The following is a 123,473-nucleotide window of genomic DNA, read 5'->3' as shown; positions in this document are numbered from 1 at the left end:
GCCCTCTGCTTTTCTGAGGTCTGGCCCTGCAGACAGGCTCGCAGCCACCACTCCATGCCTTTTATTCCCTTCATGAGAGTCATGAAGCTGTTTTTCAGCCAGCCACTAGCATGGATGTGGTCCCACGAGGAACTTGCATTTGAGTAGCCCAAATGCAAAACCCAGGCCACATACATCCAGGAGAACATTTATGTGCTCCTAATCAACAGAGCAGGCTCCCTCAAAGTATGATACGTGGATGCCGTTTGGGACCATCTAATTGAAGATTTCTGAGCCGGAAGTTATCTAGAACCTCCTTAGAAATCTCCACTGACTCCTCATTGTCCTCAGGATAAATAAAATCATTTTTGTTTTTTCCCCTTTTCTCCCTCTAGATGGACTTTTTTTTTTTTTTTTAACTTTAAGTTCCAGGATACATGTGCAGAACGTGCAGGTTTGTTACATAGGTATACATGTGCCGTGGTGGTTTGCTGTACCTATCAACCCATCATCTAGATTTTAATCCCCACATGCATTAGGTATTTGTCCTAATGCTCTCCCTCTCCTTGACCCCCAACCCCCGACCAGCTCTGGTGTGTGATGTTCCCCTCTCTGTATCCATGTATTCTAATCATTCTACTACAAAGACACATCCACACGTATGTTTATTGCAGCACTATTTACAATAAAATTCTTTATCATGGCACCCAAGGCCTTTCCGTGGGACCCCAAGTCTTTCTTCTTGTCACTCTGCTTTCCACATCCTCATTTCACTGAACTCAGCAAGCTCCCTATCGCCTCTGGGCTTTACTCAAGCTATGCCCTCTGCCTGGGTAACTCTCTGCACCGCTTCATCTGGGTAACTTCTAGGGATTCTAAGGTCATGCTAAGATATCAATCCTCTAGAAAACTGCATGGGCAAGGTGAGCTGTCCCTTCTCTGTGCCTCCAAATCACCTGTCCTCTGCCCTAGCAGAATCTGGCAGGGAGTGGGTGTTACCTAAATACTTGTTGAACTGGGGCTGAAACGCTGCACGTTGTGGCCACATTTATGGGCAACAGGATGACGCCTCTGTAAATGCTGCTGCGGTGAAAAAAAAACTCTTCATCTTTGAGGCTCCTGTGTTCCAATCCCCCAGTCTGCATGCGACTGACAAATCATAGGCTGTAGGCTCTCAGGCTCCCCAGGAGTCATTTCCGCAAGACCAGTCAATATCCTCTGCAAGCCACTGTCCAAATTATCCAAGATTTGAATTAAATTCAACTAAGTCCGTGCTGAATCCTTGGTAGGCTAAATATTGCTAATATCTTTTGAGCTCTTTCTAGGGTCCCAGGTCTGTGTTAAGCACTCTTTAAGTATCACCACAATCTTCCCAGCATGACTCTGTGGTAAATAACTTCTTATTTTCCCCAATTTTACTGGCAGGAAACTGAGACAAAAAGAGGTTAAACTTGCCCGAGATCATACAGCTAGTAATTAGCAGAGCCAGGTTTCAGATCCAAACAGCCTGGCTCCAACCCTCCCCCTCCCTCCCTCCGTCTTTCTCCCCACACACATTTTACTGAGACATATTTTGCATTTCAAATAATTCACCCATTTCAAGTGGACAATTCGGATTCTTATAAATTTACCAAGTTGTATAACCATCACCAGAAAGCAGATTTAGAATATTTCCACCCCAACTAGAGCCTTCATTTTCACTGTTAATCCTCATCTCCTATCCCATATCCTGCAACCACTAATCTACTTTCTATCTCTGTAGATTTGCCTTTTCTGGACATTTCATGTAAATAGAATCATACAATCTATGGTTGCTTGTATCTGGCTTCTTTCATTCACTATAATGATTCTGAGGTCTGTCCGTGTCATAGCATGTATCAGTAATTTGTTCCTTTTCTCTTTTTTGTTGAGTAATCCTTCGTTGTAAGGATATAACACATTTTTGTATCTCTATTGACCTGTTGATGGACATTTAGGATAGTTTCTAAAAGGACATTTGTTTCTAAAAGGACAATTTCTGGTCACCAACCTTCCCATCATAACCCCTCAAGACTGAGAACACAAGTCCCCAGGAATCCACAGTTTAATCATTCCACTAAGTATTTACCTGTTTTAAATATTGGATATTCATAATATCCAATTTCTGGATATGATAAGACTTATGAATATTTGCATATAAGTCTGTATGAACATATGTTTTCATTTATCTTGGATAAATAACTAGGAGTAGAATTGCTGGATCATAAAGTAAGTGTAGGTTTAGCTTTTTAGAAAATGACAAAATTATTTTCCAAAGTGGATAATTTACATTCCCCGGAGCGTGCAGGCGGGTTCTCATTTCTCCACATCCTTGCCATATTTGCTTTCTGTCTTTTTTGGTGTAACCATTCTAATAGGTGTAACATGGTATCTCACTGTGGTTTTAATTTGTGTTTCCATGGTGACTAGTGACCATCTTTCCATGTGCTTTGTAGTCATTCATATTCTTTTTGGTAAAATTTTTATTCATTTTTTTGCCTTTTTTTTTTTTTTTTTGAGACAGAGTTTCACTCTTTTCGCCCAGTCTGGAGTGCAATGGCGCCATCTCAGCTCACTGCAACCTCCGCCTCCCAGGTTCAAGTGATTCTCCTGCCTCAGCCTCCCAAGTAGCTGGGATTACAGGCGTGCACCACCACACCTGGCTAATTTTGTATTTCTAGTAGAGACAGGGTTTCACCATGTTGGCCAGGCTGGTCTCAAACTCCTGGCCTCAGGTGATCCACCATCTCAGCCTCCCAAAGTGCTGGGATTACAGGTGTGAGCCACCACTGCACCCAGCCTTTTGCCCATTTTTGTAAGTGGGTTTTTATCTGTTTATTACTGAGGTATATGAGTATATATTCTGGATACAAGTTCTTTATTAGATATATGTTTTAGAAATACTTTCTCCCAGTCTGCTGTCTTTTCATTTTATTTATTCTTCATTTTGGAGTGCAAAAATTTTGAATTTTGATTAGGTCCAATTTATTCAGTTTTTCTTTTATAGACTGTGCCTTTATTGTTGTTTCTAAGAAATATTTGCCTAACCTGAAGTCTCAAAGATGTTTTCCAATGTTTTCTTCTATAAGTTTTATTGTTTTAGCTCTTACACTTAAGTCTATGATCTATTTTTTGTTTATTTTTAGGCTGGGCACAGTGGCTCACACCTGTAATCCCAGCACTTTGGGAGGCTCAGGTGGGAGGATCACTTGGGCCCAGGAGTTTGAGACCAGCCTGGGCAACATAGTGAGACCCTGTCTCTACAAAAAATTAGCCAGGTGTAGTGGCATGTGCCTGTAGTCCCAGTTTCTCAGGAGGCTGAGGCAGGAGGATCCCTTGAGCCCAGGAAGTCAAGGCTGTAGTGGACTGTGACTGTACCACTATACTCCAGCCTCGGCAACAGAACAAGACCTTGTCTCAAAAAAAAATAAACATAAAAAATAGTTTATTTTTATGTATAATGTGAAATAAACGTCTAACTTCATCATGTGGATATCCACTTGTCCCAGCGTTATTTGTTAAAAGTATTATCCTTTCTTTAATAAATTATCTTGGCAACTTTGTCAAAAATCTACTGAATATAAGGATTTATTTCCAGACTATCAGTTCTGTTCTATTGATCTATACATCTGTTCTTTTTTTTTTTTTGACAAGATCTGACTCTGTCTCCCAGGCTGGAACACAGTTGTGCGACCTCAATTCATTGCAACCTCTGCCTCCCAGGCTCAGACCATCTTCCCTCCTCAGCCTCCCAAGTAGCTGGGACTACAGGTATGCACCACCACACCTGGCCAATTTTTGTATTTTCTGTAGAGATGTTGCCAGGCTAGTCTTAAATGAACTCCTGGCCTCAAGCGATCCACCTGCCTTGGCCTCCCAAAGTGCTAGGATTACAAAAGTGAGCCACTGCACCCGGCCCAATGTGTCTATTTTTATGCCAATACCACATTGCCTTGACTGTAGCTTTATAGTAAGTTTTTAAATTGAAAAATGAAAGTTTTCCATTTTTGCTCTTTCTAAAAAATTGTTTTGGCTATTCTAAATCTTTTGAATTTCCTATAAATTTTAGGAACAGCTTGTTCCTACCTCAGGATTATGTTATTTCTTTTTAGCGATGGGATCTCACTCTGTTGCCCTGGCTGGAGGGCAGTGAGTGGCTCGATCACGGCTCACTGCAGCCTCAACCTCCCAGGCTCAAGTGATCCTCCCACCTCAGCCTCATAAGTAGCTAGGACTACAGGTATGCACCACCACGCCCAGCTAATAATTTTTCATCACTATGTTGCCAATGCTGGTCTTGAACTCCTGGGCCTAAGTGATCTTCCCCCCTTGTCCTCCCAAAGTTCTGGGATTACAGGTGTGAGCCACCGTGCCCGGCCCTCAGCTTGTTCCTAAGCACTTCAGTTTCAACAACAACAAAATTCTGTCTAGCCCTGGCTTCTAAAAACATAGTTTCTGGTCACCAACCTTCCCATCATAACCCCTCAAGACTGAGAACAGGAAGGCCCCAGGAATACGCATGTCTAATCATTCCACCAAGTATTTGCCTGTCCTCAAAAAGCTCACTTATTCATTAAAAGCAAATACAATCACAATAAACCATGACAGACATACTCTCTTACCGAAAGCATCCGCTGGTGGAGCTTCTAACCCATTCCTCCAGCCCAACACACCCTTATGTTCCTTATCTCTTAGAGCACGTAATGGAAGCAATACTAGGCAAAGACCACATCCATCTCTGCTGAGGGTCAATTACTTCTGAGAGCACTAACCATTCCTGCAGAATGTATTGCTCAGGAAGCATACCTAGATCTGCAGTTTCTTGTGGTGATTTAGATGTTTGATAATAATAATAACTAAGATTTATAGAGAATTTTCTAGATGCCAGACTTTAAGCACTTAACATGTACTAACTCATTTAATTCCCCACAATGACTCTGAGGTAGGAAGTGTCATTATAACAACACAGATGAGGAGACTGAGGCACAAAGAGGTGAAGTAAACTTGTTCAAGTTCACACATCTAGGAAACTGAGCAGAGACAGGATATGGACCCAGAAATTCTGACATCAGAGCTTGTGCTCTTACCTTCTACAGTAGAACTGTTGATAATAGGGACTAGAAAATATAAACCAAGACTATACAGAAGTGAGGCTCAGTTCACTCATTTATTCATTGCTTCTTTTTCTTGAGGACCTACCTGGTAGCAGGCCCTTCTTAGGCACTGGTGATAAAGGTTGAACTGTGATATTCCCCTTGAAGAAAGAAACCAACCAGAAAATGAATGAGTCCATTACAGTGCAGTGAGTCCCACAAGAGAGGGCTGGGGCAGCACAAACAAGGACACCTACCTGAGCCTGCAGATGGGAGTGGGAGAGGGCTTTCTAGATGAGGGGATTGTATAAACCTTCAGGGAGGAGAAAGACTGAGGCAAACAAAAGGAAAAAACGGGGGAACAAAGACATGCATGAGACAGCATGGCATTTGGGGAACCTTGCATAGTGTCAGAGAGTCAGGTAGGAATGCCCATGCGGTAGAAAACACGACTGGAATGATTGTCTTGAACACTACGCAATTTGGTTGTTGCAGAAGAGCACTGAAACATGTGCTTCCCTGGTCACAACAGCAAAGACATGGAATCAACCCACATGCCCATCAATGATAGACTGGATAAAGAAAATGTGGTACATACACACTACGGAATATTATGCAGCCATAAAAAGAGCCACATCATGTTCTTTGCAGGGACCGGATGGAGAAGGAGGCCATTATCTTTAGCAAACTAATACAGGAACAGAAAACCAAATACCGCATGCTCTCACTTACAAGTGGGAGCTAAACCATGAGAACACATAGACACAAAGAGAAGAACAACGCACACTGGGGCCTATCAGAGGCTGGAGGGTGAGAGGAGGGAGAGGATCAGGAAAAATAACTAATGGATACTAGGCTTAATACCTGGGTGATGAAATAATCTGTACAACCAACCCCCATGGCACAGTAACACACCTGCACGTGTACCCCGACGTTAAAAGTTAAAAAAATTAAAGGAAAAAAGCAATGACAATAATTCAACAAATAAGGGTCTCAATAAAGACAAAACTTTTAAAAAAGGAAAAAAAACCCCATGTGCTCCCCATCTCAAAATATCAAATATAGCAAAGATAGGAAATTATGTGCAGTGTGGAATTCTCTGTGGGGGTGTGAAACAAAAGCCTGGGTCTGTGCTGGGGATATATAGACTGTAGATACAATAGAAAAAAAAAACCAGCCATTGATATATATTTAATGACTTCCCATCGTTCTGTACTAAAAATGCCTCTTCCCTTAGGGAAAATAATAGTAACTAAGGCATCTTTAGGGGTGCTTTCCCAGATCATAGCAATTCTTCATTCTCAGGGAACGTCCAGGGTCCCCTGCCCCCTCCCTCTCATAGTGACAGGTCTCCAAAAGTCCTGTAGTTAACTATAATATTTCTCATCCCCCTGAGCACTGTTGAATGGACCGGGGTAGACACCTGCACCAAGCTGAACCAGTCAGATGTGAGATTCTCCTACTCATTTATTTATTTAATTTATTTATTTATTTGAGACAGAGTCTCACTCTGTCACCAAGGCTGGAGTACAGTGACACAATCTTGGCTCACTGCAACCTCTGCCTCCTGGGTTCAAGCAATTCTCCCACCTCAGCCTCCTAAGTAGCTGGGATTACAGGTGTGTGCCCTCACGCCCAGCTAATTTTTTTTTTTTTTTTTTTTTCCAGTAGAGACAGGATTTCGCCATGTTGGCCAGGCTGGTCTTGAGCTCCTGACCTCAAGTGATCTGCCTGGCTCAGCCTTCTGAAGTGTTGGGATTACAGGTGTGAGCCACCGCACCTGACCCTCCTAGTAATTTAAATTTGGAATTACAAGACTGTTAGTTAATCTTGCAGGACTCTGGAATTATAACTATAAGGTGGTTACATTAACTTTGTGGTGTAGAGATGCAGAGAACACTGGTCTTGGAAAAGAGTGAGAAATAAGACAATGAAACTACAACAGGGCAAGGGTATGGGGTGAGGATGTTTCTCATGGCCTTCCAGGCCTCATCTGCCTAGACTCAGTTGTCCTTTCACCCTTGGGTTTCACAAAATACTCACATCCTTATAACAAATTGCCCAAGATAGTTTCTGCTCCTTACAAATAAAGTCTTGACTATTGCGATGATTTAAAACCCAAACCCTGTAACGCCAAGCATTTCTCTAGCTAACACCAGATTGGTGAGCCTGACTGCCCAGTTCGGTGATGTGGAGGACTCCAGTCTGCAACAACAAAACAAGGAGAGCTCATAGGCTGGTCGTGAGCTGGGTTGTTCTAATCTGCCACCTAGACAAAAAAAAAAAAAAAAAAGAAAAAAAAAAAAAAAAAAAAAAGGAAACCAGCAAATCCCAAACAAGCAACTCAAATAGTTACTCGAGAAAATTATTTCATCAAATCCACCCAAAGTGTTAGATGGAGAATTTTAACCAGGATCAGAGGTAATGACCAAATGGTTCACCCTTTCGATAAGAGACTTCATAAGGAAAAGAAGGTAATGAAGAGAACTGGTCATCTTGGGGTTCTCCTAAATTCCTAAATTCTGTGGCAGCTTTTCCAGCCAACCCTATTCCTTATCCCAACTCCATACTCCTCCTTCTCACCCCCATAACATCCTGAGACAAACATAAAAATTTCTTTTATGCAGGACTTCTCTCAATCCTTTAAAATTTGTATATTGTTAACTACCATTAGTATTAACCTATATATATATATATATATATATATATATATATATATATAAAACTAAATTTCTTTCATTGAACTCCCATATTTGACATTAATTCTTCTATTGATTGTCAAGCTTATATACAAAGCATTTTCAAATGTCATTTGATTCTCGCTATAATCTTATGAAACAAATAAGCAGATAAAGAAATAAAGATGCAAATTTTGCCCAAGGTAACCTGGCCAGCAGAATTCAGAGAGCTGGGACTAGGTCCTAAAGATCATTTCCTGAACTTGTACCACCATGGTACATGGTACACTGTGATCACATAATCTTACTCTGAGTAGTAAAGAGTGTCTTTAGTGTAACTCAGAATCCTTGAGCTTTTAGAAACATTACTGAGCACCTAACTATAGGTACGCTTATCCTAGCTTCCATGGAAATTTTTAGAATGAAGTATGAGTGGGACACAGTGGTGTGTACCTGTAGTCCCAGCTACTACTCAGGAGGCTGAGAGCGGAAGATCTCTTGAGCCCAGGAGTTCAACCACAGCCTAGGCAACATAGCAAGACCTCATCTCTAAAATAATAAAATAGGGTTCTGGTTTCTAGGGTTACATATTATCTATCTTTCATTAAAACGTTCCACTGGAAATTAGGGCAAATTGACAGCAGAGTGAAGAGAAATTAATATCAAACACTGATATACTGGCCTCTGGATTAAGATTGCCACAACCCACCCCAATCTGGGTAAGACTCCCCTTCTAAGGGAAGGCTAGTGGGAACCTTTATCCCATTCTATTGTAATTGCTTCTGTATCGTCTTTCTGACTTGAGTTTCATGATCACATTTTATTCTCACAGAGTAGAACAAAAAAGTGTATATGACAAAGTAGAATGGCCAGATTGATATTATCCCCATTTTACATGTGAGAAAACTGAGGCTCACTCAATAACTTGTCCAAAATTACATAGTTATTGGAGGAGCTGAGATTTAAACCCACCTGATTACAAATGTCACTTTATTCTTACACGCTGCTTCCAGTCCATAATAAAACACTGTTGGTCCCGTTAATTTCAGCTCACTGTAAGTCAGCTTCTCAGTTAATTTGGAGTTCAATTAATTTGACTCTAGTTTCCTAAATCACAGGATTTTTACACTACATATAAAAAACATCTCTATAATACTTTGCAAATATAAAGATGCATACATGGAGACCCTGGAAACATATCAATTTCCATTTTCAGTCTGTCACTGTAACTGCCTAAATATTAGGTGTCATTCATTTTCTTCCCAAATATATTAAATGAAATTTGAAAAGAAATGGTCAGATAACCAAAATACAGAACTTTAGGGTGTTTTTACACAGCATGGAATCATTCATTAAGTATTTCACACATGACAAACGTCAAGAATTGTTTTGGACATGAATTCCTTATATTTATGAAGAACTTTTAACTTCATTTTCACTGCTCCTTTGAGCCTTATAACTACATGTAGAAAGAACTATGGTGAGCCAACTACTCCACTTTATTGTTGAAGCCCAGGGCATGGAGAAGGCCAGCAATACTTTGAGGTATCAGGCAGAGATGCGACAAGGAGTCACATTCGTGTGCTCATTTGCTTGCTGCCGTTGCTGACCTATAACAAATTATTTCTCATTTCATCTTGGAGGGTATCTCTCCCCAAGGTAAGGTATCTCATGTTGGGGTATCCCAACATAAGACACTCAATTAACAATTTTTTAGTCTGTTTTCTGGCTGTAAAGACAATAAAATTATTATTATTATTTAAAACAGAGTCTTGCTCTGTCACCCAGGCTGGAGTGAGTGTGATCTCAACTCACTGCAACCTCCACCACCTGGGTTCAAGCAATTCTCCTGCCCCCAGTTTCCCAGGTAGCTGGGATTACAGGTGTCTTCCACCAGGCCCAGCTAATTTTTGTATTTTTAGTGGAGATGAGGTTTCACCATGTTGGCCACGCTGGTCTCAAACTCCTAACCTTAAGTGATCTGCCTGCCTCGGCCTCCCAAAGTGCTGGAATTACAGGCTTATTTTTTTAACGTGTTATACTACCCGTATGCTCCAAAATCTCCACTTGTGAGGAAATGAGGAAAGATGGATTTCTTTCATTTGGTATTACTGCAGTGTGGAAACACTAGATTTGCTTTATGCACTATGCATGGTGACTTTAAAAAAATACTCAGGGATATCCTAGAAAATCTGATAATCTGTTAAATACAGTTGTACTGTAACAATGCAAACTGAAATGTTGAAAGATCAAAACCAGAGATAACATTTTGAAGGATTTTTTTTACCACCTTCATTTTTCTTGAAGGTGCAGATAGAACCCTGCGTGTCCAGATAATTTTGACATATAGAGCAGTGAACAAGGATGATATTTGGGAGGTTAAGGGTCAAGGCAGAACAAATCCACACACTGTTCACAAGTATTTCTCATGATCCCATCCTTTTGTAGATGCTACACCAAAAGGCAGATATTCTTCCCAATATCTTCCCTAGCCTATTCATGTTAAAAAAAATCACCTGTAAAAGGGCTACTGTAATGGATGACTACTTGGGAGATAGTGACATCTTCTGGTAGTTTACAGACTAAATATATTTATAGCAGACATTTCCCCCGCAACCCCAAAATCCAGCCACGGTTTTAAAAGATTTATTCTATATACATTAAACTCTCAAGTGTGGATTCTTAAATGTATGAAATATTCAATAAAATATAAACCAGCTAAAAAATAACACTATAGCTCACTTATTCTGCTCTTTGCCTTGCTGTCATCTCTGGCTCTAATAGCAATGTTTTAATCAGCCAACATTTTTTCTTTTTGGTGTTTCTCCATATGTTCTAATTTAGGCAGCTAGCATTAATTCTGCTTTTCTTGGTCGTCAAAAATTGACCAGATTTCCTTTAATTTGAGAAGTTTTCATAAAATCTCAGAATTCAAAAGGACTTTGGGAGTTACCTGCTCTAATCTGTCTGCTCCCCAGTGGTTCAAACTTAATTTGGGAAAATGTGACCTAAGTAATCATTTGGTAGCATAAAAACAAACAAAACAACAACAACAAAAAAAACAGAAAAACAAAAAAAAACAGTAAAAAAAGAACATTACAAAATCTCTGTGCAGCTGAGCTCAGGCCCTGTCTCCTTTAAGCCTTCTCGACTATCTAGATTGCGTGTCCCTCCTACATGGATTTTGCTCACAGTGTGTATCACACTCTTCTGCACCTGTCTGCTTACTTGACTACCTTTATAATGACATTGCAAACCCCCTGAGGGCGAGGCCTATATCTCATTTCTATTTGTGTCCCAAGAATCTCACAGCGCCAAGCCTATAGTATTTTACGGCTTAGTTTTATTTATGTATTTATTGAAAAATAAGTGCATTCAAATGGTGCCAGATGGGTTTTTTTGTTTGTTTTGTGACAGTCTCATTCTGTTGCCCAGGCTGGAGGGAGTGCAGTGGTGCGATCTCAGCTCACTGCAACCTCCGCCTCTCAGGTTCAAGCGATTCTCATGCCTCAGCCTCCCAAATAGCTGGGGTTACAGACGTGCACCACCACGCCCGGCTAATGTTTGTATTTTTAGTAGAGATGGGGTTTCACCACGTTGGCCAGGCTGGTATCAATCTCCTGACTTTTAGTGATCCGTCCACCTCAGCCTCCCAAAGTGCTGGGTTTACAGGGCATAAGCCACAGTGCCCAGCTAGGTGAAGTATTTGTTTTTCATTAAAGCAGAGTTTATTTTAGAGATCTGTATCCATCACAAAGTGAGTGGAAAAATCTATTGAGCACCTATTATGTGCCAGGAGCTCTGCTAGGTGCTTTGCACACTTTTACCTCATCTAATCCTAATAAGCCTGTAAGGTGTGATCTTATTTCATAGCTGAAAAAACTTATTCTGGTCAGTTAAGTGAAAGAGACAAGATTTACACTCATTCAGCCCGTGTAACTGTTTATACTCTACCTGATTCCAAAAGAAAATTTCTATGAACATAGATAAAAAACTTTTTTTTAAAAGGAAATCAGAGCAAAGGAGAAATAAGGATTTTTTAAAAATCAGATAAAGCCAGAAGGTACGCATTGAATATTGCATACTATTATTGTCCTATACATTTGCTACAGGTAAATGGCACATTTGGCTGAATCTCTTAGCTGTATTACCTAATCTGTTACTTTATTCAGACTTTAAAAGGTAGGAGCAGGACAGGCACGGTGGCTCATGCCACCCGGCACTTTGGGAGGCTGAGGTGGGTGGATCACCTGAGGTCAGGAATTCGAGGCCAGCCTGGCCAACATGGTGAAACTCTGTCTCTACTAAAAATACAAAAAAAAAAAAAAAAATCAGCCAGACGTGGTGGCTGGTGCCTGTAAACCCAGTTACTTGGGAGGCTGAGGTACAAGAATCGCTTGATCTCAGGAGGTGGTGGTTGCAATGAGCCGAGATCGTGCCTCTGCACTCCAGCCTGGACAACAGAGTGAGATTCAGTCTCAAAAAAAAAGAAAAGAAAGGGCAAACCACTTGCTTAGAAGCACATTTACTCCTGAACTGAAACCTGAAATCTCTCCAGTGGGTCCTCAAAGAAGCTATTTATGTGGGAGTGAACCAATGTCATACCTGGCATAAATACGGTTCACAGCATAGTCAAAAGCTACCAGTGATAAAAGAAACCTCATGCATGGCCAAAACAAGGCAACCCAGGCACAAAGGTCTCAAGAGTGGGCTTAATTCAGAATTTCTAGAGAAATGAATGGATTACTCAATTTTTGGCCTCCTCAATAAACATCTCTCAAAAACGAGATTTTGCCCATTGGGCAATAGAGAGTTAAATGTTGTTCTCTGACAAGTGGCTGGAGTACAGGTACCATTGCTGATTGAGGGCAGATTCGCATAACCACTGTAGCTGGAGATAGACGTGACAACCTCTTATAAAATGTGAGCAGTCTAATGAGGACACCCACCTCAGTGAAAAGCCTTTTCATCTCTTTACAGATATGATCTTAAGAGTGCTCATTGTTAGAGACAAGATTTTCTTAAAAACAATTTTGGGGCCGGGCACCGCGGCTCACTCCTGTAATCCCAGCACTTTGGGAGGTCAAAGTGGGTGGATCGTTTGAGCTTAGGAGCTCGAGACCAGCCTGGGCAACATGGTGAAACCTTGTCTTTACCAAAAAAATAAAACAAAAATAAATTAAAAAATACAGAAATTAGCCGGGTGTGGTGGTGCATGCCTGTAGCCCCAGCTACTCAGGAGGCTTGGGGTGGGAAGATTGCTTGAGTCTGGAAGGTGGAGGTTGCAGTGAGCCAAGATCACGCCACTGCACTCCAGGCTGGGTGACAGAGCCAGACACTGTCTTAGACAAAAAAAAAAAAAAAAAAAAAATTGGATCTGTTACAACACACAAACAAATGTGTAAAGTACCCTGCCCCATGCCTATTAAGTGTGAATACTACAATTTTAGCCTGAAATTTTTTTTAAAAAAGCACCTGTTTCTGGCTCCAAACTTCATACACCATATGCTTCTAGTGTGACCATGGATATGCCTCACATTTGAGTTTTGTCTGATCATTATGTTCAAAAAGACTGGTAGGCTGAGGGACATAGACTTGGGGCAAATCTGTTTATTCCTACACTCAAACTATAGACATTAAAGTCTCTATCTCATTTACCTTTAGATAAAAGACAAACACTGCCTTTACTAGCAACCAAGGTCACCACAGAAAGGAACATATCCAAAACATAGGAGGAAAAAAGACAAAAATTGGAACTGCATCCAGTAGGTGTAAAGTAGCCAAACTGTATTTCTACTGTGGGAACTTTCAAAAGAACTTCCAGAAAGTTTTAATATAGGATAGGTATACACAATTCCATGTGGCTTTTGATAGCAGTATATATATATATGGCCCCATTTTAAAATGACTTATTACTGGATTCAGGCTCTACCAGTGAGGGTAAGGAGACAGAAACCCCACACCAGATACTTGAACAGGGAAGTTTTAATATAGTATTTGCTAACTAGTAGAAGCTGGTAAATTATTTGTAGGGGCAAAAGAGGACTCTAAGGGGCACAGAAGTAGCAGGTAAAAGGCAAATACTGCCTCTAGGCTGAAGAAAAGTGAAAGAAATGAACTAAAGATCAGGAGAGGCTCTCTTCCCCTACCCCACTCCCAAGCTGAGATCAGACTTCTCTGGAGAGGGTGTGGTTTCTACAGGAACATTCAGCCTGCCATGGTGAAGAAACTAGTCCGAGGGAATGGGCCACAGAGTGGGAGACAGTTGCTTGATGGAGTGACAGAGCTGGCATGGAAGCAGCCCATGGGAGCTGCTCCACAGTGGCTCAGGGTTGGGAGAAGGTAACCTGAGGTGCAGCTGGAGCTCCTCTGTTTGGACTGCTGGGCTTCTATGGTGAATAATGGGAGACCCACAACCATCAGTAAGTATCTTCTTGCAGCTCTTGCTTTGCAGTGCCACTCTGGGGCCCTCATTTTCCCAGCTGGCAAAGGAAAAAAACAGTACAAGGCAAGGCAAAGGATGGGTTTGGAACTGAGACTGTAAGTTGACAATTGCCATCATTCACTCCTTTGGTCACCGAGCTTCCATATACATCCACATTGTCTTATTTATTTTTTAGATGGAGTCTCACTGTCACTCAGGCTGGAGTGCAGTGGCACAATTTCGGCTCACTGCAACCTCCACCTCCTGGGTTCAAACGATTCTCCTGCCTCAGCCTCCCAAGTAGCTGGGATTACAGGCGCCCCACGCCTGGCTAATTTTTGGTATTTTTAGTAGAGACAGAGTTTCACCATGTTGGCCAGGCTAGTCTCGAACTCCCGACCTCAGGTGATCCACCCGCCTCAGCCTCCCAAAGTGCTGGGATTACAGGCATGAGCCACTGAGCCCAGCCTATATTCACATCTAATACAGCAGCTACTAGCCACGTGGCTCCTAAGTACCCGAAATATGACTAGTCTGAAGTTAAATGTGCTAAGTGTAAAATACACACTGCATCTCAAAGACTAAGTACCAAAAAAGATGTAAAATGAGTTTTTAATATCAATTCCATGCAGAAATATTTTAATTTTTTTTTCTTATATAGGGTCTCACTCTGTCACCCAGGCTGGAATGCAGTGGTGCGTTATCGGCTCACTGCAACCTCTGGGCTCAAGTGATCTTCCCACCTCAACCTCTCAAGTAGCTGGAACTACAGGCATATGCCACCATACTCAGCTAATTTTGTGTATTTTTTGTAGACGGGGTTTCACCATGTTGCCCAGGCTGGTCTTGAACTCCTGGACTCAAGCTATCCACCCACCTTGGCCTCCCAAAGTGCTGGGATTACAGGCATGAGCCACCATACCTGGCAATATTAAAATAAAATCAATTTCAGGGCCGGGAGCAGTGGCTCATGCCTGTAATCTCAGCACTTTGGGAGACTGAGGTGGGCGGAGCATTTGAGGTCATGAGTTTGAGACCAGCCTGGCCAACATGGTGAAACTCTGTCTCCACTAAAAATACCAAAGTTAGCTGGGAGTGGTGGCGGGTGCCTATAGTCCCAGTTAGTTAGGAGGCTGAGGCAGGAGAATCTCTTGAACCTGGGAGGTAGAGGCTGCAGTGAACCAAGATCACAGCACTGAACTTCAGCCTGGGCGACAGAAGGAGACTTGTCTCAAAGGAAAAAAAAAATCAATTTCACCTATTTTTAATGGGATTACTAGAAAATTTTAAATTACATATGTGGTTTTTACCCCTGGTAGTTAAATCCTTTCTGAGTGGCTGGAGCAACTTTGCTTCTTTGGACAGAAAAAGTTTCTAACCTTCAACAAGTTCCATCTTGGTGAAATGGCTTTTTTTTTTTTTTAATTATACTTTAAGTTCTAGGGTACGTGTGCACAACGTGCAGGTTTGTTACATATGTATACATGTGCCATGTTGGCAGGCTGCACCCATTAACTAGTCATTTAGCATTAAGTATATCTCCTAATGCTTTTCCTCCCCCCTCTCCCCACCCCACAGCAGATCCCAGTGTGTGATATTCCCCTTCCTGTGTCCAAGTGTTCTCATTGTTCAATTCCTATGAGTGAGAACATGGGGTGTTTGGATTTTTGTTCTTGCGATAGTTTGCTGAGAATGATGGTTTCCAGCTTCATCCATGTCCCTACAAAGGACATGAACTCATCCTTTTTTATGGCTGCATAGTATTCCATGGTGTATATGTGCCACATTTTCTTAATCCAATCTATCATTGATGGACATTTGGGTTGGTTCCAAGTCTTTGCTATTGTGAATAGTGCCACAATAAACATATGTGTGCATGTATCTTTATAGCAGCATGATTTATAATCCTTTGGGTATATACCCAGTAATGGGATGAGTGGGTCAAATGGTATTTCTAGTTCTAGACCCTTGAGGAATTGCCATACTGTGTTCCACAATGGTTGAACTAGTTTACAGTCCCACCAACAGTGTGAAAGTGTTCCTATTTCTCCGTATCCTCTCCAGCATCTGTTGTTGCCTGACTTTTTAATGATCGCCGTTCTGACTACTGCACTCCCTTCTCCCCAAGTCTAAAAGCTTTAATTCCGCTATGTGTCTGGGTACTATAAACACTGCTAACCCAGATCCCCCAACTCTCCTCACTCATATTTCAAGCCAGCAGCCAGAGGCTGATTTTGACTATGTAAATTTCTGTCATCTCAACTCTCCCTTCTTCATAGCCATTTTTTCTCAATGCAAACATATTTATGATACCCAATAAGTACTGAACACCTACTTGCCACTTATGTCTCTTAACAAAAGCACTTCCAGAAGAATTCATACAATAACAGATGCAAGGTGGTAGAGAGCAGATTAGGAAAAAATCTAGCTTCTATTCCAGGCTCTGATTTTTTCCGGTTAAGCCATGCAAGCCTCCGGCCCTCTGTTTCTACCTCTGCCAGGAGAGATAGGGCTGAATTACTTTTTTTTTTTTTTTTTTGAGACAGAGTCTTGCTCTGTCGTCTAGGCTGTAGTGCAGTGGCGTCATCTTGACTTACTGCAACCTCTGCCTCCCGGATTCAAGCGATTCTCCTGCCTCAGCCTCCCGAGTAGCTGGGATTACAGGTGCGTATCACCATGCTCGGCTAATTTTTGTATTTTTAGTAGAGACGGAGTTTCACCATGTTGGCCAGGATGGTCTCGACCTCTTGACCTTGTGATCTGCCCGCCTTGGCCTCCCAAAGTGCTGGGATAACAGGCGTGAGCCACCGTGCCTGGCCTACTTAGTTTTATTCAAACTAAGTCATGAAATCCTTTAGCAATTGTAATCAAATTTTTTTTAAATTAATAGAATAAAAAGAGTACACTATACCTATTAAAGACATTTTCTGAAACTTTTGTTTCAGGTATATATTTTATATAGCAGTTGCAGGGTAAAATGTCTTTTCTTATTGAGTGCCACAGTTAGAGTTTGAAAGCCACTGATGTAGATAATCTCTTAAAATCTTACATAGTTTGAATTCTTACAGATTCATTTGTTCCAAAATTATTTTAAGACCAGTAATCACAAAGTATGAAATCACAACTTAATATGGAAAGTTTTATCAAAGCTAAAATTTATTTGGTGCATGCTCCTCTTGATATCAGGTATGTTCGCATATACCTTTTTCTTTCATGTGTAAAAACAACCATGTGAGGTATTTTACAGGTCAAAAAAAAAAACTACTTCCTTATTCAGTGTAAAGGAGGCTTATAAGCATTCCAAAATAAAAACAAACAAAAACCAGACAAGTACATAGTCTATTTCCATTTCCTTTTATACATCCTCTATATGTATCACACATTTTAGCAATAGGAGAATAGAGAACTAATTCAAATGCAAGGGAATCTTTTCTGTAGATTCTGTTGACAGATGCTCTTTAACCTAAACATTTTCTACTCTAAACATCAGGGACTTAACTGTTTTCAGTACGTGAAATAATTTTAAGGTGATCTAGTACTTTGAAAATTTCATTCACTTAAGAACACTTAAGCCTAAAAATAGCACTATTTTTCAGAGGCAATTTCTCAACAGAAAAAGGCAATGGTAACAGTTCAATTAATGGAAATGGTTGAAATAAAATACCTTTGAGAAGTAGAAAAAAAGGTGTAGGAACAATTTTGTAAAAACATAGCACCATTACCTCAACGAATGAGCAAATTTTACATACTGTAATTTTTTCAAATGACTTATTTTCATATTTAGTAGTTCAAGTTCTATAAGCTGTTATATTAAGCTTTCTTTCTGTTTAAGAGTTCAACACTAACATCATGTTATTTTACAAAATAAAAAACAATTTCTCAATAAACAGTGACTACTAAATTGTTACAAAGAAAAATTATTCAATATTTATTTTATTCCATATGTAAGCTTTTTCCCAAAAGATATATTAATATTGCATTACAAACAAGACAGCTAATCTGGTCAGTTGTGAATATATTTGACAAAAACATTTGATCTTCCTACTGTTTTTCATTTACTGGATACATTTCTTCAGCAATTCTATTAGTCCTTTTTCTAAAATCAAGTTAACCAAGTACAGCCCACACAGAAATCAGATGTGAAAGCTGACTTCTATTTTTTAAAGTACCCTCTTAACTGAATGCTGCCAGCAATAATGTAATCAAATTACATTTTGTAATCAAGTGCTGTGTATTACATATATATACAGTATGTGTATATATTTTCAATGAATATTCATATAAAATGAATAAACTTAGTACCAGCATACTAAACTTAATATGGTTTATTTTAAATGATTGCTAGTTCAAGATAATTAAAAACCATCAACTCTATGGCAGCAACTATAATACATATATAGTTGTTTGAAAGATGGTTTTAAAGTTTTATGAGTGGAATATTATTTTTTAAAATACAAATGACATTTATAGCATAAGGCTCTGTGGTTGAATAATCAGCAAATTAAAGAAAAATATCAGAGAAAGGTTTTGAAAAATAAAGCATGTTTCCTGTTAAGAGAATTGATTCTTTCCTTCCTAAAAATGGCTAATAGAAATTAAAATGTTGAAACAAAAGGTTCCTAAAATTCCTAGAAAAAAATTGAACTTCAGTAGCAGTAATTAATGAAGTCAGACTATCATGGCAAGCTGAAAATTAATCTGTTGGTGGTCAGAAGATACAACTGCTCAATTTTTAGAGAAGTAAAGTTTATTACATTTGAAACAATACAGCAGAAATCTCAAAAGTTTACTCATAAATATAGTTTAATTCTTACAAATCTTCTTTTGAAAATGCAATTCATATATGCTGCAACCTAAGAAGTTTGAATTTGAAATGAAATATGAAGGTAGTAGTCAGGGAAGTCACATCAGAGTGCTTTGTCAAATATCCAAACAAATCAGCACCTACCTCTTCCATGATACAGGAGGAAAAAAGTGATTCTAAATATATCCAAGTGAATGCAGAAAAATACATTACTATTTGAGGCAGACCATGCTAAAATATAATTTACAATGATTAGTTTGCACTTAAGATGGTTAATAACGCATTTAAACCAATGAAATGAAGGTTAAGTTGAATTTTGTAGTATTTGCTCAGTCTCTGTACTAAACATTAGTTCATCTGAAAAGTTTGGAAAAAGCAAATAAACTGATACTTCTCTTTATGCTTATCATTTTCTCACTGTCATCTTAAATGCAAACAAATCAATACAGCATCAAGATTTTTTACATATTAAAATGAAGACTAATGACTCGTAGACTGTGTACCATATAGTACTTAATAGATGAGCTTGCAATGACCATCAACTCAATTTTTTAAATAACATCAAGATCCACAAGCCAAAATGAACATTTGATTAAAAAGTTACGTTATTCAAGATAACTCAGTTGTCCTTTTTCTCTTTCAGATTGGGAAGGGCTGGGTCTTTAAAAATCTGAAGAGGAGTTGGTAAGAGGAAAAAAATCCTCAATGCTTTAAAAAAACTCAACTGGTTAGAAGTCCATACGACTACTATGCTGGCATGGACAGAGATGTTTCCTGTCACAGAACTGTTCACTTTCCCATAGAAGTACTTCCTCCAAGCCAACTATATAAAGATGTAAATCAGCTCACCCATGATTGGAACTGAAATAATCCTTCAAAACAGAAGTAAGACACCTCACCCAAAAAGATCTTTTAAATCATTGCTAGCTGAACTGCTATTGGTCATAGTAGTCGGTGGCTGTGCAAAGTTCTGTGGGTTAAAGAAAGGATTACCCTGCATACCAAAAGCAGATTGTCCTATCACGTTCATCTGTGTTCCCATTACTGAACTGCCCATAGCTGGAGAACCCTGTGGAGGTACAAACTGATTAAGCCACTGATTTGGTTTCTGTTGTGATAATTGGTTCATGCTAACTTTGGGTTTCTGAGGGCCAAAGAGATTATTAAGGGCAGACATATCTGTGGGTCTTTGTTGGGTCTGCTTCGCACCAGCAGGAGGAACACTCAAAGCATTGAAGTTTGGCAAAGTGGGAGGTGTTCCCAGAGTCATCTTGGTCACTCCAACTGTGCTTGGACTACTGTAGAAGTTCTGGTTTGTATTAATGGGCATGTTGAATCCTGAAGTCTGAAAGCCCATATTGGCATTTAGGCCATTTGTCACATTTCTCTTTGTATTATCAGTTGGTGTAGAAAACATCATGCCAATGCCCATGGAAGGAACAGAAGTGAAAGTACTTGAAGCAGAAGATTTAGGGGTACTAACAGAAAGGCTGGTCAAAGATGACATATTATCCATCAATGTGTCTGTCAAGTCCTTTGTCTGAAAAACATGAGAGAATTACTTTATCCCTAAGAAATATAAATTACTTTATAATTAGTAAACATTTGACAGATTAAATTATAAAGGACAAGTTAGAATTAAGCTCAATGGTCTACACCAAATTAGCAAACTATAGCCCGCAGGTCAAATACAGCCTGCCACCTATTTTTGTACAGTTTTTACAGATGAATATTTGCAATTGATTTGATGATAGGGAACACTAACTTTAAACTCCAATTAAGCAAAATATTATCTTGTCAAAAAAAGAATCACATTCCTCTTATTCTATATTACAAAAAATATAGTAATTTTTTACTATTATTTGTATAGTTTGAATTTCATCAAAACTTCACAGGAATCTGTTTATTCTTAAAAAAGTACCTACAAAATATTCCCAATTTTGCCTCTTGGCCCACAAAGATGTTTTTCTCAGAGAAAATGTTAGTGATTAAGAGGTAACAAAAAAATAATTTAAAGAAAGGTTTTAAGATAAAGCTATCTCTGAAACCAGTAACAGTGTAAACTCTCTACAAGCAGGGCCCTTATTCACTGCCATAGCACCAATACCTGGAACAGTGCCTGGAACACAGGAGAAAACAAATACTAGCCAGGTAATGTAGTTACATCTTAAATCAAATTACAAATCTAACTATAATTGAAAAGTCAAACACAGAAAATAAATTTAGCTCAAAAATATGTTAAGAGCATGAATATAATATTCTGATCATTTCAGAGTGAACAGAGTTGAATGAGTACTATGGGTCCTAATCTCTTTTAAGAACCCTTCCTATTCTTCTAGCTTCTTCTTTATTGGTAACAAGCATTGTCACAAAACATTATACATTAGGCAGGTTATAGCTGAGTTGGAAAATCGTTTATGCCCACACTTCTTAGAAGCCACATATTAAGGTATTATTTGAGATATATTTTTATACAAATACTAGCAGACTAAATTCTATACCACCTTACTCCTTAACAGTAGTATTCTTGAAATTACGCAAAGGAAATGAACTCTGACCTGTTTAACAGTAGCAACAGGTGTGTGCACTTGGGGTTTAAGAGGCTGCTGGCTTTTCAACTTCTGTGCCTGCTCTTGTTCTTTTGCTAATTTTTGTTTTTCTTCAAGTGTAAGTGATGCCTTAAAACAAAATAAAGCAAAAAATCAACTGGCAATTTCTTAAGTCCATTTGTAAAACAAAAGATAATCTCTTCGGGTAAAGGACATCTTACTACTTCACTGAAAAGCAAACTACTCTTGTCTTGGTGATTGTCACAGTAAGCTGTATTTCAAATTACTATATAATTTAACTTTAGATAAAAACTCACAGGATCTGTGCAAAAGTATTTCCAGTATGAAAATAATTATTATTTTTAAACCATTCATTAGAATCACTTTTTTCCAGACAATGACAATAAGATTTAGTGATTTCATTCTTGAAAATTGGGAAATCTTTTTAAACTCTCATCTATCTCACCCCAAGAATATTTTAGGAACTCACAGAAAGCGAAGAACGAATGAAACAACATTAGCAGTTCTTTCACTGCTGATGTCTACAACAAATTTGATGTCTTGTCTTTTATCAACTTAGCTAAACTAAAAGCTCACAATGTTCTCTTACAATTTTGTAAACTACTATGTCCAGTAGTCCCTTAGCTTTACACATACAGGTATTCACATTTATGAATGAATAGAAGAATGCCCTCAGCAGAAGTCACAAACTGACTTAAAGTTTTTTTTACTGGATGCTAACCAAGAGGAAAGTATCCTATTACAGTTTAATATTCAAAATCAGAGGGGGAGCAAAATTTTAGCAAGAAATAGAGAAGAAAAAAATGTGCTCAGATTTTTTATCTACTTATGAGATGGAATCAGATCTATTTTGAAAATCCTCTTTAAAATATTGTTGGTCTGCCATTAATAAGTCATGTATACATCATGTACCCCTGCTGAAATAAATCAAGAAGGGTATATCATCACTTCTGTAGTATGACTGCCAAAAATGTACAACTTTAATCCAATTATGAGAAAACATGAGACAAACTCAAATTGATGGCCATGCTACCAAATAACTGACCAGTACTCTGTGAAAGTGTCAAAGTGAAAATCTGATGGACCATAAAAGTTGACACCATGAAATGACAGGAGATGAGGTTGCTAGGCTCAAAAAGAATGGAAAGACTTTGGAACTCAAACTGTTGGGAATGTAGTAAGTGGGAGGGAAATTAAAATACTGAAGAGCAACAATCGGAGACAGCCTAAGATAGCCAGACAGCACAAATCTATAGTAGAATCCATCAACACAGGAGCAGAAGCAGAGAAGAGAGATAGTGGGATTCACCAAGGGGTGTGACTGGCAAAGTACAAGAGAAAGGACAAAGGAGTCAAGGAGTCTATAAATACTACCTTGTGGCAGGTCAAGTAGTAATGGAAGCTAAAAATCTTAAGTACGTTTATTCTCAAAACGGGTTAGGGTCATGTTTAACTGATAAAGGAATTTCAGAAAGATAATTACAAATGTTTCTTGTTAAGCTGCTGAACAGTATTTCCCAACAAAAATCTGTGGTTTACATAAGTCCTACAGCATAAATAAGACGGCTGAAAGAACAATAAGGAAACTCACTCTTTTATGTTTATTCTGTAACCCGTCCTCTTTATTTTCGGACTCACTGCCAGTCAGAAGGTCTGCTCCAATGTTGTTAAAAACCTTGTCAATTTGCTGAAATAGAAAAATGTCAATAATTTAACTAATTTCAATAAAAATGTGATTTTGCTGCTTAAAGATTAAAAGCCCTCCAAATGAAGCATATTTTCTGCAAAAATTAAGCTTCTTCTTACCTGATTCCCAATATTTGTAACTTTTATCTCCTCAGAAACATTCATTTGATTTCCTATATCCAAAGATCTGTAGGAGAGTTGAATTATGATAAAACAACAAAAAGAAATGCATATTTTTAAATACTCATGCCAAAAATTATTTATCCACATGGAATTTATTAGACCCCAATTAAACTCTTTAAAAAGAGTCATCTTTTCCATTATTTTCTACTGTTAATGTTTGCTTGCCCCAAAAATAACATTTGTATGTAAGTCCATTTCTTAAACTCAACATTTGGGATTTACTGGAGAATTTATTCAAGGTGTCATAAAACCAGTCAAGCATGGTTCTCTTATCAAAGAGCTTAACATTTCACTCAAAGACAAGATATAATATGGGGAATTCAATGTGATTAAGTTCTGAGTCTGTGATACTAACAATGAATGCTATAATCACTGTTATGTGAGCCAGATCTATGTCCTGAGAAATAGGTAAGATTTAGATACGAGGAAGAAAAAGGAAGGGTTCATTTCACAACTCAAATATAAATACTTGTTATTAAAAATTTATTTCTACCTATAATGCATTTTAAAAATTATTTCTCCAGATTTTTACGTTAACATAGTCAATCCATCAAACACCACATACATACACACTATAGAATACTTCAAGCATACAAAGGGCTATTTCACCTATTTCTATACCATGTGTATTTACTTTAAGTCTTCATCTTGTGGGCAGAAGCTAAAGAGTTTCTACTTGGGGACCCTGTTCATGATTTATATCAATTTTACTGATTTTTAGATGTTTTTTGGCTCAGGATCAAACTTTAATAGGTATCCTAAATTCATGTGTTTTACTATGGAGCAAAGAATATAGTGGGGCTTTGATTTTAATAAACTAGATTCAACAGTCAACGATTTCCATCTTTGCCTTCTTTGAATACTAGTTTTCTGCAAATAATTTAGAAAATCCCCCCTAAAAATAAAAAGAGGTGAATGTTGTGATGCTAAATGTGAAATGAACGCTCTATAAATGTTTCTGGGGCTAGAGAAGAGGGAATGAAAAAAAAACCAAAACACTAGAAGTTCATAAATTTAAAAAATTTTCATAAGTGGTGCTTTTAGTTTTCAGCAACCTGAGTTTACAATGCTAGTGGCTATTGCTGACAAGAAATTTTTCAGAAACAGAATTTTCTTTATGTAGATAAAATGCTAAAATTATATCATATTACACTTTTGTACTCAGAAGTGACATTAGATTTTTCAACCACATTCTATTTTAATTCAGTTCAACATTATTAACATGATGGTAAATTTTGAAATGTTTTACATATGGTCAAATTTAAACCCAGCAAGTTTTCTATTCCATATTCCAGAAAATCAATCATAAGACAACTATAATTTCACTCCTGGACCACATATAATTCATGTGTAACCTACTTACTTCTGCTGTTCTTGCATTATATGAAGTTGTTCCAGTTTAGTCTTATGTTCAGACTCCAATCTATTAAGCATTTCTTTTATGACGGAAATGAAAGAATTGAACTGGTATAATGAGAAATTGATATGGTTACAATGTTTCAAGTTAGCAGCAAATATAATCAATTAAGATAATTCAGTAAGTTAATCATAATATTCTCCATTTTTACCAGTAGAATAGGATCCAGTCATAGTGCCGATATTCAATAAGAATGACATATTTAAATTTGGCATATCATAGCAAGCTTTTATAATATCTTTGGTGATGATGATAGTTGATGAGGCTTTTAAGTTCCAGAAAACATGTCTCAATAATGAGTTTTATATCCAGAGTTGTTTAATAGCTATTATGCAGGGGCCTTGTATAAATTCACCCTTAGCAGTTATATATTGATCTTCTTGGGATAATTCAAAATTAACTGTCTGAATTTGTGCCTATCTAGAAATAATCCATTTAATATGCATAGAAAATTCCTGCTTATTCAGATCGCAATGACACATCTGGCTAAAATAAATCCTGTTTTCTGATAGTCGAAATATTAAATGTACATAATCCAACTTTCAAATAATTAGATTTCATAAAGCATACCTAGCACTATGTCTTAACATAGTTTAAGCTTTGGTTAACTTTGGTCAACTGCCGATCATTCATCCCTATGGTCCTTCAGGATCATCATAAACAACTTATTTGAATAACACCATATGTTACAGGAAGAATCTAGAAATGGCTCTCCTCCTTTCCCCAAATCTTATAACTACATCTTTGTGTTATGTGTTCATACATACACTATTAATCCTCACAACTCTTCAAAGTAGGTTCATTAATATTTCTAATCTACAAATGAGGAAACTCAGGCTCAACGAGAGGTAAAGCAACTCAGAGATGCTAGGGAGCTCATATGGCAGAGATGGAATTCATTCGAAGCCTGTCACCAAAATCTGCACCGTTTTCTACTACATTATACTGCTTTTCACCATGCTCTATCAGCAGCAGCTTCTTCATCTTATGAGAAAGTCAAAAGGCATGTTTCCAAAGCAGTTTACTATGACTGACTTTCCACTGATTAGGGTTCCTAAAACTTTTTATTGAAGTATAATATACTAACAGAAAAGCCTACATGTCAAAGTGCACAGACAAAAAAAATAAATAAATAAATCACAATTCACACAAATTGAACACACCCAATGTAACTAGTAGCCAGATAAAGAAACAATATCGGTCCAGGCATGTGGCTCACACCTGTAGTCCCAGCACTTTGGGAAGCCAAGGCAGGAAGATCGCTTGAGCCCAGGAGTTTGAGACCAGCCTGGGCAACATGGAGAGACCACATCTCTACAAAAAATACAAAAATTAGCCAGGAGTGGTGGTACATGCCTGTAGTCCTAGCTACTTGGGAGGCTGAGGTGGGAGGATCACTTGAGCCCAGGAGGTCAAGGCTGCAGTGAGCTGAGATTGTGCCACTGCACTCCAGCCTGGGAGACAGAGTGAGACCCTGTCTCAAAAAACAAAAACAAAAACAAAGCAAAATCGTTGTCAACATCCCAGAAGCTTCCTTATACCCCCTTCCAGTCATTTTCCACCCTCATACTCTTTGGGTAAACTTTATTCTGACTTCTAGCAGCATAGCTTAGACTGTTGTACTTTATATAAGTGGATCATTCAGCAGATCCTCTTCTATGCCTGGCTTCATTCACTCAACATGTTTGTGAGATTCATCCGTATTGTTAAATGTAGTTTGTGCAGAAAAGAGTTAACATTGTAGGCCTAAACTGTTATCCTCGAAAACTCCTGCTTGCAAAATTGGCCTTTAGCTGGTGTCTGGGAACTCAGTTTCAGAAAGGTTCCTATTATTAACTGGTAACAGTGGCTTACTTGCCTAAACTGTTTGTACAAAGAATATGTTCTATGCTGAACACCTGCTTTCCTTCTAGGAGTTTGGAATTTGAGTACATGCCAGGCAGAGGGTGTTACTTGATCAGCCCTCACTGAAAACTCTGGACACTGAGTCTCTAGTAAGTTTCCCTGGTTGGCAACATTTCACATGTATTACCACAATTCATTACAAGGGGAATCCTGTGTGATTTCACTGGGAAAAGACTCTAGAAGCTTGTGCCTGGTTTCCCTAGACTTTGTCCTATGAACCTCTTCCCTTTTCTGATTTTGCTTTATATCTTTTCACCACAATAGAGCACAGCCTGGGCATAACTATATGCTGAGTCCTGTGAGTCCTCCTACTGAATCATCCATTCTGGGGGTGGTCTTAGGAACCCCCCTCAAACACAATTTATTGATTATTCAGTGGACTGCTGCAGGGCATTTGCTGTTTTTTATTCAAATGCTGAAAATGTATTTTCCTAAGTTACTTATCTTTGTCACTTAATGTATAATATACTTAAATCATCTTAAATCAGAAAGGAACTAAGAAGGCAGTCTTAAATGAGAAACCCTGACCATGAAACAAATGGGAAGGCAGACCACATCCATGCTAAACTACTGTAAAATACAAGAAGATATGAATCAAAATATTTGTTGATGAAAACAGCCACCCCCCACCCCCCAAAAAAACCCACTAAGCTGAAGTAAATTGACACAACATTTCAAACGGAATTAGAGACAGGGTCTTGCTTTGTCATCCAGGCTGGAGTGCAGTGGTGCAATCTCAAATCACTGCAACCTTCACCTCCCAGGCTCAAGCAATCCTCCTACTTCAGCTCCCTCTGGTAGCTAGAACTACAGGTGCACACCACCACACCTGGCTAATTTTTGTATTTTTGTAGAGAAGGGGTTTCACCATGTTGCCCAGGCTGGTCTCAAACTCCTGAGCTCAAGTGATCCACCTACCCTTCCCTCCCAAAGTGCTGGGATGACAAGAGTGAGCCTATATATCCTAAAATAAGCATTTGGGAATATTTAAAAACACTAAATCAGAAACATGAGAACTAAGAACAGAAATGACAAAAAGCTGAAGGCTGTTTTAGGCATATTATCCTATTCCTCCCCAATATGCACTGTCTCCCTTCTTGCCCACCCTAACCTCAACTCTGCTATCCAAGATATGAAGAAATTACCAAACCAAAAATTAAAATCTAGGGAGCCAGGCATGGTTGCTCACGCCTGTAATCCCAGCACTTTGGGAGGCCGAGGCAGGCAGATCACTTGAGATCCGGAGTCTGAGACCAGCCTGGAACATGGTGAAACCCTGTCGCTGCTAAAACTACAAAAATTAGCCAGGCATGGTGCCTCACGCCTGTAATCCCAGGTATTCGGGAGGCTGAGGCATGAGAATTGCTTGAACCCAGAAAGCAGAGGTTACAGTGAGGTGAGATTGCACCACTGCACTCCAGCCTGAGTGACAGGGCGAGACTCCATCTCAAAAAAAGAAAAGAAAAAGAAAAAAATTAAAACCTAGGAACAAATTTTCAGAGGCTTACCCTGTTACTTCAAATGAAATGTTTGTTCTGATTAGTTTTATAAATTTCTCTACCTCCAAAACTCTGCTCATTCAGCACTCTCCCCAATGCCAAAAGCTCTCATCTTCCAGCTTTCTGCTTCCCTCATTGCTGTAATTCACTCTCAGTTCTAAATCCTCCCTGCCTATCCATCTCTGATGCTTTCAGTTACACAGTAACCCAACTCAGTCTTTTCCATTATATTTCATTAAATACTAGTTCTGTTGTGAACAAAAATGACTCGTCTCATCTCTATATCTCAATTTTCTCTCAATTCAATTAATATTTTTGCTTCTGTCATTGCACTAAGTGCTGGGGCTATAATGAAGAATAAGCTCTAATAACCAGTCTTTGAGGAGTTTCTAATCTTCAGGAAGAATCAGTCACATAAGAACACAGCTGTGACAAACAGCAATAGAGGTATGCAGAGAGACAATTCCATAATAATCTTTGGACACATTATTCCTTTACTCAAATATTTGCCACACCTTGAAAGTTCAAATACCTAAACCAGACAGGCATTTAAAGTCTACCTATTCTAGTCTCAATTTATCTTTCTCCCACTATTCTCCTACTGTATTATATATATCTCCCAATCAAATTGAATTATTCCTTCCCAGTGGTATATAGACTCTTAAAATGGTCCCCAATTATCCCCTCTTCCTGCCATTCATGCCCTTGTGGAATCCCCTATCTTTGAGTGTGGGCTGAACCTGTGACTTGCTTCTAAAGCAACAGACTATGGCACAGGTGATGGGATATCACTTCCTTGATTACAAGAGACTGTAATTTCAGTCTTGCTAGCAGACTCTCTTTTGCAGGCTTTGATGAAACAAGTTGCCATGTTGGAATGTCCCATGTGGCTAGGAAATGACAGTGGCATCCAGTTAATAGTTAAGAATGGAGGCCCTAAGTACAACAGCCCAAAAGGAACTGAATCTTGCCAACAACCATGTAAGTGCGCTTAGAAGTAGATCACTCCGTAGCTGGGCCTTGAACGAACCCCAAGTCCTTGACTACAGCACTGTGAGAAACCCTGAGCAGGGAATCCAACTAAGCCATGTTCTGGCCTGACCCACAGAAGCTGTGAGATAATAAATGTGTGTTGCTTTAAACCCCTAAGTTTGTGGTGATTTGTTCTGTAGCAATCAATAAATAATGAATATACTCCCCAAACACATTCTATAACTTTGTTCTTCATTCATGTCAATTTCCCAGCCCCAAATTTAAAGTAGTCCCAAATCCTATATATTTTTCAACATCCTGCTCATTTACTATTTACCAATGACGTCTCTAACAATCTATCCTTCCACCCACAAACTTTCTTCATTTAGTTCTGTGGCATATTCTCCCTCCACCCTTTTTTTTTTAACCAATCTTTGTAATATATTTATATATCTAATGCAAAGAAAAAAGTAAGCTGAATAAAATGAATAAAGCACAAAAATACTCCTACCTGATTAAGATTAAGATTGTTTTCAATACTCAGGGGAATAAGATGAGGCAACACTTTTCCGGCCAGCTGCTCTTTGGTGATTCCCAACTTCTTATGAGTAAAAGTACACTTGTAAATACCTGATAGAAAAGAATGTGACAAATTTTATAAGTTAACACCATAAATTCATAGAAATCGTGAAAATAATATATGTATATGAAATTCCTTGATAATCTGTGTAGTACAAATTTTTCCCAATCAATGCCTAGAATAATGATGTTCTTACATATGAATCAGAATGATTTCAGCCTTTATCATCAGGCCAGATTTAAACACCATGACATATTTATCCTGTGTTCTTTTGGTTTAGGAGTACATTTAATGATAGCATAACATTAGAAGCTTATCAGAACCAGGTTCCATTCTTACTGTGTGGCAGTAAGGTTACAGAATGGCCCTCTATTCTGAAACATCTAAATATATATTTCAGAAATCATACTCAAGGTATCTATTTCAAAGGATGTAGTATAGGTACAGTCAAAATATAAGTCCTACACCTTTATTCACTTCTTCAGCAAATCAAACTCAACATGTTTGAAATTTAATAACTGAATTCAACTCCACAAAATCCTTCCCTATTGTCTCACCTATTTACTCAATCTTCAAGATCCCACTTGTTACATCTATCCACAAAGCCTTCATTTGGTAAACTGAGTACATTTCCTCCTCATTCTCTGAATGCTTTTGAGTTCTAAGTGTTTTGTATATAATTCAAAGCTTTGTGAAATACCATCCCCCATTATTCTGGTAATGTGCACATGACTTATATACCCAAAGAGTAACTTTATTGGGCACCTACTAAATGCTTATTTGCTGAGCACTATGCTTGTTACTTTCCCTTTGTTTCAGTGAAGTCTCATAAGAATCCTAAAATGACGTTAGTTTCATCCTCATTGGATAAATAAACTTTTCAAAGTCACCTCAAGAACTGACAGAGCCAGGATTAGAGCCAGGGCTCGAATTTCTACTATGCCAAACTCCTGCTCAAAAATACTTTTTTTTTTTTTTTGAGACAGGGTCTTGCCCTGTTGCTCATGCTGGAATGCAGTGACACAATCATGGGTCCCTGTAGCCTCAACCTCCCTGGCTCATGTGATTCTCCCACCTCAGCCTCCCAAGTAGCTGGGACTACAGGCACATGCTACCACACCTGGCTAATTATTGTATTTCTATTAGAGATGGGGTTTTGCCATGTTGCTCAGGCTGGTCTTGAACTCCTGGGCTCAAGTGATCTGCCCACCTTGGCCTCCCAAATTGTTGGGAACACAGGTGTCAGCCACTGCATCCAGCCAAGAAGACAAACTTCTTTCTGCACAAAAGATTCATGCGATATCCCTAGAGTACCTTCCATGTCTACAGAGGTCCACAATAAATACTTGTTAACCATTCCCACAAATATTTACTGAGCAGTTTCTGCAGGCCAAGCACTACATTAGGTGTTAAGAATACATGGATGAATAATATAATTTTTCTTAAAAATCAACAAAGAGCCAGGCAGTAATCCCAGCACTTTGGGAGGCTGAGGCAGGTGGACACAAGGTCAGGAGTTCAAGACCAGCCTGGCCAAGATGATGAAACCCTGTCTCTACAAAAAATACAAAAAAATTAGCCAGGTGTGGTGGCAGGTGCCTGTAATCCCAGCTACTCAGGAGGCTGAGGCAGAGAATTGCTTGAACTTGGGAGGCGGAGGTTGCAGTGAGCCAAGATGGCACCGCTACACTCCAGCCTGGGCGACAGAGCGAGACTCCATCTCAAAAAAAAAAAAAAAAAAAAATTAACAAACAACCTTAAATTAAATAAAAAATGAACTTGTTAATGTTTTCATGACTCTATAGCTATGCCTATTTTATTAGTGCAGCAGACCCCTGGCATTTCCAGATTGGACTTCTATAACTTTAACCATATATAAATGATTTCAGAGTTTCTTAGTAATTTGTAATTATGCTGAGAGAACAGAATGTCTTATAAGGTTAACATGCTTCATCAGCATATCACTTAGCCACAAAATATACTAATTAAGACTTAAACATATTAGAAAACCAGCTCCTACCAATTATCACTTGTATGATGTTGAATCACTTATTTTACCTCTCTGAGCCTCAGTTTCCTTGTAAAATAGAAACATTAGTACCTATTTAATTGAATTTGGGGAAGAATAAAATAAGGTAATGCAGAGAAAATACTTTGCCTCTTACAAATTGAGTATCAAATAAACCTCAGATATTACTACTAAGACCAGTATCAGCATTTCCAGTAGCTCTGTTTGCCTCTCTCACTTTGTGCCATTTTATGGGGAAAACTACATGCTATCATGATATTTGTAAAGCTAGAATTCTTAAATATCTTATTCCTTTATAAATGTCAAGATTCTACTGCTTTTGCTAAACTTAAAGAGAAAAGTTATATTATGGTATTTATCACATCATTCTTCAATTATGAAATGCTATATACATGAAAGGAGAGTATAATGGTTTTATAGACTGGAAAATTTATTTGCATGATAAAATAGCATCAAATGACATTAAATTTTCAGCTACCTAAAATTCCCATGAGGACCGCAGGTTCCTTGGATGGAATTTGTTGTAAGAAGGGTAGGATATCATCAAGTACAAACCACTTATCCAAGTATTCCAAAATCTTTCCTAAGCACACTAATGAATTTACACGAACCTATTAAAAGAGGTAAACTGCATTAGTCATTTAAAGTTTTCAAAATCTAGAACAAAATATTTAAGTGTAAACTTAATCTTCATATAAATATGTTAAAGTCTCAAGAATAAATGTAGATTTAGAAGCTCTCATCCTTTATCAACATAGGAAATTCACTTATTTACTAATTTTCCTGGCTTATTTCACAAAGAATTTATGATTGCTTCACCAGGTCACTAGTGAGCTAAAGACAAGGAATGACTACAATTTTGTAACATTTTAAAGTGATTAGGATTTGAGAAACTTTTACTACATATGTGTTACTATCATAAGAACACTCCTTTGGGGACATTTGAATAATAAAAAGGACTACATTCTTTGCACCAAGTGATCATTTTCACCCAAATTCCAGTATTTTTTTTTTTTTTTTTTTGAGACGGAGTCTCGCTCTGTCACCCAGGCTGGAGTGCAGTGGCGCGATCTCGGCTCACTGCAAGCTCCGCCTCCCGGGTTCACGCCATTCTCCTGCCTCAGCCTCTCAGAGTAGCTGGGACTACAGGCGCCCGTCACCACGCCCGGCTAATTTTTTTGTATTTTTAGTAGAGACGGGGTTTCACCGTGGTCTCGATCTCCTGACCTCGTGATCCGCCCGCCTCGGCCTCCCAAAGTGCTGGGATTACAAGCGTGAGCCACCGCGCCCGGCCCACATTCCAGTATTTTACTCTAACTTGGGTTCAATTCATTCTTAAACTAAATATTTTAACATGTGAAGGTGTCCATATATTTGTTTTCTATTTCTAAATAGGCAGTTATTAAGATCTCTTATTTAGAAGCTTTTATCAAAATTCCATATGCACTTGACTATTTGATAAATACATCATACCCTACTTCTATTTGGAATTTCTTAAGATAGAATATCTTTAAGTCAGGACCATAGTATTAACAAAACTCCAGTTTTCAAAAAAAAGTAAACCAAGAAAGGCAGAAAATAATTTTGTTGGCTAATAAAGCACCATAGTTCTACAGGAAAAATGGGGAAAAATTTCCATTTCTAAAAAACAATGTACAATTGTTTTCTGAAATTAAAACACAAGAGATATTATAAATTCAAAAAGGTATCTGAACGCTTAACTTGTACTCATAATTCGTTTTATAAAAGGAACAGCTGCATTCTACTGAGATATATATATATTTAAAGCAAAACTGAAAATACTAATTTTATTTACTTTTAGGATATATAAAGTATTAGTCATGTAAGTAATGAATAAATATAGCTCTTGGAGGATTTTACCTAACTCTGTGTAGAATTTTTAAAAATTTTGTTTTCAGCGAAGAGTATTAAGATACAATTCTAACTCACGATTCAGGAATTTCCTAGGCAGAATTTTAAACTTTTAGAGATACAGGACTATGAATACAATTTGGGAATTCCTATTTGCCACTCTGAAGGTAGGCAGAAGCACTGAAAATACTATCCAAAATCCACTTAAAAGGTGACATATAAAATGTAAATCCGTTCCTAGTTACTGTTCTAAATATAAGTACATTCATTATAACTTCTTGTAAACAACATGCCTTAACAGCCAGTTGGCATCTTAAAAAGAAACATATATATAACTGGGCAGCAATTCACATCATTTAAGTATCCATGTTTCCCATTTCTACATACCCCTGCATATACTCAGAACTGAACTAGAACAGGGACTCTTGTTTTGCTTTGGTTTTGGATTTTTTTGGGGGGGTCAGGGAGCGGCGGGGGCTTGCTCTGTCACCTAGACTGGAAGGCAGCAGCACAATCACAACTCACTGCAGCCTCGACCTCTTGGTCTCAAGTGATGCTCCTGCCATGCCACCAAACCCAGCTAAATTTTTTTATTTTTAGTAGAGACGAGGTCTCGCTGTGTTGCTCATGCTCGTCTTGAACTCAGTGCTCGAGATCTACTCACCTCAGCCTCCCAAAGTGTTGGGATTAAAGGCGTGAGCCACCATGCCCAGCCTACAACATGTACTTTGAGAAAATGTATGTTAAAATAAATTTATGCTGCCATAAAATAAGGTATATAGTATGATTATAAGATCTTTAAAAGGGCATTTTGAAAACCAAATTTTAAGCTGTATATTACTACCACCTATTTTGAAAATTCAATCGTAAAATTGAGAATTTCAGAGAAAACAGCTACTTTTAATGATGGTGAAGACTCAGAGAGGCACAGTGACTTTTCAAGGTCACAGGGGTTGTTAGTAACAAAGTGAGAATAACTATAAACAAGTTATCTACAGCCAAGATGAAATACATCAACAATCTATAAAAGGGTTATTAAGCAATAAGAAAATGATTTAAAGCACTGACAAGTGAAAGAAAAACAAAATTAATATGCAATTACTTACAGCAAGGGAAGACGTTTGTAGACAAGCATTTTTAATTCTTGGTATCAAAGCATTTTTCATGGATGGGTAGTCTATAAGATTTGCAAAGGTTGGAATGATGTTTAGACAGAGCTCCTATCAAGAAAATAAACTGAATCAATATTAGGGAAAGACTCATCTTTTCTCTCCGATATTATAAAGTTTTGCATTTGCATGGCTAAACTGTCATATAGTTTGAAATAAATTTTCATATATATTATTTGGTCCTTTCAACAACTCTTTGAATAATGAATGGTTATAATCACTTTTCAGTTTTACAGATGAGAAAAAAAGCTCAGAAGACATTACTCAAAGTCATACTAGGTCATAATAACTAGTGTATGACATCCAAACTCCCTGATCTCATTCCTAATCTCTTTCTTTGATAACACAAGTCCTCGTTTATCTTTAAATAACAAGCGCATATAAGTTTTGCTATCTCTCACAAGAAGAGAAAATCAAGTATGAAATCATGTAAAAACACTCCTCTCAAGTAATTCTCTTAGCTGTTACATATATCCATATGATAAAATACAAACACTTTTTTAAAAAAACATATTGAAAAGAGTGTTTAATTTTTTTTTTTTTCTTGAGACAGGACCTTGCTCTGTCACCCAGGCTGGAGTGCAGTGACGCAATCATAGCTCACTGCAGCATCAACCTCCCAGTCTTGTGTGATCCTCTGGCCTCAGCCTCCTGAGTAGCTGGGACTACAGGTACACGCCATCACACCCAGCTAATTTTTTTTTTTTTTTTTTTTTTGAGAAGGAGTTTTGCTCTTGTTGTGCAGGCTGGAGTGTAGTGACATGACCTTGGCTCACAGAATCCTCCGCCTCCCAGGTTCAAGGAATTCTCCTGCCTCAGCCTATTGAGTAGCTGGGATTACAAGGGATTACAGGCACGTGCCAACACACCCAGCTAATATTTCGTATTTTTAGTGGAGATGGGGTTTCACCATATTGGCCAGGCTGGTCTCCAACTCCTGACCTCAAGTGATCCACCTACCTTGGCCCACGCCCAGCTAATTTTTCAATTTTTTTGTAAAAACAAGGTCTCACTATGTTTCCCAGGCTGGTCTTGAATTCCTGAGCTCAAGCAATCCTCTCACCTCGGCCTCCCAAAGTGCTAAGATTACAGGCATGAACCACTGAGTCTGGCCTTAAAAGAGTGTTTAATAATTTTTAGAAGAAAACTGAGGACAGAGTATTACATAATCCCAATTCTTTTTTTTTTTTTAGTTTTCTTGTTTTTTTTTCTTTTTTGGAGAGTCTTGCTCTGTCACCCAGGGTGGAGTGCAGTGGCAAATTCATAGCTCACTGCAGCCTCCTGGGCTCAAGTGATCCTCCTCCCCAACTCAGCCTCCCAAGTAGCCGGCACTACAGGCATGCACTGCCATGCCTGGTTAATTTTATCATCTTTTATTTTTGGTACAGACAGGGTCTTACTGTGTTGCCCAGGCAGGTCTCAAACTCCTGGCTTCAAGGGATCCTCCCACCTCAGTCTTCCAAAGTGCTGAAATTACAGGTGTGAGCTACCACACCTAATCCCAAGTTCTAAAATGTGTAGGTACCTGTGTCTATCTGTAGGCTTAGGAAAAAAGACTAGATGGATATATCTGAAAATGTTAACCATAGTCATCTGTGAGAGAAAATTTTAATTTCTTTTTTTTGTATTTGTAAGTACTTCCAAATTCTGAAACTTAAAGCAAGCATAACTCAGAAATGGGGGAAAAAGAAGATTTAAAACATTCTTGTTAACTAATGTGGTGCCATAGTAGAAATAACTGGTAATTCTGGGAATAACAGGAAAACGGAGGGATGATTGGGGGCTAGGGAACTAAATGAGAAAATGAAAAGAAGAAATGGCTTGAGAACTAACTGGCTAAAGTACACACATCTCAGGCAGTTTATGAGAGATGATCCTTGTAGCAAAGCATAAGAGAAGGGACCACTGAGGAAAATGGAAGCACAAATGTGAATTAGGAAGGATACTACTGAAAGTACTGGCAAACTTTAAGACATCCATTTATAGTTAGAAGACAGAAATAAATTAACTACTAAGAATCTGTTATCAGAACACTGGATATATTTTATTTGCTTTAACTTATTCTTAGGCTTCCAAAAGGCAAATGTAAGAGAGTTGTTTGTATCCACTCAGAACTATTAATAACTAAGTGATTGATAAAATTTAAAAATGAGCCAGGCATGGTGGTGTATGTTCCTGTGGTCCCTGCTACTAGGGAGGCTGAGGGAGGATCACGTGAGCCTGAGAGAGCATGGGAGGTCAAGGCCACAGTGAGCTAAGATTGTGCCACTGCACTCAAGCCTGGGCAACAGAGTAACAGCCTGTCTCAAAAATAAATAAATTAATTAATTAATTAAGGACCACAGATGGGAGAAGAGAATGGCCAAGTGTAAGCAGTCAGTGGGACACTACGTTCCTATGTTCTCGTAAGGAGCTTCCTTACAGAAGATCAGCCTTTAAGACAGAGAGACAGAGACAGGCAGACTTATAGGAAAGGACCCCCTAACACCTGTATTATTAAAAAGCGACTGGAAAGTGCCATGCTATCCAATCAAACTCAGAGCAGGAGGTTACAAAGAGGCAAATCTTAAATTCTGTCTAAATCACTTAGCTAACATAGGGGAGAGCTCGCTCCCGAAGAGGAGACAGGATGAGGAACTTTATTTATTTATTTATTTATTTATTTTTGAGAGGGAGTCTCACTCTGTCACCCAGGCTGGAGTGCAGTGGCACGATCTCAGCTCACTGCAACCTCCACCTCCCGGGTTCAAGCAATTTTCCCTGCCTCAGCCTCCTGAGTAGCTGGGATTACAGGTACCCGCCACCACACCCAGCTAATTTTTGTATTTTTTTAGTAGAGACGGGGTTTTGCCATGTTGGCCACGCTGGTCTTAAACTCCTGACCTCAGGTGGCCTCCTAAAGCACTGGGATTACAGGCATGAGCCACCGCACCCAGCCCAGGATGAGGAACTTAATAACAGCCGGGATGAGGAACTTAATAACAGGAGATTGAAAAACACAAAATCAAACCTCAAAGGAGTCTAATTAGCAAATTCTCAGAAACTTCTGTTTATTTTACACTTTATAATGGGTGGTGGGTGGCGGCAATGAAGATAACTTCGATATCCATTTAAAAGGTAAAAGGTAAATTTCAAAAATTTGTCTGATATACATGTTTATAATGCCTCTTTTTAAGAACTCTACCTTTTGCAAACCATCTTCTACCTGTCCAAATGTTTTCAGAACCATCTCTAGCCTCTTAAATATTTCTAATCAAACTTAACTTTAAAAATTTCAATTTAAAAATGAATTTCAGATGTTACTTTCTAGCCTATTTGCAAGAACCTTGAGGAAAAGATTTCTTACTTCTTGCTTTCTCTAGGATTCTCCTAATTGTTTAGATATGCTTTATCAACTAAACAGTGCTAATTTCGTGACTAAAGACTTACACTGAATGATACGAGAAATACTGGTTTCCCCAACCTGGCCAACATGGTGAAACCCCATCTCTACTAAAAATACAAAAAAAATTAGCCAGGCATGGTCGCCCATGCATGCAATCCCAGGTACCTGGGAGGCTGAGACATGAGAATGGCTTGAACCCAGGAGGCGGAGGTTGCAGTGAGCCAAGATTGCGCCACTGCACTCCAGCCTGGAAAAAAAAAAGGAAGAAATGCTGGTTTCCAAATCCTAGCAAAGTTACAAAGTCAATCTGAATTATATACTACTTCAATAAAATACTTGCTGACACTTATTGGCCAAACTAACTATAAAGAAAAATGGATTTCATGTCACTTAATCTTCCCCTCCCTCTTCTTTAATATCACTAAATAAAACAAGTTTGGCTGCACAGAGCCTGTGGGAATGTTTTGTGAGGCTATAATTCACAATTTCTTTAGAAAGAACTAAGAAATAGAGGTAGACACACCTTCCCCACTCATCCATGTCATTTGGACAAAGGCAGCATACCCTCACCTTTATGAAGGCAAATCTAATTATAAGAAAAAAATGTTAACATCAACCTCACAGCCTTGAACAAACGAAATAACTTAGCAGACAAAGACTGAATTAAGTCCAAAAAGTGACCTTAAATATGTAGTATTAGGTTCATATTAACTTTGGAGTAAAGAACTTTAAAAAAATCCTATTTTATTAAAATGTCTATACTAGCAGAGACTATAAGCTTTTACTACAAAACCATCCTGCAGAGAGATGTTCTTAACATAAGTATGTATTTTCGAAGTGAAAAAACTAAATTACACTTTTAATAGTGATCCGGAATTTCCTTCAGACAAAGAACTCATAGCACCAAAATTTTAATTGCAAAGACTATAAAACTAACAGTTTGACAAAGTATATGGTGTTCTAAGATTGCCTTTGTGGAACAAAAGTTATGACTATACATGCATTAACAATGATCACACTAAATTACTGTCTGCTTTTCCATCTACCTGCTGTACAAATTAACTTCATTGCAGAAGAAACAGCATCTCTACATAGAAAACTGAGTTACCAAGCATGAAGGAAAATTATGAGTATGGGAAAATACCTACTCAATGTTTTATGAGAAAAAGGCACATGTGGCCAGGCACGGTGGCTCAGGCTTATAATCCCAGTACTTTGGGAGGCTGAGGCAGGAGGATCACCTGAGGTCAAGAGTTCGAGACCAGCCTGGCCAAAATGGCGAAACCCTGTCTCTACTAAAAATACCAAAAATTAGCCAGGTGTGGTGATAGGCACCTGTAGTTCCAGCTACTAGGGAGGCTGAGGCAGGAGAATTGCTTGAACCCAGGAGGCGGAGGTTGCAGTGAGCCGAGATTGTGCCACTGCACTCCAGCCTGGGCGACAGAGCGAGACTCAGTCTCAGAAAACAAAAAAAAAAGGAAGAAAAGAAAAAGGCACATGTATCTTCGGAATTTTTGTTCATAATTATCAGTTTAGAAAGAAGCAGAAAGAAGAAGGTATACAATAATACAAACTACAATATATCAAATCTTCTTCCATAATAGTACATTTCTGATAAATAAAAGCAACAAATCTACCTTATAATGCAGGTATTATGTACACAGACTGATTACTTTTTTCACTTACAATACACTGATTCTTTAAATTAGGAGTGAATATATTTTAGTTACAGTATTTCAATAATGTGATTCAAAAGATAAATATATTTACTATTGAGTTATGTATTTTATGACTTAAATCCAAAATGTACTTTATACCTCTTCTTCTGCTTTAAGAATCAAAATCATCATTAAAGAAAAACAAAACAGATACTGTACCTGGATCTGAATGGAAGGAGCTTCTAGTGCTCTGTAAACCATGGGTAGAACACTGTTCTTTATCTCATCAGGAGGGGTTTTGGTTAGTAGCAAATCCATTTTTTGTAGGAAAATTAACAAAATCTGTTTAGAAAATGGAAACAATGTATTAAAACCTGGAATCTTTAAGAGATTCAATATATGCCAAATGTAAAGCTTCTTCAAAAGAATAACTCATATATTTTGACACTCACCATGTTGCTAGCCTGAAGGCGTGGAAGACAAAAACATACAAATCAAGTCTCTTACATTTCTGGAGGCACAATATTTAACATCTGCTCTGAGTTTAAATGTTAATCAAATAAAGACTAATCTCCTCTCATATATCTACAGTAATCTATCACTTGCCCACACATACCAACTATCTGGAAAGCTACAGGGTAAAAAAAGCCTGTAAAGTGAGATATCCCAAAGAAGTAAATTCCATCACTTGGCTTCTATGAAGCTCAAGAGAAAAAGAGAAAGTACAGAACTGAGAAGGAGTATAAGAAAAAATTCTAGACGCCAGGTGCAGTGGCACACACCTGCAGTCCCAGCTATTTGGGCGGCTGAGACAGGGGAATTGCTTGAGCCCAGAAGTTCAGTCCAGCCAAGGCAACATAGCAAGACCCTATCTCTTAAAAGAATTTTTTTTATTTTAGAAAAAAATGTTTTTGAGTTGTCCCTGGTCATTCTTCCACATACCTAAATTATAAGGAACATACTGCCCCTTCTATTTATACAGAAATTAGTTTTGCCAAGACTCAGCGAAGAATATTCGGAAGAAATTTTTTTTTTTTTTTTTTTTTTGAGACAGGGTCTCACTCACTCTGTCACCCAGGCTGGAGCGCAGTGGTGCGATCATAGCTTACCACAGCCTCGACCTCCCAGGGCTCAGGTGATCCTCCCACCTCAGCCTTCTGAGTAGCTGGGACCACAGGCAGGCACCCGGCTTATTTTTGTATTTGTTTGAAGAGACAGGGTTTCACCATGTTGCCCAGGCTGGTCTTGAACTCCTGGGCTCAAGCAATCTGCCTGCTTTGACATGCCAAAGAACTGGGATTACAGGCGTGAGCCACTGCACCTGGCCCAAAAGGTATTTTTAACTGGACAACTAAGAGAAAAAAGAATGGAGGCAAATAAGAATTCAGATTATAGGTTCCTTAGGGTACTATCTTGACTGATGCATAGCTTAGGAACAGTGGCTCCACCAACTTTCCCTCATGACACCTTGACCATTTGGGGGAACCCTGCTTCACAGGCTACAGCTCCCTCACTTGTTCTTTCCCTAATCCACAGAAACTCTCGCCTTACCACCACATACTTCCTTCTGTTCCCCTCCTTTCAAGGGAAGGACTACAAAGAATCATAAAACCATTAAATTAGATAGTTGATATATAACTAATAAGCTATTCCTATACAGTGGTAGAAACATGTAATAATACCTGCTATGTGCCAGAAAATTTCATTTAATTTCAACAATCCTTTTCATTTTAGAAATGAGGAAATAGAAGCTTTAAGACGGTAACGACGCAAGTCATACTTCAAGTAAGGAGATAAAGAAGCCCCAATTCAACCCAGGTGTGTGACCGTACTGCTCTTAAATCCAACATTACCTTGAATCTAGCAAATACATATTATATACATGAGAGACTGATTACTTTTTTCACTTACAATACACACACACATTATTCCCATGGTGCTGTAAGCATTTTCCTATTCTAGTGGAAGTAGTTATTAGCAATAAAATGGAGAGAAACTACCGGCACAAAGCACCTACATATTAAAGACTTAAATAAAAAAATAATCAAAAATACTTCAAATACTTCGAAGTGCAAGAGCAAAACAAATATTATTTTCCTAAACCTGTAACTTTCTACAAAGTATATATATGGTACATAAAGAACAGTATAACACACGCAAAATTTCACTGCAGTTTATTTTCTGAGATAGTAACTTATGGAGAGCTATAGACATTTAACTGCAAAGTTCTATCATAATTTTAAAAATAGTTTGCTTCAAACATGTAAAGCAGCTTTCTGACTAATGGAAAAGAAAGTCTCATACACTTACCTCAGTATTTTTTAAGTCATATATTCATTCCTTTTGTTTTCAGTGACAGTCACCATCACAAATAACAGTAGATAAATACACAAAAATATCTATAAATACCTGGATTGGCTCTTGCTGCTTAAACACAGGGCCAAGTTCAGGTAGAATTAATTTGACATATTCTTCTTTAGTGCATTCCTCAGCAATAAGTAGAACATTGGGCAAAACAAAAGGTACCATGTCAGGGTTTACAAATTCTGAAGTCAAACAAGGCAAAATTCTCTGCACAATGACACGCTGAAAGGCAAAAATGTTTTTTATAAAAAAAAAAACTTATTAAAGGTTTTTAGTATTAGCTAACACTAAAGTCTAAAACCTCTAAGCCCTTTAGGTAATGTGACCATACAATTTATGGTTGAAACTGGTATGTTTTGAGAGTAAAGTGGGATGCTATTGCTAATTATGCAAGGATAAATAGCATAAACTGGAAAGGTCATGGGTAAAAGGGGACACACGGTCACCCTACCTGTAGGAAACTTTCCCTAATTATTCTCCACTGCTATGTTTGTTTCTCCTCTTAATTACTTCATTACTTATGATTCATACCACACGACATAAACACTATCATGTACTGTTAACTGCTTCACACGTTAACCCTAGCTACACTTACTATAAGGGCCTGAGAGCAGGGACAATATTTTATGCCTCCTCTTTACTCTCCATAGCATCTAAGTAAAGTGTCAGACAAACAGTAGGTAACTAACAAATATCTGATAGATTAAACACTGGAAATGTTTTTACAACCAGGAATTATTAGTATTCCAACCAGTGCCTCTTCAGCATTCACCAACATTTTAAAAACTGTATTACACTCATCATTTAATAAGTCAGAAAAGGAGTAAAGGAATTGGAAAGGCTAATATCAATAGAAGTACCCCTTTAACTGCTGGTGAGACAATGAACTCCACATGACAGCTTATGGACTCTTCTTCTGACCTTTAATGTCCAACTGCTGTCTCTGCCTAGTTAGTATCCTAAATTTTTTAGCCTATTTATTTCTGGACCATGCAAAAAACGGTCCACTGAACTTTTGGCTTCAGCAGGCAGTGTTTTATAGTCATTTAGTACCTCAGGCAAAGTTATATTATTTCCTTGGAAGAGTTATGGTAGTAAGTCAAAATAAACTTTAACTTCTAAAATCCTGATTATTAATAAGAAACTAACAACAACAAACCTTGGGCAGTTTTGGTAGAACCTTTGGCAGTCCTTTGAAAAACTGTGATTTCTGAAGATTATCTCTTTGGAATAAGGTATCAAAATATTGCAGTGTTACTGCACCAACATCATCAAAGAAGGGAATCTAAAAAAAAAAATGGAAATAAAGTATTTTGATAAATGTTAAATTGAAAGTACTTCTCATATATGAAACCGTCACAATATGGTAAAAAATATACTCAGAAACATTTAGCAAAATGCTGAAGATCACCTTAGAAATTCTAATTATAAAACTTTGAGGTCAGGAGATCGAGACCACGGTGAAACCCCGTCTCTACTAAAAAATACAAAAAATCAGCCGGGCGTGGTGGCGGGCGCCTGTAGTCCCAGCTACTCGGAGAGGCTGAGGCAGGAGAATGGCATGAACCCGGGAGGCGGTGCTTGCAGTGAGCCGAGATTGTGCCACTGCACTCCAGCCTGGGCGACAGAGCGAGACTCCGTCTCAAAAAAAAAAAAAACAAAAAACAAAAAACTTTGAATAAGAAAATAAACTATTTTTCAAGTTCAAATCTTTGGAATCTGTACCTGTGAATTGGCTGGGTAAAAACTTTCTTTTATGTAAGTCTAAAATATTGAAAGATTAAATAAAATAATTCGAAGGCATAAAAATACCAGTTATTAGTTAAAATCCATGGTTGGCTAGGGCACAGTGGCTCATGCCTATAATCCCAACACTTTGGGAGGCCGAGGCAGGCGGATCACCTGAGGTCAGGACAAGACCAGCCTAGCCAACATGGTGAAACCCCGTCTCTACTAAAAATACAAAAATTAGCCAGGTGTGGTGGTGGGTGCCTGTAATCCCAATTACTTGGGAGACTGAGGCATGAGAATCGCTTGAACCTGGGAGGTGGAGGTTGCAGTGAGCGGAGATCGTGCCACTACACTCCAGCCTGGGTGACAGAGCGAAACTGTCTAAAAAAAAAAAAATCCATGGTTATATGAGCGAAATAAAGGACTATGAATTCTCTAGGAGTCTAGAACATCTGTTTACTTAATTGTGACTGTTAGCACTCTGCTTATTTGAAATCTTAATTTTCTATTAGAGCAATTATGTACATACTTGGCTGTGTAAGATTAAGCAAAGTTGAATATTTAATACATTCAAGGACACAGATGTTATTTGGGGCTATATCTGACTGTTGCTTTAGAAGAACTTAATCTCAGAACAGGGATCTCTGGGGAAAAACATTTTTTTAAAACCCAAAAACTTAATCTACTTCAACTCATTTTTTGTTCCTCTGTCTTAGGCAGAAATCCACATGTACTCACCTTTGTCATTTGGTCTGCATCTGGTCTTACAGTTGGAGTTACATTTAACAGTAGCTTTACATGTTCACGAACTTCCTCAGGTATATTTGTAAGTGAACTAGATCCTAAACGACTCAACTATTCAAAAGAGTGATAACATTAAAGGAGTATAGAATATTTAAAAAGATATATACATTTAAGAAAACATTTAAAAATTTACTCAATATTTTACTACAAATTTACTGACTACATTTTAAACAAATTGTTAATTCTATTGTTGCAAAACAAAACCCTTATCTTTAATACCCAAAATTGTTTCTATTCCTACAGTAAAATGTTCCAGTATTTATATTTACTCAAATGCCATGACTAAAGTTCTAGTAACAAATTTTAACTAGTCCTCTCTATTTATTTGAAAAAAATATTTTTTTGAGACAGGGTCTCACTCTGTCACCCCAGGCTGGCATGCAGTGGCACAATCACAGCTCACTGCAGCCCCAAACTCCCAGGCTCAAGTGATCCTCCCAGCCCGATCGGCCTTCCAAGTAGCTGGGACTACAGGCATGTGCCACCAAGCCCAGCTAACTTTTTGTATTTTTTTTTTTTTTTTTGTAGAGAAGTGGTTTAGCCATATTACCCAGGCTGGTCTCAAACTCCTGGACTCAAGTGATCCACCCGCCTTGGGTCTCCCCAAGTGCTGGGATTACAGGCGTGAGCCAGCACACCTGGCCTAGTCTGCGTTACTTATAAATTTGTTAAAAATATAATAAATTATTAGGCTGATCTTATACAAACTTAAAATGAGATACTCATGTCATTTAGAGAATTTCCTGAACACACTTTGGAAAAAAATCAGACACATTTAATAAATTTTTTAACGCAAGCAAATTATTTATAGGCAAATACCTGATCCAACTGCCTACTGAAACTCTTGTAAATATCTTGCTTGTTGACTTCAAATATAGGTTTCCCTTTATTAAATACAGCATACATAACAGTTCCTAAAGAATACATATCACTGGCTGTTTCACAGCTCACAGAAAGTATGTATTCAGGAGCCAAATATTCAGGATTTGGAAGACACAATGAAGGTAAATTTGGGTCCCATTCTTTACAAGGAAACTTAGGCTGTAGTAAGAAAAAGAATTACATGAGTTACTTCAAATTCAACCAAACAACTATCAAGCAGTAGCAATCTATCTTTAAATTTCTACTCGGTCATGCAAGTAAAAATGCTATCACACCTTCAATCCCAAAATTCCCAAATTCCCAAGTGTAAAAAAGTTCATGCAACAAACTGAGAAACAAGAACTGTTACAACTGAGATTACTGGAGTCTCTTCCAGAAGACAAATTATCACTGTAATATGAACATGTGAAGGTCTGGCTCATGTTTTATGATACACAGGCTTCAAAAGTTGTATGAGCTCAGATAGAGACTGTTGTTTGCAATTTGTTCTTTCACTAATTAGCTATGTGATTTAGTTAAAAAGTTCAAAAGATTACAGTAAGGATTAAACAAATGTGTGGAAGTTTGACCTAGCAGTGTCTGACCCACTTATGATATATATTCAACCAATACTAGTTAGTTCTGATTACCTTAAAAATGGCTGCTCAACTTACAAATCTTAGGTCAAATCACGGGCCCTCTAACAACTACATATAATAAAAACCTATCACCAAGGATCATAAGGTGCCATATCACCAAGGATCTTCTATGCCATGCAGACCCAATCAGTACAAAGCAGAACTGATTTAATGCAGTGTTTCTCTAAGTATGAATAGGCAGGTATCCTAATCATTAAGAAAAAGTGCTTTGGAAGCAGAAAGGCTGCGTTCAAATTCTGGCTCTATCACTTACCATCTACCTAAATTTAGGCAGGTTCTTTTATTCTCTGAGCCTACTTAACTTATCTGTATTATTCCTATACCCCACTGAGTTATTGTGAGGATTAAATAAGTACAGAGAAAGTGTGTGGAAAAGTGCTTCAATAAGAATGTTAGCTATTGCCATTGCTATTATTATGTTCCCCAAAGAATAGTCCATGACCCAATAAACAGGAAACACTGCTAGAGAGTCACATGTGTTATTGCATTTGACATCCTGAAGAAAAAAAAAACCCTATTTAATCAAATAGTTATTAAATTTATTTAACTCTGGCATCCTTTTCTCAAATAACACTAACTACTGTGGTAGTAATGTGCCGAAGAATACTCTTAAGTGCAATGAACACTAGAAATTTTCTATAAAGCTGTATATCTAAACATACCACTGTACTACATAGCCTATTTCTAGTCCATTCCAGATGCAATCAAAATTTCCCTGGCCTCAAAAATTAGAAGACTAAAATTTTCATTACCTCTTGTTCAGAAGGATTGGTTGATGATACACAAAAATCAAAACCCATTATTTTCCAGGCTCCACTTTTATTCAAAATTATATTTTCAGGAGTAATATTTCCATGCACCATTTTCACACTGCTATGCAAGAATGACAATCCTTCAGAAACCTGTAAATGGAAAAAACATATTTTACACTAAATAAAACTCCTTTCAATTATAATAAAATGTCTCACAAAAATAATAATTATTGCTACTCCTCACAATAAAAGTTTTGCGTGTCAGCTAAAAATCAAATTTCATCATAAATACCAAAGTATACATAGATGTAGTCAATTGCCAGGACAATCTGAAGATTAGTGAGAAAAATCTAGTTATAAAACCAGAGTACACCTATTTATTAAGTTCCTTCCTATATGCATATAAACAGAAGAAAAGATAAAGAATCCTTTGATGTCCAAATTTATTCAGTTCCTGAGTTTGAAAAGTGAGGGAATCTTTGATTCTTCAGTTGCAGACAGTGAATATTAAGATTTTTATATACATACCCTTCAGATTGAAATTCAGTTTTCCTAAATAGTATTGTACTCAGTTTTCAAATATTCAACTGAAGTTCACTTATTCTCACATTGGATTAATATTTGGTAATTTTTTTATTTGTCCCTGACATCACCACGGAATGTGTCAACCAAAACTAAAGGTTAGATTTCTGTTTCCGAGGAGTAGCTTTTGGCAAGCCAATGCACACTGACTTCCAGGACTTGAACATACATTCCAAAGAAGACATATGAATGGGCAACAAACACATGAAAAGATGCTCGAAGTCACGAATCGTTAGGGAAATGCAAATCAAAACCACAATGAGCTCTCACCTCACACCCATGAGGATGGCTACTATTTAAAAAAAGGGAAAATCCAGGCTGCGCACAGTGGCTCATGCCTGTAATCCCAGCCATTTGGGAGGCCGAGGCAGGCAGATCACAGGTCAGGAGTTCGAGACCAGCCTAGCCAACATGGTGAAACCCCATCAATACTAAAAATACAAAAATTAGCCAGGCATGGTGGTGCGCGCCTCTAGACCCAGCTACTCGGTAGGCTGAGGCAGAAGAATCGCTTGAACCCGGGAGGTGGTGGTTGTAGTAAGCTGACATCACGCCACTGAACTCCAGCCTGGGCAACAGAGCAAGACTCCGTCTCCAAAAAAATAAAAATAAAAGAGAAAGAAAAAAGAAAATCCACATCTTTACATACCATGGGGTAATTGAAATAGAGAGAAAAAATAATAACTGCTGGTGAGGATACGGAGAAACTAGAATCTTTGTGCACTGTTGGTGGGAATATAGGTGCTGTGTAAAACAGTATAATTGTTCCCCCCAAAATTAAAAATAGAATCAGTGTATGATCCAGCAATTCCATTTCTGGGTAGATACTCCAAAGAATTGATAGCAGGGTCTTACAGAGATATTTGTATACTCATTTTCATAGCAGCATTATTCACAATAGCCAAAATGTGGAAGCAATTCAAGTGTCCATTGATAGATGACTGGGCACATAAGCTGCTTATAATGTGTATACGCAACTATCATCTATCAATGGACACTTGAATTCCTATGCATATACATATAATGGAATATTATTTAGCCTTTAAAGGGAAGGAAATTCTAACAAATGCTACAACATGGATGAACCTTGAGAACACTATGCTAACACAGGCCAATCACAAAATAACAAATACTGTATGATTCCACTTATATGAAGTACCTAGAGTAGTCAAATTCATAGAGACAGAAAGTATAATTGTGGTTGCCAGGGGCAGGAAGGGAAGAGGAGTTGGAGGAATAAGGAGATATTGTTTCAGGGGCAGAGTTTTAGATTTCTAAGACGAAAACAATTGTGGAGATGTACGGTGGTGATGGTTCCATGACAATGTGAATGTACTTAATGAACGGACTCAAATGTACACTTAAAAATGGTTAAGATGGAAGAGGGCAGAGTAAGATGGCCAAATAGAATCCTACACTGTATGTCCTCCCTGCGCAGGAACACCAAATTTTAAAAACTAGCTGCACACACACACACACACACACACACAAATAAAAATAACCAAAAATCAGGTGAGCACTCACAGTACCTGGTTTTAACTTCGTATCACTGAAAGAGGCACTGAAGAAGTGCTCTTTCATGGCTGGTTAGACAGTCAGTCCTCAATTGCCTACACCATCTCTCCCCAGTCCCTTACTGGGGCTGTACAGCATAGAGACATAATCTGTGCACTTGGGGGACAGCGTAGTGACTAGGAGACTTTATACTGATCTCAGTGCTACCCTGTAACAGCAGAAAGCAAAGCCATGCTGGGCTCGACTAGCACACATGCTCTAAGGGAGCATTTGAACCAGACCTAGCCAGATGGGAATCACCCATCACAGAGGTCAGAACTTGAGTTTCTCGGCAGGCCTCTGCACCATGGACTAAAGTGTTCTGGGGACCTAGATAAACTTGAAAGGCACTCTAGGACTACACAAGGACTGCAATTTCTTTTCTTTTTTTTTTTTTTTGTTTAATTATTACACTTTAAGTTCTGGGATACATGTGCAGAACATGCAGTTTTTTTACATAGGTATACACACGTGCCATGGTGGTTTGCTGCACCCATCAACCCGTCACCTACATAAGGTATTTCTCATAATGCTATCCCTTCCCTAGCCCCCCACCCCTGGACAGGCCCCAGTGTGGGATGCTCCCCTCCCTGTGTCCATGTGTTCTCCTTGTTCAACTCCCACTTATAAGTGAGAACATGCAGTGTTTGGTTTTCTGTTTCTGTGTTAGTCTGCTGAGAATGATAGTTTCCAGCTTCATCCACGTCCCAGCAAAGGACGTGAACTCATCCTTTATTGTGGCTCCATAGTATTCCATGGTGTATATGTGCCACATTTTCTTTAACCAATCTATCATTGATGGGCATTTGGGTTAGTTCCAAGTCTTTGCTACTGTGAATAGTGCTGCAACAAACATACGTGTGCATGTGTCTTTATAGTAGAATCATTTATAATCCTTTGGATATATACCCAGTAATGGGACTGCTGGGTCAAATGGTATTTTTGGTTCTAGATCCTTGAGGAATCGCCATACTGTCTTCAACAATGGTTGAACTAATTTACACTCCCACCAACAATGTAAAAACATTCCTATTTCTCCACATCCTCTCCAGCATCTATTGTTTCCTGACTTTTTAATGATTGCCATTCTAACTGGCGTGAGATGGTATCTCACTGTGGTTTTGATCTGCATTTCTCTAATGACCAGTGATGATGAGCTTTTTTCCATATGTTTGTTGGCTGCATAAATGTCCTTTTCAGAAGTGTCTGTTCATATCCTTCACCCATTTTTTGATGGGGTTGTTTTTTCTTGTATATTTGTTTAAGTTCCTTGTAGATTCTGGATATTAGCCCTTTGTCAGATGGATTGCAAAATTTTCCTCCCATTCTGTAGGTTGCCTGTTCACTCTGATGATAGTTTCTTTTGCTGTGCAGAAGCTCTTTAGTTTAATTAGATCCAGTTTGTCAATTTTGGTTTTGTTGCCATTGCTTTTGGTGCTTTAGTCATGAAGTCTTTGCCCATGCCTAAGTCCTGAATGGTATTGCCTAGGTTTTCTTCTAGGGTTTTTATGGATTTAGGTTTTATGTTTAAGTCTTTAATCCACCTTGAGTTAATTTTTGTATAAGGTGTAAGGAAGGGGTCCAGTTTCAGTTTTCTGCATGTGGCTAGCCAGTTTTCCCAACACCATTCATTAAATAGGAAATCCTTTCCCCGTTGCTTGTTTTTGTCAGGTTTGTCAAAGATGAGATGGTTGTAGATGTGTGGCATTGTTTCTGAGGCCTCTGTTCTGTTCCATTGGTCTACATATCTGTTTTGGTATCAGTACCATGCTGTTTTGGTTACTGTAGCCTTATAGTATAGTTTGAAGTCAGGTAGCATGATGACTCCAGCTTTGTTCTTTTTGCTTAGGTTTGTCTTGGCTATACAGGCTCTTTTTGGTTCCATATGAAATTTAAAGTACTTTTTTTTAATTCTGTGAAGAAAATCAGTGGTAGCTTGATGGGGATAGCATTGAATCTACAAATTACTTTAGGCAGTATGGCCACTTTCACTATATTAATTCTTCCTATCTATGAGCATGGAATGTTTTTCCATTTGTTTGTGTCCTCTCTTATTTCCTTCAGAAGTGGTTTGTAGTTCTCCTTGAAGAGGTCCTTCGCATCCCTTGTAAGTTGTATTCCTAGGTATTTTATTCTCTTTGTATCAATTGTGAATCAGAGTTCACTTATGATTTGGCTCTCTGTTTGTCTGTTATTGCTGCATAGGAATGCTTGTTTATTTTTTATTGATTTTGTTTCCTGAGACTTTGCTGAAGTTGCTTATCAGCATAAGGAGATTTTGAGATGAGACGATGGGGTTTTCTAAACATACCATCATGTTATCTGCAAACAGAGACAATTTGACTTCTTCTCTTCCTATCTGAATACCCTTTATTTCATTCTCTTGCCTGATTGCCCTGGCCAGAACTTCCAATACAATGTTGAATAGGAGTGGTGAAAGAGGGCATTTGTGCCAGTTTTCAAAGGGAATGCTTCCAGCTTTTACTCATTCAGTATGATACTGGCTGTGAGTTTGTCATAAATGGCTCTTATTATTTTGAGATATGTTCCATCAACCCCTAGTTTATTGAGGGTTTTTAGCATGAAGGGGTGTTGAATTTTATCAAAGGCCTTTTCTGCATCTATTGATATAATCATGTGGTTTTTGTCATTGGTTCTGTTTATGTGATGGATGACATTTAATGATTTGCATATGTTGAACCAGCCTTGCATCCCAGGGATGAAGCCGACTTGATCGTGGTGGATAAGCTTTTTGATGTGCTGCTGGATCCGGTTTGCCAGTAGTTTATTGAGGATTTTTGCATCGATGTTCATCAGGGATATTGGCCTGAAATTTTCTTCTTTTGTTGTAGCTCTGCCAGGTTTTGCTATCAGGATGATGGTGGCCTCATAAAATGAGTTAGGGAGGAATCCTTCTTTTTCTCTTGTTTGGAATACTTTCAGAAGGAATGGTACCAGTTCCTTCTACCTCTGGTAGAATTTGGTTGTGAACCCGTCTGGTCTTGGGCTTTTTTCGGTTGGTAGGCTATTAATTACTACATCAATTTCAGAATTTGTTATTGGTCTATTCAGGGATTTGACTTCTTCCTGGTTTAGTCTTGGGCGGGTGTATGTGTCCAGGAATTTATCCATTTCTTCTAGATTTTCTAGTTTATTTGCATAGAGGGACTTATAGTATTCTCTGATGGTAGTTTGTATTTCTGTGGGATCAGTGGTGATATCCCCTTTACCATTTTTTATTGCATCTATCTGATTATTCTCTTTTCTTCTTTATTAGTCTGGCCAGTGGTCTATTTTGTTAATCTTTTAAAAAAAAAAAAAACCAGCTCCTAGATTCACTGATTTATTTTTAAGGGTTTTCATGTCTCTATCTCCTTTGGTTCTGCTCTAATCTTAGTTATTTATTGTCTTCTGCTAGCTTTTGAATTTGTTTGCTCTTGCTTTTCTTTTAATTGTGATGTTAGGATGTTGATTTTAGATCTTTTCTGCTTTCTCCTGTGGACATTTAGTGCTATAAATTTCCCTCTACATACTGCTTTAGCTGTGTCCCAGAGATTCTGGTATGTTGTGTCTTTGTTCTCATTGGTTTCAAAGAACTTATTTATTTCTGCCTTAATTTCGTTATTTACCCAGTAGTCATTCAGGAGCAGGTTCTTCAGTTTCCATGTAGTTGTGTGGTTTTGAGTTAGTTTCTTAATCCTGAGTTCTAATTTGATTGCACTGTGGTCTGAGAGACTGTTTGTTAGGATTTCCATTCTTCTGCATTTGCTGAGGCATGTTTTACTTCCAATTATGTGGTCAAATTTAGAATAACTGCAATGTGGTGCTGAGAAGAATGTATATTCTGTTGATTTGGGGTGGAGAGTTCTGTAGATGTTTATTTGGGCCACTTAGTCCAGAGCTGAGTTCAAGTCCTGAATATCCTTGTTAATTTTCTGTCTCATTGATCTGTCTAATATTGACAATGGGGTGTTAAAGGTACTCACTATTATTGTGTGGGAGTCTAAGTCTCTTTGTAGGTCTCTAAGAACTTGCTTTATGAATCTGGGTGCTCCTGTATTGGATGCATATATATTTAGGATAGTTAGCTCTTCTTGTTGCATTGATCCCTGTACCATTGTGTAGTGCCCTTCTTTGTCTTTTTTGATCTTTGTTGGTTTAAAGGCTGTTATATCAGAGACTAGGACTGCAACCCCTGCTTTTTGTTTGTTTTCCATTTGCTTGGTAAATATTCCTCCGTCCCTTTATTTTGAGCCTATGTGTGTCTTTGCACGTGAGATGAGTCTCCTAAATACAGCACACTGATGGGTCTTGACTCTTCATCCAATTTGCCAATCTGTGTCTTTTAATTGGGGCATTTAGCCCATTTACATTTAAGGTTAATATTGTTATATGTGAATTCGATCCTGTCATTACGATGCTAGCTGGTTTTGCCCGTAGACAATGGGTGCAGCCCACAGATGGTGAGCTGAAGCAGAGTGTGGCTACACCTCACCTGGGTAGCTCAAGGGGTTGGGGAACTCCCTCCTGTAGCCAAGGGAAGCCGTGAGAGACTGTATGTCCCATGAGGGATGGTGCATTGTGGCCCAGATATTATGCTTTTCCCATGGTCTTTGCAACCCGCAGACCAGGAGATTCCCTTGGGTACCTACACCACCAGGACCCTGGGTTTCAAGCACAAAACTGGGTGCCGTTTGGACAGACACCGAGCTGGGTGCAGTTTTTTTTTTTTTCAAACCCCAGTGGTGCCTGGAACTCCAGCGAGACAGAACCGTTCACTCCCCTGGAAAGCAGGCTGAAGCCAGGGAGCCAAGTGGTCTTGCTCAGCAGATCTCACCCCCAAGGAGCCCAGCCAGCTAAGATCCAAGGGCTTGAAATTCTTGCTGCCAGCACAGCAGTCTGAAATCAACCTGGGACACTCGAGCTTGGTGGGGGGAGAGGCGTCTGCCATTACTGAAGCTTCAGTAGGCAGTTTTCCCCTCACAGTGTAAACAAAGCCGCCTAGAAGTTCACACTGGGCAGAGCCCACTGCAGCCGCAAAGCCACTATAACCAGACTGCCTCTCTAGATTCCTCCTCTCTGGGCAGGGCATCTCTGAAAGAAAGGTAGCAGCCCCAGTCAGGGGTTTATACATAAAACTCCCATTTCCCTGAGACAGAGCATTTGAGGGAAGAGGCAGCTGTGGGCACAGCTTCAGGAGACTTAAACATTCCTGCCTACTGGCTGTAAAGAGAGCAGCGGATCTCCCAGCACAGCGTTCGAGCTCTGCTAAGGGACAGACTGCCTCATCAAGTGTGTCCCTGATCCCAGTGCCTCCTGACTGGGAGACACCTCCCAGCAGGGGGTCGACAGACACCTCATACAGGAGAGCTCTGGCTGGCATCTGGCAGGTGCCTCTCTAGGACAAAGCTTCCAGAGGAAGGATCAGGCAGCAATCTTTGCTGTTCTGCACCCTCCGCTGGTGATACCCAGGCAAACAGGGTCTGGAGTGGACCTCCAGCAAACTCCAACAGACATGCAGCAGAGGGGCCTGACTGTCAGAAGGAAAATTAACAAACAGAAAAGAATCAACAGAAAGCATCAACATCAACAAAAAGGACATCTACACAAAAACCCCATTTGAAGGTCACCAACATCAAAGACCAAAGGTAGATAAATCCATGAAGATGAGGAAAAAACAGCGCCAAAAGGCTGAAAATTCCAAAAACCAGAATGCCTCTTCTCCTCCAAAGGATCACAACTCCTCAGCAGCGAGGGAACAAAACTGGACAGAGAATGAGTTTGACGAACTGACAGAAGTAGTCTTCAGAAGGTGAGTAAAAACAAATTCCTCCGAGCTAAAGGAGCATGTTCTAACCCAATGCAAGGAAGCTAGGAACCTTGAAAAAGAGGAATTGCTAACTAGAATAACCAGTTTAGAGAAGAACATAAATGACATGATGGAGCTGAAAAACACAGCATGAGAACTTCATGAAGCATACACAATTATTAATAGCTGAATCAATCAAGTGGAAGAAAGGATATCAGAGACTAAAGATCAACTTAATGAAATAAAGCATCAAGACAAGATTAAAGAAAAAAAGAATGAAAAGGAATGAACAAAGCCTCCAAGAAATATGGGACTATGTGAAAAGACCAAACCTCCGTTTGACTGGTGTACCTGAAGGTGACAGGGAGAATGGAACCAAGTTGGAAAATCCTCTTCAGGATATTATCCAGGAGAACTTCCCCAACCTAGCAAGACAGGCCAACATTCAAATTCGGGAAACAGAGAGAACACCACAAAGATACTTCTTGAGAAGAGCAACCTCAAGACACATAATCATCAGATTCACCAAGGTTGAAATGAAGGAAAAAATGTTAAGGGCAGTCAGGGAGAAAGGTCAGGTTACCCACAAAGAAAAGCCAATCAGATTAACAGCAGATCTCTCTGCAGAAACCCTACAAGCCAGAAGAGAGTGGGGGCTAATATTCAATATTCTTAAAGAAAAGAATTTTCAACCCAGAATTTCATATCCAGCCAAACTAATCTTCGTAAGTGAAGGAAAAATAAAATCCTACACAGACAAGCAAAAGTTGTGAGATTTTGTCACCACCAGGCCTGCCTTACAAGAGCTCCCGATGGAAGCACTAAATATGGAAAGGAAAATCCGGTACCAGCCACTGCAAAAACATACCAAATTGTAAAGCACTGCAATTTCTATGCAACTCTTAGTCCTGGGCTGGGCTTAGAGTCAATTGACTAGAATGGCAAGTGTCCTAGGGAGATCTAGGGAGACAACAGCTGGGACAGATAAGGGAGTGCTTATATCACCCCCCCAACCCAACCCCAGGCAATGTAGCTGGCAGCAACAAAAGGGTCTCCTTCCTTCTATCTGAAGAGAGGAGAGTGAAGTGTAAAAAGGACTTGTCTTGCATTTAGGTAACAGCTCAGCCACAGTAGAATACAGCACCAGGCAGTCTTAAGGGCCCCAATCTAGACCCTAGCTCATGGATGACATTTCTAGACACACCTAGGCCAAAGGGGACCCACTGCCTTGAAGGGAAGGACCCAGTCCTGGCGGGATTCATCATCTGCTGACTAAAGAGCCATCAGGCCCTGAATAACCAATAGTGATACCCACATAGTACGCCATGGGTCTTGGGTGTGCTGGCTTCAGGTCAGTGACCCAGCACATTCCCAGCTGTGGTGGCTATGGTGAAAGACTCCTTTAATTTGAGAAAGCAGAGGAAAAGCAGAGGGAACTCTGTCTTGCACCTTAGGTACCAGTTTGGCCATAGCAGGGAAGAGCACCAAATGGGTTCTTGAGGTGCCCAAGTCCAGGCCTAGGCTCTTGAAGGCAATTCTGGACAAATCTTCCAGACAGAAAATCAACAAAGAAACATCAGATTTAATCTGCACCATAGACTAAATGGATCTAATAGATATTTACAGAACATTTCAACCAGTGGCTACAGAATACACATTGTTCTCAAAGAATTCTTGAGTAATGCCCTATAAGCACAGGTAATCGAAGCAAAAACGGACAAATGGGATCACATCAAGTTAAAAACCCTGCACACATCAAACGAAATAAACAACAAAGTGAAGAGACAACCCACAGAGTGGGAGAAAATGTTTGCAAATGACCCATCTGACAAGGGATTAATAACCAGAATATATAAGGAGCTCAAACAACTCTATCGAAAAAAAACCTAATAATCTGATCAAAAATGGGCAAAAGATTTGAATAGACATTTCTCAAAAGAAGACAAACAAATGGCAAACAGGCATAAGAAAAGGTGCGCAACATCAATGATCATCAGAGAAACACGAATGAAAACTACAATGAGATATCAACCCACCCTAATTAAAATGCCTTCATACAAAAGACAGGCAATAACAAATGCTGGAGAGGATGTGGAGAAAATAGAACCCTCGTACACTGTTGGTGGGGATGTAAATTAGTACAAGAACTATGGAGAACAATTTGGAAGTTCTTCAAAAAACTAAAATTTGAGCTACCATACAATCCAGCAATCCCACTCCTAGGTATATACTCAAAAATAAAAAGGAAATCAGTATAGCAAAGAGATATCTGCACTCCCATGTTTGTTGCAGCACTATTCACAATAACCAAGATTTAGAGGCAAACTAAGTGTCCATCAACAGATGAACAGATACAGAAAATATGGTACATATACACAATGGAGTACTATTCAGTCATAAAAAGGAGGAGATCTTGTCATTTGCAACAACATAGATGGAACTGGGGGGTCGTTATGTTAAGCAAAATAACTCAGGGACAAAAAGACAAACTTTGAACGTTCTCCCTTATTTGTGGGAGCTAAAAATCAAAACAATTGAACTCATGGAAATGGAGAGTAGAGGGATGGTTACCAGAGGCTGGGAAGGGCAGTTGCGGGAGGTGGGGGAAAGTAGGGATGGTTAATGGGTACAAAAACAATAGTTAGAAAAAAATGAATAAGACCTAGAATTTGCTAGCAAAACAGGGTGACTAAAGTCAATAATAATTTAATAGTACATTTAAAAATAGCTAAGAGTATAATGGATTGTAATACAGAGGATAAATGCTTGAGGAGATGGATGCCCCATTTTCCATGATGCAATTATTATGCATTGCATGCCTGTATCAAAGTATCTCATGTATAAGTATATATACCTACTATGTACCCACAAAAATTAAAAATAATTTTAAAAAATGGTTAAGATGGTATTTTGCCACAATTCTTTAAAAAATACAGCTAAGAGAATGACAAGATAAGCCAGATTGGGAGAAAATCTTTGTAAATTATGTAAATTACGTACTGTGTCCACACGTAAGTCAATAAGAAAGCAATCCCTCAAAAAAATGGGCAAAGTATCTGAAGAGATATTTCACCTAAAAAGATATTCAGATGGCAAAGAAGCATATGAAAAGGTGCTCGCTATCATTATTGATCAGAGAAATACAAATTAAAAGCACTATGAGATACTACCGCACACCTGTTAGAATGACTGATACCAAAGAGACCAAAGATAGCAGATTTTGGCAAAGATGTGAAAAAAATGGAATTCTTATATGCTGCTGATAGAAATTTAAAATGGCACAACCACTATGGAAAACAGTATCATTTTCTTAAAAAGTGAATCATACACATACTATTTGATCTAGCCATTCCTCTCCCAAGTACTTGGTTAATCAGGAGAAACGAATGTGTATGTTCATACAAAAACTTGTACATGAATGTTCATAGCAGCTTTATGCACAGTAGCCAAAAACTAGAAACAACCCAAATGTTACTAACAGGCAAATGGACTAGCTGTTGTATATTCATAAAATTACTCAGCAATCAAATAAAAAAAGAATCAACTATTGATACACACAACACATGAATCTCAAATAATTACGTTGGTTAAAAGAAGCCAGACCGAAAAAAAATAGGTACCATATGATTCCACTTATAAAATTCTAGAAAACGCAAATCTACCCACAGTGATAGAAAGCAGGTCAGTGATTTTCTGAGACAAGGGACAGAAAAACTGCAAGGAACAGGAGAGAGGGATTACAAGGGGTATGAGGAAGCTCTTGGGGGTTACGAATAGATGCAGTATCTTGATCATGGTGATGGTTTCACAGGTAAGTATATGTTGAACTTATAAAACCATATACTTTGAATATGTGTAGTTTACTGTATGCCAATTATATCTTAATAAAGCTGTTCAAATGTAATAAAAATAATGTCTGCCCAAAAGGAACTTAGAATCTACTATATAAATTTATTCTATGGTGAAGATATTATTTTTTTGTTGTTGTTCTTGTTGTTTTTTTAAGACAGGCTCTCACTCTGTCACCCAGGCTGGAGTGCAGTAGCACTATCATAGCTCACTGCATCCTCAACCTCCCAAGCTCAAGCGATCCTCCTGCCTCAGCCTCCTGAGTAGCTGGGACCACAGATGCATGCCACCATGCCCAGCTAATTTTTAAAACCTTTTTGTAGAAACAAGGACTTGCTATGCTGCCCAGGGTTGTCTCAAACTCCAGAGCTCAAGTGATCCTCCCTCCTCAGCTTCCCAAAGTGCTGGGATTACAGGCATAAACCACCAGAGTCAGCTGTCGGGATATTATTTTGGTAAGCAGGGAAAGGAAAATCTGAAAAAACGAGCATATATGAAAAGGCTAGCCAGGCGTGGTGGCTCACGCCTGTAATCCCAGCACTTTGGGAGGCCGAGGTAGGTGGATCACGAGGTCAGGAGTTCGAGACCAGCCTGGCCAACACGGTGAAACCCCATCTCTACTAATAACACAAAAATTAGCCAGGCATGGTGGTGCATGCCTGTAATCCCAGCTACTGGGGAGGCTGAGGCAGAAGAATCGCTTGAAACTGGGAGGTGGAGGTTGCAGTGAGCTGAGATCGCACCATTGCACTCCAGCCTGGGCAACAAGAGTGAAACTCCATCTCAAAAAAGAAAAGAAAAGGCTAACAATACCTCTTGATATCACTAACTAAATTCCTTAAAGATAAAATTATGAAATACTTTTTCATTTCAATTGAATGTTTTATAAAATTTATTCAGTTTAAGAATCAAAAGGAACCCACACCATCCACTAACCAATAAGTGACCTCCCAAAGGTTACCAATGTTATCAGTTTGATATATTTAAAATATTATTTAAGCCTAACAACAAACTGCAGAAAAAATTTCCAGAACATAGGAATAATGACTAAATTACTAACAAGAACCAAAAGTTTACATAAAGTATTTTTACATGGTTAATAAGTTTGAAATGCCAAAACCAGTTTTAAAGGAAACAACTCTTTTTTACATGATGAATAAAAATACATACCTGAAGCAAACCATATTTGGTTTCTACATCATAAAGTTTGTAATCCTTAATGTCTGGAGATATAGGGGAAGGTAGATTTTCCCAGTTACCAAGAACATTGGCTAAACTGGCAAAAACTGGTTCTGTACAAAATGCCAAGCAATCCCTGTTTTAAAAAAGAAAAAGTTATTTACTATCATATTATTACACATTATCAAAATCAAATATACATAAAATATTAGTGCTCCTATTAAACTATCAATAAGAAGGTAGACTATTTTACATTTGTTAATTTCAGCATAGACATAATCCACTTAAACCAACAAAGTTAAGAGCCTCTGCACACAAATTATACTAGATAAATCACTTTGTCTTTTAAACTAAGTGTTGTGATAACTACAATCTTTTTTAAAACTTAAAAAGTGAGAAAATAAAACACTATTTCAGCCACCTTGTTCAAATGATTGATATTCTTTATGGAAAACCAATAAACTAATTCAAAATACTGTTACATTACACTTATGGTATTATCCTTATTTATTAAGGCTGTTAATTTTCAGAATACGCTCAAAGGAACTTCTGGATTTCCCACAGATGACCCTGGAATAGGAGTAGTCAGGAAGAGAGATAAGGCATAGCTAGCTCCAGTAGCCCAGTTCCCACTTCACAAAGCAGCTTTTATCTATTTTATATATCATTTTGAAAGGTGTCATAGTTATCAAATTTTTTAAATTACTGGGCTTTCATGTACAAGATTTATAAACTCAGAAAATGTTAGATATTAACATTCAATGGCCTTACAGGGTAATGATCAAGAGCTCAGGCTTTGAGGACAGACACCTGACTTTAAGTCCCAGCATCCCTATGTGCTGTCTTGGTAACAATGGACACTACTGTTCTGAACCTCACTTCATCCATTTGTAAAATGGTGATAACAGACCCACCATGAAGGGTTAGTATAAAGATCAAATGAGAAAATCACGTAAAATACATAAAGCATGTAAGCTCAATAAGCTTACCATCGCTATTATAATTACCAAGCATTTGCCACCCAAGCCCTAACACTTTAGGCCTTGGGCTTTAGGCTCTGGCAATGAAGAACTACAAAGTAGTACAGTAATGTGGCTACATAACAAACTTCTGGGCCTGCACAGTAACTGTTAAATAGCAGTTATGTCCTTTAACTGATGTTTCATCTGTTCCAATACCTGAATAACTTTTCTTCTGCCTTAAATCTGTTTTTCAAATGAGAGCATATGCAGAAGCTTAATATATAAGAAATAAAAACAGAGCTTAGGTTGAAGGAGAGAAAGGGTCACATTGTCCTGCTGCCTGCTCAGCCATCATCAAGGAAGCTGCCTTGTTCTGTACTCCCAACACTTAGCTCATTAACACATTGGACCATAAGGCATGCTTTTGTTGAACTGTACTGTTAAAAAAAAAAACAAAAAACTGTCTTATAGACTCACATAATGTCTTCTCTGCTAGGTCCCTTTGAATCTATTTTTTTTAGCTTCCAAACTGTCATCCTACTAAAATTACTGAATGTTACTAACAACTTTTCACTGGTCAAATGTAATGGATTCTTCTCTGTCCTTATTTTCTTTTTTATTCTGTATTCCCCAGTGTTAGCAGGTTATTTTTTCCTTCCTTTTGCTTCCATGACATGCTGCCAATTCTCCTGCCATACGACAATATTCCTCCTAATTTTTTCTTTGGCTCTTGTTTTCCCTACATTTCAAGGTTCTTTCCTCAGTACTCTGCTCCTTTTACTCATATTCTCGAAAAACTCACTTTTTTTTAGGTTTTAATTACTGCCTGTAAGTGACTCACCTCCATATACATCACCAACTCTGGACTGCCATCTGAATTACTCTTTCTGTAGTGCATTTCCTTTGAGTAATTCCAGTGTCATGTCAGTATTATTAATTCACTAAAAACTGGAAGTTCTCTTTTTCTTCCCTAAAGTGTCCCTATTTCTATCAATGCTACTACAATTTTTACAACCTAACAATTAGGGTATCTTAAAGTAATCTTTGAATTGTCTCTCTTCATGATTGCCAATAAATTCCTAATTCTATAATATTTAAATCACCATACAAAAAGCTGCAGGGACACAGAAAAGTATAACTCATAGTCCTTCTCCCCTCAAGAGACTTGAAATGTAATTATGAGATATAAGACATGTAAATACAACATAAAATAACAAGGATAGGTAGGATTCTAATAGGTGACACTACAGACACTGACAGAAAACACTCCAGAGGAAATAGCACCAACAAATACAGTCAGGAAAGTGTAGGATAAGTGTGGGGAAAAAAACAGTCTACTTTGGGATACAAGATTCACAACAGTATTACATAAGAGACAGAAACTATAGTGTTCTGGGTTTATCCATGAAAAGAAAGGCAATAAAAAATATTTTTATGACAAGAGACATATGAGCAAGCCAGGTGCAGCGGCATGCACCTGTAGTCCCAGCTACTTGAGAGGCTGAGGCAAGAGGATCACTCAAGCTCGGGAGTCCAAGACAAGCCTGGGCAACAATAGCGAAACCCCACCCCAAAAATTAAAAAAGAAAAACAAGAAGCCAGGCACAGTCACTCACACCTGTAATCTCAGGGAGGATCACCTGATGCCAAGAGTTTGAGTTCAGCCTGAGTAATACATCAAGACCCCACTTCTACAAAACAAAAAATTTTTTAATTAAAAATCAAAAAATTAGCTGGGCATGGTAGCACACACTTGTAGTATTCTACTTGAGAGGCTGAGGCAGGAGGATCACTTGAGCCCAGGAGTTCGAGGCTGCAGTGAACTATGATGGCACTACTGTAATCCAGCTTGGGCAACAGAGTGAGACTCTGTCTCCATCAATCGACACATCAGCATATTTTTGGGTAGATACAGCATGGTGCAGCAAAAAATAAAAGCATGGACTCAGGAATCAGATGACAAAATGAATCCTAGCTCCAGCACTTAAAACCATACAGTTTCTTTGATCCTCTGTTCTGTGTAATTGTGAGAATTAGATGAATTAAACAATGTAAAGCATTTAGCATAGTTTTTCACATAGTAAATGTTTGTATTTTTCCTTTTATGTTTAAAAAAAAATCTTGTGCCTTTGAAGGGTGAGATGGTAGAAAGTGGGTTATTGAAGATTCCAGAGTAAGAAGTTTGCAGAAACTCAATATATAATAAAAGATAAAAGCAAAACTGTACAATTGAAGGGAGATGGGACCTTCATCCCACACAACCTGGAACCCTGCCAGCTCTGTGTCCTCCACCTTCTTGTTCTTCCCCTATCCTTAAAAATCCTAAGGGCCAACAGGGCCACAGGACACAAATACCAAATGATCTCATTAAGATTTTCTGAATTAAGAGAGGGGAATACAGTCTGCTGAGAAGGAAGAAAGGCATAAATTTGGGGTTATAAGTAATGTCGAAAAGGTTAATAAAGCTAGGGTATCTAAAGGAGTATTAAAAGTGCCACAAGCTTGAGAGTCCAGTTAAGATTACATAAATTTCATTTTCTTGTCATTCTCAGTAACACTTCCCAAGCTCACCCTTGAGAAAAATAGATGGTAAAGTAACTGAGAGCTATGGACTGGCATGCTGGGCATAGTAGACGGTTAAGTGTCTGAAACAGTAGTTGGCACACACACAAAGTTGGCCTCCAAATACTGTATCAATGAAAAGGAGACAACAAATTCTAGCAAATTAGCAAGGACAGCTACTTTCAGGCAAGAACTGTATTCTATACCCTTGCATCTTCTATTTTGACTATTGTAGTCATGAGCACAGGGTAGCCACTGAAGTACAGAATCATGGCAAAAGTAAAGAAAGTATTAATATTTCAAAGAGAGACATATACATAGACAATGCAAATAAACTTTAGGGAGAAAACTAATGCATAAGAACTCAACACTTAGAGTATAAGAATTTTTCACTGACAACACTTGAAACAGACAGATTTCAAATATAAAATTATTTTTAACTATTTGTTTAGGGAATCTACTACGTAAGTTTTTATAAAAATTTACCTGGATTCTTCTAAAGGATGCTGGACAGTAAGAAGTCGAGGGTGTCGAAGCCGAGTTAACTGTTGGACTCCTCGTTTTAGAGAATCAATGATTTGATCCTTTTCAAATTTTTGATACTTGTCAATCAGTTTTTTATCAAAGACAAAAACTGCCACTTCCTAAATAAAAGAATTGTGTAATTTTAGTCAAGAAATACAGAAAAGTGATAAAATTATATGAATGTCACAATCTACAAATAACTATGCCATAAAAATTTTAGCACCACTGTAATACTTTTCTGATATCAAAGAGTTGGTTTCCTTATGATAGTAAATCTAAACATTTTAAAAGGTGTAAAACCTAGAGTCCTCATCTAAAGAACACAGGAAAAACCTTACCTTTGAATTCTGCTATCACAGGTACATATTAATTGTGTACAATATGTTGTTTCCTGTGTAGTAATCTCTTATGGACACAGAACTCAAAGAAAATGTTTAAAAATTTAAAATGTAACTTAACAATGATAATCATGAAGTATACTACAAAATCTTGAAATGTTTTTTGAAAGAAAGGTTGTATGTCAGGGAGTACCTGTTTGTAAGAAAAATGAATTCGTAGTATCTTTTACATATGAATAATCTATATTCTATCTCATACCTTCCTATCCCCCATCTTGTTAGGGGCAGTAAATGTAAATGGTTACTAGTACAGGGACTTGCTCTCCTACCACCTCTCTTTGAAATCATTCACAGCTTATTTTATACCACTAAAAGCACACATCCTCCTTACCATCTTCTTCCTTTCATTATTCCTCAGATACCCAAGGAAAAACAGTTCTCATGTAGTTACCCCCTCTTAACAAATCAAAAAAACAGCTCTACTGATAGGTGATGTGTTAAATCATTGATGTGTGTTCTTGGTAATAAGGCAAAATAAACTGGAAGTGAAATTAGCAAAGAATGCTAGCCTTCCAAAATTCCTTGAAAGATTTTGAAACTCTTTCAGAATTTCTATGTCTTTGAAAGCCTCAAATTAAACCTACTGCTACTCAACTATCAATATCCAAGACATTCGTTTTCTATTTTATTCTCATTTTTTTCTCTTCTAATTACTTTCTTCTGTTCTGCATTTTTGTTACATTAACATTATTATTTTCATAAGTTAGCCTGGCAACTCAACCATCTCATAGAGATTCACTGCAAAAAGTCCAATCCAATAAATTTCTCAAACATAACTTGTAAAATGAGGGTTCCTTGTGTATATAAATGAGTTAAGGATATTAGAGGAGTAAGACTCTGAAAAGTGGCAACAAAAAGGAATTATTTAGCACTGTAACTCAATTAAAACACAACATTCCCCCAAGCATTTGTGAATAAGGCAGCATTTACTACAATAAAACAACAAAGGATGTATTTATACAGCACTCAAGACACTGGCATTAGATCAGAGGAGACTTTGAGTCAATTTCCCTTCAACTGACCAGCTGCCTTTGGGCAAGTTTTCTCAACAGGAAAAAAAAGAATAAATAATAGTATGAATACCTCAAAGGACCACTGAAGAATAAGTGACACAGTAATATAAAAAGAACTTATTGTAATACCTGACATATTCAATTAATGTTGGCTAATGTCGTTACACCACTAACATCAAGACTTGTATTTTGTTATTTTTCTATTACTGATGAGTTTTCTGCTGATACACATCTGATCAATGACACCTATATATGACCAATGACACACATTCAAGACCCATCATCAAGAATCAACTTTGAAAGACAGAGATTCAACAACCTGTCAACTTGATAAGGAACATTAATATATTAAGCTAAACAAAATGATGTGATATAAACCCAATACCATTCCCATGTCACACAGAAATAAACATGCAGCATAAGAATATAACAGTGATTAAGAGCCCAGTTTCCAGAGTCACACAAACCTAAAATGGAATTTCACTCCTGCCATTTATTATGTTGACCCTGAACTCAAACCTTGGTCATTGTTATTTTCAGACCAGAGTCATAAAAGGAATGACATAAAAAATGAAAATATAATACACTCTACAGCTAAAGTTTCAGGCATCAGTCTACTAGAAAATCTTACAAATAAAGAGGTTCTCAAGTCAACTATTTATATAATAGAAATAACAAGACAGCATTTGCGTATTTATATGTGCCAAGCATTGTGCTAAGTACTTTTCAGGAATTATTCTATTCCTCACAGAAACCCTGTGAGACAAACATTATATTAACTTTACAAATGAGGATGTTGTGGAGAAGATAAATGTTTTCTAAGATAAAAAGAAGTCAAGTTTCAAACACAGTTAGTCCACAGGACTATATTTTTAGCCAAGACATCATTCTGTCACCCCAGAAATAACACAGGGAAAATACAGAACACCGAAGCAAAACACGATGCACGTCTTCAAGAAAGAAATCAGTCATTCAGGCTGAGTAACAGCTTTAAATAGCACTCATACAAACACCTAATCTTAACTCTTGATCATTACGAGGCACAGGACAGCCAGGAGGTAAGAGTTTTACATAATACTAATTTGAACTAAAAACAAATGACCTAAAACTTCAAGTTCCCATCTTGCCATTCATGTGCACAATCTTATTTTAGTAAGTCTTCTGCTATAACACATTTTATAAATGTATCCAATTTAAATGTGTTATGGCCGGCGCGGTAGCTCACGCCTGTAATCTCAGCACTTTGGGAGGCTTGGGTACTCCAAAGTGTCCAGCACTTTGGAGCCTGGGCAGCACAGCGAGATTCCATCTCAAAAAATTAAAATAAATAAATGTTTTATTTTTCAAGTCTTTTTTTTTTTTTCTTTTTTTGAGACAGAGTCTCACCCTATTACCCAGGCTGGAGTGCAGTGGCACAATCATGGCTCACTGCAGCCTCCACCTCCTGGTCTCAAGTGATCCTCTCACCTCAGTCTCCCGAGTAGCTGGGACCACAGCCATGCACCACCATGCCCAGCAAATTTTTAAATTTTTTTGTAGAGACAAGGTCTCACTATGTTGCCCAGGCTGGTCTCAAACTCCTGGACTCAAGCAATCCTCCCACCTCAGCCTCCCATAGTGTTGAGGTTACAGGTGTGAGCCACCGTGCTCTGCTCAAGGTGTTCTAAGTATATTTAAAAAAAGGACTACATGAAGTAGCTCTTGCAGTTTCACCACAAGTAAAGAGGAACACTATAGTTCATGAAGAAAAAGAAAACACTGGCTGGGCATAGTGGCTCATGCTTGTAATCCCAACACTTTGTGAAAATGAGGCAGGAGGATGGTGTGATGCTAGGGGCTCGAGACCAACCTGGGCAACACAGTAAGGCCCCATCTCTTAAAAGAAAAAAAGAAAAGAAAAAAAAAACTCACAAAATTCTCTCAGATAGTCCATTGTTTTAGGTCAAAGATAAGTCCTAAATAAGTCAGAAGAGGTTATCAACTATCTTGAAAATATTTTCTCTTTGTTTCAATCAGTTGATTAAAATTAACCAATGTTAACAAGGTTGTGTTGTTAATCCTCAGGCTTCATACTGACTTCCTAAAATAAAACTATTACACTGTACAAAGCCTTTCATCAGAATACACCATAATCTAATTTCTAACTTACATTTTTCTTTTACTACTTTTCTATACTACCCACTCTGCAAACATATATCACTTATGCAAAAGTCCAGTCACCTTATATATATTACAATCTTCTTGAAGAAAGAAACAATGTCTTATGTGTCTCTGTATCTACCACAGAACTCAGCAGTTATGGCTAGAAGATACTCAGATGTCTATTGCTTACTGATAGTAAATAAAGATAAGCAATTAAAGCTTTTTATTATCATCTTTAATTAAAATATTTTTTAATTTTTTATTAACAAAAATGTCAAATATACAGAAAAGATCAAATAGCACAATCATCCAGTATGTCTTCTGCTTAAGATTCAACAACTGTTAACTGTAGTTAAATTGAGGGTTTTTCAATACAAAAATTATTGGAACAAAATATAAGCAATATATGGCATCCTATTATTTATTTATTCATTGCATATTCTTTAAAAACATTGGCAAAGAAAGACACTTACTAAAAAGTATTTTTTCTCAATAGCCTAATTTAAACAAAAAAGGCTACCGAAGTATTCTAAAAAACTGTAGTATTTGTCACAATACAGTACATGTCCCATTTGATATAGACCTAATTTATAATTTTTAAGAGCTACTTGTGAGCCAGGCATGGTGGCACATGTCTGTAATCCCAGTTACTTGGGAGGCTGAGGTGGGAGGATTGCTTGAGCCCAGGAGGTCAAGGCTGTAGGCTACAGTTGTGCCTGTGAATAACCATTGCACTCCAGCCTGAGCAACATATTAAGACCCCCTCTCCGGAAAAACAACAACAAAAAAAAAACCAAAGAAGCTATTTTGCTTACTACGAAGTTGAGCTCTGTTGATAACAAGATAGTCTTAAGTAATAAAATTTAAATTACATGATTTATAGTAACGTGTCTACGATTCTCTAACAGCGATCACAACCTCCACTAACCTAACCCTTAGAGGTACCAGAGGTGGCTTCTGGAACACAGATGTTCGCTCTCTATTTTATGGACCCTCATGACTGACTGGTGGTGACTGTCAAGCATCACACACTTCATTTTTCATCTGATTTTGGGATAATGTTCCTTCTTCAAAACAGTAAAGCAAAATATAAACTTTTATTTATATTAAGTTAAAAATAAGCTGCTGAGAAGAATGAAAGGTAAAAACATATACCCCTTAAAATTACTAGTCTATGATCATATTTTGTCTAAGTGACATGACTAGCATATTTGGCTTCACATAAAAGTTTCCTTTATTTTAAAACTATTAATTATTCTAATTTCATTTTTTATTATAATTTAATTATGTTTTCGTATATACAATATTAGCAAGCCTCATCCATGAATACTGGCATCTGGATAACACAATGCATATTTTGTAGTAAGGAAGGGATTATGTCCAACCCAATGTTTGGTAGAGTGGATAAGATATGAACAACAATTAAGTATTTAGTATATAATAATTATTAGAAATCAATCAATCTTCCCTATCCTCACAGAAACAGTCATTTCAGGGAGGTGTTATGAAGCCCCTGAAGTAGGGCAAAACTATCAGGTCAACAAATACAACTTTTAAAGCAAAGTAACACAAAGCTACCCTTTTTTTTTTTTTTTCAAGAAAAAAGTTCTACTGCAAAAGCAAATATAAAAAGTCATAATAAATGTAGGATACTAGAATACTACTCATAAATGTTAAATGAATCAATTTTGAAGGGTAATTCCTTGACAACACAGAATATTATGTCAATCTAAACAGAAGTGCTTAATAAATGCTTAAATATTCCAAGACCAGGCAAAATTACATATATAAACATATACACATACACACACATTTTTTTAAACATCCTCTCCCAAAATAAATCCCTTAGCTTGATATTTGACAGTTGAAAGAAATTTCAAAATCTAGAATTATTATTCTACTTGAAAGGAGGTAAAAATTAGGGACATAGCTGAGACAGAAATTAGACGTATGTGGTGTTTTATTATAAATTATTTAAACAAATTAGCAGCCTTGATAATCATAATATTCCTACCTAACAGATAACAGTATTCCAATTGTTAAAGGACATACATGTACATATGTATGTATGTATATGGTAAACATTTCTCATTTATTATATATATAGCTTGGCCAAAATAAAAATTTCCATCTTTAATGGCTAGTTTAAATAAAGTATAACTTAAAAATTAGCAAAATCAATGAAATCCTACCAAGAGCATCTGCCTCAGAAATACCTCTCAAATAAATATTTATAACAAAGAACATAACAATGTTTGAAAAGAATACCTATATTCAAATGACCATTTTAAGCCTGAAAACATGAAACTGTGTAAAAAGACTAAGTCAGTTAGAAAGCTATTAACAGAAATAAAATGGTATAAATTCCATGTTTGAATTACCTAGCAGACATTTTTAAAGTTCAGAAGAGAGGAGAGCAGGGAATATTTCACTGAATTTTCAAAAATTAAATAAACCCTCCACCCAGAATGTCCAAAATTAAAAAGACCATATAACAAGATTGGCAGGGATGTGAAGAAACTGTAACTGCTGGTGGAAGTGTACACTGGCACCACACCAGAAAAATTATTTGGCAATGAACACATACACTACAACCTAGCAATCCCATACCTAGGTAATGCGTCATATGTGCCAATGGCACATACAAGAATGTCTACAGCTGTACTCTATCAATGAAAAGAAAAACTGTATTGTTCAACAACACAGATATAGCTTATCCATATACTATTAAGGAAAAGGGGTCAAATACAAGAGTATATACAACTGCATTTAAATGAAGTTCAAAAACCGGCAAAATTATTCTAGTGTTAAAGGACAGGGTAGTGGTTATCCCTGGAGAGAAGGGGGTTAGGGATAATGACAGGAAAGGACAAGAGTATTAGTAGTATTTCTTTTATTGGTCTGGATGCTGGTTACATGGGTGTATTCACTGTGAATATTTATCAAGCTGTACACTCATGATTTGTGCAATATTCTATAATATGCTGAACATAAGTTATTAAAAATAAGTTTATATTTTAAAAATTAATCAGACTACACAATTTTTTTCAGACAGTCTCCCTACATTGCGCATGTTGGTCTCAAACTCCTGAGCTGAGGGGGTCCTTCCACCTTGGCCTCCCAAAGTGCTGAACCATGCCCAGCCAACACCACAATTTTTATTCTCTAAATATTACCTGGAGATGTCTTTAGCATCCCTGCTGAGATTCCAGAAAAAAAATAATAGTGAGAAACTAAGAGCTGCTTCTAAATGAACACTCAAAAAAGAAACTAGGCCAGGCATGGTGGCTCATGCCTGTAATTCCAGCACTTTGGGAGGCCGAGACGGGCGGATCACTTGAGGTCAGGAGTTCAAGAGCAGTCTGGCCAACACGGTGAAACCCCATCTCTACTAAAAATTCAAAAATTAGCCAGGCATGGTGGCGCACACCTGTAGTCCCAGCTACTCGAGAGGCTGAGGTGGGAGAATTGCTTCAACCCGGGAGGCAGAGGTTGCAGTCGGCCCAGATAGCGGCACTGCACTCCAGCCTGAGCGAAAGAGCAAGACTCTGTTTCCAAAAAAAAAAAAAAAAAAAAAAAAGAAAAGGAACTAAACAGCTCTACAAGTGCACTAATAGCATACACCATTAGTATAAAACTTAAATAGTAGCTTAAAATGCCAATAAGCTATCATTAAAGAGCTATCAATTTCAACATGTTTACAAACTGTAATTTGGTAAATTTATCCAAACAATAACTGAAAAATCTTAATGTTTTATTCATTTTTTTTTTTTTTGAGATGGAGTCTTGCTCTGTCACCTAGGCTGGAGTGCAGTGGTGCCATCTCGGCTTACTGCAACCTCCACCTCCCAGGTTCAAGAGATTCTCCTGCCTTAGCCTCCCAAGTAGCTGGTACTACAGGCACACACCACCACGCTCAGCTAATTTTTGTATTTTTAGTAGAGATGGGGTTTCACCATGTTGCCCAGACTGGTCTAAAACTCCCGACCTCAACTGATCGGCTCACCTCAGCCTCCCAAAGTGCTGCAATTACAGGCATGAGCCACTGCACCTAGCCATCTTCAAATATTAAAACTATGTGTGAAAATCCCCCGTCCCAAAACCCTAACCCATTGTTTACCTCAAAGTCAATGTCAAATTTAAGATCATATATGCTGCCATAAAACACAACTGCAATATGGCACAAGAAAGACTGAGAGGGTAGAAAAGACACCCTGAGTCTTAATGCCTCTTTAGGGAGAAAAAGAGATCGAGAACAGTTATCTTTTTTCATTATCGTTCTTCAAGGTTATCTAGATCAGTGCTGTCCTATCAACAGAATTTTCTGTAATGATAGAAAGTTCTATATCTACATTGTCCAGTACAGTGGTCCTAGACTAGCCACATGTGGCCATGGAACATTTGAAATGTGACTAGTACAACTAAGGAATTTAAATTAATTTAACTTTGGCTACCATATTGGGTAGCACAGCTCTAGACTGTATATTTGGTATGATTCACTGAATAAAAATGAGACAATTGAAAAAGAATTAAAACTTTTCAATTAAAGGGGAAATTTAAACGATGCTTCAATGTCAAGGTGGTTAAGGACTTAGCTATTCTTTAAAAAATTAACCAGCAGTAAAGACAGGATATTCAGTTTTGACCCTTGCAAGTTGAAGGAGGCAAAAAAGGAAAATTTGAACCTATATCCACTGAGCTCACTGGTGTACCACCTTTCATTCCAAAGCAATAAATATAGAAAAAAAGTGGAATGTAGAAAAGTTCCCTAAGAAAATCCAGTGCTGACAGTCAGCAGTTGAGAATGGGGTTCTATCATCTGTGCCTGGTTCTCATGTTCTAGAAGTTCCAACATCATCAGGAGATTTCAGCATGTGAACTACTGATATTACCACAACAACCTAGAATCTTTCTAGTTACGCACAGAGATGCTATTATATATTACCACATCCTTAATAAAAATGCCTAATTTTATAAATTTGTTATTTTGTTTTCCCCTTATAGAACTGATTGTAAAAGCAATTTGTGCCAGAATCAGAGGAGGTTGTTCATTTACAAAACTCATGACCTCATTAATAGTTTTTAGGTAGTCAATACTCAAGAAACCATTTACGTTTTTGGATGAGCTTATGGTGAACTGAAGAAAAAGCAATGTTCAAAAGTAACAAATCGATCAGCATTTCAGATGCAGATCAACTCTGAATTTCAGTAAAGACTTCCAAATGGCAATTAAAAACAAGATTTAACAGGCTGAATACAAATGACATACCAGCAATCTACCATAGGATCAAGATTCCTATTTCATAAAAGGATAACCAAAGCCAATTCTGTCTTCAATGTACTTACCCAGGAAATAAGCTAACTTTGGAAAAGTAGCAAATAATGCATACCCACAATTGTATGATTGTGGTAGTCATTGGGAGGTATATATAAGAAATCCTTTACATTTTACAACCCATATATTTCACTTGTAGGGAAGTAAAAGACTTTTGAAAACAGTGATTTTGGCCAGGCATGGTGGCTCACGCTGTAATCCCAGCACTAAGACTGCACTAAGACACACTTAACGTTGAAAAATTTAACTGGGTATTTTGCCGATAACATATTGACAAATATGAAAAGAAAATTTAAGAAAATGGCAATTTCTATCCTAAAACACATACTTTGCTAAATATTACAATCTAATATACTTGTTTGCTCAACTGACATGTTTATTAATTAAGCAAAATTAGATTTCAAGATGATATGTCAAACGGTATATCTGTAACCAGGAGATTCAGAGCATGTTTAAAAGCATTTGTTTTTTTGTATGACTTCATAAGATAAAATGAGAACTAAAGAACCCATTTAAGAACCTATTAAAGAACTTTTGGCATTTCTTAACATAAAAATGCATACACGCATTTTATGGTTCTTAGCATGTGTGTTTTTTCCAAGTGGATGCTGAATTAAAACTTACCTGCTTTGTTGACTTTTTTGTGCCATTAAAAATCTTCCAAGCTAGCCCATTGCCACCACTGGCAATGTGTCTACCAACATCAAATTCTCTAGTGACGGGATTTCCCATTACAGCACTAGTGACATCAGCTGTTACTTTTGTAACAGTACTCTTCAATTTATTAAGCATGGACTCCATGGCTGCAATATTGGGTAGTTATAGTTACCTAGAAAAACAGAAGGATAGTGGAGAACTGATCATTTCTTATCTGTATAAGCATTTATTCATAGTTAATTTGAAAAGTGTAAGATCTCCCAAACAGTGAACAGAATAATCCTATATAGATAAAAGTTGTATGTTGGTTCTATCTTCAGAGAACCCAATACACTTTAGTACAAACGTAAGTCCAGAAATCAAACTGTTCGTTTCAACCTCAGTTCTCACTGACCAGGAAAAGATATACTCACACTTGACAATGACATTAAGAAAGAGAATGAATATTGCTCAACTGTATAACATGGATCCTTTAAGACTTAAAGTGGGGGATGGGTGTGGTGGCTCACACCTGTAATACCAGCACTTCGGGAGGCCAAGGCAAGCGGATCACCTGAGGTCAGAAGTTTGAGACCAGCTGGCCAACATGGTGAAACACCATCTCTACTAAAAATACAAAAATTAGCCAGGCGTGGTGGGTGCCCGTAGTCCCAGCTACTTGGGAGGCTGAGGCCCAAGAATCACTTGAACCCAGGAGGTGGAGGTTGCAGTGGGCTGGGATTGTGCCACAGAACTCCAGCCTTGGTGACAGAGTGAGACTGCATCTCAAAAAAAAAAAAAAAAAAAAAAAAAAAAGGACTAAAAGTGGGGTTTGTGGGGTTTGGGAGGGTGAGGCAGGTGGATCACTTGAGACCAGGAGTTCAAAATCAGTCTGGCCAACGTGGCGAAAAACTGTCTCTACAAAAAATACAAAAATTAGCCAGGCATGGTGGTGCGTGCCCATAATCCCAGCTACTAGGGAGACTGAGGTACAAGAATTGCTTGAACCTGGGAGACGGAAGTTGCAGTGAGTCAAGAGTCGAGATCGCACTACTGCACTCCAGGCTGGGTGACAGCATGAGACTCTGTCTCAAAAACAACAACAACAAATATAGAAGTTCTGATTTTCACTTCACATTAAACATTTATTCTTATTTTTTTCACCCCTTTTCACAGGTGTTGATCACTTCACATTAAAAACAACAATATACAATTTAAAAGATGCTAATGCTTTACTAAGCAATAAATTTGTACTGTCTTTTTTTTTTTGAGACAGAGTCTCGCTCTGTCACCCAGGCAGGAGTGCAGTGGCATGAACTTGGCTCACTGCAAGCTCCGCCTCCTGGGTTCACGCCATTCTCCTGCCTCAGCCTCCCAAGTAGCTGGGACTACAGGCGCCCGCCACCACGCCCGGCTAATTTTTTCTATTTTGTAGTAGAGACAGGGTTTCACCGTGTTAGCCAGGATGGTCTCGATCTCCAGACCTCATGATCTGCCCGCTTCGGACTCCCAAAGTGCTAGGATTACAGGCGTGAGCCAATATGCCCAGCCTATTTTCTTTATTATTATTTTTCTGTAGAGACAGGGTCTTGCTATATTGCCCAGGCTGGTCTCAAACTCCTAGCCTCAAGCGATCCTCCCATCTTGGTCTCCCAAAGTGCTGAGATTACAGGCATAAATAAGCCACCACACCTAGCCCAAATTGGTATTTTATAAAAAGTTTTGTTACTAAAATAATAATTACATTCAACTATGAAATCATTTAAGAATATTTCCTAAAAGAGAAGCACTGGCCAGGCACAGTGGCTCAGGCTTGTAATCCCAGCACTTTAGGAGGCTGATGGAGGTGGATCACTTGAGCTCACGAGTTCGAGATCAGCCTAGGAAACATGGCTAAACCCCGTCCCTACAAAAAATTCGAAAATTAGCCAGGAATGGCAGCATGTGCCTATAGTCCCAGCTACTTGGGAGGCTGAAGTGGAAGGATCGTTTGAGCCCGGGACGGGGAGGCTGCAGTGAGCTGAGACAGCACCACTGCACTCCCGCTGGGTGACAGCCAGGCTCTATCTCAAAAAAAAAAAAAAAAAAAAAAAAAAGCACTGATGGTAAAGGGACAATAAAATATATACAAGCATAAAGTCAGAAGATTATTTTTAAAATTTTACATAGCTTTGTTATTAATGACTAGTGTCATTAATGAATACTTATCATTTAATTGGTAATTTTCAATAAGCATAATGATCAGTAGTTGTTACAGGTTGAATATTTATCCTAAATGCTTGGGACCAGAAGTGTTTTGGATTTTTTTATTTTTTCAGATGTTGGATGCTTGCATTATATACTTACTGACTGAGCAATCCTAATTCAAAAATCCAAAATCCGAAATGCTCCAAAGAGCATTTCCTTTAAGCACCATGTCACTGCTCAAAAAGTTTCAGATTCTGGAGCATTTCAGATTTTTGGATTAGGGATATTCAACCTGTATTAATAATTAGTAATTGCCAGGCTTAACTTTTCTCCTTTGGTAAATTAAAATAGACTCTAATTGTGATGATGTCTGTTGACATCTTTAGTTGAAGAAAGCTAAAGGAAGCTTTCTTCAAACTAGAATGTCTGTATCTCTAGGGTTACATGAAGACTTTTCAGGGAATACATGGGCATAGACAGTTTTAAGGTAGCAGTTCCTAATCTGGAGTCAGGTAAAGACTTCAAAGAGAATTAGAGGTATTATTAGGCCCCCATACTAGGTTTTATTATTGAATGCATTAAACATATATAAAACCATTTTGTAGTTATGAAAATGTTCATACAATTATTTCAAAATAATTTTTTCTATACATTTTATTTCATACATTTAAAAATATTACTCTAAGTAAATAAATGAATAAATTACTCTAACTTCTGGCCATGAGGGAGGAACAAAGAGTGAATTTGCCCTCTTGCTTTTAACAACTAGAAAACTGAACAAAATATATGAAACACATTTTTCAGACATTGAACAGGCAGCAAGAGCCTTTGATCCCAGTAAGAAAGAGAACAAGAGAACCAGGATTGCCCCAGAGGCACATTCCAAACTACAGAGCATAGAGCAGAATTCCAGGTAGCTATCTAGCTGAATTGAGAAGCCAGTGGGACAAACTGGCATTCAAGAATGCGTAGGTAGATGAAAGTTCTGAGATACAATTTCAAAGTGAATGAAGCTATGCTGAAGAAAATGCAAACCGGTCCCCTTCATGCTCTGTTCCCTGGCCCCACACATGCTTATGCATAGTGTGACACTCCACCAGGTCTGGCAAGAACCAAACTAGACAGCTATGAGTTGAATAGTTTCAAAGCTCACACAAGGCTGCAAATCATTCGATATCTCGTCAGCCAGAGTAGTGAGTCTTCATTGACCACTAAGACATTCAGCAGAAACCTATAAGAACCATGCCTTAATAGTGGGGTAAACCACCCTTAGAGTAAAAGCTAATCTAAATCTACTCTAAAATCAATTCTCAAATGACCAAAGTAATCATAAATTACTAAACTGCCTACCAGAACAAAACCCAACAGTCATGAAAGACACATAACATGCACAAAAAAATTCAGATACTAAACAATGTAACATTCACAATATTCAGCAGGCAATCAATAACCATCAGACATGCCAAGAAGCAAGACGATGCAACTTATACAACAGTAGATCCCAACCCCTAGGCCACAGATCAGTACCAGTCCATGGCCTATTAGGAACCCGGCTGCAGAGCAGGAGGTGAGCGGTAGGCGAGCAAGCATTACTGCCTAAGCTCCGCCTCCTGTCAGATAGGTGGCAGCAATAGATTCTCATAGGAGCCTGAACCCTACTGTGAACTGCACATGCGAGGGATCTAGGTTGTGTGCTCCTTATGAGAATCTAACTAATGCCTGATGATCTGAGGTAGAAGAGTTTCACCCTGAAACCAAGCCCCCCACCCCCCATCCGTGGAAAAACTGTCTTCCACGAATCTGGTCCCTGGTGCCAAAAAGGTTGGGGACTGCTGCTATACAAAACTCCAAGAAATTAAATAAACCACACACAGGATAAACACAAAGAAACTCATACATAGATATACCAAGTAGCTGAAAATCAGTGATTAAAAGAAAAATCTTAAAAGCAGCCACAGAAAACAAGTAAATTACATATAAGAACAAAGATAAGAATTTCCCCAGACTGGCCGGGCGTAGTGGCTCACGCCTGTAATCCCAGCACTTTGGGAGGCTGAGGCAGGCAGATCACAAGGTCAAGAGATGGAGACCATCCTGGCAAACATGGAGAAACCCCATCTCTACTGAAAATACAAAAATTAGCTGGGCATGGTGGTACACGCCTGTAGTCCCAGCTACTCAGGAGGCTGAGGCAGAAGAATTGCTTGAACCCGGGAGGTGAAGGTTGCAGTAAGCCAAGATCGCGCCACTGCACTCCAGTTTGGCGAGGCAGCAAGACTCCATCTCAAAGAAAAAAAAAAAGAATTTCCCCAAATTTGGCAGAAACAACACATGCCAAAGAACTGAATGAGGTCTTTAAACTGCTAAAGGAAACTGTCAACCTAGAATTCTATAGGTTGGGGAAAAAACTCTCAAAACTCAATGTGAAATAAAGACATTTTCAGAAAAACAACAGACAATCACTATAAAAACTATTAGAACTGGGAGGATCACTTGAGCCCAGCAGTTCGAGATGAGCCTAGGCAACACAGTAAGACCCCATCTCTACAAAAAATAGAAAAATTATCCAGGTGTGGTGTCATCTGACTGTAGTCTCATCTACTCAGGAGGCTGAGGCAGAAGAATCAATTGAGACCAGGAGGTGGAGGCTGCAGTGAGTTGTGATTGCACCACTGCACTCCAGCCTGGGTGACAGAACAAGACCCTCTCTCTAAAAAAAAAAAAAAAAAAACTTCAAGTTTTTAAAGCAGAACAATAAAAATAAAAAATGATGTGGGTATATAAAAAATATTTTTCATGTCATAATATCTTTAAAAGATAGCTGATCATTTAAAGTAAAAATAATAAAAATGTATTCTGTTTATAATATATATAGAAGAAACTGTGACAAGAAAGGAGAGGAAATGCAAGTATATTTTTTAAAGATCCTTACATTATATTTGAGGCAGTACAGTATCATTTGAAGGCAGGTTGTGGTATTTAAAGTTAAAAGATATATACTGTAAACCCTAGAATAATAACAAAATAAAAATAACAACAAAATAATAAAGTGATATAACTAAATTGTAGAGATAAAATAAACCCTAAAGTAAACTGAATATAAAAAGAAGCAGAAAAGAGGAAGGAACAAAAAACAAATGTGGCAAATACAAAATAAGTAGCAAGATGGTTGACTTAAATCCAACCATCTCAATAAATTACATTAAGTGTAAATAATTTAAAATTTCAATTACAAGGCAGAGATTGTCAAATTGGATAAAAAAGCAAGACCTAACTATATGCTGCTTACAAAAACCCACTTTAAAAGTATAAAAACACAGGTAAAAGAATGTGAAAGTATACCAAGCTGGAGTGGCAATATTAACAACAGAATAAGCTTGAAGACAAAGAGGTCATTTTGTAATGACAAAGTTGTCAATTCACCAAAAAGACATAACAATACTAAATATGTACACACCCAATAAGAGAACTTCAAAATAAATGCAGCAAAAAGTGGCAGAACTGATAGAAGAAATAGACAAATTCATAATTATAGTTGGAGACTTCAAGAGTTCTCACTTAGTAACAGACACAGACCAAGCAGAGAGAAAAATCAGTAAGGATAGAGACTTCAACAGCACTATCAAACAACCTGACCTAAAACACACACTCTACAAATGACAAATTGTTTTCACGTAGACATGTAACATTCACTAAAAATTATTTTCATGTAGACATGTAACATTCACTAAAATGAACTATATGTTGGGCTATGAAACAAGTCTCAAAATATTTATACCTACTGAAATAATACAAACTATTCTCTTTGACTACAATAAAATTAAACTAGAAATCAATAATAGATTAAAATATATAGAAAAACTGCAAATATATGGAAATTAATCAACACTTTTAAATAATCCAAGGGCTAAAAAAGAAATCACAAAGAAATTTTTAAAATATTTTGAAGAGAATGAAAATGAAAATTTGTGGGTCATAACTAAAGCAGTACTCACAAGGAAATCTATAGCTGTAAATGTTTATATAAGAGAGTTTAAAAGTCCAAAATAATGGTCTAAGCTTCCACCTTAGGAAGCTAGAAAAAGAGAAAATTAAAATAAGTAGACAGAAGAGGAGGAATCAATGAAAGAGATTGAATTTAATGTAATACTTTATTTAGTAGAGAAATGAAAAAAAGGAAAAACAATCCAATGAAGTAAAAAAAAGGTTTTGAAAAGATCAATGAAATCAGTAAAACTCTAGCTATATTGATCAAGAAAATTTTAGCAAGGTGCAGTGACTCATGCTTGTAATCCCAACACTCTGGGACACTAAAGCAGGAGGATCACTTGAGCCCAGGAGTTCAAGACCAGCCCAAGCAACATAAGGAGACCCTGTTTCTACAAAAAATAAAATAAAATAAAATTTGCAGGGCATGGTGGTGTGTGCTTATGGTCCCAGCTACTTGGGACGCTGAGGTGGAAGTATTGCTTAAGCCTGGGAGGTCAAGGCTGCAGTGAGCCATGATTGTGCCACTCCCCTCTGGCCTGCATGACAAAGAGTGGGATCTTGTTTCAAAAATAAAAATAAAAAGAAAGAAAATAAAAATTTTAAAAGACACAAATGACCAATAACAGAAATTCTACAGATTCTAATTCTAAAGTTTCTAAATGAATAGGGTATATCATCAAACATTTAAGGAAAAAAATCATACCAAGTCTATACAAACTCTCCCAGAAAACAGAAGAGGAGAAGATACTTTCCATTTCATGTTATGTAGTCAGCATTACCTTGACATCAAACCAAATAATGCCGTGGCAATAAAATTGCAAACCAACATCCCTCGTTAATATGTAAAAATCCTTAAGATATTAGAACATCACATCCAACCCCACGACCAAATGGGGTTCACTTCAGGAGTGCAATGTTAATTCAACTTTTAAAAATGAATCCATGTAACTCACATTAATTGAATAATGAAAAAAAGCAAAATAATCTCAGTAGAGGCAGAAAAAAAATTGACAAAATTCAATACCAATTCATAATAAAAACTCTCAGGAAACTAAGAACAGGCAGAAACTTCCTCAACTTGATAAATAGCATCTTTGAATATTTACAGCTAACATTATATTTAAAGATAAAATACCACTTTTCTCCCTAAGTTTCAGAACAAGGTAAGTATACCCACTTTTACTACTTCTATTCAATATTCCAACAGAGGTCCTAATCAAGGCAATAAAGCAAGAAAATGAAATAAAAGGCATTCAGACTACGAAGAAAGAAAACAATTTATTCCCAAATGACACAACTGCATATACAGAACATCAGAAGGAATGAATCTACAAAGAAGCTATCAGAAGGAATACATGAGTTTGGCAAGATAGTAGAATACAAGAACAACATATTTGAGGCCGGGCGCGGTGGCTCACGCTGGTAATCCCAGCACTTTGGGAGGCCGAGGCGGGCGGATCACGAGGTCAGGAGATCGAGACCACAGTGAAACACCTTCTCTACTAAAAATAACAAAAAAATTAGCCAGGCGTGGTAGCGGGCGCCTGTAGTCCCAGCTACTCGGAGAGGCTGAGGCAGGAGAATGGCGTGAACCCGGGAGGCGGAGCTTGCAGTGAGCCGAGATTGTGCCACTGCACTCCAGCCTGGGCAACAGAGCGAGACTCCGTCTCAAAAAACAACAACAACAACAACAACAACAACAACAACAACATATTTGAAAAGATTGTATTTCTAGGCTGGGCATAGTAATTCATGCCTGTAATCCCAGCACCTTGGGAGGCTGAAGTGGAAGGATTGCTTGAGTACAGGAGTTTGAGATCAGCCTGGGTAACATACCAAGACTCCAGAAAGTTTTTAAAAATTAGCCAGGAGCAGTAGCACATGTCTGCAGTCCCAGCTACTCAGTAGGCTGAGGTGGAAGGATCACTTGAACCTGGGAGGTTGAGGATGCAGTGAGCTGTGATCACACTAATGCACTCCAGCCTGGGTGACAGGGTGAGACCCTGTCTCAAAAAAAAAAAAAAGAAATTGCATTTCTATGTATTTCTATTAGAAAATTTAAAATTTTAAAATACTGTTTCAAGGGCATGAAATACCAATGAATAAATTTAACAACCTATGCAAGATCTATACAATGAAAACAAAATACTGCTAACGGAAACTGAAGAAAACCTAAATAAATGGAACGATATACTGTGATCATGAATTGGAAGATTCAGTATGGTTAATGTGTTAATTATCCCCAATAATCTAGAAACTCAATGCAATTCAACCAGAATCCCAGCAAGTTTTCTGTAGAAAGTGACAAACTGATTCTAGAATATTACTGAGAGAAGGGATCCACAGGCTTTACTAAATTGTCAAAGGGTCTATGGCACAAACCAAGGTTTTAAAGCCCTATCACTCTCCAAATTGTCAACTTCCATGTGTACTCTTTCCTAAAATTGATTTGCCTGAGACCAAGTCTATGTCCTGAAGATTTTCCTTAACCCACTTCTTTGTTCACAATTTTTTCCCACTTGACTAAAACAAAGTATTTCTCTCAGCCATCCCAGTGTTACTGTAGGCCATTTTCCTAGGTGTAAAAAATTTTGTGGGAGGAGGGGGATGCAATCTGTGGATTTAATTCTAAGAGAAAGCCACTTAAGAGAAAAGCACAAGGAAGTTTGATAAGAAATACTGAAGGAGGCTGTACCTTGCTTCTTTCAGGACAGATGTTAATAACAACAAGAACCCATGCCTTATCTATTACAGAACTACAGTTATGAAGATGGCTGTCACCGAGGTATATAGGAACACATTTATTTCAATTGATAAACTCCAAGGTTTTGATAAAGTAAAGCACTATCAGAATATACAACAATTTAGAAATTAGATCTTTTGCAACTATTTAAACTCTTGACAAAAAACTCCAGGTGTGATCAACTTAAAAAATGTGCAAAAGGAGCACATGTTATTCAAAATTATTGAATACACAAGCAAAAATATTTGAAGACCACTGATCTCAGGTAGTTTGTATCCTGTTTTCTCTATTAACGAAATTATACTTACGTAAATATAACCCACTTTCTTCTATTAAAGATTTGAACTGTCTGTAAATGGAAATGGAGACTCACTTTCCCTTTTTAATTTAATGCTGCATTTTTGTAAGCAGCTAGAAAATGTTGCTACTGGTATTAGGAAAACATTTACTGGCTATGCCAAGTTGTTCTCTATGAACATCTGCTGTTGATTTTGATGGGAAGGTGAAAGGATACAAAATTCTATTTAAAACCATACATATCTATTCCTCTAACGTTGCCTGACAAGCTATATATTAAATGCCATGCACCTTGTTATACACTGAGAATACAGAGGTTCTGCTTTTTAGGGACTCCGTCCAATAGCAGACTCAGTCCTCCAAAGAGTTACAGCAATTAACTTATGGTAAGAATGTACATGCTATGGAAATATTAAGATGGGCTCAAAACTATAAAGTAAGGGGGGAAGGAGTATTCCGGAAGGGATTATAGTACCATGTGCCAAGATATGTAAGGGAGGAAGACTATGGTGTGGTCTGCAAACTAGAGTTACATATGAAAACAAAGCATATTTTCAGAATTGATATTCAAATTTGAGATGCTATCCATCATCCAGAGTCAACACTGATGTACGTATGGCAGAAAACAGGCATGGAAATTCCTTTGGTGGTTTCATATTTACTGAGTATCCACTATGTATCTGATACCGTATGAGAAACTGGGAAGGAAGTAAATGAAAAATAAGCTATGAAAAATCTTACATCAAAGGGGGAAGACAGACAAGTAAAACCACCACAGCACTAGCCTACAGAGTGATAAAACGCTACAGAACATACATGCACAGTGTTATAGGAACAAAAAGAAGAGGAATAGAATGTTTCCCAAAAACAGTAATGCTAGAGGAGTAACCTGAATAGAGAATAGGAGAACTGTAGGAGTAAAATCACAAAGTAAAAACCAAGTTCAGTTAAAAGCTGAAGAAAAAGAAGAAAGTATGGCAAAGGAAGCTAAAAAGCCAGATCACCAAGGACATTGAGTACCAAGAAATCAAGCTATGGAAGCCACAGAAGGGTTTCAGGCATCAGTAAGATGGTCAATCACTCTATCAAGCAGAGTGAAAGATATACTAAAGGTGGAGGCTGAGAATACGGCAAGACTGAAGAGAACTTCAATATGCAATTCAGGGATATTTATAATTCAGAATATATACAAAGCAAGAAAATAAAGGAAATATGGACAAGGAAGATAGAGAAGAGATGGTGGGTAAAGGAAGTATTTCCAACGTGCTAGTTATACAGATTATTTATTTTGGATTTACATGTTAAACTACGTTATATACTTTTATGTGTTATATTTCACGTTTTAAACAAAGGGAAAAGGGTTGCTGAATTACAAAAATAGCAGTGAGAAAGGAGAAGAAAGGAAAAATTAAGAAACAAGTTAAAACCAAGAGAAGAAAAGGACAGAACTAAGAATCCTACCCCACCCCCAATTTCAGAGTCCAGGTGGAAGGCGAAGCCATTTACCAAGGACATATAAAAGCCAGCTGTTTTATAGGGGAAGAACTCAACTTTAGACATGTAGAATTTGAGCTGCCTGAATGACACTCAGATGGAGATATCTAGTAGGTTTTTAGACATGCAGGCCAAAAACTTAGAAAAAACCGTCCAGACTGAAGGTAAAAATTGGTGCACCATGAGCCAGTATGGTAGACTATGGCCTTGAAAAATATCACCCAAGGAAACCCAAGAAGAATACCATGAAAATTACAGAAGGCCAAGGACAGAGTAATCTCCAAGGAGCCTGTAAAATAAGACCTGAACTTAAACGAGATTTTGAATTATTAGCATAGCCATTTGACATGTAAGAAACCTAGAGTCCAAATTTCTTTTCTTAAAATGATAGCTTTTCATTTTTCCTCTGATTAATGAAGAAAAAAGCCTATATTTTCCAATGACAAAGTTTTAAATGATGGAAATTCTTAGTCATGTAAGGCATTTCTCATTGTACACCATTTGTTATAATTCACTTGAAATTCAATCATCTTCCCTTCCTAAATCTCAGCCAAAATAGGATTTGGGGTAGCTTCAGTATGATTCCAGGATTGTGTATCTCTCTACCATCTAGCTCAGCCATCACCTGGCTTTCAATAGAACCAGTATGTGAATCTGTTGTAATACTAGATTTTACGTGCACCTGGCAGAAAGTAGGATGAGTATTACAGCATCTGACAGCAGGTAGCTGAAAGGAACTGGCAATTCTTTCAGTCCTGCCTGCTCATAATTCTAGATACAGCAATAAATGTAACAGGTAAAATTATATTTATGCTTAAGAAAGACTTCCTGAATTTTCAAATAACATGACTACAAACAGTCCTATACTTTCCCAAGAATATATTTTTAATTTTTCCCCAGCTTCCCAAGCTTACAATCCTAAGAATAAAATATGATAAAGCAGAATGAGCTTCCATTTTTGTTGAAGTCACTGCAATGCAAATAAAAGGCTTACTGTAATTACATCTGGCAAAGAAGTTACATTTAATAACTTTCAGTCTCATGGCACCTAGCAGACACTAGACTTTCAAACAGCACAAAATAATAGACACTGACTACAAAGTACAACAATATAAAACAAAGAAACTCAAAATAGTTTGCTTTATCCCTTAAAGGGGCACAAAGGTCTGAGATTTGTATGTAAATGCCTGAAAATAAGAGAATACCATTTATATAATCATTTATAGTTATTCAATGAATTTTTGCAATTGTAATTAAGAATTACATTCAGAAGACATGAAATACGGTTAAATGCTCCACAAAATCTGGGGGAAAATATGTGTGCTTATACTCTCATATGCAGTACTTACCTGTCTGTATCTAAAGAAAGATGATCTTAAGATATATTCTCTCTTTTTTTTTTTTTTTTTGCAGCTCTGCAAGGAGCAGGGCTAACGTTAAGGCCAGAGTTGGCCTTAAGATGTACTCTTGAAATATACGTTTCTGCTTGTGGGAGCACTCAGAGATTAAGAAGTTTTTTAAAAGAAAGTTTTCAAAAACTGGATAATGCTCTTCTTTGTTCTATACAGAAATCATGTTTAATCTTATACAGAGCAAAGATTAAACCAGCCGAGTATAATCATTCTCTTTACAATTACAAAGAGTATCTAATTATCAGACATAGTTGAGACAGAACAGATTACAGAAGACAAGCCTGATTTTAAAAAGGAACATAAAAAACCGAAGAGACTTAGCAATGTACAGCCAAGTTAGTACACAAATTATTGGGTACTTACTAGGTGAAAAGCACCATGCTAAATGCAGTGGGAGAAACAAGAAGTAAAACATTCAGTTTCTGTCATTGGTCACAAATTTTAAGACCACTGTACAATAAGATTTAAAAAGCAACATGAGGCCAGGCGCAGTGGCTCATGCCTGTAATCTTAGCACTTTGGGAGGCCAAGGCAGGAGGATCACTTGAGCTCAGGAGTTCGAGACCAGCCTGGGCAACATAGTGAGACCCTGTCTCTATGTAAATAAAAACATTAAAAAAAAAGGAAAGCAACATGAAATTTCAGGCAACATATGCTTAAATATCAAATTAGTAATTTAAACAATAAGTAAGATCTGAGGAAAGATTACATCCAAGTTTTTTGAAGCTACTTCCAGCCCATGTAATTAGTAAACTATAATTTTTGCAACAAGAAGTTAATCAGATTCTTGAAATTATTGTAATTTTTTTTTAAAGCAGTAGCAGAGGGGTGACAGTTTCTCACTATTCAGGCCTTCCAGCTAGAGAAGAGGGACAAGGAATAACTGGGTAGGAAATTAGACTAAATGATCACTTCCTTAAAGTCTACAGTTCTTCCTTAATTTAAGAAAGTATAAAATCTCGACCAGGCGCGGTGGCTCACGCCTGTAATCCCAGCACTTTGGGAAGCCGAGGCAGGTGGATCACGAGGGTCAGGAGATCGAGACCATCCTGGCTAACACAGTGAAACTCCGTCTCTAGTAAAAATACAAAAAATTAGCCAGGCATGGTGGCGGGCGCCTGTAGTCCCAGCTACTCCGGAGGCTGAGGCAGGAGAATGGCATGAACCCGGGAGGCGGAGCTTGCAGTGAGCCGAGATCGTGCCACTGCACTCCAGCCTGGGTGACAGAGTGACACTCTGTCTCAAAAAAAAAAAAAAAGTATAAAATCTCAAATACAATGTATGAAAACAAACTCATAAAACACAAGTACTGTCTAAGACAGTGGTTTTCAAATTCTGGTGAACATCTAAATAATCTGGATAACTTCTTAAACTATATAGATGCCTACATAGTATCTCAAACCTTTGGAATCAGCACCTATAAAGATGAAGTGTATCTGTATCCTGAGAAAGCTCCCTAAGTGATTCTGATGAACAGCAAAGTGTTAAATTTAAGTTATATGGTTAAGTACACACTCTTCAGTGGTAAGGAAATCTGAGTTCAAATGCCAATTCTAATATTTACTAGAGCCATGACCAACTAACTACCTACCCTAACACTATTTCTAATCTATAAAAAGGGGAAAAGCTAGCTGTACCTCAAGTGATTGTTATAAGGATTAACAGTGATGATGAGGTAAAATGTTTAGTACAATTCTTGGCACATTCAGTAAGCATTAAATGAATTCATTCATTTAACAAACATTAAGCACTTACACATCAGGAGATGAGGAACGTCTAATTAATTTATTAAGTATTAATAAACATGGCAACTCTTCAATGGTGTGGTAAGAACATATAATCAGGAGAATCTATTCTAATCAGGAAAGTCTTCCCTGAAGTGAGCTGAATGATGAATAGGCATAATTGGCTAAAAAAAGAAAGGAAGGGCATTTCCAAGCAGAGGAAGTAGCGTAACCAAAGCCACATTCTTGAAGCAGGAGAACAGAAAAGACAGGGTGACTAGGGGAGAAAGGGAATGTCAGAAAGCACAGTGGAGATGAGTTTGGAAAGGGGACCGACTATGCAGGGCTTATAGGGCATGTTAATGTGTTCGATTTATTTAAAAACAGTGAGAAGCCACTGAAAGATTTTAAACACTAAGACAATGTTATTAGGTCTGCATTTTGAAAAAGTCACTAAGTCTGGTTTGGAAAACTACAGGAGACCACAGTAGATGCAAGCAGACCATAATCAGGAGGCCACGGAAGTAGGATAAGAGATGGTGGTGGCTTGGAACAGGACTACTGTTACAGACGAAGGGCAGACAAGAGTCAAGAGATATTCAAGAGGCAAAATCAACAGGACTTCATGAGAGACTGAGTATGAAGCATGAGAGAGGAATTGTCAAACTTCAACTTCTATAGAAAGGAATGGATAGTAACGCTACCCACGGAGTTAAACACAATAAGAGGAGCTATTTTTCTTCTTGGGGTGGGGGAAGGGAGGTATATCATGAATTTCAAACATGTGAATATGAGTAGTTATTCCCAGTAACAGGGTTGATTTGTCTAGAAAGTATTCCATAGTATAGAAGTACAATGTGTCTGCATTTATTTTACTGGGTATTTATGAATCTTAGAGACAAAATAGGTGTCTGCATGTGAGTAACGTAAATCTAAAGAGAATGAAGGCCCTCACCTTCCATTAGGTTCCCTTCCTTTACACAATCCCCCAAAAGCATTCTTTATGATTACGGTTTAATGTTGCCTCAAGAAGTAATTTGCATACTCAGCTGATTTCATTTTTAAATATTTTTAAAATATTTGTGCTAAAGAATAAGACAGCAAACCAAACAACAAATCTGCAAGGTCCAAAATGAATCTTCAAGCACCTGACTTTCAAGCCATCACCAGAACATGATGGGGTTTTACAGTGACAGGCTGATTTGGAGCATTTTTGCTAAACTATTTATTTTTCTGAACGGAGACATGCTACTTAGAAAACTCACTCATAGAATCCAATGTTTTTAGAAAGTGTCATCACAAATAATTCCTGAGTTTGACGTACTAAAAAATAGTTGACACCTTCCAATGAAGTCACTACATGCATAGCGCTTTTAAGCGGCTTGTCTGGAGCCTCCTCGTGTGCCTTAGAGAGTGGATTTGATAATATGGTCTCCTTAATTACGGATCACAGGTATGTGCTCAGAGTCCAAGAAGTTTTTGCAAGCTTTATCGGTCTAAACCTTCCTCCATCCGTTTTCTCCCGCTTAGAAAAACAAGACTGCAGGAGTAACCGGTGGGGTTTTTTGTCTTAACAAAACACCTGCCCCACCCACCTCACACATAATAACCTTCCATTCCAGAACTAAAGCTACTGTCAGAGAAGGACGGCGGGCTGCAGGGCCCTGGCTGGTGACCCAGGCTACCGGATTCCGGACCTCAGAACTGAGGGGAACTCTCTCACCCGGTCCTAGAATAGTGTCCAATGTCCCCGAAAGGTACTGCGTTCTCCACCACCGAAACCCGAGCTCTCGAGCCGGCATGGGGGGCTCTCTCTCCGGCAGCTGACTCTGATCCCGGGTCTCCCGTCGCCTCAAGGCCTCTTTCGAGTACTCGGCCCTCTCGGATCCGCTCCCCGGAGCTCGCTGCTCGCCAAGCCCCGCTTTGCGCGGGCGCCGACCGCCAATCGTCCGGCCGGCCGCCGGCAGGCCCGTCACCAGGCAACACTCACCAGCCTGGGCGGCCCTGGGAGGCCTACCCCGGGCGCAAGTCCTCCATTCCCTCCTCGCCGGCCCCGGGAGCCCAGGCGAGAGCGCGGCCGGTGAGGGAGGTCCCTCGGTGCCGGCGGCCGGTCACTTACCTCTTCCTTCTTCCAGGAGGGGCGGTGCTGGGGATCTTTCCCCCCGCCCCCCTAATAAACGCCGCCTGGCTGTTCCTGCTCTGCCTTCGTGCCTGGCCACTGACTCCGGCTTTACTCCATATCCTCCGCTGTCCCCGCGGCCGCAAACGTCGGAGCTGGAGGGAAAGGGGAGGGGAGGGGAGGGACCGGGGACGAAAAGTAAGGGAGGGGGGAAAAGACTAAAAGACCTGCCGGCCGGGGGCATGACGTCACTTCCTGCTGGTTCGGAAGAGGCGGAGCCAGGACTTCTCCCGCCCCCGGGTGTCAGGTGGGGGCGGGGCTATAGTCCCGGGGGAGGAGCCAGCGCGTGAGTTTATGGCGGTTCTTTTGACTCCGCTGTTCCGTAGACTTGTCAGTCAGAACGAGCTTCCGGGCCCAGGGCTGAACGGGCCAAGTTCCAGGAACCGTAGAGGTGGCTTCTGCCGGAAAAGGAGGACAGGTAGCCCTGTATATCCTAGCCAAATGTGCAGTGAAGGTGGAAGGGGCAGCTTAGGGGAGCGGGCGGCTGGGACTCTGCTCCTCGTTGGTCCAGGGCCCCGCCCATTTCCTAGCCCCGCCCCCTTCCTGCTCTCCCAGGCACTGGACTGGGGGACCCGGGACTGAGGCTTTTTAGGGGTTACTGTGGTGAAGTGCCCTTGGAGCGTGCAGGAAAGCATTTTTTCTCAAACTTTAATATACATATGAATTCCTGGGGTCTTGTGAAAGTGCAAATTCTGATTGAGGAGTAGGGTCTGATAATCTCCGTTTCTAATATATGTCCACACGGCACCAATGCTGCTGGTCCCTAGGCTACACTGACAGCAACAAGGGGTTAAAGTACTTGAGCTAGAGGAGTTATTTCTTTAATCTAGCCTACTTGTTTAATGAAGGTTAGAGAGGTAGACTGTCTATGGAAAACAGGCTCCACCGCTGTATTTTCTGCCAACCCCGTCGAGTACCCTCCTGCCCACCTCCGCCCATCACTTTCTGGCCTCCCCTCCTCAGTCTCCGCTCTGTCCACAATGTCTGGGGATAAGATTTCTGGAGTGATTAGACGGGTAACTTCTGTTACAGAAGGAATTTGAGGGTGGTGGATTTTTATTTCTGTCATTTTATCGTAAACATATGTATAGTTGGGCATACCTTTTGCGGTTATACATAGTCGGAGAAGAGAGCTTGAATTCTTGGATTCTACCCACTTCCCCCTGCAAATCTAGAAAAAACATTCTAGATGTTCTAAGTTATTCCCTTATCATTCTTTAATTTTTTTAATTAATTAAATTTAATTTTAATTAAAATTTTACTGGGGTACGGAAGAATGAAGAATGACTACGAACTATAGGTTTCTTTGTGGAATGATGCAATGGTCTGAAATTAGATAATAGTGATGGCTGCACAACTTTGTGAATGTACTAGAAAACACTGAATTGTACACTTAAAAGGGTGAATTTTATGGCATGTGAACTGTATCTCAGTAGTTTTTACTGTCTCCAGTTAATTAAAAAATGAATTTATATGTGCCCATTATAACAAGTCAGAAACATGGAATAAGAAATGATGTTAACTTAACTGGCTCAAATGAAAAACATATATTAAAAAATGAACATCCTCTTTCATCAGCCACCATTACAATCCTTCCCCAAGGTTACTCGTTTGAAGTTTATTCTTCCAGATCTTTCTATTTATTTACATACATTTTTACATAGGTTGGGAATTCATTTTTACCTAAGTAGGATAATAATATACAAGTTGTTCTGCTCAGCTCATTTTTTAAAAATTTTTGTTTGGGGTTTTTCTTTTTCCCTACTTAATGAGATCCTTGCGCACTATAAACATAGCTCTACTTCATTCTTTCTAATGGCTGGCTACTATTCTATAGTAAGGGTATACCATAATTTATTTAACTGTTTTTTTCAAGTAATAGACTGTTTTTTTTTTTTTGCCTTGCCCAGGCTGGAGTGCAATGGCGTGATCTCGGCTCACTGCAACCTCCACCTCCTGGTTCAAGCAATTCTCCTGCCTCAGCTTCCCAAGTAGCTGGGATTACAGGTGTGCGACACCATGCCCAGCTAAATTTTTTTGTGTTGTATTTTTAGTAGAGATGGGGTTTCACCATGTTGGCGAACATGGTCTTGAACTCCTGACCTCCACCTGCCTCAGCATCCCAAAATGCTGGGATTACAGGCGTGAGCCACGGCGCCTGGCCAACTGTTTCTGTTTCTAATTGAGACAGGGTCTCACTCTGTTGCCCAGACTGGAGTGCAGTGGCAAGGTCACAGCTCAATGCAGCCTCGACCTCCCCAGCTCAAGTGATCCTCCCACCTCAGCCTCCTGAGCAGCTGGGACTATAGGAGCACGCCACCATGCCCCACTAATTTTTTGTATTTTTTTATAGAGTCTCCCTGTGTCGCCCAAGCTAGTCGTGAAATCCTGAGTTCATGCGATCCTTCTGCTTCAGCCTCCCAAAATGCTGGGATTACAGGCATGAGCCACTGAACCTGGCCAGTAATGGGCATTTTGATTGTTTTAAAGTTTTCGTTATTTCTCAGCATTTTTTTTTTTCTTTTTGCCCAGAGAAGTGGGATTTCTGTTATTTGGAGAGTAAGTTCAGCATGTGATAAGGTAATTTTTTTTTCATTATGCAATATGTCCATGTAAGATAAGGCATATCTTTATCTAAACCCCTTAATCGGGAGCAACAGTGGAAGCACTTTCTAGAGCCCAGTATCTCTACAATGTTTGGTAGTTTCACTTCATAATTTAGATAATTGGGTTATATTCAAGTATTCAACTCAAGTGGGTATGTGACCCTCTGTTTCATTTTTCAGCAAACTTTTTTTTTTTTTTTTGAGACAGAGTCTTGCTCTGTCACCAAGGCTGGAGTGCAGTGGCGCGATTTTGACTCACCGCAACCTCCATCTCCTGGGTTGAGGAGATTCTCCTGCCTCAGCCTCCCAAGTAACTGGGATTACAGGCGCATGCCACCACGCTTGGCTAATTTTTGTATTTTTAGTAGAGGTGGAGTCTCGCCGTGTTGGCCAGGCTGGTCTCGAACTCCTGACCTCAGGTGATCTGCCTGCCTCGGCCTCCCAAAGTGCTGGGATTACAGGTATGAGCCACTGTTCCTGGCCTCAGCAAACTTTTTAAACAGCTGGTTTAAACAATTAAAAAAATTGATTATTAATTCCTTGCGTTGATCTCCCTAATGAAGAACACCATTGTTCAAAAGGGCAAAAAGAAAAAAGAAAAGGCAAAGAGTTTGGTGAAGCCACAACTCTGTAATAATCAATACTCAAGTGTATTTGCATTACTTTTAAATGTGCCCTAAAATAACATTCTTGAAGATTCAGTATAGCTAGTAGTTAACCATATAATAAAGGTATATAAATTCATATAATAATGTATTTCACATCAGTAAAGCAAGTTCCTAGGTTTACTCTGTTTTGATTGGCAGACCCACATGGTGCAACTTAGTAAATATACTATAGTTTATGTAAGATGTGAGATGACATGTAAGAAGGACATTAGCAGCAGATATGCCTTCAACAAGCATAAGATTGTCAAAACTGAAAAATTTGCATTTTTTTGTATAATTTAGATTTATTAGAAATGTATATTTAATTTTTTTCAGGATGCTCTGGTCCTTTTCAAGCTACTCAGCTATGGGATGGTATTATTCACTCTATTCAGGCCCAAGTAGAACTAAAAAGAAGGAGGCACCATTTACAAACATACAAAGACTGTTTTACTGGTTCTGATGCTGTCGATGTGGTCTTAAGTCATCTTATGCAAAACACGTGCCTAAGTAGCAATGACATCTCTTGTCTTAAAGGAGTTCATCTTTGCCAAGTTCTAATGAATCACAAAGTATTTGAACCAGTAGGAATGAAGAAGCTTTTCAAAAAAGAAAAGGAATTGGAATTTGAAGATTCCAACAATAGTCTCTACAGGTTTGTAGGCAATAAACCATCTTACGATTGTTGCAAAAGACAAAAGGATGCTGAGAATGAGTTCAGTGAAACCTTGAGGTTAGTGTTACCTAAGATACTGTAATATATTTTATTTAGACCCTAGAAGAACTATCTTTATTGAGCTAAACTTGAATGTGTACTTTTTTTCAGAAGCCAATTAAAAAAAAATCCATGTGAAAATCCACTTACACATTTCCTCTAAAACTGGAATGATGCAATAGACTAGAATTAGATAATAGTGATGGCTGCACAACTTTGTGAATGTGCTAGAAAACACTGAGTTATACACTTTAAAAGGGTGACTTTTGGCCAGGCTGGGTGGCCCACGCTGAGGCGAGACGGACAGATCACTTGAGGTCAGGAGTTCAAAACCAGCCCGGCCAATATAGCAAAACCTCGTTTCTACTAAAAATACAAAAATTAGCGGGGTGTGGTGGCAGGTGCCTGTATTCCTAGCTACTCAAGAGGCTGAGTGAGGCACAAGAATCGCTTGAGCTGGGGAGGTGGAGGTTGCAGTTAGCCAAGATTGTGCCACTGTACTCCAGCCAGGGCGACACAGCAAGAAGCTGTCTCAAAAAAAAAAAAAAAAAAAGTGAATTTTATGGGATGTGAATTATATCTCAGTAGTTTTTACTGTTTCCAATATAGCAGCATCTGCTGCTGTAACCAAAAATATATATTATTCCTTTTCCTTTACAACATTTTGTTTTCCTTTAGAGCAAATACAGTTTTGTTTTCTGTTTTGCTTAGTTGTTGAAGACATTATCACATAAATTTTTCAGAGTTTATACCAGGAAAAACTATGTCTTCTAAGGAATGGATATGCTTTCTAATTTTGAAAAATGACTTAGCCAATGTGCTAAAAGCCAAGGTTTTCTGGAAACTCAGAACGAAAAATTTTCTATTCCATCATAACAACTATGTTAACCTTAGAATTAGCATATATGCTTTTCTTCTTTATTTAGAATTCTAATTTGTCCTCTTTTGGTGATAGTCTATTAAATGAATTATTTACATCTTTTATTATAAGCTGCCTGAAATCCTTTTTGGAAATAGAGAATGTATGAATAAATTTTAATACATTAAATATATATTTGAAATTTTGGTTCTGTGTATAATGAAAAGAGCCATGTATTATTTTTTAACAGACCAGAATATGAAATGATTTCAAATCCTCTAGCACAAGAGATTGGTGAGGAAAGAATTGAGAAACTTATTCATACAGTAAATGGGAATCTAGCTGTATGTCCAAATATCACAGTTCAGAAACCTTTTCTCCGGCTTTCAAAAGAAGGTAATTTGTTTTCATTATTTTTTCAGAACATGGTAAGGAAGAACTAACTTCTTTTTAACAGGTTCTTTTAAGCAGTTTCAAGGTCACAGCAAAATAGAGCAGAAAGTACAGTTCCCACATCCCCTTGCTTCCACTCACACACAACTTTCCCCATTATCAACATCCTGCAACCAAGTGGTGCATTTGTTACAATCAATGAATCTACATTGATACATCATTTTCACCCAAAGCCCATAGTTTACATTAAGGCTCAGTCTGGTATTGTACATTCTATGGGTTTGAACAAATTTTTGATGACATATTATCTGTCATTATAGTATCATACAGAATAGTTTCACTGCCCTAAAAATTCTCTGTGCTTTACCTACTCATTCCTCCCTTCTCTCTAACCTTAGGCAACCACTAATATTTTTACTGTTTCCAAGAACTGTTGTTTTAAATGTGATTTAAGTAGTGTATTAGTGTGTTGACTCCCTCCTTCTCTTCCCTGTAGGAGTTTCCTACACAGCAATTACATCAGATAAGACAGGTGAGGCAATATACATCTAATAACACTTAATTCATTTTTTACAATGACCGTGACCAGATTAACTGGAGGTGCTATAGTCTGCACTGCAAGAGAAAACATACGGACTCACCACAGTCCTTAGTATTTGTACTGCAAGACCATCTTCTTATGAGTGTATCCTTTGTCCATTGTATAAACTCCTCCCAAACATCTTCCTACTCTTTCCCTTTCTCAGAACAAACTAGCTAGACTACCGGTTGCACCACTCCTCTTTACTACTTACTTCATCTACTTGTGTTTTTCTCCTTAAAATGCCACTAATGGCAGATAAAAGAGCATCATAGCCAGGGCAGTTAGGAGAGATACATACAAAATTCATTAATGGCCTTTTACTCCATTTGGTCAAACCATGACAGAAGCAAGACTAGCCATGACTTGTACACTGGAGGAGTATGATTTATCAACAATAGTTAACATTGGCATGATAAAGGAAATACAGGGTGCCCAAAGAAAGGGTGTAGAATTGAGAAGAGGAACTAAAAGAGAACTCTTTTTTTTTTTTTTTTTTTTTTTTTGAGACGGAGTCTCGCTCTGTTGCCCAGGCTAGAGTGCACAGGTGTGATCTCAGCTCACTCCAACCTCTGCCTCCCAGGTTCAAGCGATTCTTCTGCCTCAGCCTCCAGAGTAGCTGGGACTATAGGTGCCCACCACCACATCCGGCTAATTTTTGTATTTTTTAGTAGACACGGAGTCTCACCATGTTGGCCAGCCTGGTCTCGAACTCCTGACCTCAAGTGATCCACCCACCTCAGCCTCCCAAAGTGCTGGGATTACAGGCGTGAGCCACCTTGGCTGGCCATTGAGACACAGTTTCACTCTTTCGTCCAGGCAGAAGTGCAGTGGTGTGATCTCAGCTCACTGCAAACTCTGCCTCCCAGGTTCAAGCAAGTCTTGTGCCTCAGCCTCCCTAGTAGTTGGAACTATAGGTGCGTGCCACCATGCCTGGCTAATTTTTTATATATTTATGTATTTTTTGTATTATTAGTAGAGATGAGGTTTCACCATGTTGGCCAGGCTGGTCTTGAACTCCTGACCTCAAGTGATCCACCCGCCTTGGCCTCCCAAAGTGTTGGGATTATAGGTGTGAGCCACCGTGCCTGGCCATAAGAGAACTCTGATAAAGACTCATATTCAAAGGGTAAGCAGCAGAGTCCCCCAAAAGTATAGTTTTTATCTATTACAAATGAAAAAATAACTTTTCCCATTATTTTTTCTTTTTTCTTTTTTTTTTTTTTTTGAGACTGTCGCCCAGGCTGGAGTGCAGTGGCGCGATCTCGGCTCACTGCAAGCTCCGCCTCCCGGGTTCACGCCATTCTCCTGCCTCAGCCTCTCCGAGTAGCTGGGACTACAGGCGCTCACCACCACGCCTGGCTAATTTTTTGTATTTTTAGTAGAGACGGGGTTTCACCGTGGTCTCGATCTCCTGACCTCGTGATCCGCCCGCCTCGGCCTCCCAAAGTGCTGGGATTACAAGCGTGAGCCACCGCGCCCGGCCTATTTTTTCTTGAGGTCATGACGTACCTGTAGAAATTTCTAACTAAAAGTGGATATGATTTATCAGTAAAGGCTCATGCCTGTAATCCCAGCACTTTGGGAAGCCGAGGCAGATGGATCACCTGAGGTCAGGAGTTCAAGACCAGCCTGGCCAACATGATGAAACCCCATCTCTACTAAAAATACAAAAATTAGCTGGGTGTCGTGGTGTGTGCCTATAATCCCAGCTACTCTGGCGGCTGAGGCATGAGAATTGCTTGAACCCAGGAGGCAGAGGTTGCAGTCAACAGAGATCTCATCTTTGCACTCTAGCCTGGGCAACAAGAGCGAAACTCTGTCTCAAAAAAAAAATTTATAGGTAATAATAAGAATAATTTCCACATGTTTTAGACCTTTCTCTGTGCTAAGCTATTTGTTACGCATTTTATACTTATTATCCATGATCTTACAGTAGCCTGTAAAGTGAAGGGTAAAACTTGCATTTTATAGTTAGGGAAACAGAATCAGAAGGATCACGTTTAAAAAAAAAAAAAAAAAAGTGGGCCGGGCGCGGTGGCTCACGCCTGTAATCCCAGCACTTTGGGAGGCCGAGGCGGGCGGATCACGAGGTCAGGAGATCGAGACCATCCTGGTTAACATGGTGAAACCCCGTCTCTACTAAAAATACAAAAAAAAAAATTAGCCGGGCGAGGTGGCGGGCGCCTGTAGTCCCAGCTACTCGGGAGGCTGAGGCAGGAGAATGGCGTGAACCCCGGGGGGCGGAGCCTGCAGTGAGCCGAAATCGCGCCACTGCACTCTAGCCTGGGCGACAGCGAGACTCCGTCTCAAAAAAAAAAAAAAAAGACATAGGAGGGAATGAAAGCTGTCACTCTAATGCGGGTTTTTAAAAGTATTATCCTTATCCTTGTTATATAGGTACATAATGTAACCATTCAAATAGCTGTACCAGTTTTGTTACAAAAAAAAAGCAGTTCCCCACCCTTTCATTCCCTCCTCTCCAGACACAGCCATTTATAACTGGTATCTCTAAATAACATGCTTATATTGTTACTTTATGATTTTTCAGTTTTAGGCACATCCATTAATTTTCTAAAAGGGAAAATGGGGATTTGTGTCTCTTTCCCTCTTGTATCTATCTTACGAATACTTCCCCATGCCCCCATCTTTTAATATAATTAGATTACTTTTATTAGAGCAATACAGCATGTTTACATTATTTTGTCCATAAGAGTTATTCAGAGTTGAGGTCTGTAATAAACCATCTGTTGCTATAACCAAAAATATACATTATTCCTTTTCCTTTACAACGTTTTGTTTTTCTTAGACCAAATACATTTTTGTTTTCTGTTTTGCTTGGTTTTTTACATTCATACACATTTTTGCCTACAAATGCTCCAACACTTATCCAAATCACCTGCTGGGATGCTCAGGTGTATCAGGTATTTTTATCAATTTCATCTTCTTGGGGAAATCCCCTTCATAAGATTTCTCATGTCTCAATCATGTACTGGCTGCCCTCTATACTTGGTGCGTGGTTGTCGTCCTGGTGTCTCCCTTCACCATTATCATGGGGATTACTTTTGCCTCTCTGTTATACCGTAGATCTCCTATGTCCTGTCTTCTGTGCCTTGTTTACTGCTCATTGTAGTGGCACACATTTTCTGGTAGTTTCCTGAGAAAGGGCACATGGGATTTTTTTTTTTTCTTTTTTTTGAGGCAGATTTTTGCTCTGTTGCCCAGGCTGGAGTGCAGTGGTGCGATCTCAGCTCACTGCAACCTCCACCTCCTGGGTTCAAGTGATTCTTGTGCCTCAGCCTCCCAAGTAGCTGGGATTACAGGCACACATCATGACACACAGCTAATTTTTATGTTTTTAGTAGAGACAGGGTTTCCCCATGTTGGTCAGGCTGGTCTCGAACTTTTGGCCTCAAGCAATCTGCCCACTACAACCTCCCAAAATGCTGGGATTACAGACGTGAACCACCACGCCTGGCCTGAGATAATTTTTTTGTTTGTATTTCTAAAATTTTCTTTATTCTAGCCTCTGATTGACAGGATTCTAGGCAGAAATAATTTCTCAAATAATTTTAAAGGTATTTCTCCATTGCCTTCTAGCTTCTTGTGTTGATGTTGCAAAGCCTTGGCTGTGATATGAAGGAAAAGAAAGACCAAAGCCATTCTGATTAATGACACTTTGTATCTGATTTGTTTCCCATCTCCACCCTGAAACTTAAGAGTCTTCTCTTTGTCCCACACTTTCTGAAATTCTAAAGTAATATACTTTAAGGTAAATCTATTTTCACTTACTGGGCTGTTGCAATCTAGAAATTTTTTTTTATTTCATTGGAGATTTTCCCCATTTCTCCCTAACTCTACCTTCTCTGTTGTAATTCCGATCTCTTATTCAGATACTGGACCTTCTTAACTAGTCCTCTAATTTGCATATATTTTTCTCTCTTGTTGTTCATTTTTTGGGATTTTTTTTGCTTTACCTACTAGGAAGTATCTTCAAATTTATCCTCCATTTTTCTTATTGATACCTAAAAACACTTTTCCTTTTTTTCTTCTTTTTTTACTTTTTCCTAAAATCACTTTTAAGTTCTCAGAATTTCCTTTCTTGTGGCATCCTGTTTTTGTTATATAGTTGCCTGTTTTGGTTACCTTTATATCCCTGGCACTTAGAACAGGAGTTTGAGACTGCAGTGAGCTATGATCATGTTATGGCACTCCAGCCTGGATGACAGAGCAAGACCCTATCTGTCTGTCTGTCTATCTATCTATCTATACATTTTAGAATTTCACATGAAATCTCCCGTTTTTATACATTAATTTTCTTCAAAGTACTTTATAACCAAGCGAATCATGGCTCTGGGCCAAATTTAGTCCACAGGCCACTGGCTTGGGAGCTCTGCAAGAAACTTACTGTAACTGTTGCTTTTGTAATTTTGTTAAATAAAAGGAAAACCAGGCTGGTCCAAGTGCAATGGTGTTTACAACTAATTGATAACAATCAGTTACAGATTTCTTTGTTCCTTCTCCACTTCCACTGCTTCGCTTGACTAGCCTTAAAAAATAAAAAATAGGTCTGGCACAGTGTCTCACGTCTGTAATCTCAGCACTTTGGGAGGCCAAGGCAGGCAGATCACCTGAGATTGGGAGTTCAAGACCAGCCAGACCAACATGGAGAAACCCCGTCTCTACTAAAAATACAAAATTAGCTGGGCGTGGTGGCGCATGCCTGTAATCCCAACTACTCGGTAGGCTGAGGCAGGAGAACCGCCTGAATCCGGGAGGCAGAGGCTGTGGTGTGCCATTGCACTCCAGCCTGGGCAACGAGCAAAATTCCATCTCAAAAATAAATAAATAAAAACAGGCGAGGCGCAGTGGCTCACGCCTGTAATCCTAGCACTTTGGGAGGCCAAGGCAGGTGGATCACTTGAGGTCAGAAGTTTGAGACCAGCCTGGCCAACATGGTGAAACCCTGTCTCTACTAAAAGTACAAAAATTAGTCTGGCATGGTGGTGCACGCCTGTAGTCCCAGCTACTCTGGAGGCTGAGGCAGCAGAATCACTTCAGCAGGGGAGATGGAGGTTGCAGTGAGCCGAGATTGCACCACTGCACTCCAGCCTGGGCAGAGTGACACTCTGTCTCAAAAAGTAAGTAAATAAATAAAAATAAAAATAAAGTAAAAACAAAGTATTATGATGATGGTTAGGGTGATGAAAAACTTAACAGGAACTTAACAGGAATGACTGGAAATCCAAGATAAAATTAGCCTAATACTGTATTTTAGTTTAAAAACAATGAACTGGCCTGGCGCAGTGACTCACGCCTGTAATCCCAGCACTTTGGGAGGCCGAGGCGGGCAGATCACTAGGTCAGGAGATCGAGACCATCCTAGCTAACACGGTGAAACCCCTTCTCTACTAAAAACATGAAAAATTAGCTGGGCATGGTGGTGGGCGCCTGTAGTCCCAGCTACTCAGGAGGCTGAGGCAGGAGAATGGCGTGAACCTGGGAGGCGGAGCTTGCAGTGAGCTGAGATCACGCCACTGCACTCAAGCCTGGGCAACAAAGCGAGACTCCATCTCAGAAAAAAAAAAAACCAACAAAAAAACAAAAAACAATGAACTACAATTATCTATTGCTATAAATAGAAGGATAAATAATTAGTAATCTCTTCTCTCAGATGTGTAATATAAATTATAAGCATGACTAGTAGTTTTTTATATTTAGAATTAATATTGGCCTTAAGAGCTAGATAATATATCTTTATAATCAGCATAACAGAAAATAAAATTAATATGGCTCATAACTGATGTTTGAGATCAATCTTGAAAAATCATAATATAACAAATGTAAATTATCTAAGCATTAAATTAACCCATTATATTACTACTGAACTAGTTTTGCTTTTGTATTTAGAAATAGAACGATTTTATAATATTGGTTGAATGTGTATGTTTTATTTACCAATCTTGATCATTGCATTGCTTTCCTTTTCAAGATGTTTGGAAAGAACAAACATTATTATGTCTTCTTCAATTGATTCACTTTCCATTCTTGGACAATATTTTGGAGCCTCCAGTTAAAACACAAAATCTTCAATTAAACAAAGAGGAAGATCTTGTTATCACTAACACTTGCCTAGACAGAGAACTTATTCCAAGCTTATGTCTACCTGAGTAAGTGACCATTTTTATTGTCAAATAATTTATAAACAGTTTTTTTCACCTATTTGCTCTTGGTATTTTAAGATGTGAGAAAATATTCATGTTATAAGCTGATACTATCTCTCTTTTATAAATTATCATTATGAATCCTCATTTGATCTAACAAAGCCATTGGTCATGACCTATAAGGTCATTGGAAATCAGAGTGGTTTGGTTCATACAAATTCATTTATATGTCAATCATCTTCTCCCCGCACCATCCAAAATTCTGTCATTTCCATTTTATTACCCTAAATAATGTAACCATCCCAGTTTCTACCAGCTTATTTATCCCTGCCCTAAAAGAATCCATAGTCTAGAAGGGGAGACATACACGAGAGAAAAAATTATAATCTGAGAGATAAGCCCTATCATAAAATTGGCCTAATTTGTAGATAAGAGATTAAAGGAACCCTGAATGAGGCTCCTTTCCCTTTTACTCCCAACCCCAAGCTATTTCTCACTTCTGAATAAAGCAGCTGCTGGAAACTATAGGCATTAGACCTTGAGTACTGTTGGGATTCCAGCAGGGAGAACTGATAATAGTGCTTCCTCCCATGTGAGCCAAACAAGAAAAGAAGATTAGACACCAAGGCTGAGGACCAGAAAACTTCAGATCTTGTGAATAGGTTAGTGATCAGAGACCACTGGACCCTCTTAGTCGACTATGGTCCTGTTTGTACATGGCAGATTTCTCTTATTCGCAGTAGGCCAAGAAAGACCCAAACAAAGGGCTGAGTCTTCCTGCCCTTGAGTCAGGGATAGTATAGGGACACCAGAAAAGAAACAGGATTTCCTGCCTCTGCAGGAAACTCACAGCAGCCAGACTGCCTTAAAAAGCTTCCAGGCAAAAAGAGCAGGTTATCTGTAAGAGAAAAGCAATCGAACTGTCATTAGTCTTTTCATCTGCAATACTAGTATCTAGAAGACAATGAATCACACATATTAGGCAAGATGTACTATTCATCTTTCAGGAGAAAAAAAGAGAAAGGAGGAAAGAAGGGCCAAAGGGCCTGTAATCCCAGCAACTTGGGAGGCTAAGGTGAGAAGATTGCTTGAGGCCAGGAATTCAAGACCAGCATGGGCAACATAGTGAGACCCTGTCTCTCTAAAAAAAATTTTAAAAATTAGCTGGGCAAGACAGCACATGTCTATAGTCCCAGCTGCCCAAGAAGCTGAGGTGAAAGGATCGCTTGAGCCCAGGAGTTGGAAGTTAGAGTGAGCTATGACTATGTCACTGCACTCTAGCTGAGTGACATAGCAAGACCCTCTGTCATATTTAAAAAAGAGGAAAGAGAGGGAAGGAGAGAGGGAGAAAGAAAGGAAGGAAAGGAGAGAGGGAGGGAGAGAGGAAGGAAAGAAAGATATTTGAGGATTTTGAAGAATTCAGGCCAAGCACAGTGGCCCACACCTATAATCCTAGCACTTTGGAAGCCCAAGGCAGGTGGATTGCTTGAGTCCAGAAGTTTGAGACCAGCCTGAGCAACCATAGCAAAACCCTGTCTCTATACAAAATACAAAAATTAGCCTGGCGTGGTGGTGCACGCCTATAGTCCCAGCTACTCGGAAAACTGAAATGAGAGGATTGCTTGAGCCCAGGAGGCAGAGGTTGCAGTGAGCCGAGATCATGCCAGTGTACTCCAGCCTGGGCAACAGAGTAAGACGCTGCCTCAAAAAAAAAAAAAAGTCAAAAAAAAGGGACATACCATTAAGGGAAATTACAATAAATACTAACCTATCTTGGCAAAACCTGGGGGTTGGGAGGGCAGCAGATATGGAAAAGGGAGAAATAAAGGCCTTCCAAAGGAGTCACCGGAGGGCAGGGGAGTGACAGGACCCTAAATTTCTTATCTTATTATGGTGGGCAAATAAGAAAGGGAAAACAATGTGTGGTGGAGTAAACAGTACATCTGGGTTGGGGAAATAATTTGGTATCCTATTTTCAAATAATAATAGAACCATATGCATCTCATCAGAGCAGGAAAAGGGAGGGGAACTACTAACAAAATTAGATATAAATAATAAAGGGTTCATTAAAAATCATTTTAACTTCTTGAAAATAAAGGTCCATAAAGGTGTGGTGGTATTCAGTAAGGAATACAGCCATTCCCTCTCATATAGTCCTTCACTCATCCAGCGAAATGTATTGAAATGCTTCTCCCAAAAAATAATTTCTTCTTTAGATTTATCTAGCTTAAATAAGCCAGATTTTATCATGTTTTATCTAATAGTGCTTTAGTTAAGTGGAAATGTTAACCATTGCTTTATTTTGGTTTGCGTTTTCCCTCTAGGATCGATAACTGGCTTAATGTAGCAATTGAATGCTTGGAGATTTCCCTGACCAGTTAATAGTTACAGTTAGTCAGCAGTTAATGCAAAATAGAAATGAAGAGACAAGATGGAACAGTCAGAAGAAGATACTCTTTGATGTCATAGCAAAATACCATGCTCAAGAGAGAGATTGCCTATTAACCGATGAGTATTTTGATATTCATTCAGGAATTATTGAACTTTTAGGTAAGATAGGATGTTTATATTTTAATTTTTGGTGTAATAAAACATTTTAAAATATACAAGTTGAAATAGAAAATTGTGTATACTATATGAGTATTACATTTTAATATTTTTATTCTATGATGTCAAGGTACTTCAAGAAGTCTTGTTTTACTTCACTACTATTGTCTACCTTGTAAATTCTATTATCAAATGTAACTAATATAGTATAGTGCATAAATCTAAGGCAGTACATCACAGGGACATCGCAGGGACATTCTAAGAAACATGATATAGCTGGGAGCGATGGCTCACACCTGTAATCCCAGCACTTTGGGAGGCCAAGGCGGGTGAGTCACCTGAGGTCAGGAGTTCGAGACCAGCCTGGCCAACATGGTGAAACCCTGTCTCTACTAAAAATACCAAAAATTAGCCAGGTGTGGTGGCAGGTGCCTGTAGTCCCAGCTACTCGGGCGGCTGAGGCAGGAGAATGGCGTGGACTTGGGGGGCGGAGCTTGTAGTGAGCCGAGATTGTGCCACTGCACTCCAGCCTGGGTGACAGAGTGAGACTCTGTTTCAAAAAAAAAAAGAAAGAAACATATGTTATAGTACAAGGATTTAAGAACCGAGGTACCTAGAAATACTAACTTCTGAGTTGTTAATTTGATGACCTTTTAGCAAAATAAAAGTTGAGTGACATAATATGTCATTTTTTAGCTATGTAAGTGGCCATATAATTTCATGTTAAAAACAAAATACTGTTTGATAATGCTGGATATAGCTACATCGCATATTACATAGAATTATATAGATAATTTCCTGTGTTTGAAATATTCCATAATAAAAAATTTTAATTGTAGAAAAGAACCTGCAAACTAATACAACATTGTAGCATTTTAATTGACTACTAAGTAAATACTTACTATACTCTCCATTTTTCATCCTATGCTTTGTTTTCTTTGTAACCCATATAACAGAAAATGAGAAAAGAGCAGAAGCACTTGAAGTAATACAACTATATCTAAGATAGCTGTTGCTGAACGTTAGAGAAGAATTACAACGGCTACTTACTTTTATGGCGATGGCATCAGAGCGCAATGCCTACAAGTTGCAAAAACCGGTGAAAAATTTTGCAATAAGTTTTACCATTTTTTTGCTATTTTTTCCTTTAAAAACCATTTATACTAATTTTAATCTTTCTGTTTACAGTATGATAATAAAACAGTGGTCCTGAAAACTCTTGCCAAATCAGTTTTGCAAACCAAATCATTATTAAAAGTGCGGGCAGAATAACTGGTCTGGTTTCTACTGGAGTACCACTCTGAGCTCTTCAAGGTATCTCTGGCATTTTGCCTGGGCACATTTATTACTAAGCTACTTGTGTCAAGCAGAAAAGCAAATCATTCACTTAGTAAATAATTTACTAAGTATTTATAATGTGCAAAGTTTAAAGAAATGCTGACTCCCCACACCCACAAAGGAGAAGGAAGCAGACTTAAAACCGTTTTGTTGGCTGGGCACAGTGGCTCATACTTGTAATCCCAGCACTTTGGGAGACTGAGGCACATGGATCACTAGAGCCTAGGAGTTTGAGACCAGCCTGGGCAACATAGCAAAACCCCATCTATACAGAAAAATAGCAGGCCAGGCACAGTGGCTCACGCCTGTAATGCCAGCACTTTGGGAGGCCCAGGCGGGTGGATCACCTGAGGTCAGGAGTTCGAGACCAGCCTGGCCAACATGGCAAAACCCCATCTCTACTAAAAATACAAAACTTAGCCACATGTGGTGGCGCGTGCCTGTAATTCCAGCTTCTCAGGAGGCTGAGACAGGAGAATCGCTTGAACCTGGGAGGCAGAGGTTGCATTGAGTCAAGACTGTGCCACTGCACCCCAGCCTGGGCAACAGAGCAAGGCTCCACCTCAAAAAAACAAAAAAGCCAGGTGTGGTGGCACACACCTGTGGTCCCAGCTACTAGGGAGGCTGAGATGGGAGGGTCAGTTGAGCCCATGAGGTTGAAGCTGCAGTGAGTTGTGATCACGCCATTGCACTCCAGCCTAGGTGACAGAGTGAGACCCTGTCTCAAAACAAAACACTGAGGAGTAGCAGTAGCATTAGTAAAACATGGTCATATTCTTATTTTGAAACGTTTTTGAAGTAGATTTTTTTTTTAGTCTCACTATTATATTTTAGTACCAGACAATAGTATGAATACTTTTAATGGTGTTATTTCTCCAAAGCCTCTATAAAGAATTCTTTTTCTTCTGTTTTCTGGCTTAAAAATGTGTCTAGCTGGGCACAGTGATACATGCCTTTAACCCCAGCTACTCTGGAGGCTGGGGTGGGATGACTTGAGCCCAGGAGTTTGCAACTAGTCTGGGCAACATTGCAAGACCCCATTTTATTTTTAAAAAAATTTTTGTCTCATGTCATAATGCAACATATTGATCCAAATTTTGTAACAGTTCTGTGACCTTTACTGAACTTTTTTCCATTATTTACAAGAAAAAGGTGGTACTAAGTATATACAATAGAGACAGTCCCCATTAACATTAAGCATTAAAAAATGTTTCATTCGTGAATTTTGAATGAAACATATTTTAAAAGGTCATTTGTAAGTCAATTGTTAGGTACTCTACACCTAGTTTTTCATCCAAATAAATAAATAACAGATGGTAGTAAGGGCCCAGGTTATATAAATGTTTAATGCTACAGTCACTAAAGTAAAATTCTCATATATAGTTTTTCTCATATGTAGTTTACCTGCTAAAATGGGTCCCAGATTTCAACTAGCAATTTAGAAAGAACATTTCTCTCCTCTCTCCTCTTCTGTACTACTCGGCCTGTCGACCTGCTTTCTTCTTTCTCACTCTACCCACTCCTCTACATAAACGAATCTGCCTCTTTCCTACAGATGGTACAGACATTAGGAAGGATTTTTTTTCATCTTTCTACCTCCCCCTTCATGTTCAAACTAGCAGTGTCATAAGGAAACATACTGGTTCAGGCCAGGTGCGGTGGCTCATGCCTGTAATCCCAGCATTTTGGGAGACCAAGGCAGGTGGATCACTGGAAGTCAGGAGTTCAAGACCAGCCTGGCCAACAAGGTGAAACCCAGTCTCTACTAAAAATACAAAAAAAGTAGCCAGGCGTGGTGGCAGGCACCTGTAATCCCAGCTACTTGGGAGGCAGAGGCAGGAGAATGGCTTGAACCCGGGAGGCGGAGGCTGCAGTGAGCCAAGGTCACGCCGCTGCACTCCAGCCTGGGCGACAGCACAAGACTCCATCTAAAAAAACAGAAACATACTGGTTCAAATTTTGTACCAGGCCACAAATGGAGAAAAGGAACTTGACATGGGCTGGAGGAAGTGGAGGTATGGGAATCAGGAAGCAGGGAGAAGGGCCCTGATGGTTGGTTTCTAGAGATTAGAGGCTGACGTGTTTCAGGGAGGCTGAGGTGGGGATATTTATGATAGGAGCTCTCGAACATGCCGTGCTTGTTCCTGTTACAGGGCTGTCCCTGTGCTGTCTACCTTTGGCCACTGCTTTCACTCTAGCCTCTTTCTCTGCCTTGTTGTCATAGTGGCACTTATCACTACCTGAGATTATATGTATTATGTATTTGCCTATTTTTTTGTTGTTGTTAAATTGTCTTTCTCTCCTATGAGAATGTAACTTCCCATAAATTCGGGAACTTGATCTACTCATTCATCACCTGTAACAGTACCTGGCACATAACAATCACTTACTCAATTTTTATTGAATGACAGAATGAAGTAAAGGGGACAGCATCATGGCTGGAAAGTGACAGGACAAGTAGAAGCTAATGAAAAGGTAGCCTGCGAGCCAGGATGAAGGCGCTATCTAGATGTGATCTTCGGGATTGGTAGGGCTAGGGCATGCCCTCTGTAAGAGTATTAGTCAATGGATTGTTTCTCCAGATACGTGTAGTAATCTGGGATTATCTTTGGTGTAACCAAATTAGAAAAGGAATATATACCTATTTTGTTTGGGGGTTTTTGTTATTATTATTAGAGACGGGATCTCACTGTGTTGCCCAGACTGATCTTGAACTTCTGGACTCAAGCAATCCTCCCACTTCACCCTCCCAAAGTACTGGGATTACAGGTGTGAGCCACCACGCCTGGCCTATTTGCCTATTTTAGGAGAATAATTTTAATGTATTTTAGAGCTACTATTTACATATGGACTGTGTAATTACAATGTAATGTTATTTAAATAAATGCTGTAATTAAAGTACAAATAATTTTTATTGTTATAGGAGAACATTTCACTAATGATGGGTTAACCTAATTTTAAATATAGTACATACATGAAAGCAGAAAATAAGATTTTAAGAGTGCTAAAAAAAAATAGGCCGGGCGCGGTGGCTCACGCTTGTAATCCCAGCACTTTGGGAGGCCAAGGCGGGCGGATCACGAGGTCAGGAGATCGAGACCACGGTGAAACCCCGTCTCTACTAAAAATACAAAAAATTAGCCGGGCGTGGTGGCGGGCGCCTGTAGTCCCAGCTACTCGGAGAGGCTGAGGCAGGAGAATGGCGTGAACCCGGGAGGCGGAGGTTGCAGTGAGCCGAGATCGCGCCACTGCACTCCAGCCTGGGTGACACAGTGAGACTCCGTCTCAAAAAAAAAAAAAAAAAAAAAAAAAATTCAAGAATTTATAATTCAGAGGCCTTCTACCACCCACCCTTTCCACTCATCTACAGTCCTCTCCCTCTACTCATTGGTCAAAAATATTGAGATGTTTTTCTTTCTATGTTGAAATGATGGCTAGAAAAAAATCATATTAAATATTTGAAAATACTTCTTTTGTGTAGACACCAGTTACTTTATTGGATCTGGTTAGTAAGAAACGTAAGAAGCTTCTACATGGAGAATATGGAGATGCCATATCAGGTATGGATTCCAGCCGTTAAGTGACTGTTGTGGCCAAATGAGTTGGGAAGGCATCAAAGATGAGTATGTAATAAATATATGTAAAATGTTGTAAAAAGTGGTTACAGTAAGGTTATTTTTTTAGTATCTCCAGGGCAGGTTCTTCTCTAGTTCTTTTTTGAAACCCTTTATTTACCTTTTCTACTAAGAAGGCAGGAACCTTCTGTCTCTCACTGCTGCTCCCAATTCTCACCTCCCCTTCGATTATCACCCACGTGCGTGCTTCTTTGCTCCTGTGCTCTCTGTTGTGTCTTCTTCTGACTCTCTCAGATTCTTTTTCTTGTTTTTCATCCTCTCTCCCTTGCCCGCTTCTTTTCTAGGGGAAGGATCAAATTTTATAGAGGAGTAGCCTGGCCTCCAGTTGAATAGACTCCATGATTCTTTTCATTCAGTGTCTTTAGGCTATTGATCTTATTCTTTAACTTATAATTGTTTAAAACTATAACGTATTTTTAATCCAAGTTTATTAAGATTGTCATGCAGGAAACAAAATAGCCTAATAGGTATATCCGTGAGTGCCAGCACCAAATTGTCTGGGTAAGTCATTTAACCCCTTTTTGCCTCAGTTTCCTCAACTACCAAATGGGAATGATAATATCTATTTATTGCGCAGTTAAATATTTAATATTTATGCTATTAATAGGATATTAAATATTCCATTAATATATAATGCTGGTTGTAATTAATTATGATTAATATATCTGAATTAATATGACATTATCTGACACATATACTGAGCCCTACTATGTGTCAGAAACTGTGTTGAAGATTAACATAGACTTATGAAATTATTTAATCTTCACAATAATCTACTGTGTAGACATATTAATATTATTATTATTTGATTTTATAGGGAAGGTAACTGAAGCTTAGAGAGGTTATGTAACTTGGTGAACTAGAAAGATCGGTGACTTTTTTTCTTTAAAAAAATGTTTCAGGGGTTGTGGCGGGGGAAAAAATGATCCAAAGGCATTATTAATTGTTGTAAAGAACATTTACAGAGGAGGGCAAGTACATGCTTGAATTACTTGGAATTTCTCAGCTAATAGATGCTATTTTCTCTCATTCTCTTCTTCAAATACAGAGTATATGGCAACAAGTATGTTGCCACATGCATCCTATTTGATGTAATTAAACAATGATACTAATGAAGTATTCTGAAACTAGGACTTAGAATCTTTTGGATTAATTTAACCTTATCTGGCTAATTTCAAAACAAACATTAATTGGCTGCCATTACTGCATTATCTTTTCACATTCAACTTTTCATTACTTTTGACTTTTGAGGAAAATAGAAGGATTGTCAGCATTTTACTCTTTATTTCTATTCAACAATACATGCTAGGCTGGGCGCGGTGGCTCATGCCTGTAATCCCAGCACTTTGTGAGGCCGAGGCGGGCAGATCACCTGAGGTTAGGACTTCGAGACCAGCCTGGCCAATGTGGTAAAACTCCATCTCTACTAAAAATACCAAAAGTAGCCAGGTGTGGTGGTGCATGCCTATAATCCAAGCTACTTGGGAGGCTGAGGCAGAATCACTTGAACCCAGGAGGCGGAGGTTGCAGTGAGCCAAGATCGTGCCACTGCACTCCAGCCTGGGCGACAGAGCAAGACTCTGTCTCAAAAAAAAAAAAAAAAAAAATACACCAAGGGGAGATTATAAATATAAGTGTTTTGCACAATGCCATATGCTACAAGTACTTGGAAAGTGAAGAGTTTTCTGATAATATTTTTCCCTAAATAGCTTACCTATTTTATCTCTTCTTGAAGCTTATCTCTTAGTAAAACTGTCAGAGTGTATCAGTAAACAACTTTAAATTTTTAAATTGCCTCCATGCTTTGTGTTATATGTTTTTTTTCTCTGTAACTTACTTGAAATTTCTTTTCTTTTCTTTTCTTTTTTTTTTTTTTTTTTGAGACAGAGTCTCACTCTGTCTCCCAGGCTGGAGTGCAATGGTGCATCTCGGCTCACTGCAACCTCTGCCTCCTGGGTTCAAGTGATTCTCCTGCCTCAGCCTCCCAAATAGCTGGGAATACAGTCAAGCACCACCACACCCAGCTAATTTTTGTATTTTTAGGTAGAAACAGGGTTTCTTCATGTTGGCCAGGCTGGTCTCGAACTCCTGACCTCAAGTGATCCGGCCGCCTTGGCCTTCCAAAGTGCTGGGATTACAGGCGTGAGCCACCGTGCCTGGCCTGATTACTTGAAATTCATGAGTATTGATTTAAAATGCTTCTGAAAGCCAGGATTTGTCTGTCCATCTATTCATTCAGTTATTCACCTAACATTTTTTGAATCTCTACAGTTGTGCCAGAACTTGTATAAGCATCACAAAACGCAAAGATGTGTAAGATAATGCCCCTGCTTGCAATAAGCTCACATTCTAACATTCAAAATGACTAGCACATAGTAGATGTTCAATAAACATTTGTTGACTAAATTCAGTGAAAAAGTTGATGAATGAGAGAGAGCCGTATCAATGAATCATAAAAATCTGACAGGGATATGTTCAAGCCAGAGGAGATTATGGAAGCTTGGAGGAGGATTACCTGACCACCTAGTCTGAGGGAATCAAAGCTTGTAGAAGAGATAATGCATAATAGGAGTCTTAAAGAATAGGAGCTTAAAGAATTAGAACAGTGTGAGCAAAAATAGGTAAGCACTACAAACAGCAGTCAGGCATAAGGCAAAACAAAATGAAACAAAAATGACAAAAAAAAAAAAAAAAAAAAAAAGCCAGGCATGGTGGCATATGCCTGTGGTCTTAGCTGTTTGGGAGGCAGATGTGGGAGGATTGCTTGAGCTCACTAGGTCAAGGCTGCAGTGAGCCTTGATCATGCCACTGCACTCAGCTTGGGTGACAGAGTGAGATTCTGTCTCAGAAAACCAAAACAATTTAAAAATAAAAATAAATAAATAAAAAGAAACTGCTGCCAAGGAGATAGCAGAAATTGAAACTAGAGAGATTGATAGGTATCATCTTATGAAGGGCCATATTTAGCTACCAAGAAAGTCTCTAGGCAGTTGGAAAGGCATTAAAAATTATTTTTAAGGAAGTGATACGACCAGATTTGTATTTTAGATAAAGAGTGCTGGCAGCAGTGTAGAGAATGGATTGACCTGGAGGACTGGAAGCAGTCCTGGTTGGGAGACTACTATGACAACACAGTGAGAAATAATGTAGGCCTGTACAATGCAGAGGCATGAGGGATGAAGAGGAAGGAACAGTTTGAGAAATATTTAGGAGGTAAAATTGGCAACAGTTGATTTCACTTGTGGGTTAGGAAGAAAAGTGACTTGGCGGGATGCAGTGGCTCATGCCTGTATTCCCAGCACTGGGAGGCCGAGGCAGGCAGATCACTTGAGGTCAGGAGTTCGAGACCAGCCTGGCCAATATGGTGAAACCCTATCTCTACTAAAAATACAAAAATTAGCCTGGCATGGTGGTGGGTGCCTGTAATCCCAGCTACTCGGGAGGCTGAGGCATGAGAATTGCTTGAACCTGGGAGGTGGAGATTGCACTGAGCCAAGATCTCACCAGTGCACTCCAGCCTGGGGGATAGAACGAGACTCCATCTCCAAAAAAAGAAAAGTGACTAAAATATGAATCTCAAGTTTCCAGGTGGGGTGACTACCACCAATTCAGATAGAAAAATAGAGAACATATTTAGGGGAATGATGGAGTCTGTTTGGGGCTTTTGATTTAAAATAAGCATGGGGCCAGGCGCAGTGGCTCACGCCTGTAATCTCCCAGCACTTTGGGAGGCCAAGGCAGGCAGATCACAAGGTCAGAAGTCCGAGACCAGCCTGGCCAACGTAGTGAAACCCCATCTCTACTAAAAATACAAAAATTAGCTGGGGATGGTGGCGCACACCTGTAGTCCCAGCTAGTCAGGAGGCTGAGGCAGGAGAATCGCTTGAACCCGGGAGGCAGAGGTTGTGGTGAGCTGAGATTGCACCACTGCACTCTAGTGTGGGCAGCAGAGTAAGACTCCATCTCAAAAAATAAATAAAATAAATAAATAAATAAAATAAGCATGGGACGTTGTGGTTGAGATTTTCAGCAGGGCGACTAGATGTACAATTTGGAAGTTTAGGGGAGAGATAGGAGCTAAAAATAAATATCTGGGTTGGGTGCAGTGGCTCAGACCTGCAATCCCAGCACTTTGGGAGGCTGAGGCAGGAGGATTGCTTGAGCCCAGGAGTTCAAGAGCAGCCTGGACAACATAGTGAGACCCCATCCCTACAAAAATAAAAATAAAAAACTAGCCGGGCAAAATATAAAAAATTACTCAGCAGGATGAGGCAGGAGGATCGCTGCAGGAGGTCCAGGCTGCAGTGAGCCATGATCAACGCCACTGCACTCCAGCTGGGGTGACAGAGCAAGACCCTGTCTCAAACTCAAGACCCTGGCTCATGACTGTAATCCCAGCACTTTGGGAGGCCAAGGCGGGCAGATCACAAGGTCAGGAGATTGAGACCATCCTGGCTAACATGGTGAAACCCCGTCTGTACTAAAAATACAAAAAAATTAGCCTGGCCTGGTGACGGGCGCCTGTAGTCCCAGCCACTCAGGGGGCTGAGGCAGGAGACTGGCGTGAACCTAGGAGGCAGAGCTTGCAGTGAGCCGAGATCACGCCACTGCATTCCAGCCTGGGCGACAGAGCGAGACTCCGTCTCAAAAAAAAAAAAAAAAAACCATAAAATAAAATTATATTTTATGGCATTTTGTGTATATATATATATAGAGAGAGAGAGAGAGAGAAAGAGAGAGAGAGGGAGAGAGAGAGACGCCTCTGCCTGTGCTAAGTAAAGGTTCAAGGATAAAACTTGGACACCAATAGTCAAGGGGTGAGTAAAGAGGAACCTATGAATGAGAGAAAAAAATGTTAGGAAGGGAATGAGAAGAAGTCATGCCCGTGAAGCCAAAGAAATATAACATTTTAGGTTGGAGGGTTCCATGTATTGGAAGATCAGAACGGTCACTGAATATGTGGAGCCAATTAGAGCTATCTTAATCACTTGAGAGGCAAAATCCAGGTTGCAGTGGGATGAGAAGGATAGAATGGGTAGAGAAACGAAGAGTGGATGTATGATGAGAAGGGGAAGAGAGGAACTGGGCAATAACCCAGAGCAGTGCAAGGTCAAGGGAGAGATTTTAGCATACTGATGTGCTGAGAGGAAGGCATCAGAAGAAAGGGGGTATTGAAAAAAAGAGATGCTGGTGGAGGCAGGCCCTGGAGGAGGCAGGAGGTAATTCGTTTGAGGGCATAGGATCAAGGGTTTTCCTGGAACAGGAGAAGGAATTTTAGAGTAAAGGTGAGTGTATATGGATGTAAATAAACGTGTAGTGCCAAGGGTAGGAAGTTGAGGGATACCATTGAGTAATGAATCCATTTTCCTTGATAAAGTAGGAGGAGACAATATTGTCTGAGGGTTTACAGGGGAAGCACTGAATGGATGACATGAGAAGAAGGGAATAGTTTGAAATAGATGCTTAGGTGATGGTTAAGGGAGTTGAGAAATTTTAAGTACAGGGATTGATGCGTAATTCTGAGCACCACATAAAGCAGGAGATTCTAAATTTTAGTGGTACCGATTAGACGGTATTTTTTTTTCAACACTTAATAGTACCCCCCCTTTTATCGGTGGTTTCACATTCCACAGTTAGAAAATAGCTGAGTACAGTACAATAAGATATTTTAAGAAAGAGAGACCACACTCACATAACTTTTACTCTAATATATTGTTATAATTGCCCTATTTTATTATTGGTTATTGCTGTTAATCTCTTATGATGCCTAATTAATAAATTAAACTTTAATATAGGTATGTATATATAAGAAAAAACATAGTACATATAGGATTTGGTACCACCTGCAGTTGGAGGCACCCACTGGGGAATGTAGCCCCTGGGAATAAGGGTGAATTACTGTATTTCCTTGAATGTTGGAGTGGACACAGTAGATGAGAGCATTGATTAAGAGCTGGGATTTTGCTTTGTCGCGTGTTGCAGAAGGATAGGTGTGCAAGAGAATTAAGGACACATATTGATGAAGCAGTGGTTCAAGTGTTCAGATATGTGATGGACTCAGGATGGGAAAGAAGAAATGCTAGAAGTATGCTAAAACTGGCACATCAAGGTTTCATGTTCTGAGACTGAAGAAAGTTGACAGAGAGCCAAAGGCAGCATAGCATAGTGATGAAGACACCAAGCCCCAGTAATAGACAACCCTGGGTTCAGATCCTAACTCAGCTACTTTCTAGCCATGTGGTCAAGCTTTATTTCTTTACCTTTAAGGTATGGCTGAAAATAATAGCTACATATCTACAGCTTAGGATACTGGAGATTTAATGAGAAAAAGTACCAAAAGGTTGACACATGGTAAGCATTCATTGTAAGATATTATTATTATTTGAAAAATGTAGATTCTGAGTAGAGAGTTGAGTATAGGGGCGTAAGTTTTCAGAGGCAGTGTAATTCCAGGCTATTTCCATAGGTGTGTCCTATTATAGTGAAGATAGGCAAAAAAAAAAAAAAAAAAAAAAAAAAAAAAAAAAAAGCCCTGATACTAATGGCCTTCAGGATTTCAAACATTAACTCTGAGAACTGCTTTGGTGAGTATGGAGGCAATGGTGGCTTCCTCTGTAGATCAGCATAGGTTGACTGTACATACTAAGACAGCTCACAGAGCAGTGTGAAAAAGCGATGCTACAGAATTCAGACATTCTTTGTTCATGTTTTGAACATGCCTTTAACTTATTGGCCATGTCACTTAAATTTTTTATGTATTTCTCTTGAAACTGGGATACTAGTTTCTTGCTTCTCTTGCTTCTAGTTATTTTAGAGACCAAATAATGTATGTAAAATAACATCATGTATGTTCTGCTAAAGTAAAAGCACTTTTGAAAGAAACTGTGGAACAAGAAAGCCTAGGCACATGTAACATACCATAAGACCAGTTTGGATAAGTACAGTTTAGTTGGTTTTTTAACTTGCTTTTCCAGTGGTGCTTTTCTTTTTCTTTTTTTTTCTGTTTTTTTTTTCCAGGCTTTACATTTTGCCAACCCTTGACATACAAGGAGTTTGAAAAGCAGAAGGGAAGGACAATTCACTATCTACACCAGTTGGCTCTTGAGATTAATAGTAACCCCAGCATCTCTCTGAAACGAAAAAAGAAATTAATTAAGGAATTTCAAAAACACCATCCAGAAGCTTTGAATTAACATTTCTGATACAAGAAACTACAATTTGTAAATATAAACAATTCTCTGATGGTTTTCTCAAATTGCCATACTTAGACTTCAGAGAAAGCATAACCTCAAAGGATTTTAAGTGTTTCATTTTTTATTTTTATTTTGTAGAGACAGGGGTCCTATTATGTTGCCCAGGCTGGTCTCGAACTCCTGGCCTCAAGTCATCCTCCTGCCTTGGCCTCTTAAAGTGCTGGGATTATAGGCATGAGTCACTGTACTTGGCCATTATTTTATTTTTATAAAATATTACTTTTAATTTAATCATGCTTAAAATATGTTAAGGAAGTTTTTAACTTTAAGAAGGAATAAAAATTAGCCTTCATGTTTGCTGATTCACTTAATTATGCTGCTAAAATCACTTAATAAATGTGCTGCTATTATTAGGGATCTAGTACAGTTAATTTCCTTTTTTTCCCACAGGAAAGGAACTTTTCATACACAAGCTCTCTGAAAAATGCATGCATTTTCCTTAGTATATGATTATTTTCAAGTAACCCCCTTAACCTGCTGTAACTTGAATAACTGTGAATCATTGAAATAGGGAAAGATGCATAAAGTAGTTTTTTTTTTTTTTTTTTTTTTGAGATGGAGTCTTGCTCTGTCCCAGGCTGGAGTGCAGTGGCACCATCTCAGCTCACTGCAACCTCTACCTCCCGGGTTCAAGCGATTCTCCCTGCCTCAGCCTCCCAAGTAGCTGGGATTATAGGCGCCTGCCACTACGCCCAGCTAATTTTTGTAGTTTTAGTAGAGACGGTGTTTCGCCATGTTGGCCAGGCTAGTCTTGAACTCCTGACCTCAGGTGATCTGCCCGCCTCAGCCTCCCAAGGTGCTGGGATTACAGGCGTGAGCCACCACACCCGGCCACATGAAGTAGATTTAAAAGGCCACAAATGTAAAATTCGTAAACATCAAGACTGTGATATCTCTCTAAGTATTCTTCAGTCCATATTTTATGGTTATCTTCTTTCCTTCTCATTCTTTCTCTGCTCCTTCCTTTTCTTTCCTCTTTCTCTCTCTCTTTCCAGCTCTTTCACTTTTTTCTTGCCTGCTTCTCTCTCTTTCTTTGTTTTAAATTGGTTAGTTCACTCTATGGCATCATTCCCTAATGTAGCAGAGGTTACAGATTCAATACCTATGGGAAGCTTTACACAGAAAAATTCTTATGGGCCAAGCTTGGTGGCCCATGCCTGTAGTACCAGCACTTTGGGAGGCCAAGGAGAGGGGATTGCTTAAGGCCAGGAGTTCAAGACCAGCCTGAGTAATAGTGAGACCCTGTCCCTATCTCTACAAAAACTACAAAATAAATTTAGCCAGGTGTGGCAGCTCACACCTATAGTCCCAACTACTCAGGAGGCTGAGGTGGGAGGATCTCTTGAGCCCAGGAGTTTTAGGCTGCAGTGAGCTGTGATTGCACCACTGTACTGCAGCCTGGGCAATAAAGCAAGCCTGTCTCAAAAAAAAGAAAAAAAAAAAAAAAAGAAGGAAAAAAGCATTTTGTGGTCATCTTAATTTATATTGTTGATCACAGGGAAAGAGAAGCGTAATTAATTAAGTTCTTGAAAAAAAAAACTATATTAGACAGATGTCATCAGTTTTATCTTTTTGTATAAAACCTGTATCAGTCATCTTGAATTAGAATGCTTAGTTTCAAAGTTCTCAACTAAGAAGTCAGACATGGTGGTGTGTAGCTGTAGTCCCAACTATTTGAGAGGCTGAAGCGGGAGGATCCCTTGAGCCCAGGAGGTTTAGTTTGTTTGTTTTTGTAGAGATGGGGTTTCACTATATTGCCCAGGCTGGTCTCAAACTCCTGGCCTCAAACTCCTGGCCTCAAGCAATCCTCCTGCCTCTGCCTCCTAAAGTGCTGGAATTACAGTTGTGAGCCACTGTGCCTGGCTGACCACAGGAGTTAGAGGCCAGCATGGGCAACATAGCAAGACCCTGTCTTGCGGGGGAAAAAAAATTCTCAGCTAAGGCTTGGCCTGGTGGCTCACGCCTATAATCCCAGCACATTGGGATGCCAATGCAGGAGGATTGCTTGAGACTGGGAATTCAAGGCCAGCCTGGGCAATATAGTTTGACCCTGTCTCTACAAAAAAAAATAAAAATTTTAATTGCTGGGCAGAGTGTGGCGTATCCTGTAGTTCTGGCTACTCAGGAGACTGAAGTGGGAGGATCATGTGAGCTGAGGAGTTCAAGGTTTCAATGAGCCATGAGTGTACCACTGCACTCCAGCCTGGGCAATAGAGTGAAATGCTGTCTCAAAAAAAAAAAAAATTATTGGCCAGGTGTGGTGGCTCACATCTGTAATCCTAGCACTTTGGGAGGCCAAGACAGGTGGATAACCTGAGGTCAGGAGTTCGAGACCAGCCTGTCCAACATGGTGAAACCCCATCTCTACCAAAAATACAAAAATTAGCCATGTATGGTGGTGGGCGCCTGTAATCCCAGCTACTTGAGAGGCTGAGGCCAGAGAATTGCTTGAATCCAGGAGGTGGAGGTTGCAGTGAGCTGAGATCATGCCACTGCACTCCAGCCTCAGCAACAGGGAGAGACTCTGTCTCAAACAAACAAACAAACAAAAATTATCAACTAAGAGTCTGTGAAAAGGTTACAGAGGGCCAAAGTACAATACACTTTCTGAAACTGTAGGCAGTTTTTTGTGTATCTGTGCTTATGACATCTTTGTAGGAAGACAATCCATGGCTGTCAGCAAATTTTCACGAGGACTGTGGCGCAAGCACAGTGAGAACCACTGGGTTCAAGAATCTAAAAATCTTTATTGATGTATATTTATGTATTTCCCCAATTTTGCTGTTACCTTATGGATAAACTATTAAATATCCCAATGTTATATTAACATAAGAGCATTGGCTGGATGTGGTGGCTCACGCCTATAATCCCAGCACTTTAGGAGGCTGAAGTGGGTAGATCCCTTGAGCCCACGAGTTCCAAGACCAGCCTGCATAACATGGTGAAATCCCATCTAGTAAAAATGCAAAAATTAGCCAGGTACAGTGGTGGGTGCCCATAGTCCCAGCTGCTCAGGAGGCTGAGGTGGGAGAATCACTTGAGCCCAGGCGCAGAGGTTGCAGTGAGCTGAGATTATGCCACTGCACACCAGCCTGGGCACAAAAATAAAAAAAAAATTTAAAAAAAAAAAGCACTAAGCTAGATGACTTTTAAGTTCTTCCTACTTAAAAAAAAAAGAAAGCCTGGGTGTGGTGGCTCACACTTGTAATCCCAGCACTTTGGTAGGCCAAGGCAGGCAGATCACCTGAGATCAGGAGTTCGAGACCAGCTTGGCCAACATGGTGAAACCCCGTCTCTACTAAAAATACAAAAAATTAGCCGGGAGTGGTGGTGCATGCCATCTACTTGGGAGGCTGAGGCAGGAGAATTGCTTGAACCCGGGATGTGGATGTTGCCGAGATGGTGCCATTGCACTCCAGCCTGGGTGATGGAGTGAGACTCTGTCAAAAAAAAAAAAAAAAAAAAAAAAAAGCTACCCAATTATATGACACTGGAAGATAAAACTGCCGTAATCTGCATATGGCTTTTTTTAAGTTGGGGAGGAAGTTAATATACTTCCAGTGGAAGACCTGAGAGGGTACCTGAAGAGATACCAGGGAAATACTGGAAACATGCCACCAAGCCCTCTTTGATAGAAGAGTCTTCTTATTTGGAAAGTTGCCATTTTAATGTTCAGTGTGAATCAGGTAGGGATTTGCTAGTCATCACTATCAATGGTGGATACTTTGACAAATGCTTTAAGGATATTACCATGTCCTTGCGTCTGCTGTTCAGAAAATTATAACCTTAGACAAATATCTGCACTGAGCCTCAGTTTTTTAAAAATCTCTAAAATAAAAATACACATGCACAGATTTATATTTTTAAGATTGAGCTATACCTTTAATAGTTTAAGGTTGAAACAAAGAAATAAAAAATGAAATAAATTTAAAAAAAATTTTTTAAGATTGGGTCAGATAATACCAAAGGTACCTTCCAACTCTTTGATGGATAACAGTCATCTCTCCGTCTGTAAATAGTGGGTTCATGAGGGAGAATCTGTGGTGTGGTAACAGGAATATGGGCTCTGAAGTCTACAATTCAATGCAATTTCCATTAAAATACTACCATCATTCTTTACAGAACTAGAGAAAAAAAAAAATCCTAGGCTAGGCGCAGTGGCTCACACCTGTAATCCCAGCACTTTGGGAGGCCAAAGCGGGTGGATCACCTGAGGTCAGGAGTTCGAGTCCAGCCTGGCCAATGTGGTGAAAACCCATCTCTACTAAAAATACAAAAATTAGCTGGGTGTGGTGGCACACGCCTATAGTCCCAGCTACTTGGGAGGTTGTGGCAGGAGAATCACTTGAACTCGGGAGGTGGAGGTTGCAGTGAGCCGAGATCACGCCACTGCACTCCAGCCTGGCCGGCAACAGCGAGACTCCGTTTCAAAAAAAAAAAGAAAGAAAAAGAAAATCCTAAAATTCATATGGAAACAAAAAAGAGCCTGCATAGCCAAAGCAAGACTAAGCAAAAAGAACAAATCTGGAGGCATCACATTACCTGATTTTAAACTATACTATAAGGCCATAGTCACCAAAACAGCATGGTACTAGTATAAAAATAGGCACATAGACCAATGGAACAGAATAGAGAACCCAGAAATAAACCCAAATACGTATAGCCAACTGATCTTCGACAAAGCAAACAAAAAAAGTGGGGAAAGGACACCTTCTTCAACAAATGGTGCTGGGATAATTGGCAAGCCACATATAGGAGAATGAAACTGGATCCTCATCTCTCACCTTATACAAAAATCAACTCAAGATGGATCAAGGACTTAAATCTAAGAACCGAAACTATGAAAATTCTAGAAGATAACATGAGAAAAACTCTTCTAGACATTGGCTTATGCAAAGATTTCATGACCAAGAACCCAAAAGCAAATACAACAAAAACAAAGATAAATAGGTGGGACTTAATTAAACGAAAGCACTTTTGCACAGCAAAAGGAACAGTCTGCACAGTAAACAGAGAACCCATAGAGTTGGAGAAAATCTTTATACATATGACAAAGTACTAATATCCAGAATCTACAAGGAACTCAAATCAGTAAGAAAAAAACAATCCCATCAAAAAGTGGGCTAAGGACATGAATAGAAAATTCTCAAAAGAAGATATACAAATGACCAACAAACATATGAAAAAATGCTCAACATCACTAGTGATTAGGGAAATATAAATCAAAACCAAAGTGCGATACTACCTTACTCCCACAGAATGGTCATAATTAAAAAATAAAAAAATAATAGATGTTGGCATGGATGTGGTGAACAAGGAACACTTCAACATTACTGGTGGGAATGTAAACTAGTACAGCCACTATGGAAAATGGCGTGGAGATTCCTTAAAGAACTAAAAGTAGAACTATCATTTGATTCAGCAATCCCACTACTGGGTATCTACCCAGAGGAAAAGAAGTCATTATACCAAAAAGATACTTGCTCACACATGTTTATAGCACCACAATTCACAATTGCAAAAATACGGAACCAGCCCAAATGCCCGTCAATCAACAAGTGGATAAAGAAAGTGTGGTATATGCATACAATGGAATACTATGCAGCCATAAAAAGGAATGAATTAATGGCATTTGCAGCAACCTGGATGGGATTGGAGACCATTATTCTACATGAAGTAACTGAGGAATGGGAAACCAAACATCGTATGTTCTCCTTCATAAGTGGGAGCTAAGCTATGAGAATGCAAAGGCCTAAGAGTGATACAGTGGGCCAGGCACGGTGGCTCACGCCTGTAATCCCAACACTCTGGGAAGCTGAGGCAGGTGGATCACCTAAGGTCAGGAGTTCAGGACCAGCCTAGCCAACATGGTGAAACCTGTCTCTACTAAAAATACAAAAATTAGCCAGGCGCGGTGGCAGGCACCTGTAATCCCAGCTACTTGGGAGGCTGAGATAGGAGAATTGCCTGAACCCAGGAGATGGAGGCTGCAGTGAGCTGGGATCATGCCACTGCACTCCAGCCTGGGTGACAGAGCAAGACTCCACCTTGGGGGGGAAAAAATGATACAGTGGATTTTGGGGACTTGGGGGTGAAAGGGTGGGAAAGGGGTAAGGGATAAAAGTCTACAAATTGGGTTCAGTATATACTGCTGGGGGGATGGGTGCCCCAAAATCTCACAAATCACCACTAAAAAGCTTATTCATGTAACCAAATACCACCTGTTCCCCCAAAACCTATGGAAATAAAGAATTTTTAAAAATAAGAGAATAAAAAAAACCTTAAAAAAAAAAAAGAATATGGGCTCTGGAATCATAGACCTGGATTTACGATTTGACCTGTTTGGGTTAAAAGGGAAAATATTATCAGATGAGTATTCTAGATTAAGATAAAATATAGTTTAGAAATAGAATTACCAGAAGTCAGAGTTGTTAAGCATACTTTAAATGTCTTATTTTGTTATTATTTAAATTGAGTATTTCCTACAACATTCCCTAATGGAGCTTATTTTTATCAACATGTATACATATATATATATGTATGTGTGTGTGTATATATATATACATCCATCCATACTACTACTCAATGAAACTTGTAAACAATGAAACTTTGTAAACAATGAAACTTGTTTACAAAGAAACTGACTTCTACTGAATAGTTTTTGAAGGTTCTGAGGCATTAATTTCTAAAGGGAAATTTCTAACCAAGCATTGCCATGCCACCTAGTGACAGCTTCATAAAGCACAGTTATTAGGCTTAAAAAGAATTAAGTTCCCAAGGGTATCATCATTCAATGTTAGGCTAAACAGTTTGGAAGGACTTACATGTAAAGCATTTTTTTCTCTGTATAAATAAATCCAGCTTCAATTACTGGAAAACTTTCCTCCTGATAGAATATTCAGTAAATTTCCATGACCATTAACGGTCTGATTCATAACACTTGAGACTGTTTAAACTTCTTAGATTATTCAGTCTCTACGAGATGACAAAGATTGTTTGCTTGATCAAACTTTAGTCAGGCTCCTGAATCTTCTTCTAGTCCCATCTGTGCTCTTCCTTGTAAAATCCCATT

The 123,473-nt window shown here is 38.8% G+C and overlaps 2 protein-coding genes across 6 annotated transcripts; one reads left to right on the top strand and one right to left on the bottom strand.

Moving 5' to 3' along the window:
• Positions 1 to 18,093: 18,093 nt before the first annotated feature.
• SCYL2 (SCY1 like pseudokinase 2) lies at positions 18,094 to 89,943 on the bottom strand. 5 transcript variants are annotated; one of them, XM_055240074.2, is made up of 19 exons: positions 89,209 to 89,943; positions 73,627 to 73,831; positions 64,076 to 64,233; positions 60,057 to 60,201; positions 47,093 to 47,242; positions 45,640 to 45,861; positions 44,755 to 44,871; positions 43,445 to 43,570; positions 42,331 to 42,507; positions 40,374 to 40,385; positions 40,141 to 40,263; positions 34,816 to 34,929; positions 32,316 to 32,448; positions 29,740 to 29,858; positions 24,799 to 24,899; positions 23,373 to 23,439; positions 23,158 to 23,253; positions 21,555 to 21,674; positions 18,094 to 20,536 (listed from the first exon to the last, which is right to left on the bottom strand). In XM_055240074.2, exons 2-19 carry the CDS (start codon positions 73,801 to 73,803, stop codon positions 19,892 to 19,894), a joined length of 2,802 nt encoding a protein of 933 aa, XP_055096049.1. In that variant the 5' UTR covers positions 73,804 to 73,831; positions 89,209 to 89,943; the 3' UTR covers positions 18,094 to 19,891. The 5 variants fall into 5 exon arrangements, with proteins under 5 accessions (XP_055096049.1, XP_055096048.1, XP_055096050.1 ...); XM_055240073.2 differs by having other exon boundaries at positions 89,605 to 89,859; XM_055240075.2 differs by lacking the exon at positions 40,374 to 40,385 and having other exon boundaries at positions 89,605 to 89,943.
• Positions 89,944 to 89,958: 15 nt separating this feature from the next.
• Positions 89,959 to 115,513, top strand: DEPDC4 (DEP domain containing 4). The gene is given in 10 exon segments (XM_055240077.2): positions 89,959 to 90,082; positions 93,254 to 93,650; positions 94,742 to 94,887; positions 101,457 to 101,634; positions 103,953 to 103,990; positions 103,993 to 104,178; positions 105,132 to 105,274; positions 105,364 to 105,489; positions 108,995 to 109,073; positions 115,416 to 115,513. Coding segments are annotated over 10 exon segments (1,455 nt in total). The 3' UTR covers positions 115,454 to 115,513.
• The last annotated feature ends 7,960 nt before the right edge of the window (positions 115,514 to 123,473 follow it).

Source organism: Symphalangus syndactylus, chromosome 13 (genome assembly GCF_028878055.3).
Source record: "Symphalangus syndactylus isolate Jambi chromosome 13, NHGRI_mSymSyn1-v2.1_pri, whole genome shotgun sequence".
Lineage (NCBI taxonomy): Eukaryota > Metazoa > Chordata > Mammalia > Primates > Hylobatidae > Symphalangus > Symphalangus syndactylus.
This window is presented reverse-complemented; position numbering and strand designations above follow the sequence as displayed.

Excerpts from the sequence above, each read along its gene's own strand:
- SCYL2 (XM_055240074.2), bottom strand. The coding sequence starts at position 73,803 with ATGGAGTCCATGCTTAATAAATTGAAGAGTACTGTTACAAAAGTAACA. Across the intron at positions 64,234-73,626 it reads CAAAAAAGTCAACAAAGCAG|GAAGTGGCAGTTTTTGTCTT; the intron begins GTAAGTTTTAAT and ends TCTTTTATTTAG. Across the intron at positions 43,571-44,754 it reads ATGCAGACCAAATGACAAAG|ATTCCCTTCTTTGATGATGT; the intron begins GTGAGTACATGT and ends TTTTTTTTTTAG.